The sequence below is a fragment of the Adiantum capillus-veneris genome, chromosome 5 (assembly GCF_014529385.1).
Source record: "Adiantum capillus-veneris isolate H3 chromosome 5, ASM1452938v2, whole genome shotgun sequence".
In the NCBI taxonomy this organism is placed as follows: domain Eukaryota; kingdom Viridiplantae; phylum Streptophyta; class Polypodiopsida; order Polypodiales; family Pteridaceae; genus Adiantum; species Adiantum capillus-veneris.
The window spans coordinates 92056901-92201079 of NC_140935.1; the positions used below are offsets into that span (position 1 = coordinate 92056901).

Sequence of the window (144179 nt, forward strand, 5' to 3'; positions counted from 1 at the left end):
ACAGTTTCCTTGTAGAAGATAGCACAAGAGCAGGACTTGCAGACATTCTCACCTACAAAGTGAGAGAAAGGGAAGGATCGCGACTACAAAGAGAGGAAGGCTCAAAACAGTTCAAAGTGAAGGAGATTGATAATGCCCATACTTTATGCTTTGACGGAGCCTATCAACGCCAACAAGACAAAGCAGCAGGGGGGATCCTCATTTTAAACCCACAAAAGGAGGTAATGGTTAGAAAAGGTATCACTCTACCCAATGTTCACTCTAACAATGAGGCTGAGTATGCTGCTCTAACCCTTGGTTAGAAGAATGCAAAGAATTAGGCATACAAAGACTTATTATAAAAGGTGATTCTTTGCTAGTGGTCAGGCAAATCCAAGGGACTTGGAGGTGCAAGAATCGTACATTGTTTGAGTGGCTTAGTAGTGTAAGAGCTTTGATGAAGGGTTTTAAAGCAACACAGGTACAACACATTGTGAGAACTCATAACAAGGAAGCAGACTTAGTCGCAAATGAAAAGCTTCAAATGGCGGTAGGAGGTGTGAAACTATATGAACCCAAATATCAAGGTCAAGAGGAGCTAAAAGACATTATCTTCTTTCTACAAGCAGGTGAGTGTCCCAAACACTTAGACAAGGTGCAAAGACATAGACTAGTTAAGAAGGCCACACCTTACCAGTTGATCGGGGATGATTTATATCACAAAGGGAAAGATTTGGTCTTGAGGAGAGTACCAGGTGTGCAAGAGATAGAGAAAATTCTTCTTTCATGTCATGATGATGTCTGTGGTGGTCACTTTCTCAAGATATTACAAGTAGGAAGATTTTACAAGCAGGGTTTATTTGGCCGAGCTTACATCGTGATGTCCAATATTGGTGTAAAGCATGTAAGCCATGCCAAATTGTTGGGGATAGACGACTAACATATGAGCCTCGAGTCCCAATAATATCTTATGGCCCTTTTGAAAAGTGGGGTGTGGATGCAATAGGTCCCCTACCTCGTACTTCTACAGGGAAGGTTTTCATCATCATGGGTGTTGACTACATGACACGATGGGCGGAAGCAACAAGCACAACCCGAATCACAGCTGAAGAGGTATCAAAGTTTATTTTTGATCATATTTGTAGTAGGTTTGGAACACCCCTAGAAATCTTATCAGATCGAGGCCCGGGTTTTAGGGCTGACCTTCTGAATGATCTCTTGAGGAGGTTAAAAGTGAAACACCTGCATTTCACACCCTACTATCCTCAATGCAATGGATTGGTGGAAAAAGTGAATGGAATGATATGTAAGATCATTTCTAAACAGGTTGTGGACCGGCCTAATGATTGGGATCGCCATTTGACGGCTGATCTTTGGGCGTATAGGACATCTTTCAAAGTATCTACCCAATTCACCCCTTTTCATCTAGTTTATGGACGAGAAGCACTTCTCCCCATTGAGGTAGAGCTCTCAAGCTTGCGCGTTCTTGCAAGAGTGGCAAAAAAACCAAAGGAGGTTCTACATGAAAGGATCTTAGATCTCCAACGACTTGAGCTAGATAGAGAAGAGTCCATTGATCACTACATCACCAAAGCGACAAGCCAAAGGGATAAAATCAACAAGAAGCTCAAGGGAAAGGATTGAAGGAAGGTATGTTGGTTCTTCGCTATGATAACCGACTTGATACTCGACTTGACAAAAAGTTTTTGCAAAGATGGGAGGGACCTTTCATGATAAAAACAAAGTTTGGGAATGGTAGTTACAGATTAGCAGATTTATCAGGAAAACTCCACAAGACCAGAGTCAATGGATGGAGATTAAAGCCCTACTTTCAACGTATCAATCCGTTGATAGGCAGTCATCTGCTTACATCGTCTAAGCTCCAAATTGGCATGGCTCCCTTCGGCTTGGCAAATGCTCCACTTATTTTAAAGCTTTGATGTGCAAAGAAGAACCAGACTTGGAATCTGAACATACCCAAGGCAACCCTCCCATCTTCGATTTATGGGATTGAGGTAATGAAAAGCAGGTCTAATGGAGTAAAAGAGTGCATGATACTCCTCCTATTGAAAAAAAAAAAAAGTGGAAAAGGAAAAATGACAAAAAAAAAGAATAAGAAGAAGAAGAAGAAAAGAAGCAACACAGTCCTCCTAAAGATATGAATATCTCTAGGCTTGGGGGAGGGCTAATATGAGTGGCATAAAATGGTAACCATCTTTTTGCAACATTTGTCAGCCTACTCAACGTCCTCTTCCTCATATGTGTATATATTTTTCTATGCTATTAAGTTATCTAGAGTAAATTCCCCCTCTTCGTTTAACCTTTGTGGCGACACATACATTATACTCTTCCCAAAAATGTCACCTTAGTCATATAATTATATTACCACCCTTTTCTTTTTTGCTTTGTAAATAGAATAAGCATACAATAACCAACTATATACCCCCAAACTTTCTTAGCTCTTGTGAATTAGTAGTAGAAAAATAATATATCCATCTTCCACCCCTTATAGATAAATTCCCATGGAAATCAACTCTCCACTTGTCTTTACCAAAGATTATGGTCCCTCTCTACAAGTCTTCTATGCCCCCTACATAGGTGGCCCAATATCTCTTAAGAATATACATATAGTTTCTCTCCTTTCAAAAAAGACTCCAATTGTATATTCTTTTCACAAGCAAATAATATTGGGCCCTCCTCTATTTGTTTAAGCATCATAGCCTTTTGAAAAAGCATGATTCCCCTTGGATGCATACAAGCAAAGGGCCCATACAAGAAGACTTTGAAGCAAAAGGTTCCTTAGCCTAGTGTGGACCTTCCAAACCGAATTCCTTGGTGCATGGGCGTGAAGAATAGTCCAAATTCATATCAAACATGTTGAGAAGGTCAATTTTGCCTTTTGAAGCATGTCATTCCGAGCTACAGGTAAAAAGTTATTGGTCAAAATAGTGTAAATCTGTCAGATTCGCAGCAAAAGGGAACTGTAAATCAAGTAAATCAAGAGAGTGAGATCTTATTTTTCCCCTACTCATCTTCTAGAAGAGCAATGAGTGTTCAAGGTCACTTGCATGTGATGGGACCAACCTAAAGATGCTTTCTAAATGCCAAGACAGACAAGTTGAGATACCCCGCAGGAGCCACCCGTAGGGCCTCATGGTGGGGCCCACCTACATTATGCACCCCTATGGAGCCTTCACGGTCTAAAATGATATTTTTGGTGAATAAATAGTCCTTTTATGTCCAATATTCAATGAGTGGTCAAAGGACACTTAATTAGGTCTAATCACTTACTCTAATTAAGTATAGCATAATCCCACTCCTACACAACTATAAATAGCCCCCCTTGGAGAGACTCAAGGACACACACACCTATATTTTCAACTTCATGTTGTTTCTTGATCAATAGTAGAGAAAACCCCAACTCTCCCTCTTTCACATCCTCCCTCCTAACCCTCCTCTTTGGAGGAAGTGCAACTCTATTCTCCACTCTCTCCATTCTACAATCTCTTACTCCATCAACCCAATAAATCATTTGTAGCACCTCAATAACTTGTAAATACATCATGATCTCTCTCATGGTTATGTTAATGATCATGAAATCATCTTCAAAAATTTTCAAGTGTCGCAATTCGTGATGGTTAGCCAGCGTCTGTCCTCCCCTTAAAAGGTGTGCGAGAAATCAAGTAAGTGTTCTATTCTCAATTTACCATTGGTTTGTTTTCTCCACACTTATTCAATTGGTCTAAAGAAATTTCTCACTCCAACTCTCTTTTGCTTCATTACATATGCATGTGGCTACCTCTCATGGTGATTTTATTTGTGTCACGGCATTGCATAGATAGAGATGAGCTCTCTATGCAAAGTGTGTTAGTTTGATGTAAGTGATTCTCTTGTGTGTTTGAGAGGCAAGTCTTGCGCGCATGATTTTTTGATGAGTGCTTGAGAGAGGAAGAGTTTGGATGTATTATGGGTATTCTTATGGGGAGAAGGTGAATGCTATTCCACAAATTGCATATTTCATTTTGATGCACGGCATTGGGTTGCATAATCGTTGATAGTGTTCAAGTGTCCAAAGTGTATATAGAGTAAGGGGGTTTTCAAAGTGTGTTGCTTGGGTGGGTGAGTGCAAGTGTTATTTTTTTTGATTGGTTTCCTTCTCCACTCCCAAAAGAAGGTGGTGTCCCAAGTAGTGTGCGTACCTCTTTACGAACATTTTGTGAGGGTAGGCCCATTGGTTTGGGTTTAGAGGCCCCATTTCAAAAAGCTCGCCCTCATAAAGTGGTGCCCACACTGAGGAACATATTTCCAAGTTACCTTCAAATTCTTCAGTGATGAACAATGGAGTTCCCATCTATCCATTTCATTTTGCACAACACATTAGAGTAAATGTTCACATAGATAGAAAAGTCTTTTTCCAGCAACGCATTGTTTTTATGTTTGGTGCAGAAAGACTTAGAGAAATATTGGCATCACCCAATCCAATTATACTTCCAATCATCAATTATGAAACTTCTTTTGATGTTCACGTTTTCATTTTGTTTTAAAAGCAGGAACAAGGAGTAGTGAAGGGGTGCTCAAGGGCCATATGAAAGAACGAGGTCTTCAAACCAACAACGAGGAGTAGCACATGAATCACGATCAAAATAATGAACCTTTTAGGCCTATTGCTCGGCAATCCATTCATATAATCATTGCAACTAAGTTTAGGTTTCAATCTATCATAAGGAGGATATTTGGATCCACTCGCCTCAATGAAATCAATGCTTCAATTAATCCATTTATTCTACCTATGATAAAGTACGAATTAACAATGGATGTGTACATCTTCATTTTAATGTAATCAGATTTATAGTGTCAATAATCTTGTGCGGCCTGTAAGAGAAAAGTTTCTTTAAAAAAAGAGTTTTAAAAAGTCTAAACAAAATGTCAAGTTCTTTTCCCACGTTCTATGCAAGAAGTGGGGAAGATGCGCAAGAGTTTCTTGACAACTTGGAGATGGCACATCTCATATCCGGGAGAGACGAAGAGGAAGTAAAGCTACGAGCCTTCCCGTTGGTTCTAAAAGCAGAAGCTAAAGCATGGTATGAGACCTTGCAACCCCAAATCAAGTCCAATTGGGAGAGACTGCGAGCAAGCTTCCTCTCCAAGTTCGGGCAAGGTGATACTTCTGAAGGACTATGGAAATGTCTTATTGGGCATAAGCAGGTATCACTTGAAGACTATCCCTCTTATGAAGCAACCTTTGTCAATCTATGGGGTAGGTGGGAGGCTACATTAGAAAATCATGGTGGTGCACCTAACTTTCTAAAAAAAGAGAGATTCATGGTTGGCTTGTATCCACTTTTAAAGGCTAAAGTATAGCTAAAATTCCCATCCACCTTCGAAGAAACACGTGAGGTAGCCATCATCAAGTTTAGAAAACTACACTTCCAAGCACATAGAGCAAGGGGTTTGAATGAAGTGAGTGAGAGGGAGTCTTCACAAACCATGGAAGCACCAATTAGGGCCCCTCTTGCACAATCTTCACAAATAGGAGATAACTCTCAACAAGAGGTTTTACAAAGGCTAACTCAACAGCTTGAGAACCTCACTCTGAATCTAGTACAAGGCCTACCTCAACAACGACAACCAAGAGAAGGGAATCGCAATCAACGAAGACAAGCTCAAGAGTTGCGATGTTGGAATTGCAATGAAATGGGCCATGGCATGTAGAATTGTCCACATCCAAGGCGACTTCCGGGAGACATTTATCCCCCTAGACCGCCTCCTCTCACTGTGCAACAAGAACAAGCTCAAGGCCCACAAATCCTTCGACGACCACCACCACCAGCAAATATACCTCCCGTCCCACATGAGGAGGAAGAAAGAGGAGTCAACATCATCAAGCTAGAAGAGGTAATAGATGAGCATACTCTAAACTTTGATGTTATGCCAGCAGAAAAACGCACAAGAGCACATGATAAGGATGAAGACATGAGAAGTGAAGGAAAAAATTCAGCCAGAAGGGACAAGAAGAAGAAGTCAAAGATGGAAGAAGCTGAAAGTAGCAGGAAGAAAAGATCAAGGCGAAGGGAAATTGGTATCAACGACTTCCCATTGGGAAAGGAGCTAGAGCCCTACAACATCTTGGAGGATTTACAAACCCAAAAGCCAAACATTTCATGGCCTCAACTTCTACACCTATCAGCCAAGGTAAGAAGGCAATGGCCAAAGTTGGTAAGTATAAGAATTCCAAAAAAGAAAGCAAATCTTTCCATTAAGGTTGTGGCCTCAAAGCTACAAAAAGATGTGGAACCCATTGTGGATGCTTACATAAGGGGTAAAAAGGTGTCTAATGTATATGTTGATGGTGGAGCTCAAATGTGTGTGATCACGGAAAAATCAATGAACAAGTTAGGGCTTGAAATTACAAAGTCCTCTAATTGTCAAGCTAGGCTAGCCAACAACTCAAGTGTGAAGTGTTTGGGGATCATTGAAAATGTAAAAGTCTCTGTATGTAACATAGATGCACGAGTGGATATGTATGTCATGCCAACTAAGGGGGAGGGCTATCCCATCATCCTAGGGAGGCCTTGGCTCATTGCTGTGAATGCAGATCAAAAATGGGGAAGTGGTCGTTTGATTCTTAAGAAGGGTCAACCGGTGGTGTATGATTGGCGAGAAGGAAAGCAACTAGATATCAACTATGAAACCACGGCAGATGAAGAGAGCGAGGAGGAGAGTCCCTACTCAAGTGATGAGGAAGCATCAACCAGTGCATCAACCAGTGAAGAGGAGTCTTCTTTGGAGGTAATGGGAATTGTATTCAACGCCAACACTCAAGATGTTCCAGTAGAAGAAAAGCCAACAGACAATCACACACGAGGGGATGAAAGATGCCACCACCTTGAAGAAGGATTTGAGAAGATGCTTGCAAAAGATCTTACTTGTGAGGAGAAGAGGTCCTACATCAATATGTTAAGGAGGTATCCCAATTTGTTTATCACTGACTACTCACAAATAAGAGGTGTAGATGTAATAGAGCATCGAATTGAATTGAAACCAGGGACCAAACCCGTGGCTCAAAAGTTAAGGCGACTAGGATCTGTGCAACAAAAGGCTCTCCTACAGGAAGTAAATCGACTCTTGAAGGCTGGCTTCATCTATCCAGTAGCCAACTCCGAATGGGTATCACCTATTGTAGTCACTCCCAAGAAGAATGGTAAGTGGAGGGTCTGCGTGGATTACAAACCCCTCAACGCTGCGACAAAGAGGGACCACTTCCCTCTCCCTTTCCAAGATGAAATTTTGAATGAAGTAGCAGGTCACGAATGCTACACTGTGTGTGATGGGTATTCAGGATATTTTCAAATTAGAATAGCAAAAGAGGACCAACCAAAAACCACCTTCATCACACCTTGAGGATGTTTTGCATTCAGAGTAATGCCTTTTGGGCTCACCAATGCTCCTAGCACCTTCATGAGATTCACAATATTTGTATTTCAGCCATTCTTTGGAAAATCTATAAGAGTCTTTATGGATGATTTCTGTATTTATAGTTGTAGATCACTTCATTGCCAAAAGGTTGAAGAGGGTCTTAAGAGGCTCCATCAATTTGGGGGACAACTCAACCCAGAGAAGTGTCATATCGGTGAATCTCAGGTGGTTTTGCTAGGCCATGTGGTTTCTTCACAAGGAATTCAAGTGGATCCCTCTAAAGTAGAGGCCCTTTTGTCATTATCTCCACCAACAACAACAAAGGAGCTAATGACCTTCAACCACAAAGTGAGGTACATGTCTCGCTTCATCCACCTCCTAGCAGAAGCCATCGCCCCTTTGCATAGGTTGGCAAGCCAATCTACATTTGAATGGGGGAGGGAACATGCAAAATGTTTTGAGGAAGTGAAGGGCATTCTTAGCTCTCTCCCAATCCTAATGCCACCAGATCCAAAGGAGACTTACTATGTCACTCCAAGTGTAGGTTTCGAAGCAATTGGTGTTGTTTTGATGCAAAAAGATCCTAAAACATCATACATGAGGCCGATCTATTTTGCAAGCAAGGTGATGACTCCAGCCGAGAAGGGATACATTGAAATGGAGAAAGTGGTCTTTGCAATCTTGTTTGCGGTAAGGAAGTTTCGATCTTATCTTCTCCCTGTGCCATTTGTTTTTCTCACCTTAGAGCACAATCTACCATATGTAGTACAACACATGAGCCTCTCATCTAGAATAGCAAAGTGGGTGCTTGAACTCCAAGAATTTGAATACAGTTTCCTTGTAGAAGATAGCACAAGAGCAGGACTTGCAGACATTCTCACCTACAAAGTGAGAGAAAGGGAAGGATCGCGACTACAAAGAGAGGAAGGCTCAAAACAGTTCAAAGTGAAGGAGATTGATAATGCCCATACTTTATGCTTTGACGGAGCCTATCAACGCCAACAAGACAAAGCAGCAGGGGGGATCCTCATTTTAAACCCACAAAAGGAGGTAATGGTTAGAAAAGGTATCACTCTACCCAATGTTCACTCTAACAATGAGGCTGAGTATGCTGCTCTAACCCTTGGGTTAGAAGAATGCAAAGAATTAGGCATACAAAGACTTATTATAAAAGGTGATTCTTTGCTAGTGGTCAGGCAAATCCAAGGGACTTGGAGGTGCAAGAATCGTACATTGTTTGAGTGGCTTAGTAGTGTAAGAGCTTTGATGAAGGGTTTTAAAGCAACACAGGTACAACACATTGTGAGAACTCATAACAAGGAAGCAGACTTAGTCGCAAATGAAAAGCTTCAAATGGCGGTAGGAGGTGTGAAACTATATGAACCCAAATATCAAGGTCAAGAGGAGCTAAAAGACATTATCTTCTTTCTACAAGCAGGTGAGTGTCCCAAACACTTAGACAAGGTGCAAAGACATAGACTAGTTAAGAAGGCCACACCTTACCAGTTGATCGGGGATGATTTATATCACAAAGGGAAAGATTTGGTCTTGAGGAGAGTACCAGGTGTGCAAGAGATAGAGAAAATTCTTCTTTCATGTCATGATGATGTCTGTGGTGGTCACTTTTCTCAAGATATTACAAGTAGGAAGATTTTACAAGCAGGGTTTATTTGGCCGAGCTTACATCGTGATGTCCAATATTGGTGTAAAGCATGTAAGCCATGCCAAATTGCTGGGGATAGACGACTAACATATGAGCCTCGAGTCCCAATAATATCTTATGGCCCTTTTGAAAAGTGGGGTGTGGATGCAATAGGTCCCCTACCTCGTACTTCTACAGGGAAGGTTTTCATCATCATGGGTGTTGACTACATGACACGATGGGCGGAAGCAACAAGCACAACCCGAATCACAGCTGAAGAGGTATCAAAGTTTATTTTTGATCATATTTGTAGTAGGTTTGGAACACCCCTAGAAATCTTATCAGATCGAGGCCCGGGTTTTAGGGCTGACCTTCTGAATGATCTCTTGAGGAGGTTAAAAGTGAAACACCTGCATTTCACACCCTACTATCCTCAATGCAATGGATTGGTGGAAAAAGTGAATGGAATGATATGTAAGATCATTTCTAAACAGGTTGTGGACCGGCCTAATGATTGGGATCGCCATTTGACGGCTGATCTTTGGGCGTATAGGACATCTTTCAAAGTATCTACCCAATTCACCCCTTTTCATCTAGTTTATGGACGAGAAGCACTTCTCCCCATTGAGGTAGAGCTCTCAAGCTTGCGCGTTCTTGCAAGAGTGGCAAAAAAACCAAAGGAGGTTCTACATGAAAGGATCTTAGATCTCCAACGACTTGAGCTAGATAGAGAAGAGTCCATTGATCACTACATCACCAAAGCGACAAGCCAAAGGGATAAAATCAACAAGAAGCTCAAGGGGAAAGGATTGAAGGAAGGTATGTTGGTTCTTCGCTATGATAACCGACTTGATACTCGACTTGACAAAAAGTTTTTGCAAAGATGGGAGGGACCTTTCATGATAAAAACAAAGTTTGGGAATGGTAGTTACAGATTAGCAGATTTATCAGGAAAACTCCACAAGACCAGAGTCAATGGATGGAGATTAAAGCCCTACTTTCAACGTATCAATCCGTTGATAGGCAGTCATCTGCTTACATCGTCTAAGCTCCAAATTGGCATGGCTCCCTTCGGCTTGGCAAATGCTCCACTTATTTTTAAAGCTTTGATGTGCAAAGAAGAACCAGACTTGGAATCTGAACATACCCAAGGCAACCCTCCCATCTCCGATTTATGGGATTGAGGTAATGAAAAGCAGGTCTAATGGAGTAAAAGAGTGCATGATACTCCTCCTATTGAAAAAAAAAAAAAGTGGAAAAGGAAAAATGACAAAAAAAAAAGAATAAGAAGAAGAAGAAGAAAAGAAGCAACACAGTCCTCCTAAAGATATGAATATCTCTAGGCTTGGGGGAGGGCTAATATGAGTGGCATAAAATGGTAACCATCTTTTTGCAACATTTGTCAGCCTACTCAACGTCCTCTTCCTCATATGTGTATATATTTTTCTATGCTATTAAGTTATCTAGAGTAAATTCCCCCTCTTCGTTTAACCTTTGTGGCGACACATACATTATACTCTTCCCAAAAATGTCACCTTAGTCATATAATTATATTACCACCCTTTTCTTTTTTGCTTTGTAAATAGAATAAGCATACAATAACCAACTATATACCCCCAAACTTTCTTAGCTCTTGTGAATTAGTAGTAGAAAAATAATATATCCATCTTCCACCCCTTATAGATAAATTCCCATGGAAATCAACTCTCCACTTGTCTTTACCAAAGATTATGGTCCCTCTCTACAAGTCTTCTATGCCCCCTACATAGGTGGCCCAATATCTCTTAAGAATATACATATAGTTTCTCTCCTTTCAAAAAAGACTCCAATTGTATATTCTTTTCACAAGCAAATAATATTGGGCCCTCCTCTATTTGTTTAAGCATCATAGCCTTTTGAAAAAGCATGATTCCCCTTGGATGCATACAAGCAAAGGGCCCATACAAGAAGACTTTGAAGCAAAAGGTTCCTTAGCCTAGTGTGGACCTTCCAAACCGAATTCCTTGGTGCATGGGCGTGAAGAATAGTCCAAATTCATATCAAACATGTTGAGAAGGTCAATTTTGCCTTTTGAAGCATGTCATTCCGAGCTACAGGTAAAAAGTTATTGGTCAAAATAGTGTAAATCTGTCAGATTCGCAGCAAAAGGGAACTGTAAATCAAGTAAATCAAGAGAGTGAGATCTTATTTTTCCCCTACTCATCTTCTAGAAGAGCAATGAGTGTTCAAGGTCACTTGCATGTGATGGGACCAACCTAAAGATGCTTTCTAAATGCCAAGACAGACAAGTTGAGATACCCCGCAGGAGCCACCCGTAGGGCCTCATGGTGGGGCCCACCTACATTATGCACCCCTATGGAGCCTTCACGGTCTAAAATGATATTTTTGGTGAATAAATAGTCCCTTTTATGTCCAATATTCAATGAGTGGTCAAAGGACACTTAATTAGGTCTAATCACTTACTCTAATTAAGTATAGCATAATCCCACTCCTACACAACTATAAATAGCCCCCCTTGGAGAGACTCAAGGACACACACACCTATATTTTCAACTTCATGTTGTTTCTTGATCAATAGTAGAGAAAACCCCAACTCTCCCTCTTTCACATCCTCCCTCCTAACCCTCCTCTTTGGAGGAAGTGCAACTCTATTCTCCACTCTCTCCATTCTACAATCTCTTACTCCATCAACCCAATAAATCATTTGTAGCACCTCAATAACTTGTAAATACATCATGATCTCTCTCATGGTTATGTTAATGATCATGAAATCATCTTCAAAAATTTTCAAGTGTCGCAATTCGTGATGGTTAGCCAGCGTCTGTCCTCCCCTTAAAAGGTGTGCGAGAAATCAAGTAAGTGTTCTATTCTCAATTTACCATTGGTTTGTTTTCTCCACACTTATTCAATTGGTCTAAAGAAATTTTTCACTCCAACTCTCTTTTGCTTCATTACATATGCATGTGGCTACCTCTCATGGTGATTTTATTTGTGTCACGGCATTGCATAGATGGAGATGAGCTCTCTATGCAAAGTGTGTTAGTTTGATGTAAGTGATTCTCTTGTGTGTTTGAGAGGCAAGTCTTGCGCGCATGATTTTTTGATGAGTGCTTGAGAGAGGAAGAGTTTGGATGTATTATGGGTATTCTTATCGGGAGAAGGTGAATGCTATTCCACAAATTGCATATTTCATTTTGATGCACGGCATTGGGTTGCATAATCGTTGATAGTGTTCAAGTGTCCAAAGTGTATATAGAGTAAGGGGGTTTTCAAAGTGTGTTGCTTGGGTGGGTGAGTGCAAGTGTTATTTTTTTTTATTGGTTTCCTTCTCCACTCCCAAAAGAAGGTGGTGCCCCAAGTAGTGTGCGTACCTCTTTACGAACATTTTGTGAGGGTAGGCCCATTGGTTTGGGTTTAGAGGCCCCATTTCAAAAAGCTCGCCCTCACCACATAGTGTCACCTTGCATGCAAATAGAGAGGGGAAGGGCCATCCTCTTGTGGCTTGCAAGCATTTGCAGCCATGTGGATGCCCACCCCTCTCATTTTAATATAGTAATAGATTATGGTCCAAATATGTTGGCACGGTTTCACGTGGAAAGTATTTAGTTCTTTTCCTGTGAGCCGTGAGCATAACATTATCCATAAGCATTGGTAAGTACTGTTATGGATATGCAGGTTTGGATTTGTTTTTGCTAAATGCATGCACACTAAGTGTTATGGGCCCTAGTGTTTAGCAAAGGCTCATTTGGAGCAGCATGCACATTCATGACATTAGTAGCTTCTAAAGCATTTCACCCTATATGTGCAATATCTCTATGATATTAATTGTAGATCTATCAATCACCAATAGAGGTCATGGATTGGTTTGGGTGCTTGAGATTAGCTTACTATAGTTAACCAAAATGGTTGTTCGTAAAATTATGATTAACTAGCAATAATGCAAGGAATTGTGATTCCTATTTACTAGTCATTTTGGAGGACTGTCAGTAACCGGTGGCGAAACACACCGTAGCACTGTCAGTTATCCAGAGAGGATAGGAAGTTTACAAGTATTGATCTTGTGCTAAAGAATATGATGAGTGCGTATGTTAGCACAAAGCAACCAAATTAGAAAGATTGTCTCTTGTAATAACTCGTTTAGCATATTCAAGTAAGTTCTAAATGGATTTGATATGCTATGTTTGCATATATGGGACGGTTGCAAAGGGACAACAACGCGGAACATCAAGATGCTCTTCTTGATTTCATTGAACCTCTTATTGAACCGTGTTCCGGTCAAATGGATAGTTGGACCCATGAAGGATGCCACTGCAAAAAACATTAGTGTTCTTTATGTAGAGGTCACCACTTTTGTTTTCGAGGATGAAAACACTTCTCCAAGGGGGGAGTAATGTCATGCCTCGGGTAAGACTAGGCAGGCCAAGGGCCAGGACGAACATGCAATCAAGGGGTGATATGTTCAGATGGCTACGAGCCTATATATTACAAGGTTGGGTGGAGAGTTGCATGGTCCAGTCCCCTTTGGTCTCAGATTGCACACACAATTTTTAGGGCAGCACATTCACTTACTATCTTCCATACTATTTTCTGAGCTTCCACAAGAGCATACATCACTCTCAGTTGAGCTCAAAATCTCCTATTCCATTCTCACGAAACTTCCAAGCTTTCTTGATCTCTCCATTATCGAGAGCGAGCAAGCTACCACCTCGAAGCTCTCCACACCGCTATGCTCTCAACGTTCGCCATGTGCTGTGATATCCATTGTGAGTGTGCAAATGTGGTACATGCGCGGAGAGGGAGAAGGAGAGAAAGAGAGAGAGAACACAGAAGGTGGGTGGAGCAGCTCACTACAATATGTGAGAGAGAGCTCCTTGTTCTTCTATCTAGTAAAGAATAAGGTGTGTACAAGTGATGGGTGGTCAGACGCCTATGGCACGTCCATCGAGGTAAGAGGCCCACCAACTTTACCCCAACATATTAGAAGTGTGCTATTTTTCTAAATTGAAAATAGAAGATACGACCATTTTCTTATATTGAAGTGCATGTTATTTAGATGACCCACCTTATTTCCTATATAGAATCAATTTGTTATGTAGACATTTCCTTCTCTTGGATATACATAGGAAATCCACCTTGGTATAACTAGTAGAATAGATACATTTTAAAAGATACATACGTTTTTCCAAGCCATTATAATATCCTAGGTATACATAGGAAATCTACCTTGGTATAACCAATAGAATATATACATTTTACAGGATACATAGGTTTTTCCAACCCATTATAGTCTTATGAGCTTGGCTCAAACAAAAGTGCTAATCCTAAGGTTCTATGCATAGGTTTATAATTCCATCTGTACACTTTCTACAAAGTCTCCCTGCAAGTAATTGATAAATTATCAATTGTATGATTATCATAGGGTTTAATGAAATAGGAATCTCCATGTCAAATTGTGCTATGGTTGTTGGGGTTACAAATTTTGATGACCATTCTATAGAGAAAAGATAAGCATCCGGTCCTTCTTCTCCAGGACATCACCATTGTATAGGGGTCTTATTTTCTTTGATTGTTGAGATTTAGTGATTATGCATGAGATTAATCTTAAATAGGCTTATCAGTCCAGAGATTGATGAGAGGAGACTTTCACTAGTAGGTTCAAACAGCTTGGTGCCTTCATGCCCAACAATTACTCCTGCATTTTTGGGCTACCTAACCACTGCCTGTGCATTTTTTCTCAAAGGGACTTCACTTCTCTCTCCTCCTCCTTTTCCCTATAGGGACTCTCTCTCTCTCTCTCTCTCTCTCTCTCTCTCTCTCTCTCTCTCTCTCTCTCTCTCTCTCTCTCTCTCTCTCTCTAAAATCTCTTACTCTTCTTCTCCTTTTCTTGGGTATGTTGTTATGATGTTACAATTTCTCCTCTCTTCTTCTTCTTCTCTCTCTCTCTCTCTCTCTCTCTCTCTCTCTTTCTCTCTCTCTCACACACACACACACACACACACACACACACGCACGCGCGTGCGCGCACACACACACACAATGCACATCCTTGTGAGTTTCTCACAATTTCTTGACCTTGTTAAAAACTAGTCTTGCTTGGTAGGTCTTGTCATAGTAGTTATTGTGTAAAATATAGTCATAGTAGTTTACATGTTAAGAGAATACTACAAGTAATTTGCTTGATAAGTTTTTCTAAACAAAAACAATAAATTAAAAATAGACATAAAAGTTTTTTTGTGAAACACATTTGGAAAATAAATGCTTCATTTTTTTTTTGCAAAGAATGCATGCAATCTCTCCATCAAGACATAGCACTAACCTTATGATTATTATCTTCACTTGCACAAGTTGGTACGACAAATTCATTACCTTCAAGGAGCTACGAAAGAAAAAGAAAAACACTAGTTAGAATTTTCATTTTAAAAAAGTAAAAAAAGTAGATAGTGCACGGTTTACGTGAGTGCCATATGAAAGTATGGTGGAGAGTCAGCACAGTGCCCCTTCAAAATTTATAAGAGACAAAAGCTGTGCCCTGCCCTGTAGTGCATTTTCTATTGCATACCATGATAACAAACGTGAAACTGTCTCTAATATTTTGGTATTCAAGTACTTTTTGCAGCCTTGTGAATTCCTCTATTGTAATTTCACATTCCAATCCTTACCACATCCATGTTCGGCATATCATGTTTCAAGAGACCACTTTTTTTATAAAAAGCTTGTTAAGATCTTTATGTGCTTTTTTAAGGATACCAAAGTTGGCATATATATCAAATAAGGCATCTAGAGAGAGACATTGGCAGTGCCTTTCACTCCGAGAGAGAGAGAGAGAGAGAGAGAGAGAGAGAGAGAGAGAGAGAGAGAGATTGAGATTTTACTATCGTCCTCAGAGGTCAAATATGACCTATGGGACCAAAGTTACATGTGATGTAGTATGTGTATGGATGATGAGTGACTCTCGATGCTCCAAAATTGTGGTGATGAGAGTCGCAATGGAGAGCCCACACTGTGGTTGGGAGAGGAAAGTGTGTAGGTCTAAGTCACGACTGAAAATGTGAGAGAAGCAAGTTTGGATGTGACCAAAAGCTAAGCACTCTAGTAGTGTGTGGTACTCAAACTCTCAAACTTGTAGTGAGCATAATGTGCACACTCGATTTGACTATTCTCCATTGCCCCTACGCCCTGTCTCGCATCAAAGGAAATGAGAGCTAAGCCGAATGACCGCGATAGTGCATATCACCGACAAGGGGATAGGCTCAAGCATGTAAGGGTGAGTACGGTTTCCTCTTTCATAAAGAACATGGTTTTGTATTTGGGGGCAATATGGGTGGTGTAATGTATGAAGTGTGACCCATCGGATTTCTCCCAAGCCGTAATACATTCGCGTTGTAGAAAAGCTTCATTCACTTGGGAGTCAATTGAAGCATCAGTGGCAAGTGTAATGCATCCCATCTCCCAAACCACTTCTTTATGTCTTGCATCCATCCCGTGCTCAAGATCTTGCTTTTATGCATCTTTTGAACTTTTTTGCTTGCTTTCCATGCAATTGTAGGAAGTCGATGTGAGGCGTTTTGACACATCTTTATCATGTACTCCACAACCCTTTCAATGCCCTAACCTCAATTGGAAGAGATCTGGACTCAAGAAGTAGGATCATATATGGTGTCTGTGTCTTAACTTGGAGAAAGTTGGTAAGAAAACTCTTTTGGACATTCTCAAACTCTTTCCAAGTAGACTTTGAGATGCTTCCGGCCCACACTTCAACTCCATAAAAAAGAACCGGTGTCACCAATGCATCAAAAAGGTACTTCTTGAGAACCCAACACTTGATGTTTTTTGCATTACACATGTTCTCAAATGCATATATGCTCTCTTTCCTGCTTCCAAACGATGCATAGCACGTTCATGTCACTTGTGATTGGACGGAACCTCAAGGCCAAGGTACTTAAAGCTTTCAACAACTTCAAGTGTCTCATTGTTGTACACAATGCATGGCTTCTCCTTATGGTTGGTTTTTACAAACATTACCTTTGTTTTGGATTCACTCACAATCAACCCACTATGCAAGAAAAAGTTCTCAAGGACAATCATAAGCTTTTGTGCATCTTCTAAAGTGTGTGCTAGAAGTACTACATCATCTGCATACAATAAAAGCATGATTACTGCATTGCAAATAGTGACCTCTTCAATGCCTTTTTCTTGCATAAAGTCAAGTACCATTTGTTCCAATTGATCGATGCATAGACCAAAGAGATTTGGTGACAACGGACATCCTTGTTTAACCCCCATAATGCTTACAATTTTTTTGAAAATTCTCTTCCCATGCGCAATTGACAAATCTCCAAACCACGAGCATAAACTCACTTGGTACTTGGAGTTCTTCCATCCTTCTCCACAAATTGTTACGTGGAATCATATCAAAGGCTTTCTTAAAGTCCACAAAACAACAACACAATCACTTACCTTTCAACCGAGTTTCTTCCATGAGAACACGAAGAGTGACAAGATGATCAATGGTGTTGTGGCATCGACAAAAACCCACTTGTCCTTTTGCACGCTTGTCATTCTCTTCAGCCTAATCACTCAATTTCATCTCCATTATGCACCCAAACAACTTTTCCATAAGAGACCCAATCATTATAGTACGGTAGTTGTTTACATTCTTTACATTCCCTCCTTTATGAAAAGGCTTAACCCAATTAGTACTCCAATCATAAGGTATACCATGTTGAAGTGCAAGGTTGAACATATCACACATCCATTCATGGGAAAAATCTCCCGTCCATTTGATAATCTCTGTTTTGATACCTTGAAGATCTCTCGCTTTGCCAGTGGCCAACTTTTCAAGCCCACTGCATCCACCCTCAATAGTAAAAAAAGAGGGCATACATGGGAGTGAATCATAAAATGGATTTTTTTCAGCATTTGCTTGCTCATATAATTGCTTACAATGTGTGTACATATCCACAAGACTCAAATTACCAAAATTCTCAACCCGCTTACCCCTCAAGTTTCTCCAAAATCTTCCACATGCATGTGCCTTTTCTTGGACTTTAAAAAGTTGTTGCTTTACTTCCCATCTTCTTCTCTTCTTTTGAATCAATGCCTTGTATGTATGCAAATGACTTTGATAGTTGTGTTTATGGTACTCATATTGAAGCTTTGTCATCTATAACTTTTGCTCAACCATTTCAATGTACATTGGTGCCCGTTTGAAATCCATACATAGTGATAATTTCTCTTCCCTTTGGTTGAGATTATCATGCTTAGTTGCTTCTCCACATGAAAGGTCTATACATAAGGTCCGATGGTCGGATTTCGGGGTCCATTGGCTAAACATAAAACTCTTTATGTGATACATGATGGCTTCGGAAAGTAGCATATAGTCAATCACACTATCCCCATTATGTTTCCTACATGTAAATCCATTGGTTCCACTCCACAAAGATACACCATTGGCAATGAGCATACCCGTGCTATTACACATGTGTAAAAGCAACTTTCCATAGTAGTCCAGCTCTTTCTCATCCATTGAAGTATGATCATACAAGTGAACTTCCTCCAACTCCCTTGAAATGTATGGCATATCAAATTGTTGAGTATCATGTTGCAATGTTTTTGTGCGAGTATACATATCCCCAAATACAATAACATCACCTTTGCTTTTAAAATAAGCAATGTCCTCTTCTAAATCAAAAAATGGTTGATCTCTATCCATGCAAGCATAAAAGGGGGAATCATGATGAGGAATGTAGCAACTGGTTACAAAAATGGGTGCTCTTTTTACTATCATAATTTTCAGCCATACATAACGTTTGTACTTGTCATCTTTCACAATTGATACAAAATCTTCCAATCCTTTCTTAAACATACATCCTACCCCTCCTTGCCCTTTTCGTTGCTTGAGATTCTTTGACCACATCAATGAATGTACATTGTGATTCTCCAAGCCGTTAATTCTTTGCGTATCATGCTCCCAAGTTTCAACAAGAAGTACAACATCGGTTTTGCTTGTTAGTTCATTAATGCTAACCCCCGCATTCCATGGATATCCATTACAATTCCAAAAGCATATTTTCAATTGTAACTCGATCTCATAAGTCACGCATCCCTATTTTCTGGAGGGACTTGCCTCCTTTTTGGGCACATTTTCTTCGTGAGAGATTGTTACCATATACATGTGGTAGTGATGTGTGTGAACACACTAGGACCGCTGGGGCATTTTTTCCCTCTTTAGGAGTTTTTTTCCCCCGTGCATTGTATATACGCCCATCACTCTAGGGCTATCTATCTTTCCATTGGACACTAAGTAACACACTCTCTATTGTGTGCCTTGAGCTTCCTTCGCCTTCTCCAAGCTGTGTGCATTTCTCTGCAACCCTAATTCCAACAATTGGTATCAGAGCAGGTTGCGTCCTCACGGGCTTAGTCGCCAGCTGCTCCAGTACACGCCTGCTCACTTTCTCCAATTTCAGTGAGCTTTGGCAAGCATTCGCAGGTCGACAAGTACTTTGGGGGACTTTGTAGAGCACGATCTACTCAGATTTTTAATTTGGGCTCATTTCGGCCTCCGTTTCCACTACAGGAAGTACTGCACATGCTATTTTGTCATTTTGTGCATAATTTTTGTCAGTGTCGTTTTCTGTATAACAGGTGCCTTATAGTCTTCTATGGTTTGTGCTATATAGCACGTGTTGTTCCTGCTCCGTTTCTCCTATTTTCGGGCAGTTTTCACATCAGGTGCAACATTTACCATGGCTGACAACAACAACACAGATGTGTTCAAGATGTTTGCTGCTGAGGACATGTTGGATGTGGACAACTACCCTATGTGGGCTTATATGATGCAACAGGTTCTTGTGTCAAAGGGCATCTGGAACATTGTGCAGGGCATTGATGTACGTCCTGGTTTAAAGGATGTAGATGACGTTGAGGATGTTGCAGGTCTTGCTGCAAGGATTGCTGCTGTTAGAGTTGTTTTGCCTACGGCAGAACAAGCTCGTTGGGATGTTAAAGATGCGCAGGCTCATGCATTGATTGCATTGTCTGTGAAGCACACCATTGTTCCTCACATCCGTTCAGCAAAATCTGCAAAACAGGCTTGGGATATTCTAGCAGGTCTTTATGCAAGTCGTAATGAGGCTAAAATTGCTTTGCTGGGTAAAGAGCTGGAGTCGAAGATTATGCATGAGGAAGATGATATGGACACTTTCCTTGCTAGTGTCAAGGATATCAATGAGCAGCTTATTTCTGCAGGTGAAGTCATTTCAGACAGTTCCCTTGTGCATACTGTTCTTGATGCCTTACCAGATTCTTACCAGACTTTTGCTAGTACTTGGAGACTTATGACCCAAGGAAATCATGAAGTTGTCAAGTTTGATGCATTATGTACATTGCTGTTGGAAGAGTCACTTTCCAAAAAAAAAAGGACTAGGCAGCGTGCAGTTGAATAGGCTTTTATTGCTTCTCAAAGAAAGGGTGGTAACAGCAATGCAACCACTTCTTATGGTTCTGCTGCGAGTGGCAAAACTTCTGTTCCTAATGCTTCTGCTGGCAACACTTCGTCTGGCAATTCTAGTGATAAGGGCAAAAAGAAGATGCGTTGCCATTATTGTAAAGCTAATGATCACTTGATCAAGTCATGTCCTAAGTTGAAGGCCAAAGAGGCTAAGAAGAAAGAGGGTGGTTCCACTGCAAATGTTGGTTCCACTACAAATGCAGCCATTGTTGAATCTTCTATAAAAGGAGACTGTAATGCTGATGTTGATGCAGATGGGCTTTTAGTGCAGAGTGCACTTACAATCTTGTTGTCCATGATGCATGCTTGTCAGTTGCTGCAGATTCACATGTGTGGTATTTCGACAGTGGTGCTACAAAGCACATTACCTCACATCGTGAATTGCTTACCTCTATCGAGTCTGTCCCTCATGGGAATTCAGCCACTTGTGCCAACAATGCCTCTTATCCAGTTCAGGGAGTTGGAAAGATTGTGCTTACTGCTCCTAATGGCAGTTCTTTCCCACTTGTTGATGCACTTTATGTACCTGGGATCAAGAAGAATCTCTTGTCTGTATCCGTACTTGCTAGACTTGGACTTGTAGTCAAATTTGTGGATTACAGATGTACAGTTCATGATCTTAGTTTTGGTGATGAAATTGTTACATTTTGCCTTTTGTGCCGTGGGCCGTATAAGCTCATTTTGTATGACAAGTGTGGAAAATTTTTTGCAAATGCTGTTGCATATTCAAGGGCTATTTCAAATGCAAAACTTTGACATGCACGTTTTGGTCATCTGAATTTTGCTAGTTTGCTGCGTTTGCAGAAATCTGATATGGTTGCTTCTTTGCCGCCTCTTGAAGCACCCGTCAAACATGTTTGTGAAGGCTGTATTTTGGGTAAGATGCAGTGTTCTAAGTTTCCAAAGGATGGTTCACTTCAGGCCACATGCAGGTTGGAGCTTGTGCATAGTGATGTTTGTGGGCCCATGCAAACTCCGTCCTTGGGCAATTACATGTACTTCGTGACTTTCATTGATGATTATCCAGGCATGCATGGGTATTTCCTCTAAAGAGAAGTCCGAAGTTTTTATGTGCTTCAAACAATTTTTGGCTATAGCTGAAAATGTCTCGAAATGTACTATGGGCACCCTCCGTTCCGATCGAGGGGGGGAGTATATGTCTCATGAATTTAATGCATTTCTGGCTAGTCGTGGGATAAAACACCAATGTACAGTGCCTTATACACCTTAGTAAAATGGTGTTGCTGACAGGAAAAACAGATCACTTACGAAAATGGCACGATGTATGGTCAAAAGTCAAGCTTCGCCGCATTCTTTTTGGCTTGAGGCCATCATGATGTACTTAACAGGTGTCCTACGAAAGCTTTGCAGTCTATTACTCCATATGAAGCATGGCATGATAGAAAACCTTCTATTGAGCACATGCGTGTTTTTGGCTGTTTGGCATATGCTTTGGTGCCACAAGTGCAGCGCAGAAAATTGGATGATAAGACTGTCAAATGTATTTTTGTTGGTTATAGTGCTCAAAGCAAAGGTTACAGGTTGTATCATCTGCAAACAAAGCGTAATTTGGTTTCACGAGATGTAGTGTTTGTGGAAGATTCTATTCAGCCCTTGCTGTCATGTACTAGAGACAGTAATGTAAGCTCACACGACATTTATGACACTTTGTTGCCTCTTTTCAGTGGTGGAAATACGAATGTAATTTCCAATGAGGCAAATGTACAGCCTATGGGGGTTCCTGAAAATGTTACAGATCAGCCTATTACTGATGCAGATGTACATGATGTAATTGATGAGGAAAGGGTTGAAAATGAGCAGGCTAGAGGTATGCCAAAATGGCTGGTGCATACTTTGCGTTACAGTAAATTGGATGCACCTTTGTCTAGTCGTACTCGTTCAGGCTCTCGCCATTCATCTTATGCATCGGATTGTTATGCTTTGGCTGTGTCTAGTTTACATGATGTTGAGGAGCCTCTGTCTTTTGATGAAGCACAGAATTCAAAAAATTGGATGGTTGTCATGCAATCAAAATATGATGCACTTATAGAAAATGACACATGGACTTTATGTGATTTGCCTCCTGGCAAAAAGGCCATTGGTACGAAGTGGGTTTACAAGTTCAAACGCAAGCCGGATGGTGAGATGGATCACCATAAGGCTCGACTTGTTGCAAAGGGTTATGAACAACAAAAGGGCATTGATTATGAAGAGACTTTGCTCCCACTTGTCGTATGACTACTGTGCGTTTTCTATGTGCATTGGCAACTCATTTTGATTGGGATGTACATCAATCAGACATTGTTACTGCTTTCTTGAATGGTGACATATTTGAGGAAGTTTATGTAACGCAACCTCGCGGTTTTGTCATAAAAGGACAAGAGGACAAAGTGTGCAAATGTAAGAAGGATTTGTATGGGTTGAAGCAATCTCCTTGTGCTTGGTATGAGAAAGCTGACACTCATTTGGTTAAACGAGGCTTTCGTAACAGTCCAACAGAAAGCACATTGTATGTAAAGCGTGAGGGTGACATACTTCTCATTGTGGTTCTTTATGTTGATGATTTGCTGATCACTGGACTGAATGAGAGACATATTGCTGAATTTAAGGCTAATTTGAATGCTGCTTTCAAGATGAAAGATTTGGGACTGTTGTATCATTACTTGGGTATACAGTTTAAGCAGTGTGATGGTGGTATTGCCTTGTGTTAGAAAAGTTACATAGAGACATTGCTATGTAAGTTTGGACTTGAGGATTGCAAACCTATTGCCACTCCCATGGAAACAGGTTTGAAGTTGAGTCTACCTGATGCTGGCGATCCTGCTGATGTCACTCTTTGCCAAACTGTTGTTAGCTGCCTCATTTATGTATGCAACATGAGGCTGGATATTCAGTTTGTAGTCTCACAGGTCAGCAGATTCATGCATAGCCCAAGGTCTAAGCATTGGCAGGATGTCAAGAGGATTTTCCGCTACCTTAGAGGCACTTTACACCTTGGCTTGTTTTATCCCAAGGGGGGATCATTGCCGCCAGACTTACATGCTTTTTCGGACTCAGATTGGGCTCACTGTTTTGACACGCGAGTGTCCACAAGTGGTTTTTGATTCATACTTTGCAGTTCATGTATATCATGGTTGAGCAAGAAGCAACCTACTGTGGCCACTTCGAGTTGTGAGGCTGAGTACAGGGCAGTCTTCACAGCTACGATTGAGTGTGTATGGCTCAGACGCCTTATGGTTGATTTGGGTGTTGGATAGGACACTGCCAACACTATATACATTGACAGTTAGAGCGCATTGGCAGTTGCGAGAAACCTAGTTTTTCATGCTCGCACAAAGCACATTGAGGTGCATTACCACTATGTCAGGGAGAGGCTCTCAGTAGGAGAGATCAACTTGGCTTATGTGCCAACGCAGGATAACCTTGCAGATCTTTTCACAAAAGCATTGTCTCGTGAGAAGCTTGAAGCTTTCCGCAAAGCTTTGGGCTTACTTCCCTTTGTGGACTGATCATGTCCTCAGGGCATGGCACTTCCCTTTACTCATGTGCCAGCTCTCGTTCACCGCATCACTCCAGGGGGGATTTGTTACCATATACATGTGGTAGTGATGTGTGTGAACACATTAGGACCGCTGGGGCATTTTTTCCCTCTTTAGGAGGTTTTTTCCCCCGTGCATTGTATATACGCCCATCACTCTAGGGCTATCTATCTTTCCATTGCACACTAAGTAACACACTCTCTATTGTGTGCCTTGAGCTTCCTTTGTCTTCTCCAAGCTGTGTGCGTTTCTCTGCAACCCTAATCCAACAGAGATCTCCTTGTTTTTCTTACCTTGCGACACATATTTTCTTGCTTAATAGTGCAATCTTCAGATACAAAACATTTTGTATCCCTCAAATAGATCCAACTATTATTAAGGATAATCTTTCGTTTGGTCTCTTCCCACATGGTGCATACAATTGGCCGTGCTTCCAAGCGAGGAGCTCCTTGCTTACCCACTCTATGTGCTCAATAGACCATAACTCCGGACATGCCAAAGTGGGTTTCAAAGAAATCTTCAATAACAATGGTAAGAGAAGGAGGTGTCTCTAACTTCTCTTTGGGAATTCCACGAATAACAATGTTCTTGGAGCGTCGCTTCCGTTCCTTCAACTCCTCCACATCCACATTCTCAACATTCTTTGTTTGAACCATAACTTGCATTAGTGAGGAATTAGGAACCACATTGTTACCACATACATGAGTCCAAGATTTGCTTGTGCATACATTTTTCATGTCGCATACATCCCGGCTCATGGTGGAAAATTTATCCTCTTTCAATAAATGGTCATGCTCTACTTTGCTCATGGGCTCTTTCAAAGCATTCAAGTCCACAAGAGAGCGTAAACATTCCTTGACTTCCTCTTCAAGTTGCATCAAACGTGTTGTTTGCATTTCAAGTGTTATCGTGAGATTATCATTCTCAACCATAAGTACCCTCAGTGTGCCATTCTCCATTGCAAGTGCCCGTAAGTCTTCGCCTTGTTTGTTTACGGTCTCTTGCAATGATACCAAGTATACCATGATCATGGTTTTCGATGTCGTTGGTGGTTGGGTGGTTGTGTTGCTATCTCCACACTTATGAGATTTTGGATCATTTCCCACAATGGTTGTGGACCTTGTTGAAGAAGAAGAACCATTACGAGTGCCGGAAGACATTGTATGTAAAATAAGAGATAAGAGTAAACTTTTCTAAACTTGTTCACTTTAGAAATGTTGCTACAAAAATGTTTTTTGTAACTCTGATTTTTTTTTTGTCTTTACGTCAATGCATAGAGGGCGTCGTGCTCTTCAATTGAAGCTATAGATCACCCAAATTGAAGTTCGAATGAAGAAGTTATGATCAAAAGAGAGAGAGAGAGAGAGAGAGAGAGAGAGAGAGAGAGAGAATTCAAGAGAGAGAGAATTTGAATTGTCTCTCTCGTCTATCCAACTCGGCTCATCTCAATAGTCCCTGTCGAGTGTGTGTGTGTGTGTGTAAGAGGGCGAGAGAGATTTGGATTGCATGCAGACATCTCCTTGAGTCCTTGGCTCAACTCGCTCTCTATCCAACTTGGCTCCTCATCTTAGCGGTCCCTGTGAATCCTTGAGAGAGAGAGAGAGAGAGAGAGAGCAGCAGCAGACATGTGGTTACAGGATTACCAATTTAACAGCAAAGGGGGGAGAGAATCTAGATTGTGACTTCCATTCAAGAGAGGAGAGAGATAATTTTTGTAGATTCCCCATTTCTCAAAATCATGGAGACGTTTACTTGCTGGCAGTATGTCTGAAGTTGCGCGCAGTGCGCACTACCCTTTATTAAGGGGTACCAAGAGTTCCGGGGTATAAGCCGAGAGTTCGGGTTAAAACTCAGGCCGTGTGAACGTACAGAATGCCCACGCAGGAGACGAACGAGGAGCAGCAGCAGCTGCCCAAGGCTCACAGATGCAACGACCGTCTTGAAGACTTCGTGCAGGTTTTCTTTTCTTTTGGATGAATCAGTATTCCTACTCGCCCATAAGCCTGAGACTGAATGCATTCGGCACCTGTGCTTTCTTCTGGATTGCACAAATAAGAAGAGAAACATAAAGATTAGGAAGACGAGGAACACTGTCCTTGACTTTAATCTAAATAAATAGCCTTTTTTGAAGAAACCGATTCAAGCATCCAATGGGTTAGTTACCTTGTGCTTTTAAGAGAAATGGACTAAGGCTGTCTAAGCACACGATGGGTGATACAAATGGGCCTGTGTCCCTAAGGGCTTTTTGTGTGTTAAAAAAAAATTCAGATTCGCTTCAGGAACGATGTCAGTAGAATGAATTTATTGTTCCAATGGTTTTGATTTAAGCCACGGAGCTGTAGATAGAATCATGCCAACTAATTAGTCATACTTTCGGTGACAAAAATGGGTTTTTTCTACATAAGCACTTCTTGTCTTGATACTTAGTGTCTTTTTGTAACGTTACTCTTTTGTAATCCAGCATCATTGGTGGTTTCTCTCATTTGGATAGCCTTTTGGCCTTTGTGGAAACAACTCTCAAGCCAGGGACTTGGGAGTGGATGAGCATGTATGAGTGCAGTGGAAGGTGTGGTCACTGGTGACATGGGAGCGCAAGGGCAGAGAGAGTGTAACAAACTTGGACACTCCAAGTCAAGAATCAACCGCGACAGCACCAAATAACCACTTCAAAACAATTCACAGATCACAATAGATTTGCATTGGCCCGGCGGAGTTCCGTGCCTAGAGATATTGGCCCCAAAGACTGACGCCCCTTTCGGTATTTCTTTTTGTATTAATCAATCATCAAAGTACAAGAGAGCGGTTAGGGTTTCACTCTCAGACTCTGCGTCCAGATGCTCTGAGAAGTGAGGCCCTCACCACTAATTTAAAGGTTACAAGGGATGCCCAAAAGCAGAGCCCCAAAAGCTTTTAAAAACAAAAGCATCAGTTCTCTCTCTCTCTTTTAGAGAGTCTTTTCTTTTTTTTTTATAAAAAAAAGCAAAAGCAAAATTCGCGTCGCTCATCATTTTCCAAATTTTTTTTTTTTATAATAAATCCGCCTCTGCGATTTCCGGAATTTAGGGTTTCTGGCAAAAATTAGGGTTTGCAGGAATTTTAGGGTTTTTGGCAGAAATTAGGGTTTCTGTTGTCCGCCACGTCATCACTTTGTGACATACCCCCCTCTTGAAAGCATTGTAATCGACCGCGATTACGCCTGCAAAACCGACAAAAGCCATAAACCGTCTTAGCAGACACTGACTGTTAGTACCTACGTACTAGGAACACACATCTAGCACATATACAAAATCGACAGTCACATCACACGACATCACAGGACATCACCAGACATCACATGACATTCAACATTCATTCAAATCTTAGACCATGATTTATCGGCAATGTAGCTAGCAATCACATCTAGGTCCAATCGGGACCTCATCGATGTTCGATTGACTAACCCCTATTGCAACCATGTCTATTCGAGATCAATCAGACCAAAATGCTGCAGTCATTTCGTCTATCAGTTCCTGCACTCACAAGAAGTCAAGAACAAATCAATATCATAATCAGGAATTCCATTTCATAAAGTCATCCAGCAGAATACTGTCAGCTCTCAGTATCCCTGAAGCTCAAAGAGACATCAGTGACTTTAGTATCAAAATCGAGGTATCTGTTGACAAAGGAGTGGAGTGACTCCCCTCTTGTGCATCCCACTGCACCAGATCTTCGGCCAAGCTGAGTTTCTGGGTTCCGTTTGGAGTAGACTATGCTAAACCAAAACATCGAGGTAAAGTTTCACAATCCGAGGAGTATCTGCTAGGTCCTCCTCCTCCATCCACTTCGCATCAAATGCAGGAAAGTTCTTGAACTTAACCAAGAACCGCCTTCAGACTTTACCTTTCTTCGTATCATTAAATCACTAACTTGTGATCTCGTAATGCCTGAAAGACCTGAAGCAGATGATCTCTGTGTTTTGCCTCATTCTTGGAGAAAACAATGATGTCATCAAAGAAAGTGCCAACAAATAGCCTGTACTCTCGAAAAATCCTATCCATCATCCGGTTAAATGTCGCAGGAGCATTGGTTAAGCCAAAAGGCATCACCAAAAACTCAAATAACCCAAAAGTCGTCCGAAAAGCTGTCTTGTAGACGTCTCCCGGTGCTATTCTGATATGATGATATCCACTCTTCAAGTCAATCCCGCTAAAGCACGAGGATCCCTGTAACCTGTCGAGTATATCATCGATCCTAGGAATCGGAAATCTGTTCTTGATGGTGATTTCATTGAGAGTGCTATAATCGATGCACATTCTCCAAGATCCGTCTTTCTTCAAAACCAATGACACTAGAGAGCAATGCGGTGAAGTACTAGGCTGGACAAGACCCTTTTCCAAGAGGTCTTTCACTGAGTTCATAATCTTTTCATTCTGTACTCGGCTCACACGATAAGATGGCCGATTCGGTGGCGTGCTTCCAGATATCAGATCAATGGTATGATCTTCAGGCCCTCTCAAAAGCAATCGGCATGAGCGTGGAGAAAAAAAAATCTTGGCGTTCTTTTCTTCAGGTCAAAACATATTCAACCTTTATCCATCGTTCAGTTCTCCCAAAAGAATGAGTAAGAAAACTGAAGTTCATCAAGTACAATCTCTAAGCCCTTCATTTATCAAAGTCGCTTTCTCGGCCCGGTAGTCAACCACGGCGTAGTTCTTGTGGTACCAAGGGATCCCGAGTAGAACGTCACTCACGTGCCCTGAACACCCCTGTCATTGCAAACAAAGTTTGCCAATGCTCGGTGTAATGGCAACATCCCATTCGGGTGCCAATCAAACTACCTCCGCCTGTGGCGTCAGTCTGTCGGGCGTAGTTCCAAATCGAGCCGCCAATTCCAAGTGAAAAGAAGTTGGCCTTGGCTCCTTCAAAAGAGCTTCCTGATCCTTCGCTTTGCCCCAAAAAAAACGGCAAAGTTTGTACTTTCATTCATTTGATTCGGTGCAAGTCCCACGCCATGTGGTACCAGTTTTGCTTTTTCTATCTGCCTTTTCTACCACATTCCTCAGCTGCTCTCGAACTCTCAGACCTGTCGTCGTCTTTATCATTCTGTTCTTTCTGTGCCTTATCAGGGCACTTTGCGGAAATATGTCCATGTTCCCCGCATCCAAAGCACTTCCCCTCTCTGATGAAGCGAGCTCTCTCCTCAGAAGTAAGCTTGGGTCGTGCATCCCTTTTTTTTTTTTCTCTGGATTGCTCTTTTTCATTCTACTTTCATTCCCAGAAGTCTGTTCGGCTCGTTGTGTCATGGCCTCATCTGTGGGGTAGGTAAGATTGCCAGAGTGAATGGCAAAGCCCCGCTTCGCATGACTCATCAACTCCTGAATAGAAGCTGACTTCTGTTCCAAGCAGTGATCTCGGATCTCTGTAGGTAGACCCAAGGTAAACCGCTCAATCTGTTCTCTGAATGAGATCTTCTTGAATGAAGAGGCGGGTAGAAAAGAGCTCCAGAATCTTTCACAATAAGAATTCACTGTATTGCTCTTGGTCATCCGGAGATGGTTCCAAGCAGCTCGTATATCTCGCTCAAACTCTTGAGTCAACCAAGAAGAAATAAAAAGCCTCTTGAATTTCAGCCATGTAACTGGCACAGTCTTGCTTAATAGAAGCGTGGACCACCAAGTGCGAGCATTCCCCTTAAAATAAGAGGCAGCTCTCCGAATCTTGGAGTGCTCTGAATAGCGTCCTCCCGCGAAAGCAATGTCAAACTGCTGTATAAAAGACAAAGCCTTTGAAGCATCGGAGTATCCCGAAAAAGTATCAAACTTAAGTGCTTGGCCACCTTCCTTAAACTCTCGGACTTTCTTGCTTTTATCTTCGAGAAAGTCATATTGGTTGGCTTTGTCAAAATTCCTCTTGTTTGCATAAAAGTTTCCGTTGTCAGAGTCTGAACTGTCCGTAGACGAGTCCTCTGTAGAAGTGTCACTCACTGGGCGAGACCTAGATTTCCTTGCCTTTTTCTTGCCCTTTCCGAAGCGTTGTTTCTTGCTTCACTTTTTGCTTTTCCTGTCTTCTTCGCTCGAGTCTGAAGAGCTAGAAGAACTGTCAGAAGAAGAAGAAGAACTGGGTAGGCCTTCAAACTTGACGCGCTTCTTCAATTTCTTTGCCTTGTCGAATGTCGATTGACGACCCAAATATCCCGGGAAGTCAGTACCTTTGTTCTGCTTTTTGCCGTGCTTTTTGCCTTTCTTTTGCACGTCGAAAAGCTGAGCAATCCGTGCATCAACCACGTTCTCCAGTTCCTTCTCCGTATATTTCTTGGAGGCAGAAGGTTTCTTGAGAGCGGGTTTCGGGAGTGGTGTTGTGGTTCTCTGCCACTCCATTTGTACCTCTTTCAAAGAGGTCTGGTTCATATATTTTGCTCTCTCTCGTCGCTCCGCCTAAGTAGGCCAAGGCGGGCCATACTCTGCCTGAATCTTCGTTGTGATCCCAGCCCGCATCTCCAGATGCAGAGGGAGTCGACTGATCATTGCCTGAAGCCATAGGTGCCGCGGGAAAAAAATTCGGGGATCGGATTTCCCGTAGAAGAGAAATCGGCCGCGCTCTGATACCACTGTAACAAACTTGGACACTCCAAGTCAAGAATCAACCGCGACAGCACCAAATAACCACTTCAAAACAATTCACAGATCACAATAGATTTGCACTGGCCCGGCGGAGTTCCGTGCCTAGAGATATTGGCCCCAAAGACTGGCGCCCCTTTCGGTATTTCTTTTTGTATTAATCAATCATCAAAGTACAAGAGAGCGGTTAGGGTTTCACTCTCAGACTCTGCGTCCAGATGCTCTGAGAAGTGAGGCCCTCACCACTAATTTAAAGGTTACAAGGGATGCCCAAAAGCAGAGCCCCAAAAGCTTTTAAAAACAAAAGCATCAGTTCTCTCTCTCTCTTTTAGAGAGTCTTTTCTTTTTTTTTTATAAAAAAAAGCAAAAGCAAAATTCGCGTCGCTCATCATTTTCCAAAATTTTTTTTTTTTAATAAATCCGCCTCCGCGATTTCCGGAATTTAGGGTTTCTGGCAAAAATTAGGGTTTGCAAGAATTTTAGGGTTTTTGGCAGAAATTAGGGTTTCTGCTGTCCGCCACGTCATCACTTTGTGACAGAGAGAGAGAGAGAGAGAGAGAGAGAGAGAGAGAGAGAGAGAGAGACAAGCCCTGTGGCATCTCTACAACATAGAGATCCAACTACACTACCACAGTTTGCCAAAACGGAGGCGCCTTCCCTCCCTTGTATAGGGTTGCAAACTCAATGTCCGACCTCTTCAAACGCCCCACAATCCATCAAGAAGGGGAATATGAAAAATCATATAGACAAAAATAGGGCGTCCCCTAAAAATGGCCTAGTGATGGCCATATCAGATGAAATGTGGTGAATCCCTGAGAGACCTAGACACTAGCGGGGCTTCACAAGGCCGGGCACACCACAAAGAAGCCCTCACTCACTAGGTCTAGGAAGAAACCGGGAGACGAACTCCACTCCCTTCTTAAATCTTGGGTGCGCAACAAGAGCACAATTTGGGGACCCCAAAGAGAAGTAGGAATTTGACAAGACTAGTCCATCATTGCATCAAGTGCACAACCTCTCAAGAGCTTCTCGTAGAGCACGAGGAAAGACAATCCGGCTAAAAGGAGGTAGAGACAATGATCCATGCATGATTATGGGAAAATGAAGTAGTCATAACTTGTATTATTTATGAAGTTTGTACAAGTATTCTCTTTTATAGATGGAGAGAAGCATCTTAGGACTTACATTTGATGAGTTGGGAGATGTGATATGATATCATGCTACAAGTGGGATAGAAATTCATATTTGCAAAGTTGTCATTATATGGGTACGTAGTAGATGGGGGTAATCATTTCATGGGCTTCCATTTCGTAGACTAATCATTTAATGGGGGAAATTATTTCATCCAAGAGAAGGTTTAGGATTAAGGGCTAAAGCCCATTTCCTAGCAACCCTTCCATTGGGGTTTTGAATATATGGAGAGGATCTCCTGGCTACTCAAAGATGCTAATGAGAGCTTACCTACCTACTGGGAGAACCTAAAATAAATTCATATCTTCAGAGATACTTCAGCATCTTTGAGTAGGACATTAGCAAAGAAAATCACACATTACACATAACACTATAGAGTAGGAGTCTCCCATTCAACTTTTTTAGAACAAAACTTTGGAGTCACATTCAATCACAAATGGAAAAAGGAGTCGATTGCTGTGCAAAGCTGTAGGCTGATATTTCATTTTGAAGAAAAACAGTTTCACATAAACTTCAATTTCTTGAGAAACAGTTTTACATAACCTTCGATTTCGCCAATGACTTTGAGCTCCACATGCTTAACGATAATAAGACGTCGTGCGACATAGCACGAGAAGACGAGAAAATAAAAGAGAGTGACAGAAGATAATTGCAAACCAAATCAACGACGAATTCTATTACTCATGTTACAATAGCGTTGAGCCTATTTAGTTGTATCTTAAGAGATGCCACCTCGTAGATATGCTAGCGTGTGAGCTCCGTTTTGCGTGGAATGCTTGGCATTGTTGCGTAGCTCTCTCTGAGCCTATTGCGTAGTCAAATCTCCAATGTGATGAATGAGCAGGAGAAATTAGCATCAAGATGAATCTCAGACTCTTTCTCTTTCTCTCTCGCACACAGTCTATGACAACTCAAAACTTTGATTATGATAAAATGCTTCTTAAAAAATGACCTAGGTACTTTATATACTAAGGCTACCATAAGCTAAAGAATAAATGGAGTTCAATGGGTCAAATGGATTTGTATTTACAATCTGGAAGTGCCATTGGACTCCGGCTTCTGCAACTAGAATAGCTACTCATTACAAATGATGTTTTTGACCTTAATCCATCTCGTTTCATAACTCTCAAAAAATAAGACTTTGGTACAGAAAATTGAGTTATGCCATATTGTTGACCGTACTGTTGACCCATGGATCAACACTCCCCTCCTTTGAATTCATGTCGTCCCTGACATGACCTCATTATCAATATCGGTGCGGTCTTTGTTATTGTTTTTGATTTTGTTTGCTCCACTGCTTGTACATTGTATTTTGGATGCCTTTGTAAATTCCTTATTGGAATCTCCTTTAATGTCTAGTGCTTGTCCTTCAAGAATGACTTACAACCTTGAGTCTTCATTTGTCTGCCTTTTGTGTCTGCTCTTCTTCGTTGGGGACTTCTTTGTTCCTGCATCAAGGTGATCAAAGTCGCATTTGCCATTGCTAGCTTTTATGTGTTGTGTAAATCATTATACTACACCTCTTCTCAGAGGCCCTTCACAATGCAAACTAGGCTTTCCCCTCATTTTGGATTACCCTACCTACTCACAGGACACCATCCGGTGGTGGTCCATGCAGTCTCTCGGTGACTGCTTTCGAAATTAATTGGGGTTTATCAGGCTTTAATTAAGTTGTGTATCAAGTAGAAGTGGTCAGACCAAGGTGTCTACACCGTGATCATCCTGTATGAGAAAGGAAGGCAGACTGAGCAGTCTGCTCTGTGAATAACCTCTGAGAAGAGGAAAGGCCAGACTAATCTATCTGCGCCATCTTGCCTGTATCTTCTGCCTCCAATCCTCCGGTGTCAACTGAAACAAAATCCGCGCCAACACCTCTGACTCTCAATGTGAATGAGCTGGGAGTGGCCTACTGCTGTAAGGTGCAGCGGATGTGAATGTTGAACTTTGCTCAAGATGAGTGCTCCGAACTGTGCTCAAGGGTTCCTTTTACTTACGGAAGGGAGAGCCCCGTTCCTTTAGTGAGAGTGTGCAAATGATCACAAACAAAGTGGAAAAACAGTGTGAATGAAGGTGCTGAAACTGAGAGATAGAGAGAGAAGAATACGACACCAGAATGTTGTCAAACCCTCCTCCGAAGGCCCCATTTTCTATGGCGAGAGTGGTCTACTATTGATTGCACAAATTCTACAATGCTTTGGACTTGCCGACAATGTCGACGACGAGACGGGCTGAAATCTGAAAACAGTAATGGCTGAAATTTGCAAATCTTTATCTGCTGAATTCTGACTCTATGTCGGTGATGACGGCGGCGACGATGACGACGAGCTGAAAACGCAGATGCTGAAATCTGCGTTTTCCGGGCTGAATCTGCAAACTTCGGTGGATCTGACCGTGCGGCGAGGATCTGCTGCGGGGAGGTGATTTGCAAGGTTCAGGACTTGTTCTGCGGTGTCTGGATGCTGAAAACTGAAAACGCTGGGGTTATGGGCTGATCTTATGCCGTGGATCTGCAAAAACTCTAGGGGCTGATCTGGGGACTGCTGCAAAAACGATATGCTTCTGCTTGGTTCTGCTATTGCCGGGGCTGATCTGCAATGCAAAACGCTGGGCTGAATCTGTACTTGAAGAAAACGCTGGCTGTTCTTGGCTGGAAACGCTAGGTCATCTGCCCGCGGGGGGGGGGGGGGTCTTGCTGAGAAGGTGCACTGTTGGACATCAGGTCCTTGTTGCCTCTTCTGCCAGAAATGCTAGCGCTAGGGTTCTTATATACTTGCGGTTCTAAACTGCCCTACCCATTTCCCCAACAAAAGTCACTTAAAAATAATAAGTGAAAAATGGCAAAAATATGGAAATTAGGTTTTCTGCACTGTAAAATGCTCCTGATGGAATCTGATGGTAATGGTGATGATCATGCTGTGTGCAACCAGAGGATATGTATCTACACTAAGTGTCTGGACATGCACGGTCTGCGAACAGACTCACAAAAGTGCAAGAACACTTTCTAATCTAACTGAACCAAACCCATGTCATGAAGTAGTATGTCCACGTACACATAGGGTTAGATGTGCACGTGACATCCCCTCCTTTTCAAAGCGAGGTACTGGTACCGAATTGTATGGCGTCGAGGGAGATCGCCAACAGCGTCTGGAATCCTGGAAAGGACTCTTCGCCGACCCACTCTGATGTGTGGGTCATGCGATACTTGAACTTCATAAAGGTCTGTAATGCTTGCTTCTTTGGACCGCGCCGAAAGCGACGAAGTTATCTGTGGCTGCTTCAATGCTTGTACTTCGTATATAGTCATGCGTCTACCTTCTTCAAGAATCTTCGAGGGTGAAAATTCTTGAAACCACTTCCAACACAAAAACATGAACATACCCATTCCATGTAAAGTGATTGGAAAAATACTATTCTTCTGCAAAGACTGTGCATGCAATGTAGATGAACAAATAGACGGAGTGTCAAACCGTTTATCACACACACGCAAACAATGGGGTCGAATCTTGACTTTCGGATCTAAATCAATCTACTGTGGCAAATCACAATGGAAATGCTGATGCTTGATGCTCAATCCTTCTTGTGCTCATTCGGATACTGTGTCATGCCAAGGAAGAAACATGGAAAGTGAATTCCTTGAATGCAAACATTTCATCTTTTCATGAGTAATCCGCATACATCTGTGCTCATTCATGAGTGAATCGTGTTCATCGTACAATATGGCATGCCTATGAAAAGGGATCACATAAAGACGGTGACTAAAATATAGGAAAGCATCGAATGAAACACTCGAACAATGCTGTTGACTAATCATTCGAACACAGAATACTTCCTGTGGGGGTTCTTTGGACCTCGACTCGAGAGCCAAGATCGGTTCTTCGTGATTGATCGAATCTTCCTGTGGGCGTTCTTTGGACCTCGGCTCGAGAGCCAAGATCGGTTCGTCGTGATTGATTGAATCTGCAATGAGGTTAGCTTCACTAGAAAAAGTATCAACTAAATCATCATCCTTGTGAACAATCACATCTTCATCATGCAAATCATCATGCTCGTGAATAATCACATCTTGATCATGCAAATCATCATGCTCGTGAATAATCACATCTTGACCATGCAAATCATCATGCTTATCCTGTGTGTCGTGCTTTGGAGAAGAAAAGACTGAGAGAGTCTCCTTCTCCTGATTCTCTTCAATCCGCGCGTGCACATTAGAGAATAGTAGGACAAACTCTTGCATGCGTTGATGTGTCTGCGCTTCACGCTCTAACCGTCTTTCTTTGCGCTCGCGAGCCAATTCGGCTAGTCTTTGTGTGGACTCACGACGATCCAGATCCAATTGTGCGTTTCTTTCTGTGGCCGCCAAACGTGCTTGCTCACACTCACGCTCTATGGCTGCCATTCTTTCTTCGTGCCACACTTCTCATTGTCTACCTTGTCGTACCATCATGTCCATCATCGACTTGACGAAAGTCTCCATAGGATTTGGTACAATCCTTGGCGTAGATGGGGAAGGGGGAGGGTCGGAAAAACCTCCCCGGGGGGGGATTCTTCTTCACCATTCATCATCTCCATGCGAAGTATCCATTCCGCTTCGGATAATGACAATACACTAAAGTCTCGGGTTCTTAAGTTCACGAGGAACTTGGGTTCTTGGGGTTTTGGAGTCTTGAGGTTCTTGAGGGTCTTGAGGTTCTTCTTTAGCTTGCAATCTGTGTTTTAGAGAAGGATCTTCTCTTACCCGAGCTCTTCTCTTTCCCGCGGGTGCACCCCTTAGCGGCCTTGCGCTCACACCAAGGTTGCTTTTTCCCACCTCATGTCGATTGGCTTGCCGCTAAGTGCATGGTCCGCTCTCAATGAGTGAAAAGAGAAACAAGGGGAGGCTGGACAAGCCCTTCTTTCTTGGGTTTCCTGTCACTCTTCAAAAACACGATGAGGAACAAGGTTGCATCCGTACGTACGTACGGATCCGTACAGTACGGTACAGTCGTACGGTACGGTTTCGTACGTACGGATAGATAGTGTACACTTTTTTTTTCCCCCCACAAATTTAAATTTTTTTGGTTTTTTTTGTTTTTTTAGGGGCATCTTGCCATTGGGCAATGGACTAAAGTTTATTGTATTATATAGTGTATTCCCATTTTTCTGTCTTTTTGATGGTAGAGTCTAGACTGGTCACTAGAGTATGATGTATCCATCTTTGTATGAGGATTGATAATAAGTCCTCAATCTTGACTCTTGATGTTTTATGTATTTTGATTCCGGTATCATGGTATGTTGAAGTTTTAAGTTTTAACTTTTCGCAATCGTGACTCATGTTTAGTGCTATTGAAATTTGACTAAGTGATGTATTCTAAGAGTTAAGTACGGATAACATTTGAAGCACTATCTAATGGACATTGAAGCAGTATCTAATGAATGTTTGAAGTAGTATCTATGTCTAGACTCTATGTAGTTCCTAGTATGTATAGGCTGAAAAAGGCTAAAGTCACTATTCTTTTTGTTGTTACAAATGTTATGTATTGGTCACGTACCTTAAAGGTCGATCCGTACAGAAGTACGTACCTTACATACTGATTATGTACCGTACACTCCGTACCTTTCCACCTTGATGAGGAATCGACACGCCCAAGAGGACTTGGGTTACGTGCGACCGCTACAAGCAAAAAAAAAATCTATGGTTCTTATCTTGAGTGATACAGAACACTGCCAAAGCTCTGATACCAATGTGAGGTGCAACGGATGTGAATGTTGAACTTTGCTCAAGATGAGTGCTCGGAATTGTGCTCAAGGGTTCCTTTTACTTACGGAAGGGAGAGCCTTCCGTTCCTTTAGTGAGAGAGTGCAAATGATCACAAACAAAGTGGAAAAACACTGTGAATGAAGGTGTTGAGACTGAGAGATAGAGAGAGAAGAATACGACACCAGAATGTTGTCAAACCCTCCTCCGAAGGCCCCATTTTCTATGGCGAGAGTGGTCTACTATTGATTGCACAAATCTCTACAATGCTTTGGACTTGCCAACGATGTCGACGACGAGACGGGCTGAAATCTGAAAACGCTAATGGCTGAAATCTTGTCACAAAGTGATGACGTGGTTGCCCGCTCTGTAGAAACCCTAACCCTAATTTTGCCCTAACTCTAACCCTAAAAATCTGAAACCCTAATTCTGCCCTAACCCTAACCCTAATTCTGGCATGGTTGCTACAAACTGGCATGATGATGTGGCTGTCTGTACGGTAGGGCCGAAAATCACGCGGAGGATGACGTGGCAGGGTTGTATGGACGCCAGCACTTTTCACGGCGGGATTTACGGCAGCATGAGAAAGCTGGGCAGATTTGCGTGGGCTTCTTCTTTATTCTACGCAAAAGCATGGGCAGCTTTTGGGCCACGCAAATCCAGCGAGAGAGAGAGAGAGAGAGAGAGAGAGAGAGAGAGAGAGAGAGAGAGAGAGAGAGAGAGAGAACTTTAAGAACTGCTTTATTTTATTGAATAAGGCTAGAGAGTGAGAGCTTTTAATTTTCAATTTTTATGGACAGCTTTTAAAAGAAGCTTTTGGGGCTCTGCTTTTGGCATCCCTTGTACTCTTTAAATAAGTGGGTAGGCCACTCACAACTCAGAGCATCTGGACGCCTGCCCGCACTCTTGTACTTTGAACTCAGATTAATACAAAAAGAAATACCGAAAGGGGCGCCAGTCTATGGGGCCAATATCTCTAGGCACGGAACTCCGTCGGGCTAGTGTGAATCAATTGTGAACTGTGAATTGTGTTGTATTTGGTGCTGTCGCGGTAGATTCTTGACTTGGAGTGTCCAAGTTTGTTACATTGGTATCAGAGCACGGCCGATTTCTCTTCTACAGGAAATCCGATCCCAATTTTTTTTTCCGCGGCACCTATGGCTTCAGGCAAGGATCAGTCGACTCCCTCTGCATCCGGAGATGCGGCAAGGGATCACAACGAAGATTCCGACAAGGAGTATGGCCCGCCTCCGCCTACTCAGGCGGAGCGTCGAGAGATGGAGCGTCGTCAATTGATCGGCGATGCAACAAAGATGATGCTCAATTTTGCGAAGGACTTAAAATTTGCAAAATATATGAGCGAGACTTCTTTTCAGGAAGTGCATGCGCAGTGGCAGAAAACCACACCACCACCTCCAAAACCCGCTCTCAAGAAACCTTCTGCTCACAAGAAGTATTCAAAGAAGGAATTAGAAGAGGTGGTTGATGCACGGATTGCTCAGCTTTTTGACGCACAAAACAAAGCTAAAAAGCACGGCAAAAAGCAGAAGAAAGGCACTGACTTTTTGGGTTATTTGGGTCGTCAGTTGACATTTGAAAAGGCAAAGAAACAGAAGAAGTGTGTTCGATTTGAAGAAGTACCCAGTTCTTCTTCTTCTTCTTCTTCTTCTTCTAGTTCTTCTAGCTCATCTGACTCGAGCGAAGAAGACCGCAAAGGCAAAAAGCGAAGCAAGAAACAATGCTTCGGAAAGAGCAAGAAAAAGGCAAAGAAGTCTAAATCTCGCCCAGTGACCAGTGAGTGACAGTCCTACAGGGGACTTGTCTGCAGACAATTCAGACTCTGATGACAGCAACTTTTATGCAAAGAAGCAGCATTTTTATAAAGCTAACCAATATGACTTTCTGGAAGATAAAAACAAGAAGGTCCAAGAGTTTAAGGAAGGTGGACAGTCAATTAAATTTGACACGGTTTTGGGATATAGAGATGCTTCGAAGGCTTTGTTTTTTTTACAGCAGTTTGACATCGCTTTCGCGGGAGGACGCTACTCAGAGCACTCTTAAGATTCGGAAAGCTGCCTCTTACTTTAAGGGGAATGCTCGAACTTGGTGGTCCACGCTTCTTTTAAACAAAACTGCGCCAGTTAAATGGCTGAAATTTAAGAAGCTTTTTATTTCTTCTTGGCTGACTCAAGAGTATGAACGCGATATACGAGCTGCTTGGAACCATCTTCGGATGACCAAGAAAGATACAGTGGACGCTTATTGCGAGAGATTCTGGAGCTCTTTTCTACCCGCCTCTTCATTCAAGAAGATCTCGTTCAGAGAACAGATTGAGCGGTTTACCTTGGGTCTACCTACAGAGATTCGAGATCACTGCTTGGAACAGAAGGCAGCTTCTATTCAGGAGTTGATGAGTCATGCGAAACGGGGTTTTGCCAATCACTCTGGCAGTCTGACCTAACCAACCGATGAGGTCATGACACAAAGAGCTGAACAGACTTCTACAAATGAAAGTAGAAAGAGAAAGAGCAACTCATAAAAGAAAGATGCACGACCCAAGCTTACTCCTCAGGAGCGGGCTCGCTTCATCAGGGAAGGGAAGTGCTTTGGATGCGGGGAAATGGGACATATCTTCGCAAAGTGCCCTAAAAAGGCACAGAAAGGAGAGAATGACAAGGACGACGAAAGGCCTGAGAGTTCGAGAGCAGCTGAGGAACGTGGAAGAAAAGGCAAGATGCAAACAGGACTGGTTCTAGATTGCGTGGGAACCGATCCCAGCACGATGGACGAGAGTACCGAACTTTGCCGAGCTTGGGACAAAGTGAAAGACCAAGAGGCCCTGATCTTCTTTGATGGAGGAGCCAAGGCCAACTTCATTTCATCGGAATTGGCGGTGCGGCTCGAGATCACTCCCGATCGGATGGGACCACTTGCGAAGGCAGTTCTAGCGGCACCCAGCAGGGACGTAGCCATTACACCTGTCATTGGCAAACTTCGGTTGCATTGTCAAGGGTATTTGGGGCATGAGGACTTTTACATAATGCCTTTGGAAGGTTGTGATGTTCTCTTGGGAATTCCTTGGTACCACAAGAACAATGCCGTGGTCGACTATCGGGCAAGGAAAGCAACATGGACTACAGAGAAGGGCAGAACCATTGTACTTGACATTAAACTGATGGGCGAGTCTATCCCTATTGTATTGGCTTCAGCCATTTCCAAATTAATGAAATCCAGTTTGTTTGTTTACTCGATCTTTATGAAAGAGTTGAGTGATGAAGATAGGACAAATATGTCTGAACTTGATAAAGAACGCCAAGCCGATTACTTCTCAGAGGGCTTGCCAGGCGAGTTACCACCTACTCGTCCTGAAGATCATACCATTGATCTGATTCCTGGAAGCACACCACCGAACCGGCCACCTTATCGTGTGAGCCGAGCACAGAATGAAGAGATTATGAACCAAGTGTTGGGGTATAGGCGCCTGTGCCTTGCCCGGGCGCCCAGAGTCTGGGCGCCCACTGACTTGTATACCTTATACATAGCATAAGTGTATAGGGGGCTGCTCACTCTTTTGAGTCTCCCCACCCATATCTGTGTTGTGTGTCTCCTTCTCTCTCTCTCTCTCTCTCTCTCTCTCTCTCTCTCTCTCTCACTCTTCGTCTGTGGTGCTCCCCGATCCCCTTCAATTGGTATCAGAGCTATGGTGACCGCGGAGAGCACGACGGCTTTGAGAGCTTCGAGGCGATAGCTCGCTCGCTCTCGACGGTGGAGTTCGATCGCGGAGTTTCACGGAGAGCGATTTTAGCTTGAGGAGCATTGTCTTTGGAGCTTAGGAGCTTGGTGTGGTCAAGCTTGGTCGAGGAGGCGGTTGCGGCTTCCTTGGTGAGACGAGCTTTTGAGCTCAGTGGAGTTCGTTAGAGAAGTGCTCGGCGGAGGAGAGCTTCACATTCGAGTGCTTGGATGTTGTTGTGGCAGAGCTCTTGCGTTGGAGCTTGCATTGAGAGGATAGTGCATCACGCAGAGTGGAGCAGGAGCAGGTTCAAGACTGTGTGCAGCTCGTTTTTGCCATTTTCGGGCTCTAAAACGCAGTTTTTTTGCGTAGCTCCGTCATACAGAGTCAGATCTACATGATCCAGGAGTCTAAGTCAGGGTTTTGGCACGCTCCGGACGCGATGGTGATGTCTATTTGCTGAAATTATGCTTTGAATTACAGCAGGTACAGCAGCAGGTTTATTTGTGCACTTTCGAGTCCCAAAAACACTAGTTTTGGTATATCTCACACACACGGAGTATTTTCTGCAGCAACCAGCAAATTCATAGGTGTACACAGGTTTTTGGATATGCATTTGTCCAGAGAGCCACTCATGCGAGAGTGAGCTATGTTGCCATGGTCTTGGCGGTTTATGTATGCCATATATGGATTTGTGTATTTGTTTATGGCTGAGATTATTTGAGATTTGGATCAATTTATAGAAGAAACACTGTTGGATTTTATCCAGGTTCTCGCCATAGCTTCTACGTATCCGTAGGTTGCTCTTTGACAGTTTAGTGGTTGAGTTTACTCCCACTTTGACAGGTGATTTTCAGTCATCATTTGGTTGGAGTTTGGAGTCACTTGTGTATGCCCTTGTGTGCCGTATTTCGTATTGCGCATAGCGACAAATCTTGCAAGGTTTTGCGAAATGTTGTTATAGTTATTTGGCAGACATTTGCTCATCGATTGAAAGGTGTTTTGGCAGCAATCATCACTCACATGTATGTCATTTGAGGTGTCGTTGAGTGGTACTCCGGCAAGAGCGGGTATGCTCATATGTATGACTTTGTGAGGTGATTCCGGTCGAGTTTATTCCCGGATTGGCCATTGTGGCATATATTATTGTCTCTTTGAGGTTTACTGTTGAGATTTTGCTCCAGTTACAAAAGAGACTCCGCCAAAATTTTGTCAGATATTTATGCGCGATTGAGTCATATTGGCTTGTGATTTTGTGCAAGGTTTTGCACGGTTATTGGTGCAACTTTGCATCAGGTTTTGAGCCATATTTGCAGACTTTTGTTGATGCGATTCGAGCTAGTTTAGGGCTGACTTGTATTGACATTGTGGGAGCTCTATTTTGGAGTGTGTCTCACAGGTTTTACATTGTGTTTCTGGCCATATTGGTAGACAGTTTTCAGGTGTTGTTGGTGAGGTGGTTTTGCTTTCTAGTTTGCTACATTGTGCTCATGGCAGAGACAGGTGATCGATCAGATTGTGACCTCTCACAGATGCGCATGTTTGATGGGTCAGACTTTGCGGCATGGAGAGAGTGTATGCTTGACGCATTGACACAACGAGGGTTGCATCGACCATTGAGTGGTGATGCAGGTAGACCTTCAAACATGTCTGACGATCAGTGGCAGGAGCTAGAGGAGATGGCACTATCTACGCTCTCTTTGCACCTTGCGGAATCTGTATATGCTCTTGTTATGTATGAGACTACTTCGAGAGCACTTTGGCGCAGATTACATGATATGTATGATAGATCTGAGTCATCACGGACTCGTGTGAGACATGTACATTCACGAGCACGCCGACAGGTGACATGTTGTTATTGTGGTCATTCTGGACACGTTAGACGGCGTTGTTTTCATCGTATGCGACATCGTAGGAGACATGGCAGTCTCAGAGATGTATGTAGTGATGCCATGGACTCAGTTGCTTTGACAGCTGAGCCACATGTAGTGTCGGAGTATACTAGTGACGGGGATGTCACTTTTACCTCGAGCTATGCACGAGATGCTATACATGTGGATAGTGCACTCCTTCGCAGTGGTTGCTAGACGCAGATGCTATGTTTCATGTCACGCCGCATCGTGAATGGTTTTGTAGCTATTCTAGCGGGATGCTTGGCAGTGTACGTTTGACCGATGGATCGGTGCATGCGATAGCAGGTGCAGGAGATGTGAGACTGTCATTACCGAGTGGTGCATCTTACTTGTTACGACATGTGCGTTATCTACCAGATTTGACAGTGAGTTTGATCTCGATTGGTCAGCTTAGAGATTGTGGATGTCAGATTTTGCTACGAGAGCGAGATTTTGTGATGCATTTGGGTTCGCTAGTGAATCCGAGAGGTGCCAGGAGTGGTACAGGTTACACATTGCATGTGGATCACGCGAGAGACGGTATTGTCTCTATGATCATGCAGCCAGGTAGACAGCGAGAGAGCAGGCGAGTCGCTTTTGCTTGTGGGTTGCAGGATGCTTTGCATGGAGTGCAGAGTAGTGAGCTCGTTGTGCACACAGTTGGGGCACGACTTGAGTAGTCACACAAAGAGGTGACAGAGTTAGACATGCATGCTTTGCTAGTGACTGAGCAAAGCAGAGAGTCAGTTGTGCGAGATACTTCTATGCAGGATAGACAGGTAGAGCGGCCTTGCTCTAGTGAGTCACGACAGGAGGATGTTGTGCAAGAGTCTATGCATACGGAGTTAGAGCATGAGAGCTCTAGTGAGTCACAGCAGATTGAGTGGTCATGTTTGCAGTGGATGATTGCAGAGGAGGCTGAGATGTCAGTGATTATGCAGTCATTCCTTTCTATGCTCGACAATGAGCATGGGGATATAGTTGTGCAAGATATGTCTTCTAGCAGACACCTAGAGCAGCTGGTTTGATCTGAGGTTGCACGACAGGTTGATGCGTCTTTTGTGGACAGTCAGGAGATGCATGTGGCTGACACGCCTTGTCAGTCAGAGATGCCTATTGCCAGGGATATATATGTTGATGCATGCTTCGTAGAGCTAGCAGGGCCCGCTAGCATTGCATCGGCATTCGGTGGTCTCATGTATGAGATGCTGATCTTGAGACCGGATATCGCAGCTGTAGTGGGAGCATTTGCAGTTGGGGTTGTCAGTCGTTTGTTGACTGATGATGGCATAGTGCACGAGGGAGATATGCAGGTATTGCATACATACTTGCAGTACGTGTGTGGTATGTCTGGTGGTGTATGGACTTACACGGCAGCAGGACAGCCGGATGCACACGATCACAGCCACCCAGTGGGCATCGGTTGAGAGCGGTTTTCTCTCGCCTTTTGTAGTCTTTAGACTAGGTTCTCTTGCTTAAAGGCACAGTCGCCTTTAAGTGGGAGGTTGTTGGGGTATAGGCGCATGTGCCTTGCCCGGCCGCCCAGAGTTTGGGCGCCCACTGACTTGTATACCTTATACATAGCATAAGTGTATAGGGGGCTGCTCACTCTTTGGAGTTTCCCCACCCACATCGTGTCTGTCTCCTTCTCTCTCTCTCTCACTCTCCGTCTGTGGTGCTCCCCGATCCCCTTCAAATGACACTACGGCTACCATGCATATCCCAGTGGTGAGCATGACAAGAAATACACCATGGAGTTCATTTGTTAACACTACGCCGATGCCTAGTAGCACAGTGCCCCCAACTATACCTACATGTATGTATCAATCATGTGCACCTGTCGTACCTCAGCCTCATGTAGCTCCTACACCTCCGATTATTCCAAGAGCTTACAATCCACAATGGAATTATCCAAGCTCTTATACAAGTGGAGCCATGCCATTTAATAATAACATGCCATATCAGGCACCCCCTATGCCTAGGGCCACGCCTGTAAACTTTGGACCACCGTCTGGTACACCACCATACGAAATATGGGACCCAAGAGCCGCGCGTATGCCAAGGCCAAGGCCAACTCCCATCTCACATGTGGTTCTAGGAGCACATACACCCATTATACCTGCTCAAATAGGAGATTTGGCAGCATTTGCTCAAACTATCGGTCGCTCTATTGCGGAAAACATGCGTAGTGCACTTGATAGAGAGCCTAGGAGCAAGGCAGTTCAAGTAGCTAAGCTCACACAGAAATTCACTGGAGACGGAGATGCTAGAAAGCATATGGAAGTCTTTGAACATGTGTGTGATTCCTTGGAAGATCACAATGAGCTACATAAGTGTAAGGCTTTGAGTTTGACCCTAAGCGGAAAGGCTGGAGATTGGTATAGAACCTTAAGAGTAGAAGAGAAAACGATCTACTCTACTCTTAGGAGACTGTTCTTAAAAGAATACATATGAGAGGGAGTACTTTGGGGTGTAGCCTCTCAGCTCCAGAAAGCCCAACGAGAAGAAGGTGAATCCGTGAGAGACTTCATTAGTCGCCTAAAGAATTTGAATTCTCGATGCAATCCAAACGAGCGATTCAACAAGAACCAATTGCTCGATAGATTCATTAGGGGACTACGACATGAAAGTATCTATAATGGCCTAGTCATTAGAGGTATCACTACTTGGGAAGCAGTCACCATGAATGCAATCCAATTGGAGGATAATTTAATGATTGCAGGAGAAAGAGTGTCTGCCGAGCCGAAGTCTAGTAGCTCGCAAGCATCAGGGCATGAGCCAATAAAGATAAAGCCAATCGTGAAAGAGCAAACGATATCTGAGATGACTTTGGCAGATCTCACAAAGGCCATCCAAGAAAGCCTTAGGGGTAATCGTGCTCCACAAAACACTCATATGTATCCAAGAAGGGAGCAACAATGGTGCTCAATTTGCTTGGGCCCACATACTACGAGTGAATGCCCTACTTTCATAGTAAAGTTTAACGGGACTTGTAACGCGTGTGGTAGGTATGGCCATCAAGCGAAGGATTGCCTAATGCTTAAACGCATCATGGAAAATAGACCGCCTATAGCTTGGGCAGACTCACCTCGAGTTCCTGCATTGATGCCTACCCCACCCATGGAGCAATAGTTGCCATCACAGCACATGGTCCCTAGAACCCAAAATGTGGTCCAAACCACGCCATTGCCACCTCCAGTGCTAGGACCGCAACCCCCTCATCCAAGAGTTACACGTATGAACCAAATAGGTTGTGAGTCATCTAGTACTTATGTAGATTGCGAAGAGGAGATAGACCCTAGTATCACCTATGGAGTCGACATGCTTGAGGAGTGTCCCATGTACTATATGGAAGACCATTGGGGACAATCAAACCGGTATATCAAGCTACTACGCTAGCAGCAAGAGGCCAAAACATTAATAGTTTTGCCAGGAAACCACCTCTTCAGTGCTACGAATGTGGTGGACCACATCGAGTAGCAGAGTGCCCCATTAGAATGCAAAAGAATGCTGCACTAATGCAAACAATTCAAGGGAGTGCATTGGCAATGCCAATACTCACTTGTAATCGTTGTGGCATAGATCATTTGATCGCACAGTGTCCTAACAATCCACACACACCGAAAATCACACCATTGAACATAATAGAGATTGTTGATGGGACACTACCAACTATAAACATAGCACCAGTGAATGCACTCACACGGTCGATGCTCCAAAAGCAAAATTACATCCTCGAAGAGAGAGATGCTGCATCCATTGGCCGAGCGAGAAAGAAGAAAACACGAAGAAAGAAATCCCTTAATGCTTCTAGCTCAAAACCTAGTTCAAAGACTAACATAGGGACAGGAGAGGATCCCGTGTATATGAATGACCCTGAGGATGACTCAGATTCGATAGAGACCACGGAGACCAAAACTGTTACTACAAAGGAAAAAGCCAGTGAGGAGGATTACGAGAGGGAATTACGACGAACACCAAAAGAGTATTCAAAGTTAAACCACCCAGTTGCGAACTCCCAAGATAAGCCACGAGAGACAAAAAATGAGGATTGCAAGAGAAAGATTGGAACCTATCCAAACCCAACAGTGGAAATTGAATGAGTCCAACAACTGAGGGGTTTGGTGGAAGAAACTCAACGAACATTAGAACCTGAACCCAAACATATCCAGATGTCGGACACAGTGTTTCCCACACAAGTTCAACGTCATAAGAACTACAGGCCGTTAGCTATACCCAGTATCATTCGGGAAGAGAGTGAGGGTCGGACATCTGAAAGTGGACACACACCTTTCCTACTAGAGAGAATGTTTGGTGAGGGAATGCCCGACCCCCTTGAGGAAGTGGAGATTCCATCTTCACCATTCTCTTGTCAGGGTCCTACGTCCCACAAGATGCCATTAAATGTTGCCAAATTGATGGATTTCATGTCTTCAGAAGTTAGAACCACCATCATGTCCAAACTATATAAAGACCCCGAGCTAGTCTCAGCTCTTCGAGCCTTCCTCAATGGAGAATTACAGGCCGGATTACCATAGTTTGCACATATGAACAAACCTGACTCGGTAATGAATGATGATGAACATTTAGCACCACCATCTGACCTAGCGGGACATGAATCTGTAATTGAAGTACCCGTTAACAAGTTGGGGCAATACTTTGAAGGTGATGAATCTAATGCTACTCTACCAATCACTACTAAAGGATTAATTGTAAAGGGGGTCCTTGACGGTGGTGCGGGAGTTAGCATGGTGACAAAGAGTTGTTGGGAGTCTATGGGGCGACCTCACCTTGAAGCCACAAGCGTAGTAGTAAAAATGGCTAATGGATCTATTGTTACGCCTATTGGAATGCTAAAGGATCTCAGAATCAAGGTCTTGGGACACAAGGTAAGGCAGACTTTCATTGTTATGGATTTTTCCAAGCATCCTATGTCATTTGAGATGATCTTAGGGCGTCCATTCATGAGGGAAGCAAAAATGGTGCATGACTGGTCCAAAAACCACGTCTACTTATAGTTCCAAGACTCTGTCATTCGAGTTGATCTTTTAAGTGGTCGAACGCATCCTCTAGGAAATAAATTCATCATTGATAATCGATCAGACACAACAATTCACTCAGCTCCATTACAGTATTGTTACACGTGTAACGAAGACACGGATATTGGGGAGAACTCTCCTTATATGGATATCCTACCCGGAATGGCTGAGTTAGACAATGTCGATTGGGTGCACCTAGCGGCAACTATAGATACATGGGGAGCTAGAGGAACAACCTGGGTAACACCATATGGGGAAGAGATACCACACATTGCACCAGTAAACATGTTAGGTGTAGCGCATGTAACATCCGATGATAAGAAAGAGGCACACCTACCTGAGAGTGAAACTGATGATTCCTCAAAGGCTTCAGGCCAATACACATCGGAAACGGAATCTCAGGAAGAAATGGATTCAGAACCTGAGGAAACATCGAGTGAACCAAGTATAGAAACTGAACACTCAAGTCAATATGACTCTGTCAGATATTTATGCGCGATTGAGTCATATTGACTTGTGGTTTTGTGCAAGGTTTTGCACGGTTATTGGTGCAACTTTGCATCAGGTTTTGAGCCATATTTGCAGACTTTTGTTGATGCGATTCGAGCCAGTTTAGGGCTGATTTGGTTGACATTTGCTACTCATTGTTGGTTGCTCTTTTGCGAGCATTATGGCTGATTTTTCATTTGACTTCCAGCGTTATGGTCTGACACAGTTTGATGGTGCAGATTTTGTTGCTTGGAAGGAGCATATGCTTGTTGCATTGGCGGATTTGGGGCAGGATAAACCCTTGCGTGGTTTATCGGCGAAGCCCAAGTCTATGCGTGATGATGATTGGCAGGATCTTGATGAGTTAGCAATGTCTACGATTCGTTTGTATCTGGTTGAGTCTGTTGACTGGCAGGTCTCGAGGGAGACTACAACTCATGCTTTATGGCAGAGTTTACATGCTATGTACGCGACATCCATGCCTACAGGGGAGTCTAGTCCCACTTCTATGTCCATGGGAGAGATTGGTCCCACACGCAAGTCTCGACGGCATAGAGACTTGACATGTTGGCATTGTGGACATAGAGGGCACATTAGGCGTCGATGTTTCAGGCGTTTGAGACAACGGAGGCGACAGATGTGTGATGCAGATTTGGGCATGACAGATGCTAGTGAGATCAGTACGGTGGTTACTGAGTATGATTGTGACGGCGATGTCACATTTACATCTAGCTTGTCTTCAGACGATCTTATGTCTACGGATTGCATATCGGATTGCACATTGTCTTCACATTGGTTACTAGATTCAGATGCTACTTTCCATGTCACGTCGCATCGTGAGTGGTTTAGCACGTTTTCTAGTGGGAGACTTGGTTGTGTGCACATGGCTGATGGTGCTGTGTATGACATTGAGGGTACAGGAGACGTATGTTTGTCCTTGCCCAGTGGTAAGAGATTTACCCTGCGTCATGTGCGTTATGTGCCAGATCTGAGACGGGATTTGATCTCAGTCAGACAGTTATGGGATAGTGGATGTCAGATTTTTCTACGAGAGCGAGATTTTGTGATGCATTTGGGTTCGCTAGTGATTGCGAGAGGTGCCAGGAGTGGTACAGGTTACCCATTGCATGTGGATCACGCGAGAGACGGTATTGTCTCTATGATCATGCAGCCAGGTAGACAGCGAGAGAGCAGGCGAGTCGCTTTTGCTTGTGGGTTGCAGGATGCTTTGCATGGAGTGCAGAGTAGTGAGCTCGTTGTGCACACAGTTGGGGCACGACTTGAGTAGTCACACAAAGAGGTGACAGAGTTAGACATGCATGCTTTGCTAGTGACTGAGCAAAGCAGAGAGTCAGTTGTGCGAGATACTTCTATGCAGGATAGACAGGTAGAGCGGCCTTGCTCTAGTGAGTCACGACAGGAGGACGTTGTGCAAGAGTCTATGCATACGGAGTTAGAGCATGAGAGCTCTAGTGAGTCACAGCAGATTGAGTGGTCATGTTTGCAGTGGATGATTGCAGAGGAGGCTGAGATGTCAGTGATTATGCAATCATTCCTTTCTATGCTCGACAATGAGCATGGGGATATAGTTGTGCAAGATATGTCTTCTAGCAGACACCTAGAGCAGCTGGTTTGCTCTGAGGTTGCACGACAGGTTGATGCGTCTTTTGTGGACAGTCAGGAGATGCATGTGGCTGACACGCCTTGTCAGTCAGAGATGCCTATTGCCAGGGATATATATGTTGATGCATGCTTCGTAGAGCTAGCAGGGCCCGCTAGCATTGCATCGGCATTCGGTGGTCTCATGTATGAGATGCTGATCTTGAGACCGGATATCGCAGCTGTAGTGGGAGCATTTGCAGTTGGGGTTGTCAGTCGTTTGTTGACTGATGATGGCATAGTGCACGAGGGAGATATGCAGGTATTGCATACATACTTGTAGTACGTGTGCGGTACGTCTGGTGGTGTATGGACTTACACGGGAGCAGGACAGCCGGATGCACATGATCACAGCCACCCAATGGGCATCGGTTGAGAGCGGTTTTCTCTCGCCTTTTGTAGTCTTTAGACTAGGTTCTCTTGCTTAAAGGCACAGTCGCCTTTAAGTGGGAGGTTGTTGGGGTATAGGCGCCTGTGCCTTGCCCGGCCGCCCAGAGTCTGGGCGCCCACTGACTTGTATACCTTATACATAGCATAAGTGTATAGGAGACTGCTCACTCTTTTGAGTCTCCCCACCCATATCTGTGTTGTGTCTCCTTCTCTCTCTCTCTCTCTCACTCTTCGTCTGTGGTGCTCCCCGATCCCCTTCACCAAGTGAAAGACCTCTTGGAAAAGGGTCTTGTCCAGCCTAGTACTTCACCGTATTGCTCTCCAGTGTTGTTGGTTTTGAAGAAAGATCGATCTTGGAGAATGTGCATCGATTATAGAGCTCTCAACAAAATCACCATCAAGAACAGATTTCCGATTCCTAAAATCGATGATATACTTGACCGACTCTAGGGATCCTCGTGCTTCAACAAGATGGACTTGAAAAGTGGATATCATCAAATCCAAATCGCACCGGGAGACATCTACAAGACAGCATTTCGGACGACTTTTGGGTTATTTGAGTTTTTGGTGATGCCTTTGGGTTTAACCAATGCTCCTGCGACATTTAATCGGATGATGGACAGGTATTTTCGAGAGTACAGGCTATTTGTTGGCACTTTCTTTGACGATATCATTGTTTTCTCCAAGAATGAGGCAGAACATAGAGATCATCTGCTGTAGGTCTTTCATGCATTACGAGATCACAAGTTAGTGATTAATGCAAAGAAAAGTGAATTTTTCCTACGAGAGATACACTTTTTGGGACACATTCTGTTGAAGAATGTCCATGAAGTTAGAAGCTTCTTGGGATTGTGTTCGTACTACAGACGGTTCATTCGAAAGTTTGCAGAGGTTGCTTCCCCTTTGCATATCTTGACACAGAAAGGAGTCCCTTTCTCGTGGGGATCCACAGAGGTGACTGCCTTTCAGACATTGAAAGAGAAATTGACTACGGGACCAGTTTTAACTTTGCCGGACTTGCAGAGTCATTTGAAGTATATTGTGATGCTTGTGGTCGTAGTCTGGGTGCGGTCTTAATGCAAGAAGGCCATGTCATTGCTTACGAGAGCCGATTGTTCTCAAGGCCGGAAATGATAGCACAGATTTATGAGAAAGAGCTTTTGGCGGTTATCCATGCTCTTACTCAGTGGCGGCATTACGTACTCGGAGCCGATTTTCCTATCTTTACAGACCATCAGAGTTTACGCTACTTCTTGTCACAGAAGCAACTATCGGAAAAGCAGATGCAGTGGGCGAACATCTTGTCACAGTTTCACTTTCAGATTGTCCATGTTTAAGGACAGAAGAATGTGGTGGCAGATGATTTGTCTTGGAAGCCGTTGGTTCTGGCTATTTCCACATCATAGGAGCTTCGAGGATATGGTCGACCAATATGCCACAGATACAAATTTTGCAGACGTTTTCACACGGATATGGGATGGGGAGACTATAGCGGGATATTCCATTCGGGATGGCTACTTGATGAGAAAAACCATGTTGTGCGTTACACAGCTGTTGAGGGAAAAGGTTATGACCGAATGCCACTGTCCACCTTTTACGAGTCATCGTAGCATTGCTACCACCATGAAAAGGGTAGAGAGATACTTCTTTTGGCCGAGACTCAAGAAGGATGTGGAAGAGTTTGTCCGCAGTTGCATGGTATGCCAGAACGTCAAGTTTGACAGGCATAAAGCACAGGGATTGTTACATCCTTTGCCCATACCCACCCGCCCCTCGGAAAGTATTGCAATGGATTTCATTTTTGATCTCCCGAGAACACAGAGTGGCCACGATGGTATCTGGACTGCTAATGACAGATTTAGCAAGCAGGCTCATTTCATTCCAGTGAAGAAAACAGTCAAGCCGGATCACTTAGCGAGACTGTTTGTGGCCCAGATCTTCAGACTACATGGCATGCCTGAGACAATTGTCTCCGACAGGGACCCCAGATTTACGAGTTTGTTTTGGAAGGCAATTTGGGAGAACATTGGCACGCGGTTGCAGTTCTTGTCATGGTTCCACCTGCAGACTGACGGGCACACACCTGCAGTTCTCGTCTTATATCTCGAATCAGAAGACTCAATGGGAAAAGTATCTACCTTTGGTGGAATTTGCCTATAATAACACGATACACTCTTCGACGGGGAAGGTGCCATTTGAGATTGTTGAAGGTGCTACGAAGGTTCCACCCTTCCTAAGCACGAAAGATAAGATTTTTGATCAGATGAGTATACGCGCGACTTAGACACGGCTTTTGCCAAGGTCCGCGAGGCTTTGCAGAAATCTCAAGAACGAGAGAAAAAGGTAGCGAATCGCCATCGTCGCGATTTGAAATTGAAGGAGGATGATTGGGTGCTCTCGCGTTTTGAGAAGGCACGCCTGAGAAAGAAAAAGGGAAAGGAGAGGCTTTTTCCAAAGCCATCATTCAACTCTTTCAAATAGATCGAGTAAACAAAAAGATTGGATTTCATTATGGCTGAAGCCGATACAATAGGGACGGATTCGCCCTTTAGTTTTACATCTAGTACAAATTTTCGGCTCTTTTCATTTGTCAAAGTTGCTTTCTTGGCTAGATAGTCGACCGCAACGTTGTTCTTATGGTACCAAGGGACTCCTAGGAGGACGTCACACCTTTCCAAAGGCATGATGTAAAAATCCTCGTGCCCTAAATACCCCAGACAATGCAAACAAAGTTTGTGTGCGCTCCTTGCCGCACTGTCGAAGCAAGGGACTTGCCAATACACCGTGTGCGAGCCACAAACGGCTCCAAGCACACAACAAGCCTAAACTAGCAAGCTCAAGAAAACAAAGGGTGTGTCACTCACCGCTCTACGCTCGCCTTCGTGGTGGATTCCTCGCCGCGATGAAGAAGAAGCTGCAGTCGTGCCGCGCTCAACCGCTTCGCCGCCGTCGTGCCTTCGTAATGCTCGATCGCACACACACTCTCCCTCTCTCTCTCTCTCACACAGACACACACAAGGAGGTGAAGAAGAAGAAGATGGAGATGGAGCAAGAGCACTCTTCAATTGCACAAATGAGAGAATGAGTAAAAATTAGGTTTAGTTGGCTTTTATAGGAGCTCACTCCATTCACACTTGGGCGCCCATGCTTAACCAACTAATCCCTTGAATGTCCAAGTTAAAGTGCGCCTCTCATCGGCGATCACTCTTACCCTTTTCCTATTGGACCGACAAGCCCGGTACCTGACTCTACCGAATACATAATACACGTCCGTCGTAGGTGATGGGGGGTGTCCGTGAGCCGTGAGGGTTAACATGCCCCCCTTCCTTATGTAGATTCCGTCCTCGGAAGCTATTGAGTTGAAGTTGGTTCGTCGAGGTGGAAGAGCATTTGAGATGAATGTCCTTAGCCTTCTTCAGTCACTGCAAAATCAAACAACATTGGCACAGTAATGGCATTCTCATAAGTGATTAAAAAGCATATGCAGTTTTAGGTAGAAAAATTGATTGGTCAAAGAATTTCAAACAATTTGTCAGCAATGAACATTCAATTGCAATGTAATCAAATGCATAAACAGATGTAAAGGTAGAAAATTAAACAAGTCTGGGGTCGCTAATTTGACGGTCGAAAGGCACTAGAGATCGAATAGTAATACCATGGGTAAGCTTCTGAATTTTCAGTGGTCAATTAAGTTGTTTAATCGCGAGAGCCAAGTATTCATGTTCGAGGGCTGACTAGAGGCTATATCTAGAAAACCTTGTAGTTAAGCTACCATAAAAGGAATTTCTCATGAAATCATCGCCTGACTGATTACTTTTTCTTTGACCCCCCAAAGTCTTTTCACATTGATTCAATTTTGATGTGTGTGCTTATTTTGTATGCCTTGGGTTTTTTGCTTTTCAAGGAAAAGCGCCCACACTGGGAACCTCTAGGGCTCTAGTACCATAGGCGATACATGTGAGTGAAGTACCAAATCAAGCTGAGATTTCTCTTCCAGCTTAAAATTTTACATTGTGGCACTTTGATTTTTTGTTTGTTCATTTTCAGCATTTATATTTTGTAACTTTGGGGGGTCATATAACACTGTTACCCTCCCCAGGCTCATCACATTAGTAAACTCCCTTTATAATACTTAAGCTAAAGGTCACTAGGGTTAAGCCCACTAGAAAGCCCTAGTACATTTCATACAATGTTGCCTAAATCGGATTAAGAACCTAAGTAACCATTGCTTATTAGGAAGGCATTCCCCATGGTATTAAGAGAAGATTTCTAATACCTAACTTGGTCAAACTAGCTTAGTCGGACTGCTTGATTTTTAAACCTAGACAAGTGATTATGACAAAACATTACATTGAATTAAATGTTTGATACTAAGCCAATGTGCTGAATATTATGCTACCAATCACAATCAAAGCAGACAAAACATGGATGCAAAAAGATAAGGGGCAATGCTAATGGACAAGAAACACCTGTTTGTGTCGATGGTCGCGCTTGATCTGAAGGTTCCATGAAGGTCCAAATCCTATCAATAGCAACACTCTCCTGTACACACTAGGAAACAAAAGGAATACCTCCAGGAGGCACATCAGTGGGAAAAGAGAACTTTGCTAATCACTCAACTCTAAAACAGAAACACTCCTATCGTACTAATCTTACCTGCCCTCCATCACTCAAGTGATGAGGATCAAAGGTGTTTTATGGCATAGGTTTCTGTTTCACTGTACCAGATGTGACATGTGCAGGTCTGAGTCAATGTTTTGACTTTTATTGTGCATACTCGTTTGCTAATTGCTCTTGCTCTTTACTATTTTGTTTTTTGTGAGTATAAAGCTTTATATGTACATTCCCTAAGATCGGAGATTGAGAGGTCACGGAAAAAGGTTGAGAGGGAAACAAATGAATGATGACTGTCAGCAAACACTCCCCCCTTCCTTGGGTAGATCATACCGTTTGAAATGAGCTTGCCACCCTTTGAAACCAATTGTTCCAGTTGGTAATAGGTGAGGATTTTTGCCAGTAGTTTTCTATTACCCTAGGTGCCTCGTCAAGTTGCAAGGGTGGTAAGGTACTCTCCCAGGATCGAACTTGAAGTGGTTCATCAGGTGATTCTTGAACACTGGGAGGTGTGGATTCTTTTGTAGCTTCATGGAGGTCCACTACTATAGATGGAGGCTGTGTAGAAGCTTTTACCTCTATGGATGTATTACATGAGGAGCTAGAAGCTTCATGGGACTCCCCCCTTCCTGAGCTAGGTGGAACAAATCGTTCTTTCTTTGGTACCCAAACTAGCTCGGGAGCGGGTGTGTAGCATTCTGTGATTTTTTTCTTTTCACGATCATTGATTCGTTTTGGAGCTATGGGATTGGGCTCACTTGGGTCAGGTGATAGGTAAGAGCACAATCTACGTTTTGGCACCCAGATTTGATCATTTCCTTGATAGTAGCCTTGGGCTTCCAATAGTCGTTTAGGGATCCATCGCAACATTTTCTTACTTTTCTTGGAGCGAGTGGTACGTTTCTTACAAGGCTTCTGCTTTTTAGCACTAGTTATGGTCACTAAAGAAGCTTTAGGGACCCACTTGTATGTTTTCTTCGTTACCTTAGGATGAGTCTTGTCGGAAGCGATATGCATTGCTTGTAGCATATTTAAGGGTATAGGAATTTCATCCCCCTCAGGTGTTACCCAGGTCGTCCTCCTATTTCCCCAAGTGTCTATGGTTGATGCTAGGTGGACCCAATCCACATTGTCTGATTCCGTCATACCCGGTAGGATATCCATATAAGGAGAATCTTGGCCAATGTCTGTATCCTTCTTACAAGTGTAACAATATTGTAGTGGGGCCGAGTGAACTGTGGTGTCAGAGCGATGATCAATAATGGTTTTACTCCCTAAGGGGGGTGTACCTTACCAGTCACCAAATCCACTCTAAGGACAGAGTCTTGGAATTGCAAATAGACATGATTTTTAGACCAATCATGAACCATTTGTGCTTCCCTCATGAATGGTCGTCCTAAAATCATTTCATATGACATAAGGTGTTTAGAGAAATCCATTACAATGAACGTATGTCGTACCTTGTGTCCTAGAACTTTGATCTTAAGATCCTTGAGCATCCCCATAGGTTTGGCTATGGTACCATTTGCCATCTTTACCACAATGTTAGTAACACTGAGGCGGGGTTTTCCCATGGATTCCCAACAATCTTTTGTAACGATGCTAACTCCCGCACCACCATCAAGAATTCCCTTTATAGTTAATCCCTTGGTAGTGATGGGTAGGGTCGCATTAGACTCGTCGCCTTCAAAATACTGCCCTAATTCGTTAATGGGTACCTCGATCACAGACTCGTGTCCATCTAAGTCAAGTGATTGCACATGATTTTCCTCATCAATCATAATCGAGTCAGGCCTATTTGGTTGCGCAAACTGCGGTAATCCCGTTCGTAGCTCTCCGTTAAGGAATGCTCGAAGTGCAAGGAATAACTCAGGATCTCCATATAGCTTTGCTATGATCGTGGTTCGGACCTCAGAAGACATGAAGTCCACTAGTTTGGCAACATTCATTGGCGTTTTGCAGGGTGTAGGTCCTTGACTAGGAACTGGTGAGGATGGAATCTCATATTCCTCAATGGGATCAGGTATTCCTTCGTTAAACATCCTTTCCAACAAGAAGGGTGTATGCTCACTTTCTGATGTCCCGTCCTCACTCCCTTCTTGGATGATACTAGATATGGCTAACGGTCTATGGTTCATGTGGGGTGGATGAACTTGCGTGGGAAACACTGTGTCATGAATTTTGACCTGCATGGGTTCTGGTTCTAGTTTCCTTTGAGTCTCCTCCACTAAATCTCTTAGATGTTTCACCTGCTCAATCTCGTCTACTGGGTTTGGGTACGTCCCAATCTTCTTTTTACGATTTTTCCCTTTTTGCCCCTGCGGTTTATCTTGGGGGTCTTGGATTGGATTTGGAAACACTTGTGGTGTTTTCAGAGGCTCTTTATGGTTTTCTCTCATTCGGTTTTTATTTGGTTCCATGTTACGGTTTTCTTTGTCGGTCTTTCCCTTTGTGGTATTGGTTCTAGTCTCCATTGTATCGATTGAATCTGAATCATCCTCGAGGTCATTCATATACACGGGGTCATCTCCTGTTCCTATGTTTGTTTTGGAACTTGGCTTTGAATTTTCCGTATTCTGCGACTTCTTCCTTCGTGTCTTCTTTTTCTTTGCTTGGATAACTGACGCGGTATCTCTCTCTTCGAGGATATGTCCTGGCCCTTGAAGCATGGACCGTGTAATCGCATAAGCGGGTGCGACGTGTGGTATTGGCGATGTCACACTAGCAATTTTGATCAAATTCAGGGGTGTGATTTTAGGCGCATTTGGGTTATAGGGGCATTGGGCAATCAAGTGATCTATGCCACAACGATTACATGTGAGTATTGGCATTGCAGACGTGCTCCCTTGATTCATTTGCATCTGTGAAGCATTCTTTTGCATCCTAATAGGGCACTCCGCTGCTCGATGTGGTCCACCACACTCGTAGCATTGAAGAGGTGGCCTCCTAGCCTGGGTGTTGATATTTTGACCTCTGGATGCGAGAGCAGGAGCTTGATAAACCGGCTTAACTTGTCCCCAACAATCTTCCATGTAGTATATAGGACACTCTTCCAATGTATCAAGTCCGTAGGCAATACTAGTGTCTATTTCCTCCTCACAGCCATCTGGATAAGCATTTGATGGCTCGCAACCCACTTGGTTCATAGGGGCGACTCTTGGATGCGGGGGCTACGGTCCTAGCACAGGAGGTGGTAGCGGTGTAGCTTGTACAACATTTTGAGATCTAGGGACCATGTGTTGCGGTAGTTGCTCAACAGGTGGAGTAGGCATCAATACAGGAGCTCGAGGCGCATCTGCCCAGGCTACAGGTGGTCTATTTGCCATCATACGTTTGATCATTAAACAATCCTTAGCTTGGTGACCATACCTACCACATGCGTTGCAAGTTCCATTAAATTTTACTCTAAACGTAGGGCACTCACTAGTGCTATGTGGACCTAAGCAAATGGAACACCATTGTTGCTCCCTTCTTGGATACATGTGACTATTTTGAGGGGGTCGGTTATCCTTAAGAGACTCTTGGATTGCCTTGGTGAGGTCTGTCAAGAATGTCTCAAATACCTTTGGCTCATTGGCAATGGGCTTTGCAGTCATGGGTTCATACTCAATGGCTTGTGAGCTAGTGGATCTCATGTCGGTAGACACCCTCATGCCTGCTATCATCAAGTTGTCCTCTAATTGGATTGCATTGGCAGTGACATCTTCCCAGGTTGTGATACCTCTAATCACTAGTCCATTATAGATTCCTTCATTCCTCAACCCTCGAATGAATCGATCAAGCAGTTGGTTATTGTTGAAGCTCTCATTTACAGGGCAACGAGAGTTTAAGTGCTTTAGACGACTAATGAAGTCCCTTACTGACTCTCCTTCCTTACGTTCGGCCTTCTGTAGCTGAGATGCTACACCCCAAAGCACACCTTCTCGTATGTACTCCTTTAGAAACAACCTTCGAAGGGTAGGGTAGATTGTTTTCTCGTCCACCCTTAGGGTCCTATACCAATCTCCAGCCTTCCCACTTAATGTCAAGCTTAAGGCATTGCACTTATGTAGTTCGTTGCGTTCCCCTAAGGAATCACATACTTGTTCAAACACTTCAATGTGTTTTCTAGCATCTTCGTCCCCATTGAATTTTTGCGTGAGTTTGGCAATTTGTACTGCCTTACTTCTAGGCTCTCTATCAGATGCGTGACGCATATTTTCCGCTATAGATCGACCTATGGTTTGAGCAAACGCTGCCAAGTCACCTATGTGAGGAGGCAGGGCCGGTGGAGGTACTCTTGGAATCATATGTGGGAGAGGAACGGGTACCGGTCTTGGCATATGTGTGGATGATGCAGGATATGGAACATAACCGGGCATAGGTCCACTCGAATAAGGGCTAGGGAGCGGCACTCGAGGAGCATAAGCAAGTGGTACAATTGGAAGTGTGGGGGCCATGTGTGCATAAGGGGCTAGAGGCACATATGGTCGAGGCCCCATATTAGGTACTACGACACTAGGTAGTGGCACTGCGCTAACCGTAGATGCCATCGGTACATTCTCTGTCAGGCTTATCCCTGGAGTGAGCACTGTGTTTTCCTTAATAGAGGGTTGAGCCAAGTTAGGGAAGCTAAAGTTTTCGCTCGGAGGCTCAGATTGCATAGAGACCCCAGGTGAAATGACGTAAGATGGGTCCATGGGGCTCATTAGAGGAGTCTCCATTTGTGATAGAGTAGGCTGTCGAGCCTTGCTCGTTTCTTTAAATTCCTAAGTCTTCTTGCTCTCGTCTTCGAGGAAGTCGTATTGGTTGGCTCTGTAGAAGTGCTTCTTCTTCGCATAAAACATGTGGTCATCGGTGTCTGAACTGTCAAAGGATGACTCCTTCGTAGAGCTATCAGAACTGGTCGAAATATGAGTTTCTTCTTTTTCTTGCTCTTTTCGAAGCTTTGCTTTTTGCTTCTCTTCTTGCCCTTTCTGTCCTCCTCGCTCGAGTTGGAAGAGCTAGAAGAACTGTCAGAAGAAGAGGTAGAAGAAGAATTGGGTAGTCCTTCAAAACGCACACGCTTCTTGTGCTTTCTTGCAGATGCAAAAGAAGATTGACGGCCCATGTAAGTAGGGTAGTCATACCCCTTCTTGCGCTTCTTCAATTGCTTTTTCGATTGATTTTCGTGTCCAAAAGCTGAGTGATCTGGGTTTGAACCACCTCTTGAAGTTCTTGTTCTGTAAACATCCTCGGAGAAGGAGGTTTCTTGGTTGCTGGTTTGATTGGTGGTTCAATGGCTTTCGGCCACTGAGTATGCACTTCAGCCATGGATTGCTGAGACAAAAATTTTGCAAACTGGGGATTTTTAGCAAACTGAAGCATCTGCTTTGTGCACTCGTCAACCTGTTGTCCACGTTGCATCTCCAAAAGTTCATACTGTGTAGGCCGAGGTGGCCCGTACTCATCTTTTGTTAAGTCGTTTAAATCTTCTGCATCGCCTCCTCCCGCCTCAGCGGTTGTAGAAGAGGTCGATTGATTCTTTTCGGAATCCATAAGTTTCGCGAGAAAAGGGATTGGATTTCCCGGTAGAAGAGAAATTAACCGTGCTTTGATACCACTGTAACAAACTTGGACACCCCAAGTCAAGAGTCTACTGCGACATAGCAGAGATTCACTTCAAAAACACTTCACAAATCAAAAGAGAGTCGACACCGCCCGGCATAGTTCTGTGCCAAGAGGTACTACCCCAAAGACTGGCGCCCCTTTCGGTATTTCTTTTTATATTAATCTTTGAGCAAAGTACAACTGGCCCCCGGGTGCTCGCTCTCAGACTGTGTGTCTAGATGCTCTGCAGAGTGAGCCCCTTGGGTCACTTATAAAGGTTTTACAAGGGTTGCTAAAAGCAAAGCCCCAAAAGCATTAAACTTAAAAGCAATGGCTCCAAAAGCATCTTCTCTCAAATCTGCGAGCCTATTTTCCAGTGCATTTAGCCTATTTTCTTATTTATTGGGATTTTCACTTATTGTTTTTAAGTGACTTCCCAACAAAAGTAGGTAGGGCAATTTTGCTAAGTTAATATATAAGCAAACCCAAGTTAGCAGTAATTGGCAGAAGAGGCAGCAGGAGCTTCCCGCTCAACAGGCAACTTCTCAGCAGTACCCCCCCTCAGCAGTAGACCCTCGCCATCCACTCCTTCCCTTTGGCGTTTCCTCCCAGCAAACCATCGCCTACAAGTCCTCTTGCCTGGCGTTTTCCAACCTCAGCAAATACATCCCAGCTAGTGTTTTTCAGCCTTGACAAAAACGCTAGCATCACTTGCAGATTCAGCGTTTTTTCAGCCTTGTCAAAAACGCCAGCTCAGCAGTAGCAAAAACGCAGAATTCAGCAGTTGGATTCTCGCAGTTTTCAGCCTATGGCACAGTAGCAGATCAGCCCCTAGACGGTTGCAGATGTTCCCCATTTTTCACCATAAAAACGCAGCCAAAACAGTCATTTTCAGCCACCAAAACAGTCCTGAAATTCAGCGATTAGAAGATCTCAGATTTCAGCCATCAAGTCATCGTCGTCACCACCGTCGTCGTCATCAGCATAGTCCCATTGCATCAGTCCATTGCATACGCATTGTACACTTTTGTGCAATCAAGTAGACTACTCTCGCCGACGAGAGTGGGGCCTTCGGAGGAGGGTTTTACAACCTCTTGGGTGTCGTATCTCTTCTCTCTCCTTTTCTCAGTCTCATTCACTTGCACGCACAATATCCACTCACTTTGTTCGTGATCATAGCACTCACCATAAGACGGAAAGCTCTCTCTTTCCCTAAGAACTAAAAGGAACCTTGAGCAATAAGGATCACTAATCTTGAGAAAATACAACATTCATTCCGCTGCACCTTACACCCCGACTGTTGTACTTTGCGAATTAGCAGTAATAAAGAAATATCGAAAGAGGCGCCAGCATTTGGGGCCAGTGCTCTCTTGGGGTGGAACTCCGCCACTCCCCGTCTCGTGTCGTGCATCATTTTTAGTTCAGTTGTTATTTGAAGTGCTTAAAGTTGTTCAGTATGTTCTTCTCTATTGGCACATGGTGCGCGTCTTGTGACAGTGGTATCAGAGCATTTAGGTGTGCTTTTCTGAAAGCATACCGGTCCTACAAAAGAGCAGACATATCAAACTAGAGACTATTGGAATTTGATTCGAAGTATTTTCGTGTCCCGACCCCCGGAGTTATTAGGCACTCCCGCCCTTACTTGATCGTGCATTCGAAGCGCTCCCGTCTTCATCGCTCATGTCTTACAGGGCATAAGCCAAAAAGATCACTTGCAAGAGTGTAACAAAGTGCTGACGTGTCAAAGCCTAAAGAATGGAGCCAACTTACAGATGTGGCCGAGGGGCCTAAACGGTCACAAAGTGATGATGTGGGTGCCCGAGAGCAGAAACCCTAACCATAATTTTTACCAGAAACCCTAACTACTGAAACCCTAATTTTGGAAACCCTAACCCTAAAACCTGCAAACCCTAATTCTGTTGCCAAAAACCCTAAAATTGCAGAAACCCTAACCCTAACCCTAAGGGCAGCAGGGAGATTTTTGTGTTTTGCGTTGGCTGATGACGTGGCAGGGTGTACGGATTTTCGTGATTTACGTTGGCAACTTTTTGGCTTTGCTTTTGGACCAGAAGCTTTTGAGTTTTAAAGGCTTTTTATTGTATCTGCTTTTCATGCCAAGGGCCTTTAAATATGAGGCTAGGGCTCATTCTCTGGCATGCTTCCTGGCGAAGGTGCAAAGTCTGGAGTACTAGCTTGTACTATGTTGATGCAATATAAAGAGATACCGAAAAGGGCGCCAAGGTTTGGGGCCAATACTCTCTGGGGTAGAATTTCGCCACTCCACTTTGCGTGTCGTCTCTCTCTCTCTCTTTCAATTCAATTGTTATTGAAGTGCTACAAGCGTGTTCAGTCTGTTCTTTTCTATTGGCACGTGGTGCCCGTCTTGTGACAAAGAGAAGGATCCTAGATTTGTTGCGAGTCATTGTTTTTTCTCAAAAGTAGTGCCATGCAGATGTTGATGTCTATAGCTTCAAGCCGCACACTCCAAGGACTTGGCAAGCTTTCAAGAAAATTTTTGCCCGAAGATATATGGTTTCTGACATCTTCCTTTGGAGTGCAACTTCTGGCAGAGTGGGGTATCCTGAAATGCTTGCCATGGAAACCCTAGCAGTGTAGACATCTCTCAACAGGTGTTTCTTTGTTGTCTGTCCAAGAGCTTATGGACCATGGTGTGATCAGCTACGACCTTATGGAAGGAACCTAACCCTAATTTTTTTGGTGCAGGTTTCAAGATGGAAAGTCAATCGACTTTTCGAGCTCGGCTGATGTCGAGATTGCTTTTTAAGTTTGAGTTCTGTTTGAGAACTTGTTTGGTGATCTTGTTTGGAATTTGTTTGAAATGGATGGTATCTGTTTTGAACCTGTCTTGGTGTCGATTTGAATTGTTTGACTCTGGTTTTAATACTGGTTTCAATGCTTCTGGGTAAAGTAGTGAGAATTGATGTTTGAGAATGCTTGTTCATACTCATGGCCCGGATCCTTGTGGTTATTTGCGGGGGGAGTATTGAATGATTGAAAAGTGCTGTTTTTACGCATGGCCTGGACCCTTGTGGTTATTTACAGGGGGAGTATTGTTGTTGTTACTCATGGCCCGGACCCTTGTGGTTATTTACGGGGGGAGTATTAAGAAGTATGAGCAGTGGTTACTCTCAACACCTCCAAACGACGCAGGCTATGGTCTGGGGGCGTTTGGTTGTAAAAGGCCTCTATATCTCATGGCCCGGACCTTTTTAGGTTATTTGCGGGAGGAGTGGTGAGGAAGTCGTTGAACAGCTCATGGCTTAGACCTGGATGGTTATTTGCGGGGGAGTGTTTATCGGTGACTTTATGTTCTATGTCTTGTAACATGCATATGTGAGCATTTGTGTTGCATTGTGATGTGCAAACCACTGAATATTCCCAATTGGATGAGATTGCTTGGGTAAGTAATTTTAGTGCGTCAAGACACCCGTGTAAGATCAGGCGGTCTAGGTGTGATGGCTAATTTTACTACGCCGGAATATCAAGAGTTCCGATTTGGACAAAAAGAGAAGCCAACTCCTTAACAAAAGAGTCGAAAGGAGAAGCCAACTCCTTACAAAAAAAAAAAGAGCAAACTGATTGTCCCTCGGAAATTTTTGAGCTAACTTGAGTTGTTTTACAGATATGTTGTAATTGCGGACAATTACTTTCTTTCAAGAAGGGGGGATGTCACAAATTACAGACGTGTCAAGCCATTGAAGAACGGAGCAAACCTTCAGATCTCGGCCAAGGGACCAAAACCCTAAGAAGCAGCAGCAGTAGCAGAAGAAGAAGTTTTACAAACTCACAAAGTCTTGACGAGTGGCCTATTTTTAAAGAAGAGCTCCCACCAACTTACGGAACCCCGTCCGATGGGACCCAAGTGACATAAAGGCATTAAAAATAAAGTAGAACACACTCAGAAGACTTTGCACAACAAAATATGTGACGTGGCACTTGTACAGACGATTTGCAATTCGCGACGGCTTTTTAGGATTTTTAGGAAAATCTCAAAATTTTAGGAAAGTGTTTTTTTTTGGGGTCAACTTTTCATATTTGATGCTTTTAGGCTTTGGGCCTTTAAATATAAGCCTTGGGGGCCCTCTCTGGCACTCTTCAACGCGTAGATTGTAGAGGAGGTGCTCCCTGGTTGTTGTACTTTGCGAATCAACAATTATAAAGAAATACCGAAAGGGGCGCATCATTTGGGGCCAATGCTCTCTTGGGGTGGAACTTCGCCACTCCCCGTCTCGTGTCCTGCATCTTTTTCAGTTTAGTTGTTATTTGAAGTGCTTAAAGTTGTTCAGTCTGCTCTTTTCTGTTAGCACGTGGTGCCCGTCTTGTGACAATTATTTCAAAAAGAGGGTCCCAAAAATCAAATAAAAATCAAGGGAAAGAAACCAACAACTAAGGTTACTGGTTGCCACAGCTTGGTGACACCTTGGCCTCCTTTTGTCAAGGTGATAGGCCACACTAGCCGTTCACACTACGTTTGCCCGGACATTGGACCCCCATTTTGATGGTGTCATAGACTAGGTCCCTGCTCTTGTGATGGGGACATCACACATGGGGACATCACACATTGGATGGTCGGTCATTTATTAACTTTGCTAAGGCTTGTAATATGCTTTCATTAACACATGGGTGTTCGCACATTGTTTTTTGAGATCCTTGATGAGAGTCTTTTAGTGACATGGTCTTTTGATGGGTGGGTGTTTCACCTATTTTCTTTGAGATCCTTTCTCAAGGTCTTTCCATGACATAGGGTGATTTGGACAAATTGAATTTACATATCACAGCAAAACCATGACACAAAGAGATTTCTCACTTTTGTAGTTCAAGGTATGACAATGCTTTTTGTGTTTCAAGAGTAAACGCAATATCAATGTTTGCAATCAAGCATTCTAATGTCCATTATTCGTCGACTTAAGTTTGCATAAAACAGTTGCGGAATTGATTGAAGATGGTTTTTTCTTTTGGGTGCTTGTAGGCTCTTTTTGAAGATGATTTTACCAAAAATGTTCCAGCAACATGGAAGCTATTTTGGCGGTGCTATAAATCAAATCCAGGGTACTCTATAGAACTTTGTTTTGGCTGCCTATGAGTTGTTGAAATTATTCTGAAGGTTGATGTGCATGGTGTTAATAACATGGGGTGTTGAATCAAAAGAGCTTAGTGCGAGAACAATAGAGTTGCTCAAAATCCTCAACGTTTATATAGCAAAGAAGAGTCGTAAAACTACCCAACTTAGCTTGGTATCATGAGCCTAGTGTTGGCTTCCTTGAGGTCTTGCATTATTACGACATGGACTTTTAGTTCGTCTCAAGTTTGGGTCATTTGTGTTCTCAAGTAAGTGAATAGTTCAGTTCTTACTTTAGGAGTGGAGTGCTTGAGTATATTGTTTAGTTCTTACTTCAGGAGGCAGTTTTTAACAGTATTTTTGGACAAGATAGGCAATGTAGTGCACTTTCAAACTACTTTTTTCTTCTGGATATTCGTTCTTTTCAAGATTAATCAATTGAATTCAATCTCTCTAGGTAAGTGATGAATCCTATGAAATTTTGTGGATTCAATCACTCTACAAACTGTGATTGTATCATTGCTTGCAAATTCCGTGGAGTTTGGAAGTAGAGTTATAAAAGATACAACATATTTCTTTTTGTTATATGTGGTGTATGTGATGGGTTTTAGTCTACAAATTGTGATTGTATCATTGCTTTCAAATTCCTTGGAGTTGGCAGTAGAATTATAAAAGATGCAACATATTTCTTTCCTTAAATGTGGTTTATGTGACGGGTTTTAGGTTAGAATTTTTGCAACTCGATGGAAGCGCAACTGATCATTGCGTACTCCCGTACAGTCACAAAGTTCCTTTTTGTAGAGAAGCGGTCTTACCAATCTTCCTAGCTGCACGCTATTTTTTTTTTTTCCCGAGAAAAAGATCCTTCTATTAGTTAATGAAAGCTGCCCGTAGGGCTACAACCACCTCTGCAATAGAGGGCTACAACAAACATGATGGGGAGACTCTCCCAATGAAAGAACAACATATATACAATGAGGCTAAATCAAGGGATGGGAGGAGGGAAGAGCCACACAGGTGGTCGATAGTGCCATCTGAGCACACCCTGGACAATGGTATAGAAAGGCCCAGGGCGCCAGAGTCGAAGGAAAGCCTCGCGGCGCTCCCGCATGCGGTCGGAGCTGCCCTGTAGTCCCTCAAGCTGTCCTCTGAGAGTATGGATCAGCTCTAGCCAAAAGTCACGAACAGTCTCTGCTGGCGGCATAGAGCGGGCCTCAAAAATGCAAAAACAACGGGCCCGCCAGATGAACCATAGTGTCAAGCCACTGATGAGCTCCCAACACTCCTCTCTCTCATTGCACCACTCATGTGAAGTAAGCTCTGTAGCAGGCTGGAGTGTAGGATGCCCCCCCTTATCACTATCATCCTGCTGGTGGAAGATAGCTCAAACTGAAGTGCCGGGCCCGCGAGACTGGACCAAGCCGCTGCCCCCCAAGTGTACTGTCTAGCCGTGGAGAGAGTAGGCATCAGTCGAAGAACTCGTAGCCACACCTGCTGGGCCGAGGGACAGTCCCAAAGACAATGAGGCTGACTCTCCACCAACTCGTCACAGGCTGCACATGCGGCTGAGAGACCACTATGCACAAGCCAGCTCCCTACTGCTGTAGCTCTGTGCGCAACAAGCCACTGAAACAAAGTGACGCGCCTCGGCTGTCTGGAGTCCCACAGCCTCTGCCAAAAGGTTGCCAAGAACTCGACTGTGAGGCCCTCCTCCTGCCAATGACGTGCTGCAGCGGGGCGGGCCTCTCTCTGTGCTGCAAGTATATGACGTCCAAGCAGAACAGTGTACTGAAAGAAGGGGATTCCTGGGTGGTCTGCAGAAGAGAAGGGGTCCCTCCATAGCCACTCACCAGGATCCCACTGTACTCGTGCCAGTGGACAACACTCCCAAGCCCATAGCCTCCAGTGTCCAATCTCAAGAGCTGCTGGGTCAGGGTCTATGACGCAAGTCCTCCCAGAGATGCCCACAACTCGGATCCTCTGAAAACAACACTCTACTACCTGCGGGGCCTCTACTGCAACTCGCTGTAATCGTCCCCCACCCTGAAGCTCGAAGAATAGGGCTGGGACAGTCTCTGAGCAGGCCTTGATTGAAATGAGAACCTCCAGTCGTGTGAAGGCTCCCATCCACCGGGGTGCTACTGGCTCGAGAGGGGTGAGCCACTCAGCGGGAACTGACTCTGAGATGTCCTGACACATGCTCTGCACCCCTCTCATGCCGTGCAGCTGGAAACCATGCACCTCTGACAAACCTGTGAACTCTAGCCAGTCACCTAGAGAGCGTGCTGGACTTGCTGCCATGGGACCCCAGGAAACATGAGGCCGACTACCAACCAAGTGGCCTCTCTGAGTGCTAACCATGAGGTTCTAGACGAGGGGCTGCTGTAGGCGCTCCTCCGTGCACATCGGCTGTCGCTGCTCCAGGCCACGCCGTAAGAGCTCCCAAGAACGAAGCAAACTCACCGCGAAGCGGTCCTCCAGTCTCCTGCTCAAACCAACTCGGCGCATCTCTGTAAAGATCCATCTGGTCGAAGGTTGCCAAGGGCCTCCTGACTGAGGCACCCTGGCACAAAGCCTCTGCAACAAGAACTCCTTCCAGGGCTCCTCACCTGGAAGAAGTCCTCTGATTATAAACTCCCCTAGAAGGGCTCTGCTGTGCTCTACTGTGCTGGATCAATGATCCCAAGCCCTCCCTGAGAACAAGGAAGCGTGATGACCGACCAAGCCACCTTGGCTCAGGCCATCTGAGTGTCACGTCTTGACCAAAGGAAGTCCTGATCAGCCTCTCTACCTGGCTGATACAAGAACTTGAGAAGATCCAGCAGGAAGTGATGTACCACATAGTCGCCAACAACACCTGGTTGGCAACTACTACTCTACCAGCCAACGAAAGTCGTGTTGAGCTCCAATGTAACAGCTTTCTCCTGATGGACAGGAGAAGAGGAGCAATCTGTTGCTCGGGAGACAAGTCCAAAGCAACCTGACAACCCAAGTACCGAACTGCAGTCCCTGGGGGAATCCACCTGAAACCCTCTCCTGGCATCCAATCTGGCACAGGAGCACTACCAACCGAGAAAGCCACTGTCTTTCTCCAATTGATCAGTGCGCCCGATGCACAACAGAAGGTCTCCAGAGCTTGCTCACATCTGTGAAGATTGGCCTCCTGGCCATCTAAGTACAAGGCTGAGTCATCGGCAAACTCAGTGTCCAGTAGCTCCTCTCCCCGAATAGGGAGTGCTAAGCCCCGAAGACCAACCCGTTGTGACACCAAATATCTGCTCATCGCCTCCGCATAGAACAGAAAGAGAAAGGGGGCAAGCAGGAGCAGCATCCAGACAGTCCATGGTTGGAGGAGCAGTTACAGCAGGCTCGACAGGAGCTTGTTAGCACAGAGGAGAGGCGTCATGAGTTTGCCTTACACCGACAGGCATCTCAGTGGACTCAGGTGGGTGACAGAGTGACTGGTGCTTTTTTTGAGACAGTGGGACCTCGGCACTCGCATGCCAAGGTCATTCAGTTGAGGAGGCCCGATGGGTCAGTTGCTTGTGAGCCCGAGGATATGCGTGCAGTTGCTACTCACTCTTACCGTGAGTTATTGTCGGTTGAGCCTCGGTCAGAGCGGCAGGATGCATGCAGGGAGCAAGTTTGGGCACAGATGCCATGTCTTGTGACAGAGGAGATGCGCCAGAGGCTAGAGATGCCACTTCAACTTGAGGAGCTGCACACAGCTCTTAGGGCCCTCCCTCGTGGTAGCTGTCCAGGTGAGGATGGGTTGACTCCCAGCTTTTTCTTGGAGTACTGGGACCTGCTTGGCCCAGATCTTTGTAGTGCTTTTCAGTACATTTTGCACACAGGAATGATGCCTGACAGCATGAGTGAGGGCCTGATCTACCTCATTCCCAAGGAGGGTGGCTCCTTGGATGAGATTCGACAGGGCGCCCCATCACCATCCTCAACTCAACCTACAAAATTCTTGCCAAGGCTCTGAGTTTGAGGATTCGACCACTTTTAGAGAGCCTTATACATGGGACTCAGACAGGTTTTTTTAAGGAACGCAGTATCCTTGACAACATCTTTACTTTCTGGGAGGCTTCTGCCCTGGCACGGCTCCGTGGTGAGGACCTTGTGATTCTTCTTCTCGATTTTGAGAAGGCATACGACCGAGTTGACTGGGACTTTCTAGAGGACACTCTCCGCAGGATGGGCTTCTCAGATGCTTGGATCAGAGGGGTTCAGCTTTGTACAGACAGGCTCACAGTCAGGTGCTTTTGGCAGGGGGGAGAGGTGAGCGCTTCATGCTCACACGCTCAGTCAGACAGGGTTGTCCTCTTTGTAGTGAAGCAATGCCTCGTATGAGACGCTGCTTCGCCTCCCTTGCTGCAGCCCGGCGAGCCAGAGACTCCTGAAGGAAAAAGTGGCTAAGCTGAGCTAGGCACTCTGTCTGCAGGGGAAACCTGGCTGTCCATGCCCTTTGTCCAGAGAGCCTCTACCCTCTCTCTGAGTGCTGAGTCCAACAAGACCCTCTCTGGGATGCGAAGCATCGTGCTCCCAATCCTCTGCTTGTCTGCCACCGTGAGGATCACTGGTGCATGGTCCGAGAAGGAAGTCCTTGCCAGGATGTCCACTGAACCCCCCAAGTCGCTGAAGTGATCACTAGTGTAGAAGCGATCTATCCGCAATAGATTCACTCCTCCCACTCTGTGGTCCGATCTAGAGAAGGCAAGACTGTCTGGGGGCCTCACAAAACCAGAGTGCTGCCATGTATCCGAGACCCTCAAAGTCATACAAAACCTCTCCCAAGCTGCCAACTCGACTCCATGCACAGTAGCATGGCTGCCACCAATCCTGTCAGAAGGGTCCTCCAACATGTTGAAGTCCCCTCCTATACACCAATGATCGGCCTGCGGCAAAGACTCAACAATCTGTGGCCAAAACTCTGCATGAGCACTCGCCGCATTGGGCGCATAGATGTTCAGGAAGCCCACAAGGCCACCCTAAACTTGCATAATAATCCACTGAGCCCTGCCTGGCACAATAATCCCTCTGCCCACAATGGCCTGCTGCAATGAGTCCGCAATAGTCATACATACCCCACCGTGGATGTCTCCAGGTCCAAAAGCAGCTGACCAAAAGGTATCATAACGTCCACGCAAAATCTGACCACATCGCCGAATGCGGCTCTCACACAGATGGTGCTCCTGAAGCATAAGGAGATCAATCTCTCCTCCCACAAAGCAACGCTGAAGCTCCTGACGCAATCGGCCCCGCTGTCGCTGAAACTGGGCCCACCTAGTCCGTGCACGTTCCATGAGACGATCCTCATGGGGAGCGAGAGAGAACAAATGTTGCCGCAGCAGCAAGACGGGCTATCTTCGAGGCAGGCTTGGATGGGGAGTAATCCGCATCCGAGCGTCCTCTAGATAGGCGTGACTGCAGGTGTGGGGGAGCAGGAGAGAGAGCCCACTTGCTACTCTATGCAATGAGAGTGAAGGAGAAGAGGAGAGTGGCGCAGAAGAAGCACACGCAGAGAAAAATACGTGAGAGAGAGAGAGAACTCGTAGAAGTTTGGGAAAAGTCACAATAGTGACATTTTGGGCTTGACCTTTGAGTATATGAGTAAGTGACTAGGGGGCCATTCACACTTGGGCCCTCTCACTTATAAGTTTTTTAACTTATAAGTTAATAAGTACAAGGCACTTAGGCCTTTATTCCCTAACAACCTCCCACCTAAAGGCAATGTACCTTGGGAGATCAAAGAATCAGCTAACTATGATACATCAGCTGATCATGCACTTACTCATCCAACACCCATCATCTGACGGCAATATGCAAACCGCTCTGCTGGAAGACTCTTGGTCAAAAGATCTGCAGGATTGTCATCTGTGTGCACCTTGACAAGTGTAATGCTCTTGTCATCAAGCACACTCCTGATAAAATGATACTTCACCTCTATGTGCTTTGTCTTGGCATGAAAAACAGGATTCCTTGCAAGCATAATAGCACTCTGACTATCACAGTGTAGCACAGGAACCGGTGACTTAATGCCAAGCTCTTCTACCAAACGCATGAGCCACAAAGCTTCTTTGCATGCCTCAGTGGCAGCCACATACTCAGCCTCAGTGGTAGACAAAGCAACACATTTTTGCAGTCTAGAAATCCAAGAAACTGCACCTCCTGTGAATGTAAACACATATCCAGAGGTAGACTTCCTGCAATCTGGATGTCCAGCAAAATCTGCATCTGTAAAGCCATGCATAGATGTCTCACTTTTCCCAAAACAAATGCACAAGTCTTTAGTGCCTTCCAAGTATCTCAAGATACACTTCACTGCTTCCCAATGCTTTTTGCCAGGATTGCTCATGTACCTGCTTACCACTCCCACCGCAAATGCAATGTCCGGACGTGTAGCAACCATAGCATACATCAAACTGCCAACGGCTGATGCATAAGGAATCTTGGCCATTTCAGCCCGCCTATCATCTGTGTTTGGGCAGTCATGTGCAGTCAGTTTTACATATGGAGGCAGCGGAGTACCAAGTGCCTTTCCCCCATCCATATGAAAACGATGTAGCACCTTATTAACATAATCTCGTTGAGATAGATACAGACGCCTGTTGGGTCTATCTCGAGAGATACGCATGCCCAAAATATGATTAGCATCACCAAGATCCTTCATGTCAAAGCGATTCTTTAAGCTTTGCTGTAATGCATCCAACTCCGTGACATTTTTACCCGCAATAAGCATGTCATCAACATACAAAATCAGCAATAGAAGAGATCCATTACTTGCCGTTTTGATATACAAACAGTGATCAGAATTACTTCTTTTGTATCCTTGAGACCTCATGAATGTATCAAACTGTCACAAAGTGATGACGTGGCGGACAGCAGAAACCCTAATTTCTGCCAGAAACCCTAAAATTCCTGCAAACCCTAATTTTTGCCAAAAACCCTAAATTCCGGAAATCGCGGAGGCGGATTATTAGAATTTTTTTTTTCTTTTTTTTTTTTTGGAAAATGATGAGCAACGCGAATTTTGCTTTTGCTTTTTTTTTATTAAACAAAAAAGAAAAGACTCTCTAAGAGAGAGAGAGAACTGATGCTTTTGATTTTAAAAGCTTTTGGGGCTCTGCTTTTGGGCATCCCTTGTAACCTTTAAATTAGTGGTGAGGGCCTCACTTCTGAGAGCATCTGGACGCAGAGTCTGAGAGTGAAACCCTACCGCTCTCTTGTACTTTGATGATTGATTAATATAAAAAGAAATACCGAAAGGGGCGCTAGTCTTTGGGGCCAATATCTCTAGGCACGGAACTCCGCCGGGCCAGTGCAAATCTATTGTGATCTGTGAATTGTTTTGAAGTGGTTATTTGGTGCTGTCGCGGTTGATTCTTGACTTGGAGTGTCCAAGTTTGTTACAGTGTCCAAGTCTGTTACAGTCTCTTTTGAAGGAGCCAAGGCCAACTTCTTTTCACTTGGAATTGGCGGCTCGATTTGGAACTGCGCCCGACAGATTGACGCCACAGGCGGAGGTAGTTCGACTGGCACCCGGATGGGATGTTGCCATTACATCGAGCATTGGCAAACTTCGTTTGCAATGACAGGGGTGTTCAGGGCACGTGAGTGACGTTCTACTCGGGATCCCTTGGTACCACAAGAACTACGCCGTGGTTGACTACCGGGCCGAGAAAGCGACTTTGATAAATGAAGGGCTTAGAGATTGTACTTGATGAACTTCAGTTTTCTTACTCATTCTTTTGGGAGAACTGAACGATGGATAAAGGTTGAATATGTTTTGACCTGAAGAAAAGAACGCCAAGATTTTTTTTCTCGACGCTCATGCCGATTGCTTTTGAGAGGGCCTGAAGATCATACCATTGATCTGATATCTGGAAGCACGCCACCGAATCGGCCACCTTATCGTGTGAGCCGAGTACAGAATGAAAAGATTATGAACTCAGTGAAAGACCTCTTGGAAAAGGGTCTTGTCCAGCCTAGTACTTCACCGTATTGCTCTCCAGTGTTGTTGGTTTTGAAGAAAGACGGATCTTGGAGAATGTGCATCGATTATAGCACTCTCAACGAAATCACCATCAAGAACAGATTTCCGATTCCTAGGATCGATGATATACTCGACAGGTTACAGGGATCCTCATGCTTTAGCAGGATTGACTTGAAGAGTGGATATCATCAGATTAGGATAGCACCAGGAGATGTCTACAAGACAGCTTTTCGGACGACTTTTGGGTTATTTGAGTTTTTGGTGATGCCTTTTGGCTTAACCAATGCTCCTGCGACATTTAACCGGATGATGGATAGGATTTTTCGAGAGTACAGGCTATTTGTTGGCACTTTCTTTGATGACATCATTGTTTTCTCCAAGAATGAGGCAAAACACAGAGATCATCTGCTTCAGGTCTTTCAGGCATTACGAGATCACAAGTTAGTGATTAATGCAAAGAAAAGTGAATTTTTCCTACCAGAGATACACTTTTTGGGACACATTGTGTCAGCAGCAGGAGTGCAAATGGACCCGGCCAAGATAGAGACTATCCGTGATTGGCCCGATTTGAGGAATATCCATAAAGTTGGAAGCTTCTTGGGACTGTGTTCGTACTACAGGCGGTTCATACGAAAGTTTGCAGAGGTTGCTTCCCCTTTGCATATCTTGACACAGAAAGGAGTACCTTTTTCGTGGGGACCCCCAGAGGTGACTGCCTTTCAGACGTTGAAAGAGAAATTGACTACGGGACCTATTTTGACTTTGCCGGACTTGCAGAAGTTATTTGAAGTATTTTGTGATGCTTGTGGTCGTAGTCTGGGTGCGGTCTTGATGCAAGAAGGCCATGTCATAGCTTACGAGAGCCGTTTGTTCTCTAGGCCGAAGATGACAGCACAGATCTATGAGAAAGAGCTTTTGGCGGTTATCCATGCTCTTACTCAGTGGCGGAATTACCTACTCGGAGCGGATTTTACTGTCTTTACAGACCGTCAGAGTTTGCGCTACTTTTTGTCACAGAAGCAGCATTCGTTAAAGCAGATGCGGTGGGCAAACATCTTGTCACAGTTCCACTTCAAGATTGTCCATGTGCAGGGACAAAAGAATGTGGTGGCAGATGCTTTGTCTCGGAAACCGTTGGTTCTGGCTATTTCCGCGATACATCATAGGAGCTTCGAGGATATGGTCGATCAGTGTGCCACAGATACAGATTTTGCAGATATTTTCACACGGATACGGGATGGGGATACAGTAGCTGGATACTCCCTTCGGGAAGGCTCCTATATGAAAAAGACTATGTTGTGCGTTACACAGCCGTTGAGGGAAAAGGTTATGATTGATTGCCACTGTCCACCTTTTACGGGTCACCATGGCATTGCTACCACCATGAAAGGGGTAGAGAGAGATTTCTTTTGGCGGAGACTGAAGAAGGATGTGGAAGAGTTTGTGCGCAGTTGCTTGGTATGCCAGAAGGTCAAGTTTGACAGGCATAAGGCACAGGGATTGTTACAGCCTTTACCCATACCCACCCGCCCCTGGGAAAATATTGAAATGGATTTCATTTTTTTGATCTCCCGAGAATACAGAATGATCACGATGATTTTCCGATTACATGGCACGTCTGAGACGATTCTCTCCGACAGAGACCCCAGATTTATGAGTTGGTTTTGGAAGGCAATTTGGGAGAACATTGACACGCAGTTGCAGTTCTCGTCATCGTTCCACTTGCAGACTGGCGGGCAATTTGAGATTGCCAATTCAGTGATTTTAGATTTATTGAAGTCTTCTATCTCGCATCAGAAGACTCAATGGGAAAAGAACTTACCTTTGGTGGAATTTGCCTATAGTAACACGATATACTCTTCGACGGGGAAGACGCCATGTGAGATTGTTGAAACTGCTGCGAAGGTTCCATCCTTCCTGAGCACGAAAGATTAGAAATTTGAAGCGGATGAATATTCGCGAGATTTGGATACGGCTTTTGCCAAGGTTCGCGAGACTTTGCAGGAGTCTCAAGAACGACAGAAAAAGGCAGCGGATCGCCATCGTCGCGACTGGAAACTGAAGGAGGATGATTGGGTGCTCTTACTTTTGAGAAGGCACGCCTAAGAAAGAAACAGGGAAAGGAGAGGCTTCTTCCAAAGCTTAGTATGTGATACTACGGACCTTTCCACATTACTGACAAGATAAATGATGTCTCCTTCCGATTGAAACTGCCAGATACTTGTAGGATTCACAATGCATTGCATGTGAGTCTCTTGAACCCTGTTAAGGGTGATGTGCCTTATGATGGGGAGCTTGATGAGCAACCCAAAGTGGAAGAAAACGAGGAGATCCTTGTTCCTGAACAGATTTTGGCACATAATGATACGAAGAAAGGTAAAGTCCGAAGGCGGTTCTTGGTTAAGTTCAAGAACTTTCCTGCATTTGATGCGAAGTGGATGGAGGAGGAGGACCTAGCAGATACTCCTCGGATTGTGAAACTTTACCTCGATGTTTTGGTTTAGCATAGTCTACTCCAAACGGAACCCAGAAACTCAGCTTGGCCGAAGATCTGGTGCAGTGGGATGCACAAGAGGGGAGTTACTCCGCTCCTTTGTCAACAGATGCCTTGATTTTGATACTGAAGTCACTGATGTCTCTTTGAGCTTCAGGGATACTGAGAGCTGACAGTATTCTGCTGGATGACTTTATGAAATGGAATTCCTAATTATGATACTGATTTGTTCTTGACTTCTTGTGAGTGCAGGAACTGATAGCCGAAATGACTGCAGCATTTTGGTCTGATTGATCTCGAATAGACATGGTTGCAATAGGGGTTAGTCAATCGGACATCGATGAGGTCCCGATTGGACCCAGATGTGATTGCTAGCTACATTGCCGATAAATCATGGTCTAAGATCCGAATGAATGTTGAATGTCATGTGATGTCCCGTGATGTCTGGTGATGTCCTGTGATGTCGTGTGATGTGACTGTCGATTTTGTACATGTGCTAGATGTGCGTTCCTAGTACGTAGGTACTAACAGTCAGTGTCTGCTAAGACGGTTTATGGCTTTTGTCGGTTTTGCAGGCGTAATCGCGGTCGATTACAATGCTTTCAAGAGGGGGGTATGTCACAAAGTGATGACGTGGCGGACAGCAGAAACCCTAAAATTCCTGCAAACCCTAATTTTTGCCAAAAACCCTAAATTCCGGAAATCGCGGAGGCGGATTATTAGAATTTTTTTTTTTTTTTTTTGGAAAATGATGAGCGACGCGAATTTTGCTTTTGCTTTTTTTTTATATAAAAAAAGAAAAGACTCTCTAAGAGAGAGAGAGAATTGATGCTTTTGATTTTAAAAGCTTTTGGGGCTCTGCTTTTGGGCATCCCTTGTAACCTTTAAATTAGTGGTGAGGGCCTCACTTCTAAGAGCATCTGGACGCAAAGTCTGAGAGTGAAACCCTACCGCTCTCTTGTACTTTGATGATTGATTAATATAAAAAGAAATACCGAAAGGGGCGCCAGTCTTTGGGGCCAATATCTCTAGGCACGGAACTCCGCCGGGCCAGTGCAAATCTATTGTGATCTGTGAATTGTTTTGAAGTGGTTATTTGGTGCTGTCGCGGTTGATTCTTGACTTGGAGTGTCCAAGTTTGTTACAGAAACTTGTGATACCATGCACGGGGAGACTGTTTCAAACCATACAAGCTCTTCAAGAGTCTACATACTTTCTTCTCTTGCCCCTTTGACACAAAACCTTCTGGCTGCATCATATAGATCATCTCAAGCAAATCGCCATGCAAAAACGCTGTTTTGACATCCATTTGCTTTAACTCCATATCTTCAGAAGCAACCAGGCCTAAAACAAGACGTAATGTGGCAAGCTTTACAACAGGAGAAAAAATCTCATCAAAATCAACACCATGCTTTTGCTTGTACCCTTTAGCAACCAAACGTGCCTTGTACTTAGAAGAAGCATCAGATGTGACCTTGGTCTTGTAAACCCATTTACATGGCAGAGCCTTATGCCCTTTAGGCAAATCAACCAAGTCCCATGTATGGTTTTTCTCCAAAGACTGCATTTCCGAAACCATTGCTTTGAACCATTTCTTACTGTCTTCCCGTTGCATAGCCTCTTTATAGCAAGACGGCTCACCACAATCAGTAAGCATGACATAGTCCAAAGACGGTTCATATCTATCGGGGGGACTTGTCGCCCGAGTAGACCTACGCACCCAATGATCCATAACAGGTGGATTTTCAGCCTGTAAACCATCAAAAACAGAAGGCTGTTCAGCCGGTTGCATCGCAACAACGGGCGGTCTAGGAGCATCAACCTGTTCCCCTACCTGTGGTGCATCAATGGCAACTTGTTGGGGCTGATTTTCAGCAGCTAATGGCTGATTTTCAGCACCATTTTCAGCATGTAAAGGCTGCTGAACATTGGGCCTTCTTGGCTGTCCATATGTAACATCTTCACGAAAAACAACCCGGCGCACTTCCTCGACCTTTGTGGGCTGTTTGTGCATGCAATTCTCATTGAAGATGACATCATTGCTGCGTATGATTTTCCGTAATGCGGGATCCCATAATCTATACCCCATTTCACCATCCTCACCATATCCTAGGAAAATGCATTTATGAGACTTTGGTTCTAGTTTGGTGCGCAGTTCACTCCGGATGTGAACATAGGCCTCACAACCAAACACTCTTAAATGTGCATATGAGGGTGGCTTGCCAGACCACACCTCCTCAGGCACCTTTCCACCCAAAGCCTTGCTAGGTGAGCGATTAATCAAGTGAATAGCTGTTTGCACAGCTTCTGTCCAAAAACCATGAGGTAATGCAGCATGTGACAGCATACTCCGAACTTTCTCTTGGATAGTCCGGTTCAACCTCTCTGCAACTCCATTCTGAGAGGGATTAAAAGGAGCCGTGAGCTCTCTTTTAATACCTTTAGTAGCACAAAAGTCAATAAATGCTTTTGATACATACTCCCCCCCATTGTCTGAGCGCAAAGACCTAAGCTTCTTGTCTGTTTGATTCTCAACAAACGCAAGAAACTTCTTGAAAGTATCCAAAACATCGCTTTTAGCACGTATTGGATACACCCACACCTTACGTGTAGCATCATCGATAAACGAGACAAAATATTTCTTTCCCCCTAAGGACAACTGTGGCATTTCACATACATCGGAATGCACTAAGTCTAACCTGTCAGACTTCAAAGAAAGAGACCTTTTGTGCGGTGTTTGACTGTGCTTACCATAAATACAGTGCTCACAATGAGAAAAATCAGCATACCTCAAACACGGCAAATAACCACAACGAGACAGAGTTTCCATTCCTCTTTTACTCATGTGTCCCAACCGGCCATGCCACAAAGAAACACTTGGCTGCTCGGTTACGGCGACAACATGGTCACGCACACTAGATACATGCAAAGGATACAAAGTGTCCGATTTACAACCCTTGGCTACAATCCGGGCCCCTTTACAAATTTTCCACTTGCTATCACCAAAAGTGGTGTGATAGCCTGCATCATCTAGTTGCCCTGTACTAATCAAACTCTTCTTGAGTTGTGGCACATGGCGCACTTTGTGCAAAACAAAAGTCATACCATCAGCAAAGGAAAACTGGACACTGCCAATACCTGCAATGTCACATGCATAGTTATCTCCTAAATAAATAGTGCCCTGCACCTCACCTGAGTACTGTGTAAACCAATCCCTATGAGGTGTTACATGAAAGGAGGCACCTGAATCAAGAATCCAAGTATGCATGTCCACATCAGAACCCATAGCAAGGGTATGTGCATCCACAGAAGAGGCATTGAGTACATCAGTGCTGCTGTCACTGTCACAACTACTAGCAACATTGATTTCCTCAATCAACACAGTGCTCTTCTTGGCATTTCCCTTGTCCTTTGCATCAGTTTCAGCACCCTTGTTCTTCTCTTTCTTCCACTCATAGCATTCCCGTTTATAATGCCCTTTCTTTCCACAATGATGACACACAACATCTTTCCTACGAGATTTGCTGCGTGCCCTGTCGTTACTATCAGATTTCTCCCTCTGTTGAGACCTGCCTCTCAAGTGCAATGCATTAGAAGACCCACCTGTGGTGTTCTTCCTGTTCATCTCTTCCATCAAGAGAGAACTCTCTACATCTGCATACTTAAGTGACGCACTTGAGTTACTAAGAGCTGTCCGGAATACATCCCAACTCTCCGGCAATGTGCATAGCAGAAAAGTAGCTTTGAACTCCTCATCAATCGTGAATTTCAGCTCTGTCAGTTGGCTGAAAATAGAATTGAATTCATTAGGGTGCACTGACATGTGCGTGCCCTCCTTCATGCGGAGATCCATAAGCTTCTTAAGCCAATACACTTTACTGGCAGCACTCTGCTGTGCATACAACTCATCTAAACGCTTCCACATGCCCCATGCTGTCTGCTCATTCTCTACATTGAAGAGTAAATTGTCAGACACCGAAAGCATGATCGTGGAGCGAGCCAACTCGTCCACTTCTTCCCATTCTTCAACCTCCATATCATCCGGTTTCACACCCTGTAACTTAATAGGTTTCGCCTGTTTCTTCTGCAACATCACATTATAACATTGCTTCTTCCATATAGCAAAGTTATGGGCCCCTTCAAGCTTGCGAATGTGCAACAAATTGCCACTTTCACTGCTAGAAGCCATTCTGAGTGATTGCAAACACTGAAACCCTGTTTTGCCGACCTAAACACGCCCAAATGTGCGCAATCGGGCAAAAAACAGCTTGCTGTTACAGAAAAACAGCGAGCAAATTTCACGCGAAATCACCCCAAAACGGCGTACATTCACTGCAAAACCCTTACCAAAGGTTTCCACAAGGTGTATACATCATTTGCTTGCTGAAATTCCCTGTTTTAGGGAAAAAATCAGACCTGTAAACACCTGTTTTGCTGAATTTTCAGAACCTCGTTGGTGGAAACACCTGTAAGATTGACCTGTGAGACTTGCCCTAATGAAATTGCATCAAATTGACCCCGAAATTGGTCAATTTCAGCAGAAATAGGCTGCTGTTCGCCAGTTTTTGAAACCCTAATTTTGGGGAAACTGTCACCGGAGGTCGATTCTACACGGTGAGAGGATCCCTTCACGACAGAGTTGATCGAAAACGGTTGAATATCCTTCCCGCAGCGAGCAAGAACAGAATTCTGATCTGTGTTGCGAAAATGGCTCTCTTGGAAACCCTAAAGCTCTGATACCATGTGTGGGGGAGCAGGAGAGAGAGCCCACTTGCTACTCTATGCAATGAGAGTGAAGGAGAAGAGGAGAGTGGCGCAGAAGAAGCACACGCAGAGAAAAATACGTGAGAGAGAGAGAGAACTCGTAGAAGTTTGGGAAAAGTCACAATAGTGACATTTTGGGCTTGACCTTTGAGTATATGAGTAAGTGACTAGGGGGCCATTCACACTTGGGCCCTCTCACTTATAAGTTTTTTAACTTATAAGTTAATAAGTACAAGGCACTTAGGCCTTTATTCCCTAACAGCAGGGAGTGCCTAGCGCAAGCAGAGCGAGCCGTGCGTAACGCAACCTCCTCTGTCCAAGAGTCCTCATGAATGTATACATAGCAAGGCAAACACTGCGTATCAGCAAAGAAGTACACCACAATGTGCCTACATCCTGCTGAGTCTGGGGGTGTCACCGCAAACTTGGCCAATGGCCACAAAGTCTGCAGCATATCTGTAACTCCAAGTTCTCCCATGTGGTGAGAGAACTCTGAGACCTGTGTATGCAACCATCCCACCATTGAGTCAAGGGACCACTCTGTCTCGGCCCTACAACAGAGGGGGAAGGAGAAACCAACTGCTGAGTCCAAGGCCTCTGTCCCCCTAGCGGCGAGGAACAAAACATGGACCCTGAAACAGGCTGCCTCATGGTCTGCTGCGGAATCACCGAGAAAATGAGTGAACCCGTAGTCGAAGAAGTCCCAGCAGCGTCAGATGTCAATGCTCGTCAGCCCACGAGGGATGGCTGCAAGGGAGGATGTCTGAATCTGCAGAGGGGGCCGCAAGAAGGGCTGACCCTCTCTCGCTAGGCGACTTGCGGCAAAGGCGCTGCCAAGAGATCTCCTAGCCGCCGGAGAGGGACCAGTCTCCTGAGCCGACCGAGGAACTGAAGCAGGAGGGGGAGGGGAGAAGGAGCTGGGGAGAGTGGAGGAGAAGAAGGGCGGGATGGGGCGACAGAGGTAGAGGGGCGAGGTGGAGAGGCGACGGGAGCAGAAGGCGGGGAGGATGAGGAAGAGGTGGGGAACTCGGGGGGCGGGGGGGGGGGAGCGGCTGTCGAGGGAGAAGCGGTGGTGGGGACTGGCGCAGGGATCTCCTCTTGCTCAAGAGGACCAAAACGGTTCCCGTGGGAACCAACTGCTGCTGAGTAGGCACCTGAGGGCCACTCTGAGTGCCAGGTTGACGTTGTGGCCCGTGGGGTCGGCGGCCACGGGCCTGCTGCCACCCCTCCTCCGTTGGAGCCCCAGGCTGGGAGGGTGGCTCTGCATCTGTACGCTGTGCCGCTGGCTGTGGCTGCGGGCCAGCCCTGGCAGGCTGGGGCTGAGGCTGTGGTGTAGGTCGCGGCCTCCTCCGTGGACAGGCCTTCGCTAGATGGCCCATCTGTCGGCAAATGAAGCATTGGTTCGGGAGGCCTGAGTACTCCACACTCTGTCGAAACCAACCCCCACTCACCCGAGGTAAAAGGATAACCTTCGGGAGCGTGTGGGTATCTCTGACCAAAACTCGAACTGAGGGAATGCCAGCCGCCTTGGCAGCTACTGATGCTGCCGTACGAGGTGTCTCCAGGACAGTCCCAATGGCGGAACCGATCCTGGAAAGAAGTGGTAGGTACTCCCCCCGTAAACTCGGAAAGCAGACTGAGATGGGGATGTCTGCCTCCTCTACTAGAACATCCGAAGCTGGGTCAAAACCATGTCGCCACTGTCGAAAGTGGGCACGTGATGCTCGGATGGCCAGTGGACTCATAGCTATGACCTTGGACGCCATCTCGGAGGACTCAATCTCGATCTGATAGTAACCCCGTCCGAGAATCTGCACATCCAAAATCTTTCCCACCTCTGCGAGAAGGCGGGCCTGGAGAAGGTCTCGCAGCTCTCCTCTGCTAGGTCGGGTGCCGAGAATCTTGCAGATGACCGAGGTCGCCTGCAATCACTCTACCTCTGCGGCAAGGCTCGCTTGCTCTGTAGGCGAGAGAGCAAGTCGAATGGTGGGCTCAGCGGGGTCGGGCGAGGGGGCTTCTGGCGAGTCCCTCTATGGCGAAGCTGGAGCCTCCATCTGTGTCTACTGCTGTGGCGAAAGAAGGGCACGACGGGAGGGTGCTGCAATTGGGCGCGCCAAACACTGCTCTAAGGAGTTGAAACAAATGCCGAAAGTGCCGAACTGCAGGGAGTAACCGAGGAGAAGGACCCAAACGGGCGGGCGAACGGGCCGAGGCGGGGGGGGGGGGGGGGATATAGCGGGCTGGGGCAAGCAGGCATGCAGCGAAAAAAGCACAGGGGATAGGGCAGCGGGCGGCGGCAGCTGGGGCTGAGGGCGGGCAGACGGGCTGGGACGGGGGCAGCGGGGGCTGAGGGCAAGCGGGAGGGGGGAGGCAGCCAGGGGGATGGCAAGGCAGGCTAGGGGGGGGGGGGGGGGGGGGGGCGATGGCGTAGCGAGGATTGCACAGCAGCAATGAGCGCGTGGTTTTGTTGCACGCTATTTCTCTCCCTAGATTCTCCCTTCTCTTTCTTAGAGGGTGTTAATTCTCTCTAGACTATTGTTTTCTCTCTATAGAAAAGTGCATTTTCTCTAACAGCCGAGGAGTGTTCTCTTTTGTTGGGTAGAATCTTCTTTCTATAAATTTTGGCAAATTTTCTCCCTCTAAAAAAGAGGAAATGTCACAAAATGATGACGTGGCAACATTGTCCGGACACACACACACACACACACACACACAACAAATGACCCAGCTTGCGACAGATGTGCCACGTGGCAACAATACGGACTCCCACAAAATGTGCTAGTAGGTTGACGTGGCAGATTGTACGGAAACACAGATTTTGTGCTGGCTGATGACGTGGCAGCCTGTGCGGATTTCCGCAATTTGTGATGCTTTTTGGTAGTTTTTGAGGACCATTTGCTTTTGGGGCAGTTTGCTTTTGAGTTTAACTGCTTTTGGGGCTCTGCTTTTGGCAGGAGCCCAAGGGCCTCACTCTACAGAGCATCTGGATGCAGAGTCTGAGAGCAGAGAACCCCTTTGGGAGTTGTACTTTGCTCAAGAATTAATATAAAACAAATATTGAAAGGGGCGCCAGTCTTTGGGGCCAATCTCTTTGTGCACAGAACTACGCCGGTCTGTGTCGACCAAATTGAACTGTAATTTTAAAGTTGTGAAATATTTTAAGTGATTCTCTTTTGTGTCGTTGGATTCTCGTCTTGGGGTGCCCAAGCGTGTGACAATGGTATCAGAGCATCAGGCGTGTGCTTTTCTCAAAGCATACCGGCCCTATCAAAGAGCAGACAGAGCACTTGGGCACAATTTTAGAAATTGTTATTGAAGAATCTTTGTGTCCCGATCCCGGACTTATTAGCCACTCCCACCCTTACTTCATCGTGCATCGGGCACGCTCCCGTCTTCAATGCATTGTCTTACAGGGCATAAGCCATAAAGAATCCTAGATTACACATGGGTTCTCGTGGAGAATCTGACAGAGATAACACCTCTCAGCGGAAAGGCAAAGAAAAGTTGAAATCCGGCGCAGGAACTGAAGCACCTAAAGAATCACCCGATTGATGAGATTCATTCGAGATGGTGTGAGGCCATTGAGTCTCCTCTTAGGACGGCGTGGAAAGCTGAAAGTATAGACGAGTGCAGAAAAGTGGAGCTTTACTCGTAGGAAGAGCTGGAATATAACTATTGACTAGAAGATGAACCAGATCTTGGAAAAGACATTTAAAGGGATATCGATGTACTGATAATCTGGTCGTTTGTGATAGATAACCGGAAATAGGAGCGAGGAACTTGCATCCTTATGGATTGGGAAGCATGCAGCTAGACATCCACTCTTTTGCATTGACGTGAGCCATCTCCTTACCTGTTTTGTAGGTGAAATCGAGGATGAGATGGTGAGATCGACCAGAATGGATCCGTCGATTCAAGATAAGAACGATGAATTTGAATGAATGGATGATGACGCATGTTGAATGATTCTAGTGCATCAAGGTTCCCATATGAATGAGATGACTGGATACTGTGGTGAGCGAATCAAGAGTTCTTGCGGGATGAGATGGCTACACAGGGATCTAGACGCATCAAGACTTCTGGATGGATGAGATGACTAGATTATTGAAACATTGTGTTCAGTATGAACTAAGTATGTGAATGAAGAACTTTGAAATAGGAATTAACGAAGATGATTTATGTATGAGATAATGTTCTCTAGAAGAACTTGCTAGTGTGTGCAGATAACACGTGAAATCGATGATAATGGATGACGAATTCGGAGCAATGATAACTTAAAAATGAACCTAGCAACGATAAGTATCATGAATTTTGAATGAAACTAATGGAAGAACCTGCTATTTGTGAACAAGTAACAGGATTAAGAATGAGATGATGATGATTTTGGAGCAGTGACAGCTCTTGAATGAACCTGATAACAAATCATGAAGATTGAATCACGACTGGTTCAATGGAACTGTCGTGAGCGTATCAAGAGTTCTTGCGGTATAAGATGGCCACACAGCTAGAACTGAATGATTGACCACTTTGTTCAGTATGAACTTAGTGATGGATTGGGGTCTGCGGAAATGATTACTCGCGCACGACAGTGCTTGAGTGCAGATGGAATGATCACTCGCACACGATAGTGCTTGAGTGTACAAATCTATAGACATGATCGCAATATGGGATTAGCTAATTTGGCATCAACAAGATCTGGGATAGATATAGATGCGATTGCTAAATACGTTGCTAGGAATCATGGTCCTAGATCAGAACCGAATTCATGGACGTGATTGCGACATGGGATTGGTTGAATCGACATTAGTGAGGTCCAAAGCGGATCTAGATGCGATTGCTAAATGTGTCGCCACGAATCACGGTCCTAGATTCTATGTGATGTGATCTGAACGAGCTGTGATTGTGATCTGTTGTGTCGTCTAGTGTGTTGGTACTTAGAGTCAGTGTCTAGTGAATTGGTTTATGGCTTATGTCTGATTTTGCAGGTGTAATTGAGGGCAATTACAATTCTTTCAAGAGGGGGGTATGTCACAAAATGATGACGTAGCAACACTGCCCGGACACACACACACACACACACACACACACACACACACACAAAACAAATGACCCAGCTTGTGGTAGATGTGTTGACGTGGCAGTACGATAGATGTGCCACGTGGCAACAATACGGACTCCCACAAAACGCGCTCGGAGGCTGACGTGGCAGACTATACGGAAACACAGATTTTGCGCTGGTTGATGACATGGCAGTTTGTATGGATTTCCGCAATATGCGTTGATGCTTTTTGGCAGTTTTTGAGTTTGGGGCAGTTTGCTTTCGAGTTTAACTGCTTTTGGCATCCCTTATAAGAATTAAAGGAGCCCAAGGACCTCACTCTACAAAGCATCTGGATGCAGAGTCAGAGAGCAGAGGACCCCTTCGAGAGTTGTACTTTGCTCAAGAATTAATATAAAAGAAATACCGAAAGGGACGCCAGTCTTTGGGGCCAATCTCTTTGGGCTCGGCGTGGGTCCGTGTCGACCAATTTGAACTGTAATTTTAAAGTTGTGAAATATTTTAAGTGATTCTCTTTTGTGCCGTGTTCGATTCTCGTCTTGGGGTGCCTAAGCGTGTGACAGTGATATCAGAGCATTAGGCGTGTGCTTTTCTCAAAGCATACCGGTCCTATCAAAGAGCAGAGAGAGCACTTGGGCACAATTTTAGAAATTTTTATTGAAGAATCTGTGTCCCGACCCCGGACTTATTAGCCACTCCCACGCTTACTTCATCGTGCATCGGGCACACTAAGAATCCTAGATTACACATGGGTTCTCGTGGAGAATGTGACAGAGATAACACCTCTTAGCGGAAAGGCAAAGAAAAGTTGAAATCCGGCGCGGGAACTGAAGCACCTAAAGAATTACCCGATTGATGAGATTCACTTGAGATGGCGTGAGGCCAATGAGTCTCCTCTTAGGACGGGGTGGAGCTGAAAGGATAGACGAGTGCAGAAAAGTGGAAGCTTTACTCGCAGGAAGAGCTGGAATATAACTATTGACTAGAAGATGAACCAGATATTGGAAAGGACACTAAAAGGGATACCGATGTACTGACAATCTGGTTGTTTGTGACAGATAACCGGAAATAGGAGCGAGGAACTTGCATTCTTGTGGATTGGGAAGCATGGAGTTGGACATCCACTCTTTTGCAACAGGTGAGCCATCTCCTTACCTGTTTTGCAGGTGAAATTGAGGATGAGATGGTGAGATCGGAAGCAACAGAAGCTCAAGAATGGATCTGTCGATTTAAGATGCCCCAAATACCCGTGACAAGGCAACCGAAGTTTGCCAATGACAAGTGTAATGGCTACGTCCCTGCCGGGTGCCGCTAGAATTACCTCTGCAAGTGGTCCCGTTCGATCGGGAGTGATCTCGAGCCGCGCCGCCAATTCCGGTGAAATGAAGTTGGCCTTGGCTCCTCCATCGAAGAAGATTAGGGCTTCTTGGTCTTTCACTTTGCCCCAAGCTTGGCAAAGTCCTATACTCTCGTCTATCGTGCTGGGATCATTACCCACGCAATCTGGAACCAATCTTGTTTTCATCTTGCCTTTTCTTCCACGGTCCTCAGCTGCTCTCGAACTCTCGGGCCTTTCGTCATCCTTGTCGTTCTATTCTTTCTGTGCCTTTTTAGGGCACTTCGTGGAGATATGCCCAGTTTCCCGGCATCCAAAGCACTTCCCCTCCTTTATGTAGCGAGCCCGCTCTTGAGGAGTAAGCTTGGGTCGTGCATCCTTGTCTTTCTGTTTTGGGTTGCTCTTTCTCTTTCTACTTTCATTTTTCGAATTCTGTTCGGCTCTTTGCGTCATGATCTCATCTTTGGGGTAGGTCAGACTGCCAGAGTGAATGGCAGAACCCCGTTTCGCATGACTCATCAACTTTTGTTCCAAGCGGTAGACCCAAGGTAAACCGCTCAATCTGTTCCTTGAACGAGATCTTCTTAAATGAAGAGGCGGGTAGAAAAGAGCTCCAGAATCTCTCGCAATAAGCATCCACTGTATCCTTCTTGGTCATCCGAAGATGGTTCCAAGCAGTTCGTATGTCGCGCTCATACTCTCGAGTCAGCCAAGAAGAAATAAAAAGCCGTTTGAATTTCAATCATTTAACTGGCGCTGTCTTGTTTAATAGAAGCGTGAACCACTAATTTCAAGCATTTCCTTTAAAATAAGAGGCAGCTCTTTGAATCTTAGAGTGCTCTGAGTAACGCCCTCCGGAGAAAGCGATGTCTAACTGCTGTATAAAAGACAAAGCCTTCGAAGCATCTCTATAACTAGAAAAAGTGTCAAATTTTATTGACTGTCCACCTTCCTTCAACTCTCGGACTTTCTTGCTTTTGTCTTCCAGAAAGTCATACTGGTTGGCTTTGTAAAAATTCTTCTTCTTTGCGTAAAAGATGCTGTCATCAGAGTCCGAACTATCTGAAGACGAGTCCTTTGTAGAACTGTCAAACCACGGGGTGAGATTTTGGCTTCTTTGCCTTCTTCTTGCCCTTTCCGAAGCTTTGCTTTTTGCTTCGCTTTTTACCTTTTCTATCTTCTTCGCTCGAGTCAGATGAGCTAGAAGTACTGTTAGAAGAAGAAGAAGAAGTAGTGGGTACTCCTTCAAATTTAACACGCTTCTTCTGCTTTCTTGCCTTTTCAAAAGTAGATTGACGACCCAGATAACCCGGGAAGTCAGCGCCTTTCTTTTGCTTTTTGTCCCGCTTTTTAGCTTTGTTTTGCGCGTCAAAAAGCTGAGCAATTCGTGCATCCACCACCTCTTCTAATTCTTGCTCTGTGTACATCCTGGGCGTAGGAGGTTTCTTGAGAGCCGGTTTGAGGGGTGGCTCCGTGGTCTTCTTCCACTGCATATTCACCTCGTCGAAAGAGGTCTCGCTCATATATTTTGCAAATTTTGGGTCCTTCGCAAAATTGAGCATCATCTTTGTTGCGTTGCTGATCAATCGTTGACGCTTCATCTCTTCGAGCTCTGCCTGAGTAGGCCGAGGCGGGTCATACTAGAGTGAATCTTCGTTGTGATCTCTTCCCGCATCGCCGGATGCAAAGGAAGTCGACTGATCTTTGCCTGAAGCCATAGGTGCCGCGAAAAAAGGGATCAGATTTCCCATAGAAGAGAAATCGGCCGTGCTCTGATACCACTGTAACAGACTTGGACACTCCAAGTGGAGAATCTACCACATAATAATCACTTCAAACAATTCACAGTTTACAATTGATTCGACACTCGCTCGGCGGAGTTCCGTGCCTAGAGATATTGGCCCCAAAGATTGGCGCCCCTTTCGGTATTTCTTTTTGTATTAATCTGTGCTCAAAGTACAAGGGCAGGTACTCACACTCAGACTCTGCGTCCAGATGCCCCAAGTTATGAGGCCTGCTCACATATTTAAAGATTACAAGGGATGCTAAAAGCAGAGCCCAAAAGCTGAAAATCAAAAGCCCAAATAAAGCAAAGGCTTTCTGCTTTTCACAATCTCTCTCTCACAAGCTCTCTCTTGAGCCAAAAGCAATAAAGCAAAGAGCTTCTCTCTCTCTCTCTCTCTCTCTCTCTCTCTCTCTCTCTCTCTCTCTCTCTCTCTCTCTCTCTCACAATTGCGCAGGAAAAGCAAAATACCAAAAGCTGCGCCAAAAGTTGTTCAAATCTGCCGCCGCAGATTACAACGCAATTTGCAGGCGTCCGTACAACACCTGCCACGTCAGCCTGCAGCCGCAGTTTCCGGGAGCAGGAAGCAGAGTGTGTGTGTTGTGGGCACGCCACGTCACATGTTTGTGACATATTCTCGCTTGGAACACCAAGGGAAAATGTCACAAGGCGGGCACCACGTGCGAATAGAAAAGAACAGACTGAACAGACTTTTAGCACTTCAATAACAACTGAACTGAAAGAGAGAGACGACACGCGACACGGAGTGGCGGAAGTCCACCCCAGAGAGTATTGGCCCCAAACCTTGGCGCCCCTTTCGGTATTTCTTTATATTGCATCATCAAAGTACAAGCCGGTACTCCAGACTCTGCACCTTCTCCAGGAAGCATGCCAGAGAATGAGCCCTAGCCTCATATTTAAAGGCCCTTGGCCTAAAAAGCAGTTTACATGAAAAGCTTTCAAAATCAAAAGCTTCTCGTCCAAAAAGCAGTTTACATGAAAAGCTTTCAAACTCAAAAGCTTCTGGCCAAAAAGCAATGCCAAAAGCTGCCAGCGTAAATCACGGAAATCCGTACAGCCTGCCACGTCATCATGCCAGCGCAATTTTCGGAAATCAGCCACGTTGTTGCAGTTTTAGGGTTAGGGTTTGCAAGTTTTAGGGTTAGGGTTTTCAGAATTAGGGTTTGCAGGTTTTAGGGTTAGGGTTTTCAGAATTAGGGTTTCAATAGTTAGGGTTTTTGGAATTAGGTTTTAGCAGTTAGGGTTTTTGGTAGAAATTAGGGTTAGGGTTTTCTACTCTCGGGCAACCACGTCATCACTTTGTGACACTTCTCTTGTTACTTGTTCTTCTTAGGGTTTAGGCTTCTCGGCCACATCTGTAAGTTGGCTCCATTCTTTCGGCTTTGACACGTCAGCAGTTCGTTACATCTCTCCTTCTTGAAAGAGAGTAATCGTCCTCGATTACAGCATATCTGCAAAACAACTCAAGTTAGCTCAAAAATTTCCGAGGGTCATTCCGAGGGACAATTAGTTTGCTCTTTTTATTAAGGAGTTAGCTTCTCCTTTCTGCTCTTTTGATCAATGAGTTAGCTTCTCCTTTCGTCCAGATCGGAACTCTTGATATTCCGGCGTAGTAAAATTAGCCATCACACCCAGACCGTACTGATCGTCCACGGGTGTCTTGATGCTCTAAAATTACATACCCAGGCAATCTCATCCAATTAGGAATATTCAGTAATTGACACATCACAATGCAACACAAATGCTTACATATGCATGTTACAAGACACAACAAACAACGCCGTTGAACACTCCCCCGAGACAAACGGTTTGCGGTATGAAGCTACTCAACGACTACCTTGTCACTCACCCCGCAAATAACCTAAAAAGGTCCGGGCCATGAGCTTAGAGGACTGTACAACCAAACGCTCCCCAGACCGCAGTCTACATTGCTTGGAGGTTCAAGCATACAACCAAACGCTCCCCATGCATCGGTCTGCGTCGTTTGGAGGTTTTCTAGCATACAACGAAACTCTCCCTAGGCATCGGCATGCGTCGTTCCGAGGTTCAAACAATACCAAAACAGTATTTCTCACTTCTCCACCCGGGAGTAAAATTCACCAATCAATGAAACCAGTATTGAAACCAGAGTCAAACATTTCAAATCGGCACCAAAACAGGTTCAAAATAGATACCATCCATTTCAAACAGATTCCAAACAAGATCAAACAGAACTCAAACTTAAAAAGCAATCTCGACATTAGTCGAGCTCGAAAAGTCGATTGACTTTCCATCTTGAAACCTGCACAAAAAATTAGGGTTAGGTTCCTTCCATGAGGTCGTCGCCGAGCACAGCATGGTCCATCAGCTCTTGGACAAACAGTGTTTCTTTGGCAGCGATGGTAGTCCCAATATAGCAATCACACTGGATCTCCAAGGTCATCTGATCGTGAAGAGACATCTACTGGGAGATGTCGAGAAACTTCAAGTTATAATCTGCTAGGGTTTCCATGGCAAGCATTTCAGGATACCCCACTTTGCCAAAAGTTGCACTCCGAAGGAAGATGCCAGAAACCATATAACTTCGGGCAAAAATTTCTTGAAAGCTTGCCAAGTACTTGGAGTATGCTGCTTGGTAGCTGTAGACATCAACATCTGCATGACACTGCTTCTGAGAAAAAAAACAGTGACTTGAAACAAATCTGGATCCTTCTCTTTCAAGTGATCTTAATTGGCTTATGCCCTGTAAGACACTGCAGTGAAGATGGGAGCGCGCTCGATGCGCGATGAAGTAAGGGTGGGAGTGGCTAATAAGTCCAGGCTGGAGTGCGAAGATACCTCGAATCAAATTCCAATAGTTCTGTCTGCTCTTTTGTAGGACCGGTATGCTTTTAGGAAAGCACATGCCTGATGCTCTGATACCACTGTCACAAGGCGGGCACCACGTGCCAATAGAAAAGAACAGACTGAACAGACTTTTAGCACTTCAATAACAACTGAACTGAAAGAGAGAGCCGACACGCGACACGGAGTGGCGGAATTCCAACCCAGAGAGTATTGGCCCCAAACCTTGGCGCCCGTTTCGGTATTTCTTTATATTGCATCATCAAAGTACAAGCCGGTACTCCAGACTCTGCACCTTCTCCAAGAAGCATGCCAGAGAATGAGCCCTAGCCTCATATTTAAAGGCCCTTGGCGTAAAAAGCAGTTTACATGAAAAGCTTTCAAAAGCAAAACGTCCAAAAAGCAGTTTACATGAAAAGCTTTCAAACTCAAAAGCTTCTGGCCTAAAAGCAATGCCAAAAGCTGTCAACATAAATCACGGAAATCCATATAGCCTGCCACGTCATCATGCCAGCGCAATTTTCGGAAATCAGCCACGTTGTTGCAGTTTTAGGGTTAGGGTTTCCAGAATTAGGGTTTGCAGGTTTCAAGGTTAGGGTGCTCAGAATTAGGGTTTGCAGGTTTTAGGGTTAGGGTTTTCAGAATTAGGGTTTCAGCAGTTAGGGTTTCTGGAATTAGGGTTTCAGTAGGTAGGGTTTTTGGCAGAAATTAGGGTTAGGGTTTTCTGCTCTCGGGCAACCACGTCATCACTTTGTGACACTTCTTCTGTTACTTATTCTTCTTAGGGTTTAGGCTCCTCAGCCACATCTGTAAGTTGGATCCATTCTTTAGGCTTTGACAAGTCAGCAGTTTGTTACAGAAAATAATTCTAAATGAATTATTGGAAGTTTAAGTGAGGGTTTTTCTCATTGGAGACATCCGAGTGCAGAGTATTCCTAGTGCGTCATTCAGAGTAATCACAAGAGCACTGTGACAAGGAGTATCTGTAAGGCCACCAAGAACGGGTACTTTTGATGCGTCACAACGAATGGGTGACAAGGAGCATCGGGAAGAAGTATCCAACCATCCAGGAATGGACATCTCTGATGGGTCATAGGATGGGTGACATAGAGCATCGTGAAGGAGATTGTACCGTAAGTTCGGTAGGAAAGGACTAGGTGATGGGTATTCTTGATGCGTCATAAGGTGGGTGACTGGTGCATCAGAAAGGGAATATCTATAGTCGTGAGAAAATTCCGAACTGTGTTAGAATCGTGCACAAGGAAGATCAAGCACTTGAATGAAGATGGGTTCAGAGGAAACTTTGAGGAAAAAATGGATGCTTTCTGAGAAAGCAGGTTGCTTTTCGGGAAAGCAAATGCTTTCCCGCATGGAAGCCTATGTCTGCATTGTATATGTGCATGTGGTTGCATCCAAGGACGCGTGGAAAGTGCTGCGTAAGCATTGTTTTCAACTTATAAAGTCTTATTAAGTTTTTGGGCAGGTTCAAACCATTTTTAAAAAGGATGATCGGCCAGCGCACTAGATCAGCCAGCGCTTTCTCTCTCCCTCTTTCTGGTAGAAGAGCAAAAAAAAAAAAAAAAACGCCATCTCTACGCGGGCAGCCAGTGCTCAGCTATTCTTGTCGTAGCCAGGGAGCTATAAAAGCATCACATGCCCTCTCTCAGAGCCTCTCTCAGAGAGGAGTTGCCAGAGTTGCCAGCGCCAGCAAGAGATTTTGCCACCAGAAGACGGAAGAGATTGCGAGACTACGAAGCATAGAGGTCGCTTTTTACCGCGCAAAGAGCGAGAGGTATCAATTGTGGATTCACCATACAAACTGTTGTTCCGTGTTTGCAGGTGTACTTCCTCTTCACAAGGGAGTAGGAGCAGAGGAAGGCATGAGCCTCTGCAGGAGAAAGCGCTCTGAGGAACCAGAGCCAGATCAGCCCATGGTTTCTTACCCAAGTTTGGGAAGTAGATCCACGGATCGAAGAAAGGTAGTCTCTCGAGTTGTGTCCGGAAGTGGGGATTCCCAAGTAAGGCCTGTTCGGGAAAGCAAAGTTGTTCTGCGGGAAGAGGACTCTGGGAACAAAGTCGGAAAAGAGTTGCAGGGATGCCATGCCCCGAGTGTGGAAGGTCAGATCCAGAGGTGAGAACCTTTGTTTTCGAGGATTTGGAATTGGAATGGAAGTTCCTTGGAATAGGAAGCCGAGGCTTCCAGAACCATCAAGCCGTATACTAGAACGAACGTGGTAATACGTTCAGTTCAAGTGCTTGTATAGACTTCTCCTCAGTAATAAAGATACTATTACGGGGGGAGACCAGCCTATCTTTTGGTCCCCAGTATTGTGTCGATCTCTCTCTCTCTCTCTCTCTCTCTCTCTCTCTCTCTCTCTCTCTCTCTCTACGACATTAAAACTCTCTTCTTCTTCTTCTTCTTCTCTCTCTCTCTCTCTCTCTCTACGACATTAAAACTCTCTTCTTCTTCTTCTTCTTCTCTCTCTCTCTCTCTCTCTCTCTCTCTCTCTCTCTCTCTCTCTCTCTCTCTCTCTACCTTCTGGCTTCAGTATTAAGTGATAAATTCTATTTACCAGAGTATATCCTATATTGCTATGTGCTCCCGTTTGTGACTAGACTTGGGGTGTCTAAGTTTGCTACACACTTAGCCATCACATCGAGATCTTACTGATCTCTAACAGATGTCTAGAGGCACTAAGCTCAACTTATTCATTAGACAAAATGTTGCAGACATTTCATCTTTCTCTACATGTCTTTACCAATACACAGATGAAAGAGCACATGTTTTCAATTCAATTTAGGAAATTTTTAATCTAGTGCACATATATTCATAAAGTCATTCCGCAAAATATTGTTAGCCTGTCAGTATCCCTAAATCTCAAAGAGAAATTAGTGACTTTATTCAATCTAGGCAATTTGTGACAAAGGAGTGGAGTGGCTCCCCTCTTGTGCAGTCCGCACCGCACCAGATTCAACCTGCTGATTCATCGACAACTTTTGGCATAAACACTGCTAATAATCCAAAAGCTCCAAGGTACAGCTCTCTCTTGATCTTTCAAAGACTCAAAGTGGGCATGATGCCATTTGGATAGTCATCGACCGCTTCAGTAAACAAGCTCACTTTATTCCCGTAAAGAAGACAATTAAAGCCGACCATTTGGCTAAGCTGTTTGTCTCACAGATTTTCCGATTACCTGGTATGCCTTAATCTATAGTTTCAAATAGAGATCTCCGCTTCACGAGTTTGTTTTGGAGAGCAGTATGGGAGAATATAGGCACACGGCTTAAATTCTCGTCCTCGTTTCATCCACAGATCATCCACAGATAGATGGGCAGTCGGAGATAGCCAATTCAATAGTTTTAGACTTATTAAAGTCATATATCTTCGATGAGAAGACTTGGTGGGAGAAGTTTTTGCCTTTGGAGTTTGCTTACAACAACACAATTCATTTGTCTATGGGGAAGGCACCATTTGATATGGTCAAGGATGTAAGGAAGGTTCCACGCATTCTAAGCACCAAAACTAAGATTTTCGAGGCAGATCGGTATACATAGGATTTGGACAATGCTTTTCCTAAGAGATGGGAGGCTTTGGAGAAGGCTCAAGCACAGCATAAGAAGGCAGCCGACAACAAGCATTGACGTGACTTGCAGCTGAACATCTCTCCTTAAGAAAGGAATAGAGAGGACCTTGCTTTGATAACACTGTCACGGAAACGGAAGCGTGCACTTAATACTCTAAAGTTAATTTACTATTTTACATAGGATTCTGCACGACATAGAATTGTGAACGGCTATGTTTGCTTTATACTGGAATTTTCTTGTGCGGGAGAAGCTTCTACTGTCATTTGCTGCGTAGGGGGGTACCCACACGAGTACTTCTTGGCTGAAAATCGCTTCTAGACTTTGTCGGAGTGCTGAAATCTGTGTGGGCAGCCAATTATGCGCTGGTCTAAGTGCGTCTATTCCCCGCAGGATGCACACAAACTCTATGGGCTGTCCTACACCTTTGCCGCGCGTGTTGTGCTCTGCGCGGCCTTTACGGACACCAGAGCGGGAAATCGTAGAGGAGAGAGGAAGTGGGCTGAAATGAGAGCTGAGAGAGGAGGCTCTGTGTGTGTGTGGAAACTGCTGCAGAGCATCCAAAACTGGTAGCGCTACCCCTTTCCTATAGCCTTGCGGGGGAATTCTGCTATCTGGCGTTGCATGAGGGAGACAGAGAGAGCTCGCAAAAACTTTCTACACTGGCTTTGCAGTTTTCTCATGCTATATGATGAGTTTTTAAATGTTTATTAAATTAGGCCCATTTCAGATTGGCCCGGCCACTGAGTTTAAAAAGTATTAAACTTTACACTTTATAAACGGGCGTTAAAACCTGATTTTTTGGCCAATCTGGAGCATTAATAACTCCGCTGATTTCATGTCTCTCACGACTTCGGTTGTATTTCCATTGTATTCGGCCGACCACTTTCTTGGGCGGCCACCACAGAAATATTAAATAATAGCTTTTCTAAGCGAACTAGGGACACCATCTTATCATGTGCATGTTTTGAACTATTTTGCACTGTGTCGGGCTATTGTTCTACTTATAATACTATTCGGACACAACTAAATTCCAGATGGCACATTGCACCAAAAAATTTACATATTCATTTAAATTATCAATTGGTACCAATAAATTCATGAATTCATTCTGTGCCCACAAAAATTATTTTTAGCAAAAACTTTATATGCTGGCTCTGCAGTTTTCTTACGCTATATGTTGAGTTTTTTAATGTTCATAAAATTAGGTCCCATTCAGATTGGCCCGGCCACTGAGTTAAAAGGTATTACACTTTACACTTTATAAACGGGCGTTAAAACCCGGTTTTCTGGTCAATCTGGAGCATTAATAACTCCGCCTCTCTCACGACTCAGTTTGTCGGCTCCTGTTGGGTCGTATTTCCATTGTGTCCGGCCGGCTACTTTCTTGGGCGGCCACCGCAAAAATATTAAATAATAGCTTTTCTAAGCGAACTGGGGAGCCATCTTATTCATGTGCATATATTCTGCACTGCGTCGGACTGTGGTTCTACTTATCATACTATTCGGACACGGATAAATTTCCAGATGGCACATTGCATCGGAAAATTTACCCGTTCATTTAAATGATTAATAGGTACCAATAAATTCATGAATTCATTCTGTGTGCACAAAAACCATTTTCGTTTATCTATAGCTGTAGCTAAACTATTACAGCACACACGCATCGCGTTTGCTACGCATCTCTACAAGTCATAATGATCACGATTTGTGTCTTAGATCTTGATGAGGATAAAGATGTGAATGTGCTTGTTGATTGTTCAATGACGATTTTTCTTTGTGCTAGTGCATCGTTTAATTAGTCCAATGGATGTTTGCATGAAGTTAGTGTCTACCGAGATAGTTTATTGTTTACTCTTTGTTTTGCAAGCGTAAATGAGGGCGATTACTATTCTTTTAAGGGGGGTTTATGTCACAAAGTGATGGTGTGGCATGATTGTACCAGACCAAATAAGAAAAAGAAGAGCCGAGTTGGTGCTGGACCAAATCACAGGTTCCAAGTATGAGTGTGGGCGTGCGTAAAGCATGACAAGATTCCCGATGGAAACCACAGCTCAAAACATGCCACGTTTTGCAAGATGATGATGTCGCAACGCCGTATGGTGCTGATGTGGCGGTACGGACGTGGGGTCTCTTTTGTGATCTTGGCTATTGACTTTTGGGCGTTGAAAGTTTTAGGCTTAGCTTTTGATATGAGTTACTTTTGGGCCTGCGTCCTTTAAAGGATTGCCTTGGGTCACTTATGGCAGATCAATCATGAGTGCATGGTTGCAAGTTTGCAAAGCGCTCCCTGGTAGTTGTATTTGTGATCAGCTATAAACAAAGAAGTACCGTGTGGGGTGCCTGGCTTAGGGACCAATGCATCTGTGTAAAGGCCTACGCTTGATTGTGGCTCGTCTCCAATGCTGTTTTCAAGTTACTGCCTCACTAGTGGCTTGCTGGTTACATGAAAAAACCTCTCAAGATCTCAGGGGAGCATAGACAGGGAGGATATAAAGCTGAAGAGTATGATGACTCAAATCTGCTCAAGGCATCCTGCAGGCCCAAGCGATAGAATTCAGCCAAGGTGACATCCTATGATAACTCCACTCACCACCACAACGGCCCATATTGAAGATCTTGATCTTGTTCAAAGTGGAAGGACACGTTAACGTTGAGGAAGCTTGCATACAAATTTACAACTCAGCAAGACAAGATTCTGTCACAGGCTTGGGCACCCCAAGTCGAGAATCCGACACGACACATGAGATAATCACTTAAAGACTGGCGCCCCCTTCGGTATTTCTTTTATATTAATGCTTGAACAAAGTACAATACCCGAGGGGATCTCTGCTCTCAGACTCTGCGTCCAGATGCTCTGAAGAGTGAAGCCCCTTGAGTCCTTTTATTCTTACAAGTTGATGTCCCAAAAGCAGAGCCCCACAAGCAGTAAACTCAAAAGCAATAAGTTGCAAAAGCTGGCAGAAAAAGCATCAATGCAATTTGCGGAAATCCGTACATGCTGCCAAGTCACCACCTGTGAGCGCAAATCGCGGAGAGCCGTACAGTTTGCCACATCAGCATTGCTGTCTGCAGCGTCCATACTGCACGTCAGCACTTCTATCCGGTGGTCATGCCACGTCATCATTTTGTGACAGATTCCCTCGATGAGAGACACATCAACCACCCATAACACACTTATCGACGATGGAGAACTCCAAGAACAAGAGAAGAAAACAACAAACCTGGTAGATAACAGACATGTAAGCCCAACACAGACTCACCCATGCAAACATGCAAAACACACACCAAACAGCCAGACAATCCACTAGGCAAAAGCAGGCACTACACACACAAAAAAAACCACACACAACAAAGCATACATATGAGCAGAAAACAAGGTAATGAAAGAGAAACTTGTGCAAGAAACAAGATGAAAGAAATATACCCCCCTCCCCCCCCCCCCCCCCCCCCCCCCCCCCCCCCCCTCCCTCCCTCTCTCTCTCTCTCTCTCTCTCTCTCTCTCCTCGTCTTCAGTTCAACTCTCCTCGTCGGATAGACCTTTAAGGTCTCTTGGGATAGTTTCCTACGACGTTAAAATTCTCTTCTTCTTCTTCTTCTCTCTCTCTCTCTCTCTCTCTCTCTCTCTCTCTCTCTCTCTCTCTCTCTCTCTCTCTCTCATGTGAGATGCTAATAAAACTTGTGCAGATATGCATTAGAAGGTGCATATCGTGATTCATATATAATTGTTTGAAGAAGAAATATTTAGTTGAGCTTCTACGTCAATAATGTTTTTTTTGTTGCTCATCTGTTGCAGAGAAGAGCCTACGGAACCATTCTTATTCTTGAAGATTGAGCCTCCAGTAAGGCAAGAGAAAGTTATGGATTCGGATTAGCTAGTGATCACTAGCTTGTTTTGGACATAAAGCCCCACAATTTTTGCCTTATTACATTCTGCACTTCTGCAATTGTGAAGATGTCGCCATCTGAGCTCGTTGTAGTACAGTATGAGATGTTTAGTTTCTCTGTGTCTTGCATGCAAAGTTCATACATTGTGAAAATAAACAGGAAATCTTTTAAATTGTCACACCACCGATGCTAAACAAACAGAAGCCAAAAAAGTGAGAGTGTCTTGGTGAATGCGTAATTTCTTTTGGAATCTGTCTTTCCATTTTTGAGCTCTGTTTAGTCTTTTATAATCTTATGTCACGTTGTTTAGCGCTTTATCCAAATTTGTTGTATAGACGACTTTATGTGGTCAGATAAAGTGCCATGATGGTGTACATAGAAACACACCCTTTGCTATTCATGTCTATGTTATGTGATAAAAAAGGAAACAAAAGACTGCTGTACGCATGACTTCAGCTAATAAAATCTGCTCAAAGTGCAACATTTGTTATTGTCATATCAATGCTTGAATATCATCTAAAGATGTGTGTGTCCTCAGCAGGGCTCACATTCTTGTAATGTACATCGACGCTCAGATATATATATCTGGACATGAATGGAATGGAATGGAATGCTTTGCTCTTTGTGTCTGTGCTTGGAATGAACTTTCAAACTTTTGAGAGTCAACTCGCTTGTGCGACACTCAGTTACAAAGACTTTGGTGACATTTTCCTATGAAAATATTTATGCATGAATTATTGAGGCTCCTATGGTAAAGAAAATCATAAATTCATCTTTTACCTTGCTGGGGTGCTTCCTGCTTGTTTCGCCCCTACACAGCCTCTATTGCGTCATTATATGATGTTAATTGTCTCTTTTGAACTGATGTTATAAATGTGTGAGCTACTAGGGACTTATTGCATCCATACAATTGCCATTGGGTGCAGTCAATACCCCTTAATCCCAAACATTGTTTGGGAAGAACTTTCAGTGGCGGAAACATCGCAACCAAATTAAGGACTTGGGCGCAGAAAAGCTATTTAAGTAAACACACTCAAATCAGCAGAGAGGTATCACAAACCATAGTAGCCGAATGTGGTTCTTTCGCTTGGATATTCGAAGTCATTTGTGACAGTAGGAGAAGTTGAATACATGCATGCCGTCACAGCCTTGTTGACGATTTTGTCTTTCTCCCAAATCCAAGGAAGCTATAGAGGAGCTCATCGAGGTATGGTCAAAGTCATCTGAGCTATTGGACAAATGCCTCCAAAACGCTATCTATGCTGAGCTCATCCTGATGTCAAGGATGGTTATGAATGGTAGATGGCAGCCACTATATATTTTGGGTTTTGGACGGCATGTTGTGAGACTAAAGAACTCTAAAGTAACACCACCAACACCAAGTGCACTTCGAAATCTAAACAACCAGTGCATGTCTCGAGAGATCCGATAATCCTATGATCACAAAATGAGAATTTGGGAGGGTTTAGAGAGGCTTAATTAGAATGTTTCTTACTTAAAAAAATAGAGTTGACAGAGGCAACTTGTTTATTTAAATGGCTTTTTGAAAAGGCTGTAACCATGTGACCACCTCTAACTAGCATTTTTCGTATACTTGTGACCTCACCACCTCTAACTAGCACTTGCCATGTACTTGTGATCTCTCTCTCTCTCTCTCTCTCTCTCTCTCTCTCTCTCTCTCTCTCTCTCTCTCTCTCTCTCTCTCTCTCTCTTTCAATCACACCATCTAGATCACACTTGAAACCAGAAGAATAAGACCTCAAAAATAAGTGAGTTGTTAATGCCAAACATTGAGGAGCAAGAATCTCTTGAGAAGGGAGGTATTGACACAATCTTAACACACAAAAATTTCAAAGGCTAAACAACTTTTGGCAACCCCTGTGGGAAGAGTTGAGAGCTGAATTGCATGCAGGTGAGGGTCTAGTGCCTCCACCTTTATCCAGATTGCACCCTGTGAGGGACCAAAGATGAGAAGATGGGCTCCTCTCCTAAAGAGTTATGGGAACAAATGAATAAGTGAAACCAACATCTCTAGACCCTACAAAATTCTCTAAAATATGTGGGGAAATACGAGGCAAGAGTGGATATAATAATGCTCCTCTCAACAGCTTTGTCCTCACCTCAAGAATAGGGCATGACAAATCTACAAGCCTTGATGTAAGGCCCATTGACATGGATGATCTCTTTGGAAATCTACTCAAGGTAAGGCCTAACCAGTGGGATGAGATCTTACACTTGAAAATAGTTTCAAAATGTTGCAACAATAAGCATGACAATCCAACAACATGTGCAAGGAACGTAAATTTGTCCCATATGGTATTCTTCAGTTTGTGAGAGAAAATGAGAGTGGAAATATTGGATTAGAACAACCTGAAGGCTAGGGGAATCCTAGAAACAAATCAACATAGCCACAAAGACTGTGTGGGGGAAATAAAGAAACTAGACCCTACAAAAAAACCGAGATGCCCCTCCAATATAGTGAATAGTATTTTTATTTACTAGTATGCACACATTCCCCATCACAGATTTTAACAGGGACCCTAAATATGAGATGATCTTGAGGAGACCCTTCATTAGGCAAGTGATGACTAGTCAATATTGAGGGTATCATCACATCCTTAGACATGATGGGGCCACCACTTGGGTCAAATCTCATCGCCCACAATACTAAACCATGGCTCAATTGCCAATAGCATACTTTCAGTTAGCTACTTCAACTCTAGGAGACGGAAGGAGGATGGAGTATGAACAAGAGGAGAACTTCTAGGTCTTTGAGGCATAAATCAACTTGATCCATTTCTTTATGTGATAAGACTAATCAAGCAATCCCTTGTAAAAACAATTATTTCCTCTATAACTTCCTCAAGGGTGGTAGTGGCCGTCAATGAAAACACACTCCTTCTGTGAAGACAAAAAATCAAATTGCGAAAGGTTGATTCCCGCTACGTTGCAAACCATATTTACAAGGGGGGTGAGGTTTCTCTGTAGCATAGAGGACCATATCACAACCCGGAAAATTGGAAGTAGAAACTATATAAATTCCTTGGTTACCGTATGCACAATGGCTCTACGATTGCCTATCCTGAAGCTGCGCATGACAAGTTTTGCATGGGGATCATACGGCTCCCGAAACAACAATAATCCGTTGACGTCCAAAATAATTAGTCTCTGCAAACGTTTTGTTAAACGAATAAGTAGATAGACAATAGGTTGATTTTTATTCTTTTACGCTGGTTATTACCGAAACAATCATGTCAATGTCTAGCAAAGGTCCATATTGGGTTTGCCTACCGCCGTGGAGGTTCTCTTGTCTAGTGTTGACATCCTCGAATTTCTTTTCACGAGTCCCTTGTTCTTATGCTTTTCGAGACTCTTGTGTCTTCAATGTTGAGGGATCCATTGAACTTGAATTAGCTCCTAATGTGCTATGATCTGTTTGTGTGTTAGGCATAAATGACTCTTGATTTTCAAGTTCAACAGGTGGAATGGTGGCAAAGGTGTGCTCTGCTTAAGGGTTAGAGTGTTCTTTTTCAGTCCCTCCCTCTGCATAAACTTCTTCCTTCTGAAACCCTCCAAGCGCAGAGGGAGTTTCAACATTTATTTCTTTGTCATCCCCTTGATTTGTGTGATCTTGCTCTTGTGTGGGCTTCCCTCATCTGGAATTTTCTCCTTGTCAAACTCTCCCTATGCAACATTTCTCTTCTGAGAAGTTCCTCCCTCCTCTTGCTCCTGTCCTTTCTCAGATGTCCTTATGAAATCTGTTTGCTGCTGTCCCTCATCACTCATTGTTAACTCTACAATGTGGTCATCCAATAGGGTCAGTTCTGCATCCATGCTCACAGGATGTGAAATTGCAAGCAAATGCTTGATTAGGGTGGCACGGTATCGGTGAAAATACTATACGCTGTACTTGTCTCAATTACTTTTTGCAAAAGACAAAACTAAAACAAAAGAATCTGAGACACATTTTTGTCCAAGTAGTCACTATGTTATAGTAATGCTGTGCAATGGATTTAGTGCAAGAAAGCTCTGCAGTATATACTCGGCATGGAGGAGGCACCTCCATCCACACGAGTTGGCATCCGTCTGTAAAGGCACCGTGACTTCCTTAATTTCTGACATGTACAGCTCTAGATTTTCACATAGCCTTCCATATACGTGCAACAGTCTTTTTATGCATCTGCAAGCCAGCACAATAATTGTATCCATACTTTATCCAAAATAAAACCAATTTATAATTCTCAATACTCACAGTCTTAATTTTGGATGCATTACTTGAATCGAGTTTAATGTCCAGGTAGCTGGCTTGTCCAGTTCAATGCAAACGAGGCTCTTGTGGCGGTTGCTCTCATAAGGAAAAATTATGGTTGTTCCTTACAACCTTGGACAATGGGCAAGCCACTTCTTAAATATGCAAATAGGGGTGTTTTTCATTCTGAGAAAGACAGAAATCTGGGAATCCAAGATATATATTTCTACATGACTTTGTGCAGGTAGCTGGCTCTTGATCAAACTACAAGACAATTACTAGTTATTAGTCTCGAGTCTCAAGGCTGAATAAAAATATGTTGAAGCTGGTGAAAGCATCTTACTTCAGGAAGATATATACAATTGAACCTATGATTTGAGCATATGGATCCCACAATATATTGATATCCATAGAATCTAATGCAAGTCTTCTTATACCATCTTCTAGCTGTATATCTACTATCAATCCTTCCTTCATAGATGATTAAATTTTGTTGTTGCTGACATCAATTTTGTGTGTAACAATGTGGTAGCTGTTAATCTCTTCTTCTGTAGCATTTGCTTCGTTTTCCTTCTCTTTTAGTTTATTCATCTCCTCTGCACACCGATTTTCCTGCTCAGCCCTGGCCGTGGTATTCACATTGTGGGTGACTTCTATAATCTTCACCTCTGCCTATGGCTTTGATGGAGGAATAAGCAAAATTTCCTTTATTTTATTGTCTATAAATTCATTGGATGGAGAAACTTATAATATCTCCACCTTACTCTTTTCAAAGTTTCGTTGTCCTTGTCCATAATCGTTACCCTGTGTGCATGTGCTGCAACAATTTCTATGTCATTGAAATATTCTAGTAAAAAACCTAATCCTGCCTCTTGTAGTGCCAACAGTGCAATAGGTTTCCACCTCATGGTCCCAAAACATGCTTCCTCACATATTGACCTGACTAGTCTTTGGAATGAAAGCTTTGGTACTAGAAGCTCAATACATTTCTGAGCCTTCCTGATTTCCTTGAACAACTTGATGTGTCTTTGTAGCCTCTTCATCCTTGGAGCTTTCAAGATTTTCATGGGCTTTCTTGGTCTCTTCTTTTTACTAGTAGATCTTCCTCTTGCTTTAGCAGCCAAACCTGGTCCTTTGCCTGCCTTTCTCGCAGTCACATTTGTTCTTACCATTTACCTGTAAGCCAATCTCTCTCTCTCTCTCTCTCTCTCTCTCTCTCTCTCTCTCTCTCTCTCTCTGTGAGAAAGTGGAATTATGGCATGCGGGTGCGATTTTGCAAGAGATAGATTGATATCCACGCGACATTGTGCACACTAGTCCAATTCCTTGTGCCATAACGTTATAAATCTTCTATATTACACGGACACAAACACACACCCCCGCTCTCTCTATCTCTGTCTCCTCCCTTATGTACCCTGGCTCTACTTCTCCTCCTTGGTGTCATTCCCATATATGTCTATCTATTGGCAACAAAGTGGCATTATGGCGCGTGTATGACATTTTGCTAATAATAGAATCGTCTCCGCGCGCCATTGTGCAAACTCGACAAAATTATAGGCATTGATCATTTTGGTTTATGTAGTAGTCCCAATAACATACCATTTCCAGTTAGCGCGTGCACACACACACACACACACACACACACACACACACACACACACACACACACACAAACACACACAACTCTACTCTCTCTCTCTCTCTCTCTCTCTCTCTCTCTCTCTCTCTCTTTCCTTTCCCCTCTCTTAATCTACTTCCCTCTCTATGTCTCTCTCATATCTGCATGTATATGTAGAATTTGGGTTGGTCTGATGGACAACAAGAACCTCAGTGTTGTCACCTTGTGCGATGCTCTTGTGAGCCGTTCTTTCTTTCTCTGTTTCACTCTTACTCACTCTCTCTCTCTCTCTCTCTCTCTCTCTCTCTCGCTCGATGAAGGATGATGGCTCTATCTTCTTCTTCTTCTTCTCTCTCTCTCTCTCTCTCTCTCTCTCTCTCTCTCTCTCTCTCTCTCGATGAAGGATGATGGCTCTATCTTCTTCTTCCTCTCTCTCTCTCTCTCTAAGGTGCTGCAATAAGCATGCCAACCAATATTGTACAACCCATTAAGTGTGAAAGTGACCTCTCAATTAAAATTATACAGTGCAATAAATACCCAGTAGTTAATTTTAGCCATTTGGCACGTGTAAATCATGTAGTTGTTATTTACCACGCATGGCGGCAACGGTACTATGAACGATTTGATTATGTGTGTGTGTGTGTGTGTGTGTGTGTGTGTGTGTGAGAGAGAGAGAGAGAGAGAGAGAGAGAGAGAGAGAGAGAGAGAGAGAGAGAGAGAGAGACGTACACAGAAATAGAGAGTAGAGAGTGAAGGCTTGAAGTGTTCCCAAGGTCCCAATGAGGTAAAGTTTTTGCTACAAAATGTTTTGGATACTGTCCGGGGTACACTGGTGGTTGTGCAGCTTATTATTACACATACACAACAATGGCACTCACTTTGGGGAAACAAAACCCAAATGAACTCTTAGATTATGGCAAACATTTAATGATCCAATACAAGGATAATGTGCCAAAAGATATCCACTATCTGTAATCAAGTTGAGAGACTTGTGACTTGTATTGTATTTATTATATCATTAGGGATCTCTTGTACATGTTGTGACCTAAAATCAAAATCTCTTGATCCACCTATGGTTAACATATTTTATTGTTTCTCTCCACTTTCTCTGGCCTTCGCGAGCACTGGAGTTGTTGAATGCCTCTACTCGTTTCCTTTTTCCTTTGTTACAAATGTCTAATTGCTTGTGCTGTTGCCAAACAATCCAATACATGTTTTTGTTGCAGTCGGTGAAGGATTCTGCAATAAAACCACTAAAACAACTATTTCAAACTGTTTGCCTGACAATGTAATGAAACTTTTCCAAGCCTTGGGTCTTCCATATGCCTGGGTTTCCATACTTTGAATGTATGGTAAGTGATTGAAAATGATGTGCTGCAAATAAAAGAAGTTGTCACGAATTTTAAATGTCCTTTTAGTCCTTATCATTTAAAAGGATGCTTTAACAATACATGTAATGAGTAATCTCAGTTTCAGTCCATGTTGTCTTAAATGATTTCTTTAGTAGCTGAAGGTTCTCCTTAAACTTAATTACATCATTTTGTGTCCACTCATCTTTGTCACACATATGAAATAGCACATCGATGGAACACCACACTTCACCCTTGGTATTGCGAGTTGTGGATTCTTGGTCGTTCACTGCCATATGGAGATTTTTCCATTGTTGAACTCAATTTTGCTGACATAAGTGGACCGATATATCCTTCCACGCTTGGTTAGCTTCTTAGCTTTCACCCATGTTGGTTTTGATAATAAACAATGTGCCTTGACCCCACCAATGGATGGTTTACAAGGTACATCTTTATCATTGGTTGACCTTTTCTTGTCCCGCTGGATTTTCACATTGCCCCCATGGAGACCCATCTTTGACAAAACTAGTTCAATCGCCTCTACCGTGACTTTCTATTCTTTTGAGTTCTTGATTTTTGAAGCAAACCAATGTATAGATACACCACCTTCTCCACGACTCTGCAAAGTGGATGCATTGTACAAATGTGGACATTGACAAGTGGAATATCGAGAACTGGGTGAAAATAAGGATCCTCATTGTGGCGAGTAGGAGCCTTTCTCCACCATTTTGGGTCCATCGTCTTTGCAGGCTCCATGCAATACAAGCATGGAGCCTTTACCATAGCACCCAATCCACAATTATACATACACTTTAGTGTTTTAAGGTCACCTGTAAGATGCTATTGGACTTGAAAGTCTCCCCTCCCATTGACAACCAACACCTTTCCTTGATTCATTTGTTTATCAATGATATCAGGGATAGGGGTTTGATGGAACACCCAATATAGAATGTCGTGGTCTTCATTGTGGAATTTCTCCACCATTTTGGATCCTCATTGTGGCAATTAGGAGCCTTTCTCCACCATTTTGGGTCCATCATCTTTGCAGGCTCCATGCAATGTATTGCATGGAGCCTTTACCATAGCACCTATTCCACAATTATACACACACTTCAGTGTTTTAAGGTCACTTGCAAGATGCCATTGGACTTGAAAGTCTCCCCTCCCATTGACAACCAACACCTTTCCTTGATTCGTTTGTTTATCAATGATATTAGAGATAGGGATTTGATGGAACATCCAATATAGAATGTCGTGGTCTTCTTTCTTTACCTTCAAGATTAAATCCGCATGAGACATGAAACTAAATCTAAAATTAAATCTCAAGAGGGCTCACCAAAGCTGAAGAGAAGATGGAAATAGAATACGTGAAAAGCACAAAGCCACCATATGTTTGTTTCTGATTGAACACTGAAGTATGAAGGATCATCAATGGGTCATTTTGAAAGAGTCCTATTCATCAATGTTATTGTGACTCGTTGTAGCTTCTTGTCTTTGAGAATCTCACACTCATCTAACTTCAAAACAAAATGCAGAATGCCATCTGTCTCTTCAAATGTTACATTATAGAACTCAACCATTTGTGAGGTCCATGAAGATATTGTTGTACTCATCGTAGGTTACAATTCCTTAAGATCTATAAATACCATCAATATGAAATAACCGTCCAATGAAATCTGTCTGTGCATGGTTGAGTTGAAATCTCTCTTTCTAGACACTTGTTGTTGTTGGTAGAAGTTTAGACTTTAATCCATTCTTCACAAAAATTGAGGAGATAGACTGTTGAATAGCTGAGCACCCTCTCTTACTCACACCAAGGGAGTCAAGTGTGCCCTGTATTTCACTGACAGGCACCGCACTCTTTGTAATAAAATGGTCAAAAACATCCCGTTGTAAAACCTTATACTTTTTTGTCATGCATTATATCCTTTGCAAGACCACTTGTTATCAAAGGCTTCAACTGCTTTCCTACATTGGCCTTAGGATCTATGTTTTTTTGTCTGGATATATAACATGTTTACATATAAAATATAATAGACTATGTATAGGTGAAATAAACTAAAAGGTTCACAATCTTGACCTCAGTGCTTGGATTCTTTTCTTGAGAACTCCAGAACCAACCTTCAAGGTTTCAAGGTTCCAAAGTCTCTTCTTTCGCACATGAGCATCTAAGCTTGTATCTTTCTTTTGTAAGTTCCGCACTCTTTCTTGCAAGACTTGTATTTATTGTGTGCACTAAAAAAGGGTTTTTTGGTCCTCACAATGCAAATTAAAAAGTCGTAGAAACTCATGTGTTTGATGTTGAACCATGCTTTTTTGAATTTCCGATTTACCAGTTAGAGCTTTGTAGTAGCCAAGTAAACCATTATGTATGTCACCTACAAAGGTCAATAAAGTAGTGGCATTTGCAAATGCAGAGGAGGCATTGGTCATAGGATTCAAAGGATAGAGTGAGCCATTTGTCCATAAATCTATGTGTTTTGCTCCCTCTACTCTGAGACTTTCTTTCTCCGTGGGTTTTACTATTGTGTTTGTTTAACTTCACTTGCATAAAGGCACATATTCAGAATTCAAATCAACGTGTAGATGATATTTATTTTGTTTAGTGAGAAGGTTTGAGGGGGTGGATGAAGAAGACATGAATACACAGTCAAGAAAATCAAGAAACAAAAGAGTATAACGCCATTACTCCCTAGACTTCCTACTGTATAGATTGTATGGAGAAGAACTTCCCTCCTATATGACGAGGTGCATTCAATGTAACTGAAAATTGACGTTCCATCAATCATTACGGATGTTATGACTCTGTCATAAGAATCCACTTCGAAGTACACTTTTTGAACGGTTGATGATGACACCTTTTCTTTTACCACACAAATTTTTTAGAAAGAGAAGGCAAAAAATTGTATTTTCTTAGAAGGCCCTCCAAATGACCTCCCAAATTCCCTACTAATACATGGAAGAAGTAAAGGAAGGAACATAGGCCATTTGATTCTCAAATTTTTTCAGTTTTCAACTTTTCTCAGTTTCGCCTCCAAACCTTGATGGGATGCAAATATGTGGCCCACCATGTCAAGATTCTTGGTCATAGCATCACTGTAGGTGTGGTCAAATTGTTAGTTTTTATATATCCACACAAACCAAAAAGTGCCACACCCAAGGGATTGACCATGGAAAATTTATCGTACAACGTGAGTGTAGCAAAGGGGGGGTTTTCAAAAATATATAGAAGTGTATTAGTTAGGGGTAGACTCCCAATAATTTCTCTTATAAGCTTATATGTTGGAGGTGTGGGATATAAATTTTAGTCGAGGGGAGAGAGAAAAAGGGGAAGGAGAATAGATAGAGATGTATTGAAAGGAGAAAAACATATCCTCTCTGTGAAGTCTATCAATGACGTACAACGCCATTGACATATACAGATAGAGAATATTGAAAGGAGAAAAACATATCCTCTCTATCAAGTCTATCAATAAAATCCATCAAATTGATATATGTATAGATATTGAGTTTGATGAATATATCAAAGGCCAACATTGATAGTATAATTTTTGTAAGTATTATCTAATCACTTGAAAGATAGTCTTTGATATTACAAAACCTAGACCCTTCATGTGAATCACTTCAAGTTTATTGATACTCACATGCTTTGACATAATCTAATGCTTAAAAATAGAAGAAGTTTTACTACACATTAGATTTAGCGACAATACATTTTGAGAGATCCAATTATATATATATATATATATGTAAGATAGGGGTATACTAATTTTTTTCACTACAACTCTTATAAGCGTAAGAAGAGAGATCTTAATTACTTTTTACTAATCGTAAATAGGGTTTTCTAAGACTCTTTGCTTGCTGGTGGCATATCCTTTTGTATAAAGAGTGGATCCCTAAGGGTGCCACGAGGTTTCTAATCCTTGAGAGGCATTGTGGATATTATCAACACTTTATCATCCAAGCATGTATTTCCCAATTGCATATGCTAGTTTACAACTAGAAAAGACAAGGTGATAAGTACACAAGCAAGGAATAAGAAGGGCTCTCTTTGGTATATTTGGTCCATAAGTTTTTCTTACAAACAAGGTAGTCAATATGATTCCCGAACCTTGTTCATCCTTTTTCTAAATATTGGCATGAGTCGAGCTGGTTGGAATGGTATCTCCTTGAGCCATGAGGTTCACAACATTCCATAGGATTTCCTCATTAAAAAAACCCATTGACTGCACTTGCCATGTATGAAAACCTAAACCCTTCAATTCATCTAATCCTTCTATTTCCATGGTGAATGGTGAAAGGAGAGGTTAGGGGGAAGCTTTTACCTTCAGTCAATGTGATGCCTAATTCAAAATTACACAAGGAGCATCAAGAGATCATTTTGATCATAGATCATTTTCAATGATCAAAATGATCTCTCATCATTTTGTTTAGTAAGGGTTTACCATGATTCCGTAGCTTCTCTACATGCTATAAAAATTATGTGTTAGTGTGAGTAGCTCAATGGACCCCTGGCTACATGCTTCCCTTCCTTGTCAAAACAACAAGTCACCAAATTGGCTATCTGTTAGGTTCATGCTCTTTCAATGCAAAGAAAAAAGGACTAATGATGCCTAAAATCCATGCAATTGACAATGAAAGACAGTTTTTCCAAAGCTATGCACATTTATTCTTTGTAATAGATAACATGAGATTGGTAGCAAACGAGTGGTTGTATCCACTTATCCTAAAGTATATGATGAAAGGTTGACATTGTTGGAGATATGGGATTCACACTTGTTAATTATGTTACATCTAATACCAATCACTAATGAACATTAGGATGAAGAGAAGGCTTCAAATGATGTAATGGACTAATAAATGTTCATCATTGATGTCTGTTACCATTTGATGGGGTATGATGAGTGAATTAGTCTCGCGTTTATAGAATCTTAATCATATTTAATCTCGCGTTTATAGATAACTGAATAGAGAGTGCTTGAAAAGAATACAATGATCTACATCAAATTGGGAGATCTCCTTATACTCAATAACATCACACTTTGATAGGGAGATTGGAACCAACAAAGTTTGGAGGTAGAAGTTGTGGGATACAGGTGGGAAATGAGTTATGCTAGCCCACAAGTGAGGATGCCTTTAGCTTTTTAAGATTTCTTTAAGACATGGATAAAGGGCTAAGCCTCTATATGTATACATACCCATGACATACATCTATTTTGGGAGGAGGTCTTTCTAAGCTATGGGCACAAGAGGCTCAATCCCTTGTAGTGGAAACAAGCTTACAATCATCAAGATCAAGTCTATGCATTTTGCCTCAATCTACTCTTTGAACAAAAGTAATACCTCCGTAACAACGCTTAAACTAAATCTCTAATGCACAATCGAGAGAAGCGATGAGATTAGAGCATGCAAACACATGTAAGCAAGATTAACAAGCAACCAAGAAAGAACTTCTTCACTCGTAAGTACATCAGAATTTGAAATTAAGAGGAAGTTTCAATATGGAGAAAAGATTGCTTCCATTGATAACTCTCAATCTCCTTGTATAGAAAAGCAAGAGGGATCTCATTTACAATAAACAATGAGTGTCCTCACAAAGCTCTATGCTCTATGCAATAGAGTATGATCTAACCTCTACGAACTTTACTTTGTTTTGGATTTCATAATCATCATAACACTCACCTGCTTAACAAACATTTCCTTTAAGTCCCCCCTCCCCCCAACCAAAATAAATAAATCCTTAGAATGTTTTGCAAACCACTAATCAAAAGCTTGCAATCAGGGAAAATCTCAATTTTTGCACTTGAACAGTATAGGATCTACTAGGCCTTTCCATGAAAATGCTTGAGTAGGTGTCCCCAATTTTCGTTTGGGGTGAATTAAAGGGAATGTGAGTAGATGCTCTTGAGGCTTTGAGGGAAAAGAGGGGTGGGGGGGGCACGTGGTGGAGAGAGAGAGCGAGAGAGAAGAAGAAGAAGAGAATTTTAACGTCGTGGGAAATATCCAACGAGGAGAGTTACTCAAGGCCTGTCATGAGAGAGAGAGAAACACAGAGGTTGGCACCTGCTTGACACAGAGAGAGAGAGAGAGAGAGAGAGAGAGAGAGAGAGAGAGAGAGAGAGCAGGTCAATTAGAAGGAGTCGGGAGAGATCCCGTAGGGCTTGGGATGCTTCAGGTGAGAGTGGCGATGGAGATGAGGAGCGCAGGGAGCGGAGCACGATGGGGAGGAGTGAGAGCCAGAAGAGTAGACCAACATGCGCGTGCGCGTGTGTGTGGGCATTCCCAAAAGTGGTGCATCTCCATTGCCGGCAAGTCGTGGGTCGAGCACACAGAGAGAGGGACGAGCTTTCTGACTTGGTCCAGGGGGGAGAGAGAGAGAGAGACAGGAAGAGGGAGAGTAGCTCGGTATCTCTGTTGTGTGGCGATCGCAACGCAGGTTAAAGCTGAAGGACGAGGCTATGGCTGGGGAGCTAGAGCGACAGGCGCAGGGCGACACAAAAGCTGATGATGGCGATTGCAGATGTCGATATTAGGAGCATCTTGGTAGATTCGGGTTAATGGGGACGTAGACCCAGTAGTAGTTGAAGGAAGCTCTTGTGTTGTGAAAATCGGTGTATGTCTACCATTAACGGTGCTTACTACTATAGGTGCCACCTTAGGTATAGATGGTTAAGAGCGGGCTTTCACCACTCATTATGGCATGAAGCATCCATTGACATGCCTAGCGTCCAAGAATTGCAAAGTAGTCTTCCTTCAAGGTGGGAGAGTAGTTGTGTGCACGCACGTGTGCGCGTGCACACACACACACACACACACACACACACAGAGAGAGAGAGAGAGAGAGAGAGAGAGAGCAAATAAACTTTTTCCTTTCAATTTGAGAGGTGACTACCACCTTGCTCAAGGACATCAGTAGTAAGTGAAAACCTAAGATACATTCTTATATTATCATCAAAATTTCTAAGAATAGTTGCAAGTAATCTACCCTCAACACTAAGTGGCACGGGGTCTTTAATGAAGATATCGTCGTGGGATCGACGATGGAGAGCTGATCTTGCACATCTCAAGGAGATCCGAGGTAGACAAAAAGTTTGTGTGGCAAGTCGACCCCTAGATTCGAACTTGGACAGGCGCTGTGGCAGTCAATGCATTAACCAAACGTGCGCGTGCTACTCGACACCTTAACCAAGCGCATGAATGCATTTCATTGAAGTGCATGTGAGCTTACTCTTATGTATGCTTGTCTAAGTTTACTGTCATGATGTCCGTGTTTACAAAATTTGTCGTGTTTACTTTTTTCAGATTGGATGATAGCACGCGTCTCTACTTTTGTGCCCAGACTTCTCCTCCATGGATCCATCGTTGGGGGCTCATGTAAGACAGCGTGCTCTTTAGTGCTGATAGAGGCATTTGGCTACTACCTTGGTATCCAAGTTAAGAAAACGCATGACAAAGTTCCTTCGGTGGCATCCCTGACTGGTTCTGTGGTATCCGAAAATTCTCCTATTTTGTGCTTGGAGCATGGTGGTCGTCGGTGGCAGAGACTTCTCCATGGTGGCTCTTTGAGCGACTCCTGAGGTGATGGGGACAATGGTCTCCGCCCTTTCTTCGAACTTACTATCGGTATGCTCTCGATTCGGTCTGGCTAGGGTTCTCTAGTTTTAGCTGAGGCTTGCCTCCCTTGTTCGGGCACTTTATGTTGATGGTTGTTCTCTTACAATATGTGTTGTGTAATGGTCTTTTGGATACCCTGGCGTGTCTGTCAGCAGGGTTTTTACTTGTTTTTTTTTTTTGGGTTATGCTTAATACTACACCACTCACATATTTTGAGTTTAGCAAAAAAAAAAAGCATGATAAAGTTCATTTTCTCCAAACCAATCAAGTAAAATAGAAGATTTTAACAGAAATTACTATTAGCTAAACTACTATGGAATTTGAGGCAAAAGAAAGGCGTATAGCTAATCCAAAGGAGACACATTAGACTATAATGAGTGGCAATACATGAAATTAAATTCACAAATAAAACCTGTCATTATCTCATTTAGAAACCATGAAAGATTAATGAAACTAAGAGTTCTAATTTGAGAAATTCATCATGAAAAGGAAAAAGAGTAGCAACTAAATCATTATTTCTTCCACAAAAAATTATCAGCATATCTATACTAATAGATAAAGGGGGAGGAGATTCCGGCTCCCCCTTTGGACACGCGTCAACACGAGATCAACCCGGCAGTGTTGCCTGCAAGTCCGGAAAACACAGTGACGCAGAGAGAGAGAGAGAGAGAGAGAGAAGCCGCCGGCCACACTTAAATGTATGTGGCTTCTATTTTTTGGTCATTGGCTACCGGCAATTTGGGTTGGCAATTTGCCATAGCCTTTGCACACACTTTGGAAAGCAGAAGAATCTTACTACAAAACATGTCAAAGGCACAATAAAATACCTTTTCTTAATAAAAAGAAGCTAATGATTTCTAGCCTAATGCTCTTACTAATTAATAGATCACATAACCAAAGTGTCAAAAGTTGGTTAATGTGTACTCAAAAGCTTGCAAAGTAGCTTTAATGTTGACATGCATTTTGACTGTTGATCATCATATTTAGACATTGAAGTGATCACTCACAACCAAACCTAGATGCACTCAGTAACCTAGGGGCAATGCCGACATGCACATTGACTTTTATCATCATATTTAAACATTGAAGTGGTCACTCACAACCACACTCACAAATTTCACTTGCATCATATGGTGGCTTCTATATCCATTATCCTAAACGAGATATGCATGATATGCTATTAAACATATTCCAACATGCTTACCCAGGCAAGTATAGAATTCTTCTTGACCTCATATCGTCCATATTCCTTTGGCATCATCCCGATCAGTAGAGCTTGCTTAAAGAGTGCATTTGGAGGGACACTCTTGTTGCACCGTTGAGAATAGAAAACGCTCTTATGTGCAACAAACACTACTTTTGCTTGTCATATGATGCGGTTGCAAATTATATGGAAATTTTCTGTTGGCAATGTGAGAAACAAAGACCCAAAGAGGCAGAACCTCAATCCCAGGTTCGATAAACATCGCTAATAGATATATGGTAACAATGTGAGGCCTTGTGCCCCTCTTTGTCTTTCCCTTGCTCATCTTTCTTTAGCCAAGATCTCCGATCCTGATGGTGGCACCTTCACAATGGATTACTAGGACACATGTACTCAAAGATGGAGAGAATCAACTTGAATGCTTATAATGTAGGCACAAAGCCAAATGAGGCCTCTAAACTCATTTGTCTTTGTAGTGCCTAATTAAATTAATAGGCGGCCAGAGTAATTAGGTTAGGCACTACAAACTGTGAGACTAATGTTTACTTGGTGAGCCGAAGGTTCTTTTTGCAGTATCTCAACGCAGAAGCCACCACGTGGCATTAGTTTTTCTTATTAAAAAAAACATCGCTGCCATGAAAAGCTCTAAAATAAACTCCGTCGTGAAAAGCTACCAGGTGAAAAAAGACTCGGCGTTGCTTGCATTGCAGTTCGATCTTCTGTTCATAGATAATCAAGCTGAAGGGTACTTCAGATGCTTGCCAACATGATGAGCACTCAAATATTTCGCCATGTACCGTCATTCACTGCTCAGAAGGTGCAGCCCTTTGCTAGTTTGATTTCAGGTCTTCACGACGATCACATGCGTTAATTAGTGTACCTACGACTTCGAAATTGCTCAACATGCAACTTACTTTGACGATGTACAACGTCCGCACGTCGAGGTGAGCAATTGCAAGAGGTCATCATCGCAACACACACACACACACACACACACACACACACACACACACACACACACACACACACACACACACACACACACACACGCACACGTACACTTACAGGATAGGGAGCCTCACCAGCAGGTCTCAATTAAACTGGAGTCAAATCACCAACACTCATTGCCTTTGCAAGCCCATTTTGAACACATTGGGGAATATTTCCACTAGTGCAAGTCATGGTCTGATGAGCTGTTGGCTTCAGTCGCACTCCTCGTCCAACTTTTGATGATAGCCTATGTGAAAATTTGATGAGGCAAGCATTTCGAAACGATCTGCAAAAAAAAAAAAAAAACATCTCTCATAACCAATTCAACACAGAATATGGTGTCCGCGGTAGTTGGTTAATGTGTAGCTCGAAGGATATGCAACAACATTGCAGCGGATTGAATTCAAGTAGTAAATCATGCAAGTGCCTATGCTACCAATCAAGATCAAAAGAATAGTCAAAGAGAAAAAGTAGAAGCTGATTCTTTTTTCTACACAAAGATATTTGATGCTAGAGAAACTGACGACACACGGACTGCAGAAATGACATTTCTAGAGACAGGCATACCACTATGTCAACACCTATTAGCCTCCAGGAGCAGTTCACTGCTGCCCATTCAACAACTGGGTGGGATAGCAGAAACTCTATATACAATATGGCCAATAATGCGGCTTGTAAAGAGCCGCTCTTGCTAATAACCATGATTCAGTAGTAGATCCTATGAGCAAATGTTCATGTACGTAGCAACTATCGGATCAAGGTCAGATGGCGGCCTGCCCACTTACTTGGGTGACCACATTGGGATTTATACCCCAACACAATGTTGTCGCCTTCTATGTTGGAATCCATGTTAAAGAACGCGTCCAACATCTGCTCCATTTCTACTTCTTGAAATGCCGCTTCAGGTATAATTTGGGAGGACTCAGTTGATGGCTGCTCTTCTCTGGGATGAAGTTGGAGCAATATCTACTTGTGGACTTTGACCTTCCATCTCTAGACCATGAGATCGATAACGCAGGTCTTGTACTTACTCTATCGAAAAGAGACCGTGATTGCGTATGTGTTGGTCGCAAATTTTTTGTTTTTAAAAGATCTGATGCTTGCAATGCGCACAAGGACACGCCATCCTATCGTCCATACTTTATCTACCAATGATGCAACACATAATTGAAACACTCTAGTTGTTATAACTACACACTACTAAGTACATGACAAGCTTTAACAACCTAACATTCTCTAGCCAAGACCGATCCCTGCACACCTCGATCTAGAGGTGCACGAAGATTAGGACTGTAGGGTAATAATCTCGTCTTTATTGGTCAATGAATATATATTAAAGTTCTTGAAGTCTGTGTGCACTTTTGAAGTCCGATTGCATTTTTTCAACTATTTTTTGCTAGCTCTAACAACCTCACATTCTCAAGCCAGGCCCGATCCCCGCACAGCTTGGTTTAGAGGTGCACGGAGATTAGGACAACACGGTAATAATCTCGTCTTGATTGGTCAATGACTATATACTAAGGTTCTTGAAGTCTGTGTGCAATTTTGAAGTTCGATTGCGTTTTTTCTACTATTAATTTGACGCTAGCTCTAACCTAACCTATAATCTAACCTAACCTATAACATAACCCTAACTTAACTTAATGTAACCTAACTTATAACCTAAACATAACCTATAACCTAACCTAACTGAAGTCCGTTTGTATTTTTAAAAGTACACGAATCATCTTCGAAGTTTGATTGTGTTTTTTCTACATTAATTTGACGCTAGCTCTAACCTAATCTATAATTGTTATGCGTAACCTATAATTTAACCTAACGTATAACCTATACCTAACCTAACTTAATGTAACTTAACTTATAACATCTACCTAACCTAACCGAAGTCCGTTTGCGTTTTTAGAAGTACACGAGTCATCTTCGAGTCTGATTGCGTTTTTTCTACTATTAATTTGACGCTAGCTCTAACCTGACCTATAATCATTATGCCTAACCTATAATCTAATCTAGCGTAAGACCTATACTTAACTTAACTTAATGTAACCTAATTTATAACATCTACCTAACCTATAACCTAACCTAACCAAAGTCCGTTTTCTGGCTTGCCGTATTGCCAAACGGCTCGCCATGGTGCTATTTTAGGACTTGAAAATCGCCCATGGACATATAAAGAACACAATGGCGAACCGTTGGCAATACGGGAAGCCATAGAGCTTGCCCAAAATGCATATGTGGTGGGTAAGCTTTATGGTTTGTCGTATTGATGAACGGATCGCCATTGTGTTGTTTAATATGCGTCGGGGATGGGTAAGTTCTATGGCTTGCCGTATTGTCGAACGTAGCTTAACCTAACTTAACTTAATGTACCTTTACCTAACCCAACCTAACATAACATAACGTAACTAAACCTAACGTAGATTAACTTAGTTTAACCTAATATATAAGATAACCTAACCTAACTTAACGTAGCTTAACTTAACCTAATGTAGCTTAATTTAATCTAACCTCACGTATAACCTAACATAACAACATAGCTCAATTTAACGTAACTTAACTTATAACCTAAACTTAACCTAAAACATAAACCCCATTAATTACATAATTTGAAAAACGACATAATTCAATAAAAAAATCCTTCAAAACAAGATTTTTTCATAAACAATTTTTTTTCATAATTTAAAATGAAATTTCACATAACAAATCATAATTTCTTTTAGAGCATTCAAATTTTAAAGCATGAAATTTTCTTTTTTAATATACAAAATAATTTAAATAAATCTAATATGCATTTAAAGGTTTGAGCACTCACATTCGTCCTATTTGAGCAATGAAAGTTGTTGTAAAAGTCCTGGAACCTGCAAAAACGCACACACAAACACAAAGTTAAACCTTAAACCCTAAATCTACAAGTAAACATGAAAACAATTTTATCTTAGTGTTATGCGCTAACCCACAAACAAGATTAGCACCTCTGACGACGTGTATCGCAACAGATTTGTGAGAGATGGGGAAGAGGAGAGCTTGAGAAAACGCACAAGGACTAAAACAAATGCGATGAGAAAGCCCGCGGGTTTGATTTTTGTAGGTGCCATCGGTACAACTATCGATACAGCCATCAGAAGAGGCGTCGGTATGCGCATTTGCGCTGTCGTCAGAATACATGCCGAAAGAGACGTCGAAAATTTGAAAATCAAATTTTTTGAAAAACCTTAGCTCCCTCCATAAAATACACACATATACCGACACCCGCCAGTGACGCCGGTAATGTGACACCGGAATTCAAGTGACCTCTTGTAATGTAGGTGTCAATTGAAGTTCTCAAGACCTAGAAGATTACAATCCAAGTATCAATAAGCTAGGTAGCAATGCTAGATACTAAATGTCAATTTACATATATCCTATTGTATTCTATAGATGTTATATAGCAAGGCCCACCAAGCAAGACTAGTTTAGAGGAGTAAGGTCCTCCCTTAGCTTCAAGGAGCGACAACTGCGTAGACACCGAGAGCAAACAAAGGAACTCCACTATGTACACAAACTATTGTGTGTTGGCCACAACAATGTATCTACGATTGTGCATATGTACAACGGTTCCCATAACGGACGTATATACAGGGCAGTAGGTGACGGGGAGGATGGTGAGTGACCTCACAGGACGGTCACGCTGTCCGGAGCGGAGTTTCAATGCATAGAGAGGCAAGGCATTGAGGGAGACTTTCAGACAGCGGGGACTATTGAGTGGACAACGACTCGTGTGTATCTGATGGTGGCGATGCTACACCCCGGATCCATAGGGATATGCCACGGTGGGCGGCGATGGCGATGAAGTATCGAGAGGGAGTTGGGTCATGTCAGTGTTCGCCTCGGTGGACGTCTCATCATTGCTAATGTTGATGGATCGTCGGCAAGTCCCAGGGAGGTCCTCACTATTTCTCGAAGCGACATTGAAACAGTGGACGTAGTACCTTGCCACAGCACTGTCGAGGAAGAAGATACCTCTGCAAGTAGAAAGGAACACAAAACACTCTCTTCGCAAACCTGGAAGTGTGGTTTCTCACATGACAATACCACGCCCTGCGGCTTCATGATGTGCCACCCTAGGTATGCTTTCAGCAAATTGCCAATAGCCTTTATTGAGGTTGACATGATAATCACAACTATTTGAAAGTAAATATGATTGAACATTCCTCCCTTCTCAAGTGCAAACAAACCCCTCCGGCACTCCCTATCCACAAATTCACCCACATTGGTGAAAAGGTTCCATTCAATGTCACCGTTGCTAATCTCGACTATGATGGAGAGCTGCAGCTTCTCCCTTCTCAAGTGCAAACAAGCCCCTCACACTCTCCCTATCCACGAATTCTCCCACATTGGTTTAAAAAGGTTCAAGGCAACATCGTCGTTGCTAACCCCAACTGTGATGGAGAGCTACAGCTTCGTCACTCTGCCAATGGAGGGGCTTGCCTCTTTGGGGCTCGACCTAGATATCGGAATCTCTGTTGATGTGGCATGGAGGTCTGTCCATCGGAAACCGGCTCCTTTTAAAAAGGATTAAACAAACCCCCCCCCCCCCCCCCCCCCGTTTAAACAACATATCCATTTGAACACAGGTGAGGAACAGACCATGGTGGCTATGCTAGTGGTTGAGCATCACGCCTCTCACCGCAGGCGCCCAAGTTCAAACCTCGCTGATGTTCAATCACCTTTTTCGATTGAGCATTTGGCCTTTTGTGCAAACCAAGGCGCTTGGAAAAAAAACTAAGTGTTGAAATTGACATGTTGAACCGCTTAGCAAGTCAACACGCACGCCACTTGGACGACTCTCAAGGGTGCCACATCCTTGAGAGTCCAATATCTAGAGAGAGCCCCTCTTCGATGTGAGCCTGGCCCTCCTCTTCGGTGAGCCTTGCCCTCGACCTTCCTTATCGACCACTCCATCCATAGTGGCATCGAAGCACTGTCGCTTGCAATCCCTATTATTCCCTGTCTCCACCTTGCTAATGTTCATAGGGCTTTTTGCTTCATGTCCCCTGACCATCCTTGGCTATCGCAATGACGATCTTCTAGGCACCTCCGAGGAATCCCCCTCCACTACAAGCTTCCAGGCTGCCTTGAATTTTTCTATCACCCGGGCAAATAGAAGCCTTGCCTTGAAGGTAAGAGCTATCATCACTCTGTGAGAGGTCGAATGTGTAGAGGGAGTGTTCTAGTAAACCAAGAGGTGGTAGGGTCAGTGTACATGAGCTCGAGTGTGCATCCACTCTCTATAATAGGGCATCTTGCACCCACTCTCTATAATAGGGCATCTTGCACCCACTCTCTATAGTAGCACATCAATTGCAACAATGCATGCGGCTTTCTGCTCTGCAGGTAATTCATTTTGCTTCCGACTGTACAACGTCTGGAAGGACTTTCTAAGAGCCACCCCATAGCAACCTGCAAGTGGCTACAAACCCATATTGCTTGACCCTCCTGCTTCTTGCAAGTTGCAACATCCACGATCCACCTCATTGCCACGTCATTCCTTGCAAACTCGTGAGTTGCAGTTGAGCGATGTTTTTTTAATAAAATAATCCTCCGCAACTTCATTTTATTTAAAATAATCTAGTTTTGCTGCTCTATTGATTCTCTTGCTGTTTCAATAATAAACTACCGAAGGCAGTTGCTATTGCAACGCTTCGATTTTACTACCAAAAGTATGGCCCTAATTATTGTTTGCTTCTTCTGAAATTACTTTTTTTTTAGCTTGTTTGAAATAAGCAACTAGTCGGTCAATTTGGCTTGCACTCAGCTCTCTTTTCTCTCCCATTGAAAGCATACCACAAGCTTGGCTAGGTAATTCACATGGAGGCCGACCATGGTGATGTTGGGGTAGGGGAGGGGGGAGGAGATATTGATGCTCAGGATGTGGACATGGTTCTAGTCTGTGTTCACGAAGGTGATGAGGAAGCCATGGGTGCTGGCGAGGTGCGATGAAAGCTGCATGAGAGGGTTGATATGGCCTTGCACTGGACATGGAAACACCAACAGATGCGGCCTTCCCATGTTGGCTCTTTAGTTCAAGGGGATCATTCGGTCGTCTTCTATAGAATTGCAGTCATTGGGTGGGCATGGCTCATACTCAGTATCTCCACTCTAACCACGACCTTGCTGTTGTATTTTCCTTGTGCAGAACTTGCATGAAGCTACAAGTAACTCTAGCTTTCAAGTGGCCATCATTAAGTGTGTGTGTGTGTGTGTGTGTGTGTGTGTGTGTGAGAGAGAGAGAGAGAGAGAGAGAGAGAGAGAGAGAGGGAGAGAGAGAGAGATTTTTCAAGCATAAACATGAAACCAACATGTCACATTGGATTTTCATCGATCAGAGGTGCATGCATTTGCATGGGACCTAAAATTTATGTGATGAGCGGCCTCCTTGGTTACCCTTTTTATTTTACGATACATTTTGGCCTGCTGAGTTTGGATGTAATAATCAATGCTCCAAGTACAATCCTGTTTGAGAGTGATGTTGTTAGCATTGAGCACTTTATACCCACTTAATGATTGGTGATGAGAGTCCTCCTTGGTTACCCTTTTTATTTTACAATACATTTTGGCCTTAGCCATTCCATCTTTGTTCAACATCTTTTGATGAGTTTGGATGTTATAATCAATGCTCCATGTACATGCTTCTTTTGAGAGTGATGTTGTTAGCATTGAGCACTTTATAACCACTTAATGATTGCTCTACTTTGGATGGAGTTATCGCAGACTTGTACATTTGAAAAACAATGTTGTGGCAAGTGAACAACAAAGCGTAGACTTAGCAAGCAAGCAAAAATATGTGGCAGGAGGTTGTTTTATGCTTTGAAGCATACTTGAATAGCTCGGATGTTGCTTTCAATTTTGTCTAGTCTATGCGAGGGTCTACACTCCCAATATAGTGGGTTGCTCTGTCACATCCTCTTTTGACATTGACATGAGGGTGGAAAATTCATTTTCTTCACTACAACACGTCGCGCAAAAATCGACGTTTATACCGATGTAAATAAATGTGGTTTAAAATTAAAATGCGTCGGAATAAGCATCTTTATATGCGTCGGACTTGTATCGTCGGTATATGCGTCGATATAATCAATTTCTATACCAACGCTCATACCAACGTCTGTACTGACGCTTATATCGATGCCTGTACCGACGCTTGTACAGACGCACATATCGACGTCTGCACTTGCAAAATTTTTTCAGTAGCGAGTAGTGCCATTTGTTGCTGCATGTGCTACAGTAACAAAGGCACAACCTCTCTACTTAAAAGAAGAAGGCAAATGTAATAGCATTTTGCATTAATATAGATTGATAGTGCATCATAAAATACTAAAGAAGTGTTAAAAAAACGACCATAAATACGAAACTAGAAATTGCAATAATCAAAACCATAATAACCATAACTATTACCATTGCCATAAATAAACACAAAACTATAAGTATAACCATAATGATAACCGTAAGAAAAACCATAACCTTAAATTTAAACATAATGATTACCTAACCATAAACAACACATAACCTTAACCAATGCCAATGACGTAATTATAAACAAAATCATGACCATTGCCACTATCATAACCATAAACATAAGCATAAGCATGACCATAAAATGGTGTCAAAACCATAACCATTGCCACTAACATAACTATATAAATACCATATCTAAAATTGTTGTTAACACCATAAGTGTTGCCACTATCATAAGAATAAGCATAAACATAAAAGAGTTATCAAAACCATAACCATTGTTGCTAACAAAATAAAAAATAAACAATAAGCATTGCTAGTGACATAGCAAAAAATAAACCATAACCATAAGCATTATCATAAGTATAAGCATAACAATAAAGGTATTGTTAGAACCATAAACATTTTCATAATGTGCATCATAAGCTTAATCATAATCATAAATAGTGATTATGTGTGGTATATTTATGTGTATGTGTGTGCTTATGTGTGTGTGGATGAAAGAAAAAGAAGAAGCACTTACATTTAAAGAATGTGAGTGTGCGAGAAGTACAAAGAGTGGGGCAATACCTGCAAAAACAAAGCATAAACATTTTTACCCACACATAGAAACACAATATTTATGTGTATGTGTGTGTGCATGAAATAAAAAGAAGGAGCACTTACATTTAAAGAATGGGAGTGTGCAAAAAGTACGAAGGGTCAAGCAAATACCTGCAAAAAAAAAAAGCATAAGCATTTTGTTATGCACACACCCAACACAAATTTTCTCACACAAATACAACAAAAAAATGTACCTTCTTTGTGTGGAAATGTGTGGAAGCATAGACGAGAAGTCGGAAGAGGCAACTCTATGAAGGTCTGCAAGGAGGGAGGAGGAGATGGGGAGAAGCTATGGAGGCGGCCGTGGTGTGGAGAAGAGAGAAAACACAAAAAATGAGCTCTCGATATTGTAAAGCAGCAATTCGTCAATACAGAAGTCTATAAAGGCATTGATATAGACGTCAATATACACATTGGTATAAGCATCGATTAAAAAAAACGTTGGTATAGGTGTCAGTATGAGCGTTGATATATGCGTTGGTATTGGCGTCGGTATATGCGTTGGTATGAGCGTCGGTATAGGTGTCAGTATACGCGATGGAATTTAACATTTAAATTTTGAATTGAGCAATGTTTCCCTCCATCTTTATCAACACTTATACCGACGCCCGTCATCGATGTCGGAAAAATGGCGTCGATAACCAAGTGATCCCTTGTAGTGCTTGCTGCTGCTACTTCCTACGATCGACAACCAATCTTTTTGGTGACTAGCACCATGGCAGGAGGTTATTTTATGCTTTGAAGCATACTTGAATAGCTCCCTCTGTTTCTTTCAATTTTGTCTAGTCTATGCGAGGCTCTACACTCCCAATATAGTGGGTTGTTTTGTCACATCCTCCTTTGACATTGACATGAGGGTGAAAAATTCATTTTCTTGCTGCTTCTACTTCCTACGGTCGACAACCAATCTTTTTGGTTACTAGCACCATGGCAAGAGGTTGTTTTATGCTTTGAAGCATACTCGAATAGCTCCGCTGTTTCTTTCAACTTTGTCTAGTCTATGCGAGGCTCTACACTCCCAATATAGTGGGTTGCTCTATCACATTCCCCTTTGAGACATGAGGGTATGACATGAGGGTGGAAAATTCATTTTCTTGCTGTTGCACCATGATCTGCACTGCCATATCATTCTCAATGCCTAGCTCTCTAGACCATAATTGGCTACAAACATTTTCCACTCCAAGGAGCAAAATTGAGCAAGCCTGGAGCTAGAGTTAGCTGGAGACGCTCGAGCGTGGAGCTAAATCGAGTCTCGAGCCTAGGATGGAAGTTTCAGAGGTGTTTGAGACAAGAAGAAGAAGAAGAAGAAGAAGAAGAAAAACAGAATTTTAACATCGTAGGAAACTATCCCAAGAGACCTCAAAGATCTATCTCTCTCTCTCTCTCTCTCTCTCTCTCTCTCTCTCTCTCTCACACACACACACACACACACACACACACACACAGATTATTATTGTCCTCGGAGGTCAAACATGACCTATGGCCCAAAGATACATGTGATGTTCTATGTGTATGGTTGCTGATAAGTGATTCTTGATGCTCAAGGATAATAGTGATGAGAATCTTAATGGAGAGCCCACATTGTGTCCGAGAGAGCAAAGTATGTAGGTCTAGGTCATGATTGAAAATGTGAGGGAAGCAAGCTCAAATGTGAAAAAGTTGAGCACTCTAGAAGTGTGTGGTACTTTGACTCTTCAACTTACAGTGAGCATAACGTACATAGGTGATAGTGTAGTGCCTCAACACTTGGGCACAAATATTTTTGGTACTAGTAAGCTTTATATATCAAGACTTCACAATCGGCCAAGATCATGATCATCTTTGAAAACGTCTATAGAACCAGGCAAAATACTCCACCTACTCCAATCTTTTAGGCTAGCCAACCATCTTTGAAAATGTCTGCTAGACTTGTGTTTTTGGTATATTGAGCTTTAAGATTATCAAGGATAAGGGGGCGGGTTGGTAGGGGTGGCTGCCCTAATAGCTGATGTAATTATGGTCCCTGGATGACATCATGGCTCAACACGAGCATGACAAGACCTTGTAATTTTGTGGGTTGATCAATATAATTCACTCACAATTGTGAGTTTTGCTTTTTTTTATAAAAAATATCCTTAAAACTTTTCTTAGAGCCATCATGGAAACTTTCACCTTTACGGTCATGCTATAGAAAATCATTTTAGCTGGTGATGAAATCCTAATGCTTGTACCAAGCATAGTTTTACATGCTTGAGTGCATTAGATTGAATAAGTGTTGCATTGTTCATAGTGATCGGATAAATCTTCGGAAAGCTGATTTTTTTGCTACACAATCGCCCACAATTGTTAAAAAATAAATGCTTTGGGCCACTCAACTTACAATTTTTTTTGAAAAAGTTGCATATCAATTTACAAAAAATTATACATGTTCCAAATGGAAAATAAGTAGATATCAAACTCTTCACAAACCTCACGGCAGTGCCGCTTGTCCTCTAGACGTCTTGTTTCCCATTGCCAAGGCTACTTTATCTTCACATTTTTGTGGTCCTATTAAGAGTGATTATAGTTTGAGAGATAATAAGTGATTCTATCTCATCTTCTCGTATGAGGGATAATCATACTTTAGTCGGTCTCCATGGAAACCAATTTTGGCATATTCTCGGGACAGGATGGTCTTAAGGGGGGAAACCCCTATCTTTATAGAGAGGCATCGTTGAGCAAGGACCCAGACCCTGTTCCTCCAGAATTTGTATTTGCTATAGAGGGCCGAAAACGTAACAGTGCAAACTCTACAGAGACAAGCGGCCCTTATAAAACACTGAAGCCGTCCTGTTTTGGAGTTTGAAACTGATTGAGGAAAGTATACACAAGGTTAGCATGTTTAGTCAGAATAGAGATGTGGACGACTATGTGTTGAATCCGAATTTAGCTTAGATTTACCTCTGCAAAGTCTAGAAGCGTGTTGTGCTAAGTCGATGGTGCTCTACTTCATGGGCTGGCGAATGATGACCCAAAGCTTATGGGCATGGACGTATGTGGTGCTTGAAAATTAAAACACAATAAATCACTTCATAGCGATGGGCAAAGGCTTCTATGTGGTGGATTGTGCCCTTGAACAAATGGTACAAGATCTTATAATCAAAGGAGGTGTTTGGGGGGCTTCTTATTTTGCATATGCCATGTTGTGGATGCCAGAGTTCTGCTCGCATGAAGAGTTTATGGGTTTCTGTCCTATGGAGGTCACTCTCAAAACCTCATGCTTTAGTTGCATAATCATGTGAACTCCATTGCCTCTCTAATGGAACATGTGTTGTTCATACCAAGGCTACAATAGGCTAGATATGGCTTGGATGTAAAGGTTTGCATTTTGTGGAATAAGAACTAGCCGATTCCCAAATATTTGGATCACAATATGGGATGCTTCGAAGATTTTTGGAAAGAGTTGGCATTTGCCTCCTTCCCCAACGCCTGCTACAAATCCCACTACAAAGCCCTCAGGTGGTGATTGTCAACAAACTATTGGTCAAGGCCACTTAGAGGGGTGTCTCTAGAGATGTCAAGTCACCTACGAATACAAGCATGCCAAAAGAGGATAGATATGATCGTGATGTGGAGGATGAAATGATAGAGGAAGATGTTCAACCTATAGTAGGTACCTAGGAGGAAACAAGTAAGCGAACGAGATCTACACGTGAGGATTTGATGGTTGTTGAAATCCACAACCACGATATGAGAGTTGGAGACATCCAAGGGAAGCAGATGAAAAAGCGTGAGCGCGATGATTCCATACATGAGATCTTTATAGTCCTTAATTAAATCCCCATGGCAAAGCTGTTTTGCATGGGTAGAGTTGTACCTTCTAAAATTTTTCTTTTAATAAAAATATCCCACATAATGTGGGTTTGCAAAAAAAAAAAAAAAAGGTCTTGAGGGACTTCTAAGTCACCTCAAGATCATGTATGCTTGTAAAAACAACGAAAAACTTAATGTGGTGGAAAACAAAGTTGCATACCATGCACTTATCCACTTGAGCTAGATGGTCATAATATTTGATGGGAAATGGGTGCTCTTTGTGGATACTACTAAATGCTTCCAAAAGATTACCTTATGAGGGGATGCCTACTCCATTTTGTCTTGGATGTAAGGGATCACTTACACAAGAAGATTCATAAATTTTCTCATGTAGAAAAACGGAGTCTTTGTCGGTGTTTTCCATACAATGCATAACATCGCAAGCTTCTGCTCGAGAGGCACCGCATACCTAGCTAAGTACGATTGGGGGCAGGGGACCACCGCCCCCCCCACCGGGCCGGTGGTCCCCTACCCCCAATCGTACCTAGCTAGGTATGCGGCGCCTCCCTCACAGAACCTCATGATGTTGAGATAAGTCACAATGTGGGAAATATTGTGAGAATTTGTCCAAAACTTCTTGTGTTATCAGCGTGTGTGGTCTTGCAACATAGCTGGATACACACATATGGGATGTACATAAGAGTCAAGTGTGGGCTTGATGAGGCACCAAGAGTATTGAAGGTTGCAAGAGAAACCATGCTTAGTTATGACGAGATTGGAAAATTTTCAAGAGCATGATTTGTTTAGGAGTGGGCCTCAATCGGGCATTGCACGTGGGCAAGACAGAGTGTTGCATGGCTATGGGAAGGGGGGGGCAAAATTGGTTTTTTTTTTAACATGTGAGGTGAACATTCGAGGCATCATCAGGGCTATTGCGATAGTGGATATTATTTCCCGGCGTCATGAGCTCGAATCCTTGCCGTACATGGAAATTTTACCCTCAATTGCTAGTGAGACTAACAATGTGGAGGAATATGTGGAGATTCCCATTAACATTAGGAAAAGTTTGGACTAAAAAATGGGCCTTGTAAGAATTGTTGATGTGGCATAGCTTTCAAAAAGTGGGGATCGGTAATTTTTTTGCAAATAAGATCCAAACTTGTCGGAGGTTGGATATTTAGAATCTACTCTTCAAATGCTATCTATTGATATATAGCATGCATGTATCGGACATTGCCTTCATGTAGATCTAGAAAAAGGTGATTTTAGATTACTGTAATGGTAACAAAACCTGGCTGATTGAAAAAAAATGGCATAAATTTCATAGAAGTCATCCAAACTTTTCGGACCTTCACTCTTTAGAATCCATTTTTCAAGAACTTTCCAATGATAGGTCATATCATGGGGTTCTAAGCAATATTTAGAGGGGTCTACCGGGTTGCTGTCTTTTGTACAACTTTGATGATGTGGCACTCTTAAAAGGCCCAAGAATGAGTTCAAAATTTTCCTAATGTATAATATGAAAGCTGCCAGGTAGGGACAAATAGTGCATGCATAGCATGGTTGATCAAGAAGCAACCTATTTTGGCCACTTCTAGTTGTGAGGCTGAGTACAAGGCAGTATTCACAAATAAGGTTGAGTGTGTATGGCTCACACACCTTATGGCTGATTTGGGTGTTGGACGGGACACTGCCAACATCATCTACAATAATAGTCAGAGTGCATTGGCAGTTGCAAGAGGAATAAAATTTTCATTCTCACACAAAGCACATTGAGGTGCATTATCACTATGTTAGGGAGAGATTCTCACTAGGAGATATTAGCTTGGCTTATGTGCCAACACAAGACAACCTTGCAAATTTGTTCACAGAGGCATTGCCTCGTGAGATGTTCAAAGCTTTTCACAAAGCTTTGGCTTACTCCCCTCTGTGGATTGATCATGCACTCAGGGCATGGCACTTCCCTGTAGACTATGTACTAGCTCTTGTTCACCACATCACTCGGGGGGGGATTTGTGGTAGTGATGTGTGTGAACACACTTAGGACCACCGGAACATTTTTTCCCTCACTAGGAGGTTTTTTCTCTGTTGTGTGCCTTGAGCTTCTTCATCTTCTCCAAGCTGTGTGTGTTTCCCTGCAACCATATTTTCAATAGTTGACAAAGGTTGAAGTACATATTCCACAGTAACAACATCTTGACTAATAGAGCATGCTTTGTTTGTGAATGGTATAGCTTGTAACCATTGCTTTCTAGATTGTAGACAAAACAAAATACACTCCATAGCCTTATTATCCCAATTTTCAGCATTATTGCTCATGTATACAAACCTCAGCCAAGCAACCAAACAAATGACCATTGGATGGATTCTTGCCATGCCAAGCCTCATAGGCAGTGATAGACTGTGATGCTTTAGTGGGGCACCTATTTGGTACATACGACAACACGCATGATAGCCACAAGCCAAAATGTATGTGGCAAAGCTCGTACATCATGCCATCCTCCACAAGTGACCTATATTTCCTCTCAGAAATACCATTTGGATCAAGTGTATACTACATTGTACATTGGTGTTTTCTACCATGAATCTCTAGAAATGCATAGAATTCCCTAGACGTATATACCCCACTCAATCACATTGGAGGATGCTCATAGTATAACCAAATAAATTTTCGGCCATTTATTGAAGCATATAAAACACTGAAATTTTCCTTATCAAAATACAACCATGCATGCCTAGTGTAAATATCTATGAGATTCTCAACATATAAATGATTCCCAAAAGATGGATTATGCATTGGACCACAAATATTACTATGGCCAAGCTACAATTTTTTATTAACCCACACAAATTATCCTTAAGAAACTTGGAATGCCAAATTTTGCCCAAAATAACATATATATTTCAATGGTGTTGCCTCAAGAGGGGGCAATGAAAATTCAACAAACTAGCAAAATTAAAATTACCAAAATATGCATGCCAAAGATTCACATCTAAAACAACATTATACTAAAAACATAAAGCTTCCATGCATTTCTTGTGAAAATCGAGCTTATTTAGCTAATGAAACAAAGTGCTAAATTTGAGATAATGCACAATACATTTGGCATCCACAAACTTGACTAAAAGACCAAATCTTGCATGTGTTGATACAGAGAAAGGTTCTTTTGGATCCTAGGTACATACAAAACATTCAAAAGTATGATAAAATTGCTACTTATAGTAGTAAGAAAAATCTTTTCAACTCCCTTAATGGGAGAAGAGGCAATATTGAAAGAAACTAGCTATAGCAAAAACAAGAGTGAACCATTCATGGTTAGGTTAGCAAGTTAATCACAAGAGATTAAAGAGAGTGTGCGCGTATGTCGCACATGTCAATGCAAGGAACTTGCCGATACACCGTGTGCGAGCCACAAATGGCTCCAAGCACACAACAAGCCTAAACTAGTAAGCGCAAAGAAGGTGATGGTGTGTCACTCACCGCTCTACGCTTGCTTCATGGAGGATTCCTCGCCGCGAAGAAGAAGGAGCCTCCGCTTCGTCGCGCTCAACCGCTTCGCCGCCGCCGTCGTGCCTTCGTAATGCTCGATCGCCCACACACACACACACACACTCTTTCTCTCTCTCACACACACACACATACACACACACACAAAGAGGTGAAGAAGAAGAAGATGGAGATGGAGATGGAGCAAGAGCACTCTTCTATTGCACAAATGAGAGAATGAGTGAATTTTAGCTTTAGTTGACTTTCATATGAGCTCGCCCCATTCACACTTGGGCGCCCATGCTTAGCCAACTAATCCCTTGAATATTCCAGTTAGAGTGCGCCTCTCATCGGCGATCACTCTTACCCGTTTCCTATTGGACCGACAAGCCCGGTACCTAACTCTACCAAATAGATAATACAATGTCCGCCGTAGGTTGCAACGTCGGTCATAGGTAATAGGGTGTCCGTGAGCCATGAGGGTTAACGTATCCCCCTTCCTAATGTAGATTTCATCCTCGGAAGCTATTGAGTTGAAGCTTGTTATGTCCATGTTGTAGAGCATCTCGATTTGAATCTGCAAGGCAAAGTCACTATTTCAGCAAGCGGAATTATATTTCCATAAATCATGAGGGGAATGTAAAGTACATGTGGAAATGAGTAAATGCAAGATTTATGAAATGTTAGACTGCCATTAAGGACAAATAAATTGCACTTTGAGTAAATTTAATTAATCAAGAGTTTTGGGCTTATGGGTGAGTCTATCAATTAGTTAGCTATGACTAAGGTTAAAACAACTACTCTAGTACTAGCTAAGCTAAGAAGATTATCTAAATGCAAGATTCCCTAATTGTGCTTTTCAACTTTGATTAGCCAACTAGCTCTCACAACTGCAAACAAAAGCTTGAAATGTTAACTGTAAGCTCGATGGAAGTCTTTTAAATGTCATTCATTTTTTTCTTTTTCTCTTTTTTACTTTGGTTCACAATCATTTGACGTGTGTGCTTATTTTGTATGTCCGGGGCTTTTTGCTTCTCAAGGAAAAGCGCCCACACTGGGAACCTCTAGGGCTCTAGTACCATAGACAATACATGTGAGTGAAGTACCAAATCAAGCCAGGATTTCTCTTCCAGCATTAGATTTTTCATTTGTGGCACTTATGTTTTTTGCTTCCATTTCCTTTGTATTCTCACTAGTGTTTTTGTTTTTTAAGTGAGCAAGCTTCTCTATGTCTTAAACATTCCTAAGGTCTCAAATACTCAGATAATTTTATCAGCTAAGCCTAGTGGTCAAGTAAATGAGTTAACTTAAAGTCACGGTCTCCTAATCTCAAGGCTCATCCATAAGATTAAACTCTAGTTCCATCAACTTAAGCAAAGACAAATTTATACATCTATAATGGAAGATAACAAACATAACTATTGCACTCAAACAAACCATGAAAAATCATTATTAGCAATTATACATATCCACCAACATGAATCATGGAAAGTAGTACACCTGGAGGTATGGAGTTGCTCATTTCATCGAAGCAGATGTCCTTTGCCATGTGGATGGAGATCCATATAAGTCCTACCTAACACATCCAAAAAACAAGCACTATACCTCTAGGAGGCATGTCAGTGTGAAAAAATTAAAACTCCTAGAAAAAAAACTCAAAACACAATCCAGACCCCTAACCTACCTATCTGTCATCCCTTTTAGAATCAAGGAAAGAGGATATTATATAAACCGGGTGGCCACCCTAAGGCTAGGCCTCTATCCTCATCATCTAGATAAACAAAATCATTTTCCATGAGGCCATAGTCTTCCTCGGTCTCTATTATTTCTTCTTCATCATCCTCTTGCGCAAGCGTGTTAATCAAGAACCTCACGATGCGTGGATACTCATCCTGTGCAAAAGAATAAGCATGTGCCACCGGAGAAACATTCGCTACTGGGTAGAGATCACTAGTTATCCATAGACGTATCAGCCATTCTAACTCCTCAAAATTTCACTCACACGCAAGTCTCTCTACCAAATCCCATTTACAAGAAAGTATAGGGTAGCAGATGTGAAACACTTGAGAAAAGGAAAAAGGGTACCTTTCATAAAAAATAGAAGCGTATGCCTCTGGTGAACTAGCCATCTCTGAGAATACAGATAGATTTGGTTAGGTCTTTAAAACATGAGTTGTTTTTGTGTGTTGCTTGATATGACATGGTGAATTTAGACTTATGTGTAGGATCTGATAGGGTGCTCTCTCGTTGCTAGTCGCTCTTGCTGTTTTACTTTTTTCTTTTTCTTTTTTTAATCTTCTTTTTTGGTTGTTTGCTAGAACTAGTATAAGGCTTCATATATACATTCCCTAGGATTGGAGATTGAGAGGTCAGGGAGGAAGGTTGAGAGGGAAGCAAGTGAATGATGGATGTCAGCAAACACTCCCCCCTTCCTTGGGTAGATCATACCTTTTGGAATGATGTCGTCACCTTTTGAAACCAATTGTTCCAAGTTGTTATGGGTGAACGCTTTAACCAGTAGTTTTCGATCGTTCTATGTGTTTCATCTAGTTGCAAGGGTGGTAAGGTACTCTCCCATGATTTTATTTGCAACATTGTTGTAGGTGGTGAACGTACAACGGGAGGTGCAAACTCTTTCTTTCTTGTATGGATATGTACAATGGTAGGTGGAGGTTGTGTCGAAGCTTCTATTTGCGTATAGGAACTACAAGGAAGAGCAAGAAGCTTCATTTGCTTTCCCTGTTCCTGAGCTAGGTAGAACAAATCGTTCTTTCTTTGGTACCCAAACTAGCTCTGGAGCAGGTGTGTCGCATTCTGTGATTTTTTCCTTTCCATGATCTTCAATTTGTTTTGGAGCCACAGGATTGAGCTCACATGGGTCCGGTGACAGGTAAGAGTACAATTTACGTTTGGGCACCCAGATTTGATCATTTCCTTCATAGCATCCTTGGGATTCCAATAGTCGTTTAGGAATCCAATGCAATGTTTCTTTACATTTCTTGGAGCGAGGGGGACGTTTCTTACGAGGCTTCCGTTTTTTAGCATCAGCCATGGTTACTAAAGAAGCTTTAGGGACCCACTCGTATGTTTTCTTTGTTATATTAGGATGGTTCTTGTGTGTCTCAAGCTTTCTTTCAACTACATCAGTTGAAGCTTTAGAGAGTTGGGCTATGGGGACGTACGGTTCAACCTCCTGGACATGCAATGTCTTGGGTTTTATTTCCTTAGGCAATATCTCAGGGACTATGGCTTGAGTGGTAGGGATAAGAGTTGGTTTTTGCGTTGTGACACCCCCAGTCACCCAATCAATAGTGCATTTGGTGGCTATCATCCACGTGCGTCCTAGGTTTATATTACCCTCCATAGTTCCAGTAGACATGACCAAAAAGTCTTGAGCTACAACCCCATTGTCATAACTGACAAAAGTGTGTCAGATTCCAAAAATCGTAGTTTTTTTCTTGTTGACACCCTTGACTTGGATAATACTCTCAGATAGAGGTGGCTTCCCTAACTGACACCACACCCCATATGATAGCAGATTATATTTAGCACCCGTGTCCAATAAGGCGTTATATAGCACTTTTCCATAGGTGCTATTTAACTCAATAGGGTATCGTAGAGGTGTGTCAGAGTCCAACCAATCCTCGTCGATTTCAACGTGGAATGCATGTGTGACTCCAAGGTTAGCCTCTCGTTTTTGTCTTATACGTTGTTGTCACTCCTTAGCCTCAGCTTGAGCTTGTATCTTCTTCAATTCTATTTGTGCCTTGGCTGCCTTTTTTGTATGGATGGCACACAACTCCTCTTGGCTTAAAGGATCATAGTATCTTTTAAATTTGCTCCCATTGAGGAATCCAATGGTTTCAACTCCATCAAGAGTCTCCACACGAATGGTTCCTTGTGGGGTGATCTCACATACTCTATATGGTCCTTTTCCTGCATATTTCAACTTTTTCTTTTCGTTACGCACTCCATACATAAGGACTTTATCACCAACATTGATATCTTTGTTCTTTAGATGACGGTCAAACCATTTCTTCCTCCTATCTTTCTCCACAAGTTCATTTTGCACAGCTAATTGCCTCTCTTCATCTAGCCTTTCAAGGATATATAATCGCTCAACTAAGGGGTTACCATCCCAACCCTCTCGAGAAGCTACTCGAAGACTAGGAACGACAAACTCCCATGGCATAACCGCTTCTTGGCCATACACCATCTTGAATGGTGTGCAGTTAATGGCAACTTTATACGCAGTACGATAAGCCCATAGAGCTGATGTAAGCTTTAAATCCCAATCTGTGCGATGAGCTTCCACCGTTTTGATTAAGATAGAGATTAAGGTCTTATTGTTGCTCTCAGCTTGGCCATTTGCTTGTGGATAATAAGGTGTGGATTTAGGGTGAGCTATCATAAAGTTGGTAGTGAGTTCTTTTATTACTCCATTTATAAAATGAGTACCATTGTCACTCACAATCTCAAAGGGACAACCAAATCTTGTAATAATGTTCTCAAAGAGAAACTTGGCAGTTGACCTCGCATCAGCCTTTCGTGTCGCCTTGGTTTTCGCCCACTTTGTTACATAGTCAGTGGCAACGATAATATATCGAGATTGAGTGCTACGAGCTGCCGGACTAATTGGGCCTACAAAGTCCAAACCCCATTTTTCAAATGGTTGAGTCACTCTAATAGGATGTAAGGGCATCCTATCCTTTCGTTGAGTGATCTTGTAATGTTGGCATTCATCACATCCTTTTGCAAAAAGTGATGCATCCTTAAATAAGGTTGGCCACCAATAGCCTGATTGCAACACCTTTCTAGCTGTTAGTTCCCCTGAGAAATGTCCTCCGGCTATACCCATGTGGGCTTCTTGCAGTATGTATAAATACTCATCCTCACGGGCACAACGTCTAAGAATATCATCCTTCCCTAGCCTGTAGAGAGTTCCCGCAATGAGAGAGTAAGGTTCACATTCTTTTAACAGTTTTCGAGCTATGTCTTTACAAAGCTCTTTGGGTGGAAAACCATTAACTAGAAAGTTTACAATCTTCTCACTCCATTTAGGTATGGTTTCGACTAGGAATAGAGAAGTATCAGGCAATTCATCATCGACTCCAGTAGGGGCTTCACCATTGGGTATGCGAGACAAATGATCAGCCATGACATGCCTTTTACCAGGTCTCACCACAATGGTAAAATCAAACTCAAGGAGAATTAACAACCATCGTGTAATTCTTCCCGTGGAACAAGGTTTATTTACTAGATACAACAAGGCTTGATGATCAACATAGAACACAAAATTTCTTCACTGCATAAATCATACCTAAACCTGCTCTGTAGTGGTGTAGTTTCTTTCGGCATCATTCAACTGACGACTTGCAAAGCTAATGGGGTAGTCCAGTTTATGTTCTCCTGGTTGAGCTAGAACACACCCAATAGAAAAGTTCGATGCATCAATATGCACATGAAAAATTACATTCCAATCGGGCACTCGTAGAATAGGAGCGCTAGTCAAAGTCTTTTTCAATGACTCATAAGCATGGTCACACTCCGCAGTCCATTAGAACTCAATAAGAAGCTTGTACAAAGGACGAGCTATCTCAGCAAAGTTTAAAATAAACCGTCGGTAATAACCAACATGGCCCATGAACCTTTGAACTCCTTTATAGTTTGTAGGTGGTGGCAATTCAGCAATGGCTTTAATTTCTCTCTCATCTGTGGAAATCCCATTTTTGGACACTATATGCCCTAAAATGACTCCATGTTTAACCCAAAATTGGTATTTGAAAGGGTTTAAGGAGATGCGATACAATCTACACTTCTCAACATGGCCCATGAACCTTTGAACTCCTTTATAGTTTGTAGGTGGTGGCAATTCAGCAATGGCTTTAATTTTTCTCTCATCTGTGGAAATCCCATTTTGGACACTATATGCCCTAAAATGACTCCATGTTTAACCCAAAATTGGTATTTGAAAGGGTTTAAGGAGATGCGATACAATCTACACTTCTCAAACACTTTTCGTAAGCATGATAGATGTTCTTTCCAAGAGGAATAAACACAAAGGTCATCTAAGAAAGCTTCACAAAACTCCCTCAAATATTCTCTAAAAGCAATGTTTATTAATCTTTGAAAGGTAGCCGGAGCATTGGTTAAGCCAAAAGCCATAACACGAAATGCGAACACTCCAAATTCGGTTATAAAGGCTGTTTTAGCTTGGTCCTCCAACGAAATTGTGATTTGATTGTAGCCAGAGTACCCATCCAAAAAGCTATAAGCTTCCTTCCCTGCAACTCTTTCAAGCACATGTTCTGAATATGGCACGGGGTAATGGTCCCTCTTAGTGGCGGCATTGACCTTCTTGAGATCCACGCACACTCTGAGTTTCCCATTCTTTTTTGGCACAATCACTATTGGAGACACCCATTCTGAGTGCTCAATAGGGTATATGAATCCGCATTCCACAAGCTTTTCAATCTCTTCTTGAACGATCTTTGCATATTTAGGATTCATTGGGTAGGGTCGTTGCTGAACTGGTTTAACCATGCTATTCATGGGGATTGTGTGCTGCACCACGGAAGGTGGAACACCTTTCATATCATGATAAGTCCAGGCAAATATATCCCTGAATTCCTTGAGAAGTTCTTTAAGTACACACTCCTCAGTCTCGGTCAGATCTTGGGCAATGAAAACAGGTTTAGACTCTTCTCCTGGGTCTGCTAACTCTATTTCCTTAACTATCGCTGGACCATCATAGACTCCATTGCTCCCATCAATAGGTTTTCTTTGAGCCTTTGTATACACAACCTTACGTTCCTCTGTGGTATAGGATTTGAAATGCTCAGGTGCAGGGTGTAAGTCTGTGGGGTCCTGTTGTTCTGTGGACTGTGATTTAACTTCTGATTCTTTTTGTTGTTGAGATAACTCTCGATTTTGTCGTCTCCTTACGGTACGGCTCAACTTTGGCTTCTCTGTAGCCTCTAGTTGTGATGGGTTGTGGACTACACCACATAACGCTTTGAAGGTATTCACCCCAGTTATCTACCAACTTTCGATGAGCATCACATGCCCCTATATAATTAATCCATTCTACGGTAGATTTCTTTTCATTTATTCTAGCACGCACATTTGCTCGATATCGTCGTCTCTTATATCTCTTACTCTTCTTGTTTAATTCTCGATTACGGTCGATTTCTAGTGAAGACTCACTAGATGAATCACTACTTGTGTCTTCTGCTCCCTTGGAGAGATTATCATCTAGGTTACCACTGGGCCCTGAATGGTTTGTCCCCACATTTGCACTAAGATTTAACTCAGATTCTTCGTTCTCAGAGTCAAAGTCAATTGATGATTCTGACCCCAAATCGTGTGGGATATAGTCTTGTGAGGCGCTACTGGTTTCAATGCCAGTCAAACTTTCATCTTGTAGATCATCAGAAGCTATATGCATTGCTTCTAGCATGTTTAAGGGTACAAGTGGTGGTATTTCATCCCCCTCAGGAGTTACCCAGGTTGTCCCCCTATTTCCCCGAGTGTCTATGGTTGTTGCTAGGTGGACCCAATCCACATTGTCCGACTCAGTCATCCTAGGTAGTACATCCATATAAGGAGAATCTTCCCCAACATCAGTGTCCGCTTTACACGTGTAACAATACTGCAATGGGGCCAAGTGAACTGTGGTGTCAGATCTATGATCAATTATAAACCTATTTCCTAGAGGATGTGCTTGACCCGTCACAAGATCCACTCGAATGACAGAATCTTGGAACTGCAAGTAGACATGGTTTTTAGACCAGTCATGCACCATTTTTGCTTCCCTCATGAAAGGACGTCCTAAGATCATCTCCGATGCCATAGTGTGTTTGGAGAAATCCATAACAATAAAGGTAATCCTTATTTTATGTCCAAAGACCTTGATCATGAGATCTTCTAGCATCCCAATAGGTTTAACAATAGACCCATTGGCCATCTTCACTACTATGGTTGTGGTCGCAAGGTGAGGTCTTCCCATAGTTTCCCATCAATTTTTAGTCACAATGTTAACCCCAGCGCCACCATCAAAGATTCCCTTCACAGTTAATCCCTTAGTAGTGATTGGTATAGTCGCATTAGATTCATCACCCTCAAAGTATTGTCCCAACCTGTTAACAGGTATTTCTATAACAAGGTTCTCATTTAGGTTCGGTTGTGGATCTATGTATTCCTCCTCTATTGGCAAATTGTGGTAGCCCAAACTTCATTTCTCCATTGAGGAAGGCTCGAAGAGCTGAGACTAGTAGCTTGGGGTCTTTATATAGTTTGGACATGATGGTGGTTCTAACTTCTGAAGACATGAAATCCATCAATTTGGCAATGTTTAATGGCACCTTTTGGCATTGAGCCCCTTGACGTGGGGAAGATGGGATCTCCATTTCTTCGATAGGATCAGGTAGTCCCTTTGTAAACATTCTTTCCATCAAGAAGTGAGTACGTCCACTTTCCCATGACTTTAAGTCACTTTCTTCTTGGATGACACTAGGTATGTCCAAGGGTCTATGGACTTGGTGAGGTTGTTGTTGCATCGGGAACACGGTGTCTGTAATCTGGATCTTCCTAGGTGCTGGTTCTAGATCCCTTTGGGTATCTTCTACCAAACTCCTTAATTGCTTGACTCGCTCAATCTCCTCTGTAGGGTTTGGGTAAGTTCCTATCTTCTTTTTGGATCCTAGCCATTGTGGCTCATGAAGATCTTCCTTGTTGGTTTCTATGTTAATGGTCGTTTTGGTCTCCATGGTTTCACCTGAATCAGAATCTTCTTCAGCGTCGTTCATATATACGGGGTCGTCACCAGTCCCTATGTTGGTCTTTGAACTGGGGTCTGACTTCGCTGCTTTTTGCGATCTCTTTCTTCGTGTTTTCTTCTTTTTCTGAGATTAAGCAATTGATGATGTGTCTCTTTCCTCAAGAATATAATTTTGTTTTTGGAGCATCGATCGCGTGAGTACGTTTAATGGTACCACGGGTGCACTTGGTGATGGCTCCTCGATAACTTCAATCAAGTTTAATGGCGTGATCTTCGGTGCATTTGGATTATTTGGACATTGGGCAATCAAATGATCTATGCCACATTGATTACACATGAGTATCAGCATTGTAGACGTGCTCGCTTGATTGGTTTGCATTAGTGTGGCATTCTTTTGTAGCCTAATAGGACACTCGGCTACCCGATGTGGACCTCCACACTCATAGCATTGAAGAGGTGGTCTCTTAGCGGTGTAATTGATATTTTGGCCTCTTGCCGCAAGAGCAGTGACTTGATATACAGGTTTGACTTGTCCCCAATAGTCCTCCATGTAGTATTGTGGACTTTCTTCAAGCACATCCATCCCATAGGCGATATTAGGATCTATATCTTCCTCATAGCCTTCCAAACAAGAAATAGATGACTCACAACCCACTTGATTCACAGAAGTGATTCTCGGATGTGGTGGTTGTGGTCCTAGCACTGGAGGTGGTAAGGGTGTTGTTTGAACAACATTTTGGGCCCTAGGGACCATGTGTTGTGCTGTTTGTTCAAGAGGTGGGGCCGGCATCAAGGCAGGCACTCGAGGTGTGTCTGTCCATGCTAAGGTTGGTCTATTGGCCATCGCACTCTTAAATACTATGCAATCCTTAGCTTGATGACCATACCTCCCACATGCATTGCAGTTCCCATTGAATTTTACTCTAAAAGTAGGGCATTCACTGGTACTATGCGGTCCATAGCATACTGAGCACCATTTCTGCTCCCTTCTTGGATACATATGATTGTTTTGCGGAGCACGATTGTCTCTAAGACTCTCTTGAATAGCCTTGGTGAGATCTGCTAAAGTCATCTCAGATATCTTTGGCTCCTTAGCAATAGGCTTTAGGGTCATTGGCTGATGCCCTGATGCTTGCGAGCTAATAGATTTAGGCTCACAGACACTCTTTCTCCTTGAATCATTAAATTATCCTCCAATTGGATCGCATTGGTGGTGACGGCTTCCCAAGTGGTGATACCTCTAATGACTAGGCCATTGTAGATATCCTCATGCTGTAATCCCCTAATGAATCTATCAAGCAATTGGTTATTGTTGAAGCGCTCATTTGGATTACAACGAGAATTTAAATGCTTCAAACGACTTATAAAGTCTCTCACCGACTCTCCTTCCTCTCATTGGGCTTTCTGGAGCTGAGAGGCTACACCCCAAAGCACTCCCTCTCGTATGTATTCTTTTAAGAACAGTCTCCTAAGAGTAGGGTAAATCGTTTTTTCTTCCACCCTTAGGGTTCTATACCAATCCCCAGCCTTTCCACTTAAGGTTAGGCTTAAGGCATTGCTCTTATGTAGGCCATTGTGTTCTCCTAGAGAATCGCATATTTGTTCAAACACTTCGATATGCTTTCTCACATCCCCGTCTCCACTAAATTTTTGTGTGAGCTTGGCTATTTGTACTGCCTTACTTCTAGGCTCTCTATCAGGCGTGTTACGCATATTCTCAGCAATAGATCGACCAATAGCTTGAGCAAATGTTGCCAAGTCACCTAAGTGAGCAGGCACTGTGGGTGAAGGCGCTCCAGAGACTACATGTGGAGTAGGTATTGGCATTGGGCTTGGCGCATAGGAAGCCCTTGGGTTCCACGTTGGGTACGATGTTGTGCCATGTGGTGGTCCATATTTCATAGGAGTGGCCCTAGGCATAGCAGACGTCGAATGTGACATGCTAATGCTAGCCGGTATAGTCCCATGGAAATAAGAACTTGTGTATTGTGGTTGTGGAGCATAGGTAGTTGAAACAATGGGAGGGGTAGAGACTACATGAGTACGTGGACCCATAGGTGCATACGATTTGTTCGCACTTGTAGGTAGTATTGCAGGCATTGAGCTACCATGTAGCGGTGCTTTACTAACAAACGAGGTCCATGGCGTGTTTCTTGGCATGCCCATCATTGGGGTAGGCATGGTAGCCGTGGTGTCATCAAGGGAAAGATGAGCTAGACTTGGAAAAGTAAAGCTATCACTTGTGGGCTCAGATTGCATTGAGACCCCTGGCGAAACAACATATGGGGGATCGATGGGACTCACTGGGGGAGTCTCCATTTGTGATAGAGTGGGTTGTTTCCCTTTGCCCGTGTCTAAAAATCGCATAGGACCCGTCGAAGGTATGTTTATTCCTCGATTTTGTCTCTCGGACTGGATAATCCTATGGATGACATTGCAGATCATGTATTGTTGTTCCTCTAGACTAGTGGCACTAGATGTGGATTATACAACTTCTAACCAACCCACATGGTATGTGTAGCCCATATATAGGTCGGTCAAAGTCTCCGTGTGTAGGTCATATTCCCAATTTTCATTGAGAAATACCCCGTCTAAACTTGGTGGACTAGAGGGTTGTCGTGAGGTGGATGCAATGTTGCTTCCCGTGTTTTGAATTTTAGTCAACGCTACCTTAGAGGCGACTTTGGAAGGTGGTAGCTCGGTAGGGCCCTCATTAAATGAGGTAGGTAGAATGTCCACGTGGACACTCTGAGGGAGTGTGGGGTCTACAGGAGATGTGAATGGTGATTCTACTTCCCCACCCCCTTCGTTTACTTCACTAGCCGTAGGTTCAGAGCACGTAGCTCTACTAAAAGTTTCCATCAAACGGCTAAAAACACTAGTTCCAGGTTGTTGAGCCCAGCTAGGCACGGTTTCATTTGTTCCCATGGGGCTTTGTGTAAGATGATCTTCCATAATATCGTAGTCAGAGGAAGAATCGCTAGCCGCTATATTTGGGTCTTGGGTTGCACTACCTTGGGTCCCCGCCGAGGGCGTAGACCCTAGCGAGGAAGGATAGTGAGTACCCCCGTAAATCGAAGCACTAGCTAGTTGTTCGGACTCTAGCACACGACCAGAGCGTAGATACATGTGCTTTGGGTGCCCTACAAGCGTCGGCGAATAAACTCGAAGATTAACCGCTTACCTTTTTTAAGCGTCCGTTTTC

The 144179-nt window shown here is 43.3% G+C and overlaps 1 protein-coding gene across 1 annotated transcript; it reads left to right on the forward strand.

Moving 5' to 3' along the window:
• The first annotated feature begins 25807 nt into the window (after positions 1 to 25807).
• LOC147457730 (uncharacterized) lies at positions 25808 to 100071 on the forward strand. Its single transcript, XM_086513650.1, has 3 exons — positions 25808 to 26044; positions 65981 to 66060; positions 99728 to 100071. The coding sequence occupies exons 1-3, from the start codon at positions 25961 to 25963 to the stop codon at positions 99804 to 99806; spliced, it is 243 nt and encodes an 80-aa protein (XP_086369776.1). The 5' UTR covers positions 25808 to 25960; the 3' UTR covers positions 99807 to 100071.
• The last annotated feature ends 44108 nt before the right edge of the window (positions 100072 to 144179 follow it).

What these genes read in the sequence shown, in the direction of transcription:
- LOC147457730 (XM_086513650.1), top strand. Translation starts at nt 25,961, where the DNA reads ATGCCCACGCAGGAGACGAACGAGGAGCAGCAGCAGCTGCCCAAGGCT. An exon ending in GTCTTGAAGACTTCGTGCAG is followed by an intron (nt 26,045 to 65,980) that starts GTTTTCTTTTCT and finishes GGGTGCTTGTAG; the next exon opens with GCTCTTTTTGAAGATGATTT. An exon ending in TGCTATAAATCAAATCCAGG is followed by an intron (nt 66,061 to 99,727) that starts GTACTCTATAGA and finishes CATCTGTTGCAG; the next exon opens with AGAAGAGCCTACGGAACCAT.